Source organism: Prionailurus viverrinus, chromosome A2 (genome assembly GCF_022837055.1).
Source record: "Prionailurus viverrinus isolate Anna chromosome A2, UM_Priviv_1.0, whole genome shotgun sequence".
Classification (NCBI taxonomy): domain Eukaryota; kingdom Metazoa; phylum Chordata; class Mammalia; order Carnivora; family Felidae; genus Prionailurus; species Prionailurus viverrinus.
This window is the reverse complement of record NC_062562.1, coordinates 162810397-162948582: the sequence shown is the minus strand read 5'-3', so window position 1 is coordinate 162948582 and position 138186 is coordinate 162810397. Positions and strand designations below refer to the sequence as shown.

Below are 138186 nucleotides of genomic sequence, written 5' to 3'. Positions count from 1 at the left end.
GTTACTTGATTCTCTCAGTCCATGTGCCAGCACCATTGTTTTCATTTCTGTAGCTTTGCACATCGTAACTCTGTCATACTTTCAAATATCTGGGAGTATCCTCAATACTCTGCTTTTCCAGTAATTTCCTGGTTATTTCTCCTTTTATTTTTTCCTGAGAACTTTAGAATAAGCATATCTACTCTAGTATCCCCTCCCCCCCATCTTTAGTGTTTTCATTGAGAGGACACTGCATTTGTAAGTTATGTCATGGACATTTGACAGGAAGCAGAAATGCAGATGCATAGAGGCGCCTGGGTGGCTCAGTCGGTTAAGCGTTTGGCTTCAGTTTGGGTCATGATCTCAGGGTTTGTGAGTTGGAGCCCGCATCATACTTTCTGCTGTCAGCTTGGAGCCCACTTCTGATCTTGTCTCCTTCTCTCTCTATTCCTATTCCACTTGCACACAGATGCACGCACTCTCTCTCTCTCTCTAAAAATAAATAAACTTTTAAACAATAAAATAAGGGGGCACCTGGGTGACTCAGTCGGGTAAGTGTCAGACTTTGGCTCAGTTCATGATCTCACGGTTTTTGAGTTCGAGCCCCACATCGGGTCTGTGCTGACAATTCAGAGCCTGGAGTCTGCTTTGGATTCTGTATCTCCCTCTCTTTCTCTGCCCCTTAACCCCCTTACCCGCTTGCACACGCGCACACTCTCTCTTTCTCAAAAATAAACTTTAAAAAAATAAAAAAGAAATACAGATACATAAACAGGCCCCAGGTATCTTTCTTGGTCCTCGATTCCCAGGTCATACTTCATATATCAAAATGCTCACAGTGGATCAGCATAGTGTCTGTGATGGGAACAAAAAAAAAAAAAAAGGAAAAGGAAGCTGAGGTCCTGGCAGAATAGAGTGGCAAGGAACTAACATATATAAAAATAGTGTGATCAATAGCTTCCACTTACTGGTGAGCCAGGCACTTTAATCCATTCTCTTGGCTCATATTCCCAATCTCTCTGAGGCAGGCACTATTATTATTATACCAACTGAGCAGTAAAACGAAGATCATAAAGATTAAGTAACTTTCACTCAACCAACATCAATTAGTTGATGATGTTAGTGCTGGCTTGGTCCTAGCATTCTGTGGTTTTTTTTTTTTTTTTTTTTTTTTTTTTGTTATGAGCGATTCTTCTGCAGGTTAACACAGAAAGTGGTCTGAGTATTTTAGCCTAGACTTTGGTCATTTGCCCTCACTTTCCTGGTTTTAAAAGCTAAGCTGTGGTGTCTGTCAACTGACTTTGTTCCTGGAAGCCCCAAGGTTTATACACAAAGGTCACTTCCAGCACACAGACCTGGAGGTTATAACCACCCCTACTCGATTTCACCTCTGCTCACATTCCCATTGCTATCAACTATCCGATTTCTGTTCAAAGCAACTAAAATTCATCAAAAGGCTTACTCTAGGGTCTAGAATAAGAGGTAACCCCTGTGGCCTGCATGAGAGTACAGGTCTGTATCTTCTCTTCCTTGTTCAGAATCTGGGCTGATGGGTGTCTCTTGTACACACTGGAATATGCCAGATCTCTCGGGGATGTGGAGGCGGTAAGAAGACACACAAGATTTTTGGAAGCCTGGCATCAGAGCAGCGTCAAGCTAGCAAGTTTCCTTAGCTCTTTGCCCTTTGGTTTTGATAGTGCCTGGCTCCTAGCAACTGCTCAATGAACATTAGCCGTGGTTGTGGTTACGTATCCTTGAAGGACATTCCACTCAGGCTATGTTATCCTCTGGAGGGTTGTCCCTGCTCCCCACTAACAGCGGTGCTCTAAGGCCACAACCTCTAACGTGTGCAAGGCATCCCCAGGGGTGGCGTAAACCGGTCTCAGGAGGTTTAGCGCCTTCGTGAGAGCACTGCCCTCTGCTGGCCACCCTGTGTGTGTGCAGCTTAGCTTACCTCGGCTGCCTTTGGTGTTTCTTCTCTTGGGGTTCGTCCAGTCCCAGGGTGGTCTCCAAGGCTGTTTCCCTCCCTACTCTGCCACTAGGTATGGTGCAGGGGTTTCCTACTCTCTGCCACTTCCCATCTTTAGGAATCTTTTGCTTCATGTAAGTTCTCCGAGTGTCTGTCCGAAGAGACATTCACTGATGAGCCCCCACGTGGCAGATGGCAGATGTTTGAAACGAACTACAAAACAACTCTCGGCACGTTTCAGTTCAAACCCTGCACAAAGAGACTCAACCAACCGCGTGTGGCTTCAGACAGCCTAAGGCTGGATACCCGGGGCAACGTAGCCCTGTTGGGTTCTTCTCTCAAAAAGCTCTGTCAGAAGAATTTACGGTCATTTCCAGCCCAAACCTGACCACAGACCTCTGACCCTCTGCCCTCTGTCCTTTCTTACAGCATTTACTAAAAACGCTTGCAGTCGTGAATCCTTCCTCTGTCCCTTTGAGAGATATATACATATCTCCTGCAATCCAGTGATGTCTCCCTCCAGGACCTGAACCCCAGTCTTCCGAAATGAAATCAGGAAGGATCGGGTCCCAGTCTCTGTGGGAGACACAGGTGGCCTAGTGGCACTTACACTAACCAACCCTTTGTGATTTCTCACTTTCCTGACTTACTTGAGCCCTCACTCTCCCTTTAAACTGCCGGTCACCTCAGCACAGATAAGAGGGAGCTCAGATTTCCCTTACTATCAGTAGTTACAGAATAAAACCTGCTTCTCACTGCTTTAACTCATGTCCAGCCATGCTTATCTTTGACAAGACCTGTTCATCTTGCAGTTTCTGCCGTGGGTGCGGGGGTGAAAGCTTTGATAGGAATGCAACCCTCACCCAGTGGGTGGGCATCAGATCCTGGGAGTCATGCACCCATGCTCTCAGCTGCTCTCCCTTCTCCCTGGATGGCTGTGCAGGCATAAAGGAAGGGAGCGGAGGGAAGGACCGTGCTGGGGAAGGGGCTGCCAGCCCCAAGCTGCTCTGTTCGGAGGTGGCCTGGAGAGCGCAGGATGCTCCCCAGGACTGCACCCGAACAGAGGGACAGACACACATCCTGAGAGAGTCCGGAGGAGCGGCCGCAGGCTGATGCCAGGGAAACTGAGAAGCCAGGGAAGGGAAACTGCGAGGGAAAGCAACCGGATGTTGCCCCCCCACCTCCCCAACCCTGGGCCTGGGCCAGTGATCTTCAGCATCCCAGACCTGAGACCCTAAGGGGGGAGTGGCTGGGGGAGCAGGGAGCCCAGAGGGCGGGGCTGGCTTAAGTTTCAGCTGCAGAGATGGAGATGCCACACAGCCTTATGGGGTACGTCCCCAGGCCCGGGGCCTGACCCGCAGGGACCCAGGAGAAGTGACCCAGGAAGGTCCCCTTGTTGTATCACCCCCTTTCTCTCTCTTGGGCTTTCTGAAGTCGCTGCTGTCCCCGGTCTCCCCTCCCCCTTGACCTCTGGGGGGGGGGGGGGCGCCCTCTGAGGCCCTGGACCTTCCTTCCTCTTGAACCACTTCCAGGAATCCTCTGGTGGTTCTACTCATCCAGCTCTCCTCCCGTCCCCTTGAGAACCTCTTGTACGCCTGACGGGGGCCCTTCTTTATCTGCCCGTCCCATGATCGCTGGCATTCCCGGGGGTCTCACACTGCACCCCACTCCACGGGCTCAGGGACCACCGTTATTTTCTGCTGAAGACTCTCAGCTCTTCAGGCCACATCTTCCTCCTGACTTTCAAACCCATTCACCTGACCACTCACTGGACATCTCCACACGGATGCCCTGGACACGTCCGACTCACCAGGAAACAAAGGAGACCACAGGCCACCGTTTCCCCTCTGAAACCTGTTCCTCTGTGGCCCCTCACGGAGCCCATCAGCCAGCAGCCCTGGGACATCCGTAGCTACTGCTCACTGCAGGGCCCCCGCCCAGAGCCCAGAACCTTCTGCATCCATCCCCGCCTGCCCCTCTCCCACAGCCAACAGGCTGGTCACCTACAGCCCTGACCAGACCTTCCAGCCGCCCCCTCGCCTCTGTCCTCACCACCACGCTCCACTGGGACCCTATAGACAGGCTCCTGTCCGTGACACACCCTATAAAAATCATCCTAGAAATCAAATTGGGTCACGTCACTCCCCTGCCTTAAAACCCTTTCATGGCTTTGCTTTGCCCTTTGGGTCAATCCAAGCTCCTCAGCCAGTGACAAGCCCTCAGTGGTCTGGTCCCTCATTCCTCCCAGTGCCTCCCCACCCCCAAACCTCTTCCGTCTCTGCGCAAGAACCACCCTCCCTGGCCCTGGAGGACCAGTGCCCTCTGCTCAGTCTGCTCCGTCCCCTGCAGGAGGGGCAGGGCGGGCAGACTGGGTGCGCTCAGGTATTCAGGAACGAGGCAGGACACGCTCTGGAGACTTGGGGGGCCTGCTTTATTGCTCACCCTCAGGCGCCGTGCTCTCTGTATCTGGGGCACAGAAGAGGCCGGTCAGACTTCCACTGGAACAATCATCTTCCCTTCTCCTGCCGGAACTGCTTCTGGGCAGAACCTGGGACGGCTGTATTCTCCTTCTGGTCTCAGGAGAATGTAGTTTTCAGTGTCCACGATCCAGAACTGCGGCTCCAAGCAGCTGCCGGTCTCTCCCGTGCCCCAAATCCACCCACTGAGCACATGAGAACTGGGTGGACAGGGGGGCAGCAGTCAGCAAGCGTGGCCTCAGCCAGGACTTAGCTGCCGCTCATTAGTCATGGATCAGGTTTTCAGTACAATCCACACTCCACAGCCCCCTCTCCAGGAGGGCCACAGAGGGTCAGGACAGGAAGGGAGTTTGAAAGGGGGTGCGGTGAGCTGGCATGTCAAAGGGAAGCCCCAGTTGGGAGCTCTGAGCAACAGGCCAAGCCCAGAACCAAGAAATCTAGGTGAGACATAGCACATTCTACCACTGTTCCAAAGACAATGCCCGCTAAATAGAATATTAAATAAATACGCTCAACAAATATTGGAGATTGGTGTCTTCCCCCAGGGAGGCAGTGTGGGAGATCGGGGGACCCCAGTTAGTTCTGGGACATGGGCAAATGCCTGAGGTCTCAGCCTCAATTCTCTTGGGAGGAGGGAGAGTATGGGCAGGGGTCCTGGGTTCCCTCTCATCTGATTCCTGCACATTCTGCTTTCCACGCCTTGTCAGGCCAGGTGCTCCCAGAGCAGGAGTGGACAGGGGCCAGGATGGACCCAGTGGCCCAGTGCCGCCCAAACCTCACCTGCATCTATCTCTCCCTAACTCCGGGTTCATCCTCCCTAACTCCGGGTGACCTAGCTGCTACTATGAGGGGGGCTCTGAAACTCACCCCACTGTAGTCAAAGGATGGAATCCAGTCCTGGGCCTGTGCCCAGACTGAGCCCTCCAGGCTGCAGGGAGCTTATCCACAGAGGAGGAGCCAAGATAGGGAAGGAAGATGGAACAGGATATTCTAAGGAGATACAGCTTTCTGAGCAAGTCCATTTAAGCGACTTTATAACTACAAAGAATGCTAAGTAAACATACAGCTTTCAATCCTGACCCAAATTACTATGTTGTTTTTTGTGTGTGAATGTTTTTCCATTACTTCAACTTTCTTAGGGAATTCCACATCTGTAAGTGTCTGAAAATTACAGAATCCCAGGGAAGACCTCTGGGACGCCTTCCGTCCATCTCACAGGGTGAGGAGGTGAGGAGGCCCACAGAGGCAGAGATGCTTCCTGGGGTCACAGGGCAGGACTGTGGCAGAGCTGATGAGGACCAGCTGACTCCCCACCCAGGGCTTCCTCTCTGGTCCCGCCTCCCAGGCTGGACCCCCCTTCTCCATAGAACACATGCCCTTTCTGGGGCTGCCACATTTGTAAGAGAAAGGTCCCCCCACCTCCCACCCCACCCCCCGTCAGCTCCTGGCCGGGATCTACTTGGGAGGGGCAGGGGGAGTTTGAGGGCTGGATAGCTTCTGCTCCAGCCTGACTCTGAACTTGGGGCTTCCCAAGGCCCAGATTGGATGGAGAAGGCAGGAGGTCCCCAAACCAGACAGATCCTGGGGTGGGAAGCATGGAGGGACTCAGATACAGATGTGAAGGTGGGGACAAAGGGGTCATCAGGGACAGTACAGCCAAAGTCATCCAGAGAACTGGGGCACCTGAAAAGCACATCACACGAAGGGGTCACTTCCTTGCCGCGGAGACGCCTTCTCCACCACCGCCTCCCCCCCTCCTCCCTGGAGAACTTCCTTGTCCTTGTCGGTGCCCCAGCCACTCGGCTGACTTCAAAAGCCCCTGTGCCCTGAGCCTCCCTCCCTCACAACAGATTCTGGCCACGCCCTCTGTGGCCTGCAAACCCACAACCGTGGCCGGGCCTGCCATGCTTCCCGAGGACCCGGATCTTGCATCCAGCCCTGGTGCCTCACACCCTCCTGTGGCACCGCCAGGAAGAATACACGTGCTTTGCCTCTTCTCTTTTTGTTTCCTTTTTGCCAAATAAATGAATCCCTGAGTGTAAACGTGAACTCTTATGACTGCCCTGTGTGTTCTCCTCCTACGCGCCAAGCCCCTGTCCCACCCGCGGGGTCTGGGCCCCCAGTACCTGGGGCCAAAGTGGCGGCGGTCACTCCCACAGGAAGCGCACGTACCAGATCGTCTCATTCTTCAGCTGCGGCCCAAAGAGGGGGTTCAGCTGAGCCAGGATGGTGATGAGCCAGCTGCCGGGGACAGCACAGGGAGGGTGAGCCAGGACACGGAAGGAAATCCACGCTCCACACCTCGCACCATGCGTCCGGTCACGTGGCCAAGCCGGCAGACACACAGGGGTCTGCGTTTCCAGGTGAAGGGTCCCGTGAGCCCTCCCCCAGTCTGGCCAGCACAGGAGGTTGGCCCGGGGTTCGTGGGTTCCGGCTTAGGTCTGGTTTGATCTGACGTTTCATAGATTTCTAAGACCCGGGCTGGGGCTGGACTCTGGGACAGGGAAGGGGTAAGACGGCCTCCAGAGGCGTGCTGAAGGGGCCTCCCAGCTGAGCCCAGGACACCTCTGGTCTGGGCCTCCCCCAGCCGGTACCTGGGAGCAGGACAGGGCTGGTCTGCCAGCAGGCACGTCAGAATCACCTACTTCTAGGAGCAAGACGAAGAACTGACTCCTAGGAAGGGCTGATGACCAGAGAGCCCCACGCTGAGGCCTGCTGGGGACAGGACGGGAGCTGTCCTTCAGGCCAGGGAGATCTCCAGGGAACATGGGCAGGCTGCACATCTTGGTGGGGTGGGGCGGGAGGGCCAGACCCTGTTGTCAGGACTTGTGTGCCCACAGTAGTGGGTCCCCAGAGACTCTAAAGGTGCATGACCTCACATGCCAGAAATAGGTCCCCTGGTGCTCCATCTGGTTTTGCAGGAAGGCTCCAGCTGTTTGACCTCAGACCACCCCCCCCCCCAAAGCAGCCAGTCACGTGGCTGACGCCTGGAAGCTGTCAGAAATCGTAGTCTGCTTATCATCGGCATTAACCCAGAGTTGATGTTTTGTGGAACATAATTTCCAGGCGTGGCATTTTCATAAGCTGCCCCACCTCTCCACCTGTGCACACTCGGTCTGCGGCCAGTCTCCCTTTCCCGTACGTCCATCTGGTGTCTGTAGTTACCACATCCCACGCACACGCCGTCTCTGCTGTTCCCAGCCACCACCCTCTATGTCCTGGTCTCTGTGCCATCGAGCCCCAGCCCCTCTGAGGCCCTCCCTGCGACAGATGAGGACATTCTGCCGAGCCCCGAAAGGCCAAGAAACAGCACAGAGGGCCTTAGAGACGTTCTGTCTCGGGAGAATCCTGAAAAAGCGTACATCCTCATGTATTTAAGCTAACATTCAAGCTAACGTAGTACGGGTCATTATTTTTTAGCAAGTTTCATTTTTTTGTTAATAGGGGGTAGAAAGTATTTAACATCGTATGAAGTGAAATGAGAGAACTGACTCAGAGGAATAAATAGTCTGTGATCTAATTAGATAGAACAGGCTTTAACTACAAAACACACCCCAAATATGAAATACATCATGTAAAAAATTTTACATGTGGGCCTTAATCTATGCATTTTGAAAAATTTGGCAGTCTTGCGAAATACTCCAGTTACTTTTATTTTTTATTCCAGTTGTCTTTAAAACAATGTTACCTCTTATTATTGTTTCTTATTTTTTTGAACTTTTTATTTATTTATTTTTGAGAACAAGAGAGTGCCAGCTGGGGAGGGGCAGAGAGAGGGGGGGGGGGGGGGGAGAAGGAATTCCAAGCAGGATCCATACTCAGCATGGAGCCCGACATGGGGCTCAATCTCATGACCATGAGATTATGACCTGAGCCAATATCAAGAGGCGGATGTTTAACCGACTGAACCAGGCCCCTCTGTTACCTTGTAAAGAATCAGTATCTCATCACTGCTATCCGTCCTATTTTGATTGTTCTGAATTCAGAATACCCCAGCTACGCCAAGCATAACCCACAGAGATAGCGTATGAGACCCAGGAGGAGGGGAGGCCACACGGGCTTCCCATGGCTTGACTGATCACGGGAGAGGCTTCCCTCAAAACCAGAACTTGGTCTTATCCCCTGGTTTGGCAGGCGGGATGATTTAAACTTGGAGCAAGGTGACATACAAGGGGTGTGGGTGGAAGGAGGAGTGTCTTCTTTTGTAAAGGGGGCGGGGCCATCGTGAGTGGCAGTTTTAGGAAGAGAACATCTGGGCATTCAGCACCCAGACGTTGACTCCCTCACCCTGTCCAGGTTCTTGAATCCCTTGGAATTATTCTCCTACATCCTCAGGGGCCCCTTCCCAAGTTTCAAGACTCCTGCTCATCTGATGGTTTGAAACCGGCCGCATCACAACCACCCAGGAGCATGTATTAGAAATATGAACTCCTAAGCGCAGATGTTGAAAAACTGAGTCAGTGGGTCAAGGGTGGAGCCCTGAATGCTGTGTCTTTCCATCTCTCCCAGTGATTCTGGTGCCCGGTCGGGCATAAAGAGCACTCAGTTCACAGATGAGAAAACATGGGCGCTACAAAGCTTGTTTGGCTGCCGCATTTGGAACCGGACCCCAGAGTCCAGGACTTCGAGCCCCCTGCTCTCTGTGCCATCCCAAACTGCCTGCTCCCCTACGTTTTACAGACTCAGCCTTTCAAAAGTGGAATCTGTCACTACCAGGACAGAGGAGAGGGCAGGGCTAGGGAGAGGAGGGAAGACGTCGAACTGGGGGAGTGGTACTTACAAGAGGTAACAGCAGACAGCCGTGGCCACCAGCATGGTGATAATGACTCTGCAATGGAAGCGGTGGTCAGGTCAGGATGGGTGGAACCAGCACCCTCCCAAGGCCAGGCCAGGGCCAGAGAAAGAGCTCCTGGTGTCAGCCCCTTTCCTGCTGGCCTTCCTGATGCCACCTGAACACAGGAGGCTGACTTCTATTCAGGGTGACAATTGTAAGAGGGAAGATAAAAACTCAAGCATCACCCCAGGGGGAAGCCCACCATGACTGCATCCAGGTTGCATTATGGACCTTCTCTTTACCTCCCTTCTCCACCACCTACTCTCTACCATCTTACAAAAGATACCACCCCCCCCCCCCCGCCAGAGCTGCATTTGCAGCAACACACCATGGAATGTTCTCTGCAATGCAAACTTCATTGGGCAAGGGGATGGAAAACAGAAGCTGGCAAGAAGCAAGGAGACCGTGAGCCATTTCTAAGGCAGAGTGAGTGGTTATCAAGGGAACAGGTAGCTCTGTGTCCATACAAAGAGAACTCTGGACTCAGAAGCTTAAAATGCAGCAGGAGAGACTTCAGTTAGAACTCACCAAAGTTTGCAGCAGAGGTGAGATACTAAAATGGTTCACAAAGTGATGCTGTGGGACTTCAGGATCAGGGACAGTGCCCATATGTCCAAGTAGCCTTCACCCAAATCCAAATCAGGCCCCAGGACCCCTGGTCTAAAGCACCTGAAGTCAGTGCCAGAGGAATTACACTGGATCCATTCCTTCAACGTTACTAAGCATCGTGGGCCAGCCCTGTGCTGGGCACTGGGGTCCACGGTGGTGAAGGAGACAATCCTCCACCTAGAGGAACTTATAATCGAGTTCAGGGGAGAGCCCTTCGTAGCTGAGGATAATACTATGCAGAAACTGATAAACCGACCACAAGGGACAGAAATCTGCTAGGGGCCGCTCAGAAAACAAAACCTGCTAAAAATTACGCAATACATAATCCGTGCCATGCGCTGTTTTACATGCGTTATTTCGGGTATTCCTCACAGTATAGCCTTAAAAGGCACGTACCACCATCATCCACATTTTACGTGTGAAGAAAGTGAGGCCTGAAGGGCTAACGTTCGCTCAAGGTCACCGCTGGTGAGCGGTGGACAAACCGCATCAGCGGCTGGCCATGGCCTCTAGCTTCACTGGCTGGAGGGGGGAACGCTTAACTGCCTCCCGCGTCAGTCGGCCCTCCACCTTTCTAAAGCACCACTGGCTCTGCTCTTTGGCCCCGACCGCCTGCCAGTTCCGAGCCGAAGGCGGCCAGTGAGGACAACGGAGGAAGGCGGCGCCGAACGAGCCCTGACCCAAAGCTCGCTGCACCTCCTGCCGCTGCCCGGGGAGGGGTCCGCAGGGAGGCCGGGCCCGCACGCCATCCTTACCCGCGGTTGGGTCCTTTCGGCACGAACCAGGGCCCGGCGATGCCGATGAGGCCCCAGAACGTGGTGAAGATGATGACCGGGAGGGCGAAGGAGTGTGCCGTCATGGCCGGACGCGGGACGCCCAGGCTGGGGTGCCAGGCCGAGCTGCGGACGCTCAGGTGTGCTGGGTCCCCGCCGGCCGCTGGCGCCGAGCATGCGCAGCAGGAACGGGCCGCCAGGGGGAGCTCGCGCAGTCGCCCCCGCGCAGGCGCGAGCGCGTCGCTCGGGCGGGGGCGGGCTTTCCGAGGGGCCAGATCACGCTTCGATCAGCTCTTGATGAGCTTTGACCCGCGAGACTCACAGGACGCAAGCATGGGTCGAAATAAACGGTTTTATTCAGGGAGCAAAAAGTTGTGAATCCAACGTGGGGTTTTTAAACCTCATTTGCACGTCTCTGAAGCCAGAAGAGGCTGCCGATCGCCCTGAGTATCCTTGGCTGAAGGGCACCTGCATGAGGGAATCGGCCAATCTTCACGCTGCCTTGCTAAATACTTAGCGCCCTAGGAACCCAACGTAGGCTTGAGGAAGAACCAAAAGGTCTGGGGTAGGTTACACTGTCTTAGGTGTCTGGCGAGGGCAGGGGGCTGAATTCCTTCCCACCTGGTCTCTATGGCTACTGAAATCAAACCATCAGTTATAATGCCGGTTACTCAGAACGTCAGACCCTCTGGGCATCAGGGGTGGGAGGATGCTGGGATCTGCGCCTGTTGCTGGTGCAGGAGGGTGGAGGCGTGGCTAGGACTCTGGCCAAAGGCTTGCTCCTTCTCTTCAGCTTGTTTTCTTGTGAGGCAAAAATAGGAAGCCTCTCCAACAAGGGTGTCTCCAGGCCCTGGATTTGAAATGCAGCAAGTGCCTTGAAACAAAACCAAAGAGGTCAGGCTGGGTAATAGTCTCCAGCAAAGGTGTTCACCACGTGTCAGCCCTGGGGTCCTGCACAAAAACGTCGGTAGGCCTCTGTGCCATTAGCTAGCCTGCCTGTGCCTCTCAAGAAATGTGGACAGTGCAAATCGTTGCAAAAAAAAAAAAAAAAAAAAGCATTTTCCATCACCCGCTCCAAGGGGCCCAACTTTCTCAAAAGCTGGTACTGGAGGCTTCCTCAGTACATGGATGTGGAGGCTGGATGCTTCCCTACCTGGCCTCCACCTCAGCACCTAGAGCTGCACAGGGAACTGTGTGTGTGGAGCTCACACACACAACGCTGCTCGCGGGACTAGCCACATGCACTGAGGATTCTTACAGGATGGAAGAGCCCCAGGGAGGATGCTTGCCAGAAAGTCACCTCCTTTGGGATCTATGGATAGGGTGGGGGCAACGACCCCTATTTTAAGGGGTCTTTCTCTCTTCCACCCCACCAATTTATAGCCCCAGCACCTCGCCTGGGGCAGAGTCCTGAACTCCCCACAGAACCTTATGTGAGTGGGGGAGGGAGGCCTGGGCTCCCTCTCGGTGTGGACAGTAACACCGCCAGATCTGTAGCTCTAAAGGCCCGTGGTATACCCCAGACCCCTGACCCTGGGGCTGGAAGAGAGGCATTTCCACAGACTAATAGAAGGCAGAAAGTGGGAACGAATTCCTGGCTCGCAGCTGAAGAAAACAGGAAGACGATGGCACTAAGGCTAAGTGCTAAAGGTGGGTGACGGGAAGGGAGAGTCAGAAACACTGGGAACCGGGGCGGGGCGGGGGGGGGGGTGGTTAGAAGGCGACAGTCCATACCAGCATCTCAGAGGCTCTCAGCACCTCCCAGGACGGGGGAGAGGACAGAGCGCTGGCTGAGGGCCAGGCGACTTAGCATGCGGCACAGGGCGGGGGCCCCGGCGCAAGGCCAGGACACAGCACCATTTCCTGCCTGTCTAAAACAAGCAAAAGGCAGGGGTCAAACCTGCCCTCTAACCTCCCCTGGTTTCCTACCCAGGAAGGTTAGGAAGGGGGGACCCAGGCCCCACATCATCCCCAGCAGATAAGCAGCCTAGGAACCTACCAAAAGGAAGTGCCCTGGAGGGAAAAGTGCTTTGCTTCAGGGAGTGAGGGGAGAGGGGTGTGGGAGAGTGGGAACATAGTTGTGCAAGACACCCTTCTGGGCCTCCAGGGTAGTGCTCTCAAGCTTGAGTGAGCCCATGAAGTTCCTGGAGGACCTTGCTCCAAACTGCCCGTCGCTGAGCCCCAGTCCCAGATATCCGCTCAAGCAGGTAAGGAGTTGAGCATATTTAACAAGCACCCCTAGTGACTCCCAGGCTGGGTCCCAGAGAACTGGGAAGAGCGGACTAGGCCACCATGCTGCTGGCACATTTAGGGAGCTCTGTTCCCGCAATAAGGACGTCGGTAGCAAGGGACGAGGACAAGGGCTGAAGGCAGCTACGTCCACTCTGTGCAGCCCGAGGTCTGACTTTTGGGGAGCTGGAGGCGCCGTCACTCATCAGCCCAGTGGCAGACCAGGAGCCAGCAGGCACTTGAATTCTCTGCTGCCACGTCATGGAGAGGGAAACTGAGGCACAGGAAAGAGGAAGGGATTCATTACGGTTGAACCTCTGCCTGCGGCAGAGCTGGGGCTGGAGCCCAAGCCTCCCAAGTGAAAGCGTGGACGTGTCTGCTCCTCAGGAAACCAGGCTCAGGTCAAACGTAAGTGCTGCCACCGCGGGAAAGCAGCAGACTCCCTCCAGGAAAGACTTTTCCTCCATTGTCCCGGGATGACCTCTCTGGAGTGCTCTGTGGAGAGGGTTTGGCTTGCCCCTCCTAAGGGAGCCCCTGGAGGAGGTAGAGAAATTCTCTGGTACAAGTGTCCCATCTGAAGCTGAAGCTTCCCTGCTTCTGCTGTAGAGCCAGGGTGAGACCCAGAGCCGGGCCGGTGGTCCCTAGAGCCTGGTGATCCTCTGCGCTCACAGTGCCTCCTCCATGCCACTGAGGCTGTGGGCAGCCTCCCCAGAATGCTCCCCAACCATCCAGGGGGGATGCTGGGGTGGGGGGTGCTTCTGGAAGCCCCAACAGCCTCTCTCCCATTTCAGAGAAGTCCTCTTGCTACCAGATCATGGGGTGGAATCTTTCATGATGGGATTATTTCCTGAAGCACCTTAAAAATGAATTTGAGCTAGGAACCTTTCTGCATATTTAAGTGCCAGGAGGTCACCGTTGCTCAGAAAGGGGCCTTGGGAAGCAGGTTTGTGCTCCTGATTACCCTGCCTCTCTGGGAGGTGGGCTTAACTATCTTGTCGCTGCCCACTTCCTGGTGCTTGGAGAGCACCCCCTCCCCCAAGCAAAGACTCTAGGGCAGCCTTGATTCTGCAGAGAGCCTGTCACCATGATTCCCAGGGGCAAGGCAGCAGCGAGGGGGCGGGAGGGGGGCCTCCAAGGCAATCCCTAGGATTCCTGCTCCGACGTGAGCTCTCCGTCAAGACAGCTTGGGGGCCTCTTGGCTGGTAGGGGGGTACAGGAGTCTGTCAGGAGGGTCCACGATGCAGTCCTTCAGGATCTCTACCGGCTCCTTGTAGGGTGGAATGGGCGGTTTCTGGGTCACAGCCTCCTCCACATAGAGTGCCCCCATCTTCTCCTTCCTGAGCCCTGGTCCTTGTGCGAGGGGAAAGAGAACCCACAGTTACACGGAGGGGAAAAGATTAGATGACGACCCCTTCCCACATCCACTGTGCCCCAAGGAATGCTGGGTGAGAATGCAGAACAGCCTGGAGATATGACTGCGCTGCTCTTGGCAGACCTGTTCTAGACTCGCTCTGTTCTCTCACCCTGGGGTGGTGGGCCTCACCTGGGGCGATTCTGCCCTCCAGGGGACACGTGGCAATGCCTGGACACACTTCTGATCGCTACAACTGGGTGAGTGCCAAGGGGGCCCAGTGGGTATGTAAGGGGTGCAGGTCAGGGGTGCTGCTGGAGACCCGATCACACACAGGCCGGGCCTCACAACGAGGAACCTTCCAGCCCTCAGTGTCCACAGTGCTGAGGTTGAGAACCCTGCCTGGGAAGGAGGGCCTTATCCTATCAAATCTGGTAGTGCCCTGTATTTGCTTCAGATGTACTAGTCCCACCGCCCCCTGCAAAAGGGCACACTTGAGAGCACCCTTCACCTCCACACGGCTGGACGCGGGGAGCAGCTCACTCAGCAAACGCGTGGGCGAAGGATTCACTCTCCGGCTCCCTACCTTTCTCCCCGTCTCCTCTCTCCGCTTCCACCCCAGGCCCCTCCCCTTGCCCAGCAATGGGGCCAGGGCCGCCCTGCTTCCTGGGGAGCCCCTGGCAAGCCTGAGACCCTGTCCGCAGCTGATGACCACAGACCGGGCGGTAACCACACAGGAGCACAAGCAATGGAAGGGGACCAGAAACAACAAGATGTCAAGGAAGAAACTTCATTGCTGTCACTGAGAAGTGACACACGAATAGCCTGGAGGGCCTCTTTGGTTTTCAGGGACTACTTGAAAAGAGGAGACTTGCTCACTTCAGACTCAGAAACTCACCTCCCATATAACATAAGCATCCCTCCAGTCCGTCCCCACCCCGGCCCCCAGGCTAGTTGGGCTGTGCCCCTCACAGATGCCTCCCTGCCCAGGATGCCCCAGCCCTCTCCTCCACCTAGAATCTTCTTCTTGGCCCCTCCGACCTGACTTCTTCCCTCCTAAAAGAGCCGACACAGCACCACGGAGAACGTGAGCTCACCACCCCAGCTTGTCCAGTCCTCTGGTTACTTCCAGTCCTGGTCTTAACCTTCAGAGGGTGCCGCTGGCATTAGGGGCCAGACGTTGTGCACTCGACACGTATTAATTCACTTTACAGAAAAAAACCAAAGCACAATGCGATTAACCTGCCCGACGTCACACACTAGTTAGCGGAACCAGCGGGCAGACTGGCTCCGAAAATTCGTGCTCTCAGCACTGCTCCCTGCTGCCCGCAGCGAGTATGCCCTGCCTCCCTAGCCGGATCATAAGCTGTGTGAGGGTAGATGTCGTGTCTCGCGCACCCACTGAGACCACGCCTATTGTGACAGCTGACACAGTGTCAAACACCTCCGTGTCCAAGGTCAGCATGGGATTGGGAAGATAAGATTCTCTCCCTTCGTTTTCCCACGTCCAGGAACTCTGTCACACGGACTTACCCACATGGGAGCGAGGTGGTGCTTGGGCACAAGTATAGACGTGGCTGAAACGCCGGCCTGAGGAGGTCAGGTACCAGTGCTGGATGGCGGGCTGGGGGTCGTACTCCGTGACTGCCACACCGTTCACTGCCGTCATCATGAGCATGTTGATCACCTCGTTGGAGAGCTTGGTCCTCTCGTCGGTCCTGATCCGGTTCATGGCACTGAAGCCCCGCTCACAGCAGGAGGTGGAGACGGGCACGCAGGCCACCACTGCCACCAGCCTGCTCAGCAAGGGGAACCGGTAGTGCTGGGCCAGGGCGTTCTTACACAGCATGGAGAACGGGAGGTTCTTGGCGATGGCTTTCAGGCCCAGCCACTCCTCCAGGAGTGCTTCCTCGCTGTACCCTGCGGGGAGGGAGAGCTCAAAGTATCTGGCAAGGGCAAGAATGTCATCGTTCCCAAAAGTGGCAAGTTCAATCCCACTTGGCCAGGCCATGGTGTCAAACACCTCCATGTTCTTGAGCTGCGGGGGCCGGTCTGTGTCAAACCTTTGCTGGAGGTACTCGATCCCGGTCAGGATCATTCTCTCCCTGTCCGCCTGGAACCGCTGCTCTGCCATCTGCATTCTGTCCAAAAAGATGCCATGGAGCCGCCCGTCCCGGAAGCCGGCGTTGAACTCTTCCTCTTTGGGCCCTGCCTGGTGACGGAGGGTCTCCAGGGCCACGTAGGCCCGTCCCAGTGTGGAGTTCACCTCCGTAATCAGCACGATCTCCTTCTGGCACACCTCGGACAGAGGCCTGTAGATGCTCAGGAAGTCCAAAAGGAAGTGGCAGAACTTGACGAAATGGAAGCTTTTCATCAGCTTCAGCATGCCTCTGGCCCTGTGCCCGATCTGGCCCCCGGCTTCCGCCACGCCCTGGAGGTGCCTCGCCAGGGCCGGCCAGCTCACGATGAGCGCGTTCAACGTGCGCCTCTTGCTGGCCACCCACCTGACGGCGTTCAGGTCCTTCAGGCGGATGATTTCCTGCTCTAGGGGAGCCGCGCCTTCCTGCAGCTCGTTCAGCCTTTTATTCGAGGACTGATAAAACTTGAAGACGGTCCGAATGTGCCGGTCACACTTCTTCACCAGATCGATGCCCCCACAAGCGTCGACCACGGCCAGGTGCAGCCGGTGGGCGACGCAGTGGACAGGCAGCAGCTGGGGGATGACCTCCTGGAACTTTTCCACGAGGCCTCCTCTGCAGCTCAGCATGGTCGAGCCATCGGTTCCCAGGCCGACCACCCAACCGGGCTTCCGGAAGGGGATGTCCAGTTCATCCAGGGCAGAGATGATGGTCTCAAAGTATCCGTCCACCGTCTCACTGTAGAGAGGGGCCAAAGTAATGTACGACTCTTTCACCTCCATGCCCTTAAAGTAGCGGATATAAATCCCCACGCAGGACTGGTCGGAGGCGTCTGTGGAGCTGTCCAACAACACGCTCACACAAGGGGAGCTCCGGACATCCTCGAGGATCTCCTTCTTGAGAGTCTCAGAGATGTATTTGATGAACTGCGTGCACGCGGTGCGATTGCGGTACTTGCCCAAGATCATGGTCCCGGTGCTTTGGAGGAGTTGCAGGATCTTCTCAAAGTCATTCAGGGGCCTCGAGTGATACGCGATGGAGTAGGCGGCGTTGAAAAAGTGCTCCATGTTCGCCATCAGGTCACTGGAGATCTCTGGGACCGGGGCAGCCTGAGGGGTGTCTTCCTTGACTTCCACGGTGTTGACACAGAGCTTGTGTGCTTTGCTGACCTCGTGGTATTTCAAAGTCTCCACTTTAAAAGGCCCCGTGTAGCCGCGGACTAACCGGGATGATTTGTCGTGGAGACTAGGTCTTTCTTTGCAAGCTGAACAGAAGAGCTTGGTCTCTTTGGGGTCGATTACTAACCACGGGAACTGCCCAAACCATGACCTCTGGATTGAACGGGGTCTGTAAGTCCTCTTGATTTTCCTGGGTCCATCTACTTCAACTTCACAAAGGCTGGGATTACCGTGGGAACTACGGGTCTCCACTGAAGGGGCCGGAAGCACTGTGGATTCTACAGCCAAGGCCTGTGCATCTGCCTCTCTTCCGGCCACCATTTTCTTCTTCCCTTTGGAGCAAATACAAATGTGCTTAGTGTTGCTGCCCAGAACTCTGTAGCCTCCTATCAACTAGGATATCCAATTTAATGAGTATCCCTTATGCAAAGCAGAGCTGAATGTGATCTACCTTTCTAGAAATCATCAGTGACTTCTCTTTAAACCGTTCCCCATTGTTATCTGTGTAAGTCAGCTTGCAGTCTAAGAGAGGTCCACTGACCCTTGTGGGACCTTTAGCCAGCCTCCCTCTCTCCATCCACACAGCTACCCTGGGACCGTGTGACATCAGCTGCTAGCAAGCTTAATGAGCCACCTTGGCCATAGATGCTATTGGATAAACAAGTGACTTCAATCCTCTTTCGGGCACCACAAAGAAATGAGGTTAAGTATCCATAAGTCGTCTTATGAGCCTTAGAAAGAAGGAAGGTACAGGGGCGCCTGGGCGGCTCAGTCGGTTAAGTGTCCAACTCCAGCTCAGGTCGTGATCTCACAGTTTGTGAGTTCAAGCTCTGCATCGGGCTGTCTACTGTCAGTGCAGAGCCCACTTCGGATCCTACGTCCCCCTCTCTCTCTGCCCTTCCCCCCTGCCTCTCAAAAATAAACATTTAAGGGGTGCCTGGGTGGCTCAGTCGGTTGAGCGTCCGACTTCAGCTCGGGTCATGATCTCACGGTTCGTGAGTTCGAGCCCCGCATCAGGCTCTGTGCCAACAGCTCGGAGCCTGGAGCCTGCTTCGGATTCTGTGTCTCCCTCTCTCTCTGCTCTTCCCCCACTTGCTCTGTCTCTCTCTCTCTCCTTCAAAAAAATAAATAAAAACATTTTTAAAAATTATTAAAAAATTAAAAAAAAAATAAACATTTAAAAAATCTTATAAAAGAAAGAAAGAAGGGAGGTACCGAAGTATTCACAGTAGCTACTAGCCAAAAAGCCCCTGACTGAGATACACAAAACAGTGAACTCTCACAGGCCAGGGTGCTGTCACGAAAAACTGGAGGGGGAGGGAAGAAGGGCGGCTTGCAGGCCTGCAGTCGCAGAGTTCCTTATAACCAGTGTCTCCCACACATCGCCCCCACCAGCTCTACCACAGACCCCATTAGCATTCTGCTCATGAAAGGGCCTCGTTTTTCCCGTACGCACCCCGTTTCCCAGGCTGTCTGACACTTGGACGGCACAGTTAAGTTTCTTACTCATCTTTGTCCACCAGGGCCTAAAACAAGGCCTGTTGCACAACAGGAGCAGGACAGGAATGGCTGAGTGAACACTGTGTGACCCGCCGTGGCCACGTGGGCCCCAGGATGTGCCCTTCAGAGCTCAGTAGGTCAAGACTCACCTGGAGGACGACCTTTCCCCCACTTGGGCCCGTTTGGGTCCTTGATCCAGGGCGCAGCCCGACGTTCCAGCTTCGAGATCAAGTCTGGTTTGGCAGCCGCAGGCCCTAATGCAGGGACAAAGAGTCACACTGAGGTCCCTGCTGTGGACCACCAAGTCAAGTAGCCCGCCCGAAGCTAGTCACGGAAACGGAAATACTCAGGGGTGGCTCTGGGTCTATCTCTTAAGAAAGTCTATTCAGCCAGGGCCACGATGAAAACATACGCACGTGGCAGGCCAATTCATGCCTAAAGCCCGAGAGGCAGTCAGGTCCAGATGCTAACGTGCATCCCTTAGCCAGGATACATAACGTCCTTAGCTCCGCGGACCAGCCACTGGAGACAAGAGTCAGCTGATTGCATCTAGAGGAAAGGCGGGTGTCGGAGGAAACGATACAACAGGAGGAGAGAGGGCAGGGATGGTAAAGCCACGCGAGAAGAGTTAGACTGTCACGGGCACTATGCTGGCTCAAGTGCCCCCAGAGCCACCATGGCTGGCCTACGGGCAGGTGTCTTACTACATGAATTATTTTCAAGGGGCACTTGAAAGGCCCCTTAAAAATGTCTGCCACCTGCAGAGGAACCTTAAATATGACTAGAAGCGGGTCAGGCCTTTGGGTTAAGCACTGCCCTTTATTTAAAAAAGGAATATTCTCAGGGGTAGGCAAAGAAATTGCTTTCTTGATTTAAAATAGGGGCGCCTGGGTGGCTCAGTCAGTTGAGCGTCTGACTTCGGCTCAGGTCATGATCTTGCGGTCTGTGAGTTCAAGCCCCACGTCGGGCTCTGGGCTGACAGCTCAGAGCCTGGAGCCTGCTTCATATTCTGGGTCTCCCTCTCGCTCTCACTCTGCCCTCTCCCACTCATGCTGTCTCTGTCTCTCAAAAATAAACACTAAAAAAAAATTTTTTTAATAAATAAATAAAATAAAATCCATTAATATCTACCTACATGCTTTGGTATGTGTGTGAATGTGTGTGTAAATTCCCTTTGGAAAGACAAATACAACTGCTAAGCGTGGGTGCTTCTGGGAAAATAGTGATTATTGTCACTATTCATCTCTAGGGTCACTTGAATACATTTATATATTTATATCTGTTATGAGTGTGTATCCATATATTTACTACTAATAAAAATATAATTTAATACATTGTTAAAGTGCAGTAGACTGGATACATTCTTAAAACGTGTCTAAAATGAGGGCAATGGAAGAATAATAATAATAATAATACAAGGAAAAGTTACTGAACACCAGATGCTGGCAAAGTAGGTGGCAAGGAGAAAGAAGCAGATCTAATGGCAGAATCCCCCAGAGACTCGGGACGAGGGGCCATGAGCGGCAGAAGGTGGTGAGTAAGAAACGGGTAGAAAGGGTGGGCCCACAGTCTGCAGAGACCATTCCAACCCGGGTCGTCCCACCTGCCCCAGGAAACCAGAGAACACCGCCACCCCCACCTACCCTCACTTGAGGAGAATGGAGATTTAGTCCACAGAAAAACAGAAGTGGGAAGGTTCCAGGCCCGGGGAGGGTGGGGATAGTGGACAAAGAAGGAGAAGGGTCATGATAATGAAGAAAGAGTCTGTGTTCGGAAATGTGCACTACTCAGCTCCAAGAACACAGGCTCGGCTTCTGGCCCCAACCAGGGGACTTGGAAGAGTTTTCTTTTCTTCTTTTAAAAGTGTTTATTTATTATTTATCTTGAGAGAGAGAGAGAGAGAGAATGCAGTGGAGGGGCAGAGAGAAAGGGAGAGAGAGGATCCCAAACAGGCTCCGAGCACAGAGCTGAATACGGGGCTGGAACTCACGATCGATTGGTGAGATCATGACCTGAGCCGAAATCAAGAGTTGGATGCTTAACGGACTGAGCCACCCGGATGCCCCTGGAAGAGTTTTCTTTGGAGAAAGAGAATTACCCCTCCCTGTCCCCTTCTGCCCCAAAGGCCTCCGGGACATTGACTTTTGCAGGATTCTCAGTGAGACCTGCAGGTTCACAGCGGACACCCTGCAGTGAAACCCACCCCTTGATGAGTCCCAGCTGCGCACAGAGCTTCCAGCCAAGGTTTGTCAAGGCTTTAGTCTTAAACCTGGATGAACCACATGATATTTATTTAAGACAAGCCTCTGACGTGAAACAGGTAGGAAAGAGATCGGAGGAACTAGAGAAACTGCAAGGAACGAAACAGATCTCCAAAAAACAAGCCTGAATTCCTGTTCCCAGAGAGAAAAGTCATGATAGTCACCCACGAAGAGAGTCATAGGGGTTCTTAGATTAAAAGTATGATAGAAGAGGGGCACCTGAGCAGCTCAGTTGATTAAGCTTCGGACTTTGGCTCAGGTCATGATCTCACAGTTCATGGGTTCAAGCCCCATGTCGGGCTCTGTGCTGACAGCTCAGAGCCTGGACCCTGCTTTGGATTCTCTGTCTCCCTCTCTCTGTGCCCCTCCCCCACTCACGCTCTGTCTCTTTCTCCCTCAAAAATAGCATTAAAAAACAACAAAATACGACAGAACAAATGACAAAATTAAGTAGATTGTTAGCAAATAAAATTGAGAAAATCTCCAAGAAAGTAGAACAAAAAAGACAGAAGCAGAAAAGGAGAAGCAGAAGGAGGGAGAGGTGGGGAAGGAGAAGAAAATAAAACCAGAGGCTCAATTTAGGAAGTCCACTATCTAACTGATAGGGCTTTTTGGAGGAAAGAAAAGAGAAAATCAACAGGAAGAAATCATACAAGAATGTCTCCCCAAACCGGAAAATGCAAGTTTTCAAGTGGAAGGGAAGCACTAGGTACCCAGAACAAGAAGTGAAAAGTCACTGATGCTACAAACACTTCAGAACACTAGACTAGATCTTGAAAACTTTCAGAATAAAACAGGCTGTGTTCAAAGATTTAGTTAGAAGAAGGTATTTAGGGGCGCCTGGGTGGCTCAGTGGGTTAAGCGTCTGACTTAGGCTCAGGTCATCATCTCGTGGTCCATGAGTTCGAGCCCCATGTCAGACTCTGTGCTGGCAGCTTGGAGCCTGCTTCGGATTCTGTGTCTCCCTCTCTTTCTTCCCCTCTCCTGCTCACATTCTGTCTCTCTCTCAAAGATAAACATTAAAAAAGAATTTTTAAAAAAAGGTATTTTAACTTCTCTTCAGCACCAGTAAAACCTAAATGCAATGCTTTCAAAATACTGAGGAAACTATTTCAAAGCTACCATTTTTTTTTTTTAGTGTTTATTTATTTTTGAGAGAGAGAGAGAGGGGAGGGGCAGAGAGCAAGGGGGACAGGGGATCTGAATCAGGCTTCGCACTGACAGCACAGAGCCCAATGCAGGGCTCGAACTCACGAACTGTGAGACCATGACTTGAGCCAAAGTTGGACACTCAACCAACTGAGCCATCTAGGCACCACCACCCCCCCCCCCCCACCAAGCTACCAATTGGAAAGCAGCATAAGGCATGTCCTCCCATGCAGCCTTTCTTGGGAAGTTACTGGAAGATGTGCTCCAAAAAATGAAGATATAAACCTGGAAGAGATACAGCCAGGGGACAGGAGGGGGACAAAGGAAACTCTGAGGCCACAGCTGTGCAGGCCTAAAGAGTAACCAGCTTGTCGGACAGGGCAGGAGAATGGAGACCTGATAACAGAAGCCCCCGGGGAAAGAATGAAATTGATCGGTCACAGGATGTCTGAGCATGTGGAAAAGCTCTTCAGAGGAGGTTGAGAATTCCGCTGGACAGTTGGAGAAGAATTGGCAATAGTACAGAAAACTAGCAAAAAAAAAAATTCAATTTCAGGGGGGGAATATCCTACAAGGAAAATCATCATACTATGCCACTTTGATCAGAAATAAATACATCATCATAATTATGCAAATAATTTACATTGAATTAACCAAAACAGTATGATATACTTGTTCTGAGAGGACTGAGGGACAGAGTGGAGGCCCAGGGTGATGTAAGAGGGCTGGATCTTCACCGTCCATAGTAGGAATCAAGAGCAGGTATCACTCTAAAATCAACAAACCAGGAACAGCAACAGACATATTAAAGTGTGAGTCTGCCCGTCTGTTTTGGTTCAAGGTCCAAACGATAGGAGAGACGCCCAGGTGGCTCAGTCAGTTAAGTTGTCTGACTTGGGCTCAGGTCATGATCTCTCCGTTTGTGAGGTCAAGCCCCTCACTGGGCTCTGTGCTGACGGCTCAGGGCCTGGAGCCTATTTTGGATTCTGTGTCTCCCTCTCTCTCTGCCCCTCCCCCACTCACGCTCTGTCTCTGTCTCTCTCTCTCTCAAAAATAAGTACACATAAAAAAAATTAAAAAAACAAAACAGAAAAACCAAAAAGATAGGAGCCAACTGTCCCCCATCCCAAAGCTAGACCACTGAGGCCTGACTTGGAAAGTGGGTGGCTGAAACACTGGGCTGGGACCCGAGCCCTCGACACAGGGAGTCGGTGCACTGGAAGTGAAGAGGACAGGAAGCTGGATATTAGAGATGTTTCTGGAAATAGATGTCAAGTACACTGTGCGGACCCCTCCCCTACCATGGAGAGAGGTGGCACGAGCTACTTTTCCCTGACCTTAAGCCTAATGGGGATGACATCCTGACCTTTATCTCCTGGGCTATGGGGCTCCTCATGAATCCAGGCCTGGAAAAGACTAAAAGGCAGAATCTGATGGGCTCCTTCATGGCGGCCATGTTGGGAACAGCCTACATTCCCAGACTTTGTCAGAGCAAAGGATACCTAAGTGTTTTCCATGGTCCAGATGCGGGCCCCTGAGGGAAAGAGAAGGGTCTGGAGCCACCTCCAGGGACTCTGCCCATGACTGCCTGTTGGCAGCCCAGGAATGAGCCACTATGGGGCTGACGGCCAAAACAGACATTCACCGTGTAGAACAGGTGGCAGTAAGGGATGGCGGGGGAGCGGAGAGCCCACAAACTCACCCAGAGAATCAGCTTTCAACTATCCGAGCCACGAGTGGAAGCCAGGTGAAAGCTCTGCGGCACCTGTCCTCCCCACTCAGCCACCACTGCGCCCCCCACCCCCGCCCCGGACACACCAGAAGTCCCGGGCCAGGCGGAGGTTAGGAGGAGAACTCCCTTCTTCCTACACAAGACACCAGATTCCAGACCAGAGGCAGGTTGAGGGGGAAGGGGCAAGAAACTCCAGCTTTAGACGAAGTCCAGATAGTTTACTACCTGACAAAGCCTACACTTTTACTTCCTAACTTTGCAGAGGGGGTAAATTTTTGTACCATTGAAAACTTATAGTTTCAATAATAATACAAGAAACTCCATTTACGTTTTGTCCTGTCTGTTTTCTCACACTCATATGTTCGTGTGCCCTCCCCTCCCCTCTTTCTCTCCTCTCTCTGCATACATGTATGAATAATACATAAATATTACATAGGTGATATTTTTCTGAACCATTGAGACTACACTCTTTTCATACTCCCTTTATCCCTAAATACTTCTGCACGTATCACTCAAGAAAAACGACATTCTCTCATGGGGTAGGTGGAATTCTAACATGAGCTCCAGGGACCTTGGCCCTTCCTGATCCCTACCCTTTGCAGTGTGGGTGGAACCTGTGACCTGACCTCATACCCGTGGTTATGTGGCATGACATGGCAAAAGAGAGGTTATGTGGCTGACTCACCTAACCACATCAACCCTTTAGAAGCAGAGAAGTCAGAGCTTCAAAGCATCAACAGGGGCACCTGGGGGGCTCAGTCAGTTAAACTTCCAACTCTTGACTTTGGCTCTGGTCATGATCTCATGGTTCATGGGATCGAGCCCCACGTCGGGCTCTGTGCTGACAGTGCGGAGCCTGCTTGGGATTCTGTCTCTCTCCCTCTCTCTCTGTCCCTCCCCGGCTCACACGTCTGCACTAGCTCTCACACATTCTCTCTCTCAAAACAAAAAAATAAACTTTCAAAAACAAAGCAGGGGCGCCTAGGTGGCTCAGTCGGTTAAGCATCCGACTTCGGCTCAGGTCATGATCTCATAGTTCATGAGTTCGAGCCCCGTGTCAGGGTCTGTGCTGATAGCTCTCCTTCAGATTCTGTGTCTCCCTCTCTCCCTCTCTCTCTGCTCCTCCCCTGCTCACACTCTGTCTCTCTCTCAAAAATAGAGATTTAAAAAAAATTTTTTTTTAATTTTTTTTTTCAACGTTTATTTATTTTTGGGACAGAGAGAGACAGAGCATGAACGGGGGAGGGGCAGAGAGAGAGGGAGACACAGAATCGGAAACAGGCTCCAGGCTCTGAGCCATCAGCCCAGAGCCTGACGCGGGGCTCGAACTCACGGACCGCGAGATCGTGACCTGGCTGAAGTCGGACGCTTAACCGACTGCGCCACCCAGGCGCCCCTAAAAAAAATTTTTTAAAACAAAGCAAAACAAAGGACCAACAGGATTTGACACACTGTTGCTGGCCCAAGGATGGAGAAGGCCGCGTGGAAGGGACAGAGGGCAGCCTGCAGGAGCTGAGAATGACCCCTGGTCGAAAGCCAGCAAGAAAACAGGGACCTCAGTCCTACCACTGAGAAGGAACTGGATTCTGCCAACAGCCTGGATGCTCTTGGCAGTGATTGTTCCCAGAACCTCCTGATAGGAAGCCAGTCTGATGGACACCTTGACTTTGGCCACGTGAGACCCTAAGCAGTGAACGCAGCTGGGCCCATCTGGACTTCTGACCTCCAGAACTTCAAGATAATAAATGGGTTAAAAATTTAGCCACTAAATTTGTGATATTTGTTTATTGTGTGGCAACTGATCTCACCCGGCTAAAGGGAAACCAGAATGGAGGCCACAGTTTGAACAGACCCCCTAAACCACTCATAATCACGTAACCAAATCTTTAACTGCCCCAATTTCACCTAAATGGGGGCGCTGACCCTAAACAAAATTGAAGCTTTCTTCATAGCACTGTGACCTTACGGCTTCCAAGCCAGTCGGCTGCGCACAAGAAAACTTACACAGTGCTACTACCCTAAAAAGAACAGAAGTTTCTAGTAACCAATCACAATTTACAAAACCAAACAACATACTCCCTGAATTCTAACCGCTGAGAGTCAAGCTCTTAACCACTTTGGGTGTGAGGCCTCCCTGTTCACGAACAGTTGGTTTCTTGTTCAATATGATACTCGTATCATGTAAAGCTCTCTGAATTTTCTTTTGACCACCCAAAGAGTGAGGAAAACAACCACACACACAGAGCTGATCCAAACAAGTAGCGGTGGCAAAGAATAAAGCTGTATTACGAGTGTAAACTATGAGGTTCGCTCTTTGAAAAAATAATGTCTGTGTGTATTTCTTAGAAATAATGAGGCACATTACTAGAAGAAACAGCTAGAAGACTTTGGGGAGGAGGACCCAGCAACAGAGAAAGCCGGGATAGGGTACTGTCATTTTGTGGTATAAGTCCTGTTAGAACTACTTAGGTTTCAAAAACATGATTATAGAGAAATATTTGTAAATAAAAACTGGAAACACACAGGAGACTGAATATCCCTGAATCTGCTCGCCTCAGTTCTATTCTCCTTGGGGACCGGCCACCTTCGCCTGCCCCGCCACCGCCACACCGGGCCCAGGGGTATGCGCCCCAACTGGACCTCTTAGAAGCTGTGGCTAAAATGCTGCCAAAACCCTCTCCTTTTTGTTCCCTTCAGAATGAGAGAGACAGAAGGGAATTTCAAACAAATTTTTCTAAGTCTTAGTAATGGAAAAATGGCAAAGGGGCCCTAACTACAACAAGTGCATGCACATGCACACACACACACACAGACACACACACACACACACACACACACACCCTCCATAAAAGTTCATAGAAATGGTTTGGCTTGCAAAGACGGACTTCTGATCCTTCCAGGCTAACTCCGTCCGAAGGCTGGCAGGCCCTACCCATGAGTCGGCTGGGAGAAGCTGCCTTGGGTCGCTCCCTGTCTCCTGCACAGCCCCCACTGTACAGCAGCTGCCTCCCTACACATCACGTGAGCCATTCGAGCTCCCACTCGTCTCTCACCGAGGCCCTCCTACTAGGTTTTGGTTTCCACCTAGTGGCATGACTTCTTGCCCCCAGCTCTGTGAGTTCTGGCTGTAGCTGATGACCGCGCCCGTAGAAAGGGCAGTGCCCACCTGAAGTGTGTGACCTGCCCCTTGGCGTGGGGTGACACTCTTACTAATAAAAACAAGGGCTACCGCATAGTCCCTATATTGGCAGGTCTACTTCTGTCACTGACAAATATTAGTTTCTTAACAGCAGGGTCTGAGTTTTCTTTCAGGGGGGAAACAAGAGACATCATCAAATATGACCAAACTCTGAAACCAGAATTTAAAGCATGGAAGTAAAAGCATAGTCGGAAGCTCTGTAGAGTGATAAGTAGCTCGAAATAAGCAAGTCTACGTACGAAAAGGGCGAAATAGCAAAGCATTAAAAACAAAACACAAACCTCTTCTTTTCTCCATAAACAAAGTGACTGTCCTCTACAGGTTCAGTCCTATTGATGAGACAGCTGATGAGACCGAGGAGGGTGTGACAGGTGGGGGGGGGCCTCCCCTGGAAACATTCTCTCTGTTGAAAAGCTTCAGTCTGTACAATTTAACTGTCAACAACTGACAGAAATTAATATTAAGTTCGACTATATCAAACTGAGACTTTTTTGAGAGAGAGAGAGAGAGAGCGCATGAGCAGGGGAGACGGGCAGACGGGGAGACAGAATCTCAAGCAGGCTCCAGGCTCAGCACGGAGCCCAATCCAGGGCTGGATCCCATGACCCTGGGATCGCGACCTGAGCCAGAATCAAAAATCAGACACTCAACCAACTGAGCCACCCAGGTGCCCCGAGACCTTTTAAAAACAGGTACAATAGTTATAAAATCTGAAAGAACAAACCTACTAACTGTAAACCCTAACAAGAGCAATGGAAGAATTAGCTGGGCTTCCTGAAAGGATCAGAGCAAAAGGAAATCAACAGCAAGAATGTGCTGCGATGCAGCTTGATGACCATCAGACCCCAAAGACCCACCACAGCAACTACAGCATGAACTACAATGAACTACAGCAACAATGAACTACAGCAACATGACCTGATCACATGGGACAGCCAGGCCCCTTTCTCCAGCCAGTTCCCCTGGATGGAGGGAACTAACCATGACCTCCAGAGAAAGTCTGAAAGAGCCAGGCAAACTAGTAACTTCCAGCAAGGGGAATTGGGGACGGGAGTGGAGACTTCTAGAAAATTCTTGTACTGATCGAATTCTTAAATATTATCTCACCTCATATTTGGCGTTATTATTATTATTATATTAACAATATGATTAGCACAAATCTTGAAAAGAGAGGGAATCCAAGTGCCCATAAACACCTACAAAGCAGGGAATGGAAAGATATAAGGCACATGGAATGCACAGACTAGAATAGAACGAATTTCAGTTTCTCCGTTTTCCAGGTAGATGGTCGGGATTCCCAGGCCTGCTTTCTCATCTGAAAATGCCACTACTACCTGCCGTAGAGGTTTGCTTTAAGGATGAGAGAGAACATATATAAAAGACTCAACACAGGACCAACGCTCAGTAGATGCTCAGTGGACAGCAGAAACCACTGTTATTATTTCCACACAGGAGAATAAAAGAAAACCACAGAAGCTTCCTGTAATACCCAGTATAAGCAGATCATCAGAATATTTGAAGATAAAATATAAGAAGCATTAAAAATGGATGGGAGGGGTGTCTGGGTGGCTCAATCAGTTAAGCGGCTGACTCTTGATTTCGGCTCAGTCATCATCTCACAGTTTGTGAGTTCGAGCCCCACATCAGGCTCTGCGCTTGGGATTTTTCTCTCCTCCTCTTTCTCTGCCCTTCCCCACCCATGCACTATCTCTCTCTCCCTCAAAAATAAATAAATAAGCATATATTTTAAAAGCCTTTAAAAAATGGATGGGAGATTTTTTTTTTAAGGCTAATAGAACTTCTCTTGGCTGCAAAAATTATAATGGGGTTTTCTTTTTCACAAATTGTGTTCACTCCAAGGAGAAGTTCTTTTTGTAGAAAAATAATTGAGGGGCACCTGGGTGGCTCAGTCGGTTAAGCGGCCGACTTCAGCTCAGGTCATGATCTCGCGGTCCGTGAGTTCGAGCCCCGCGTCGGGCTCTGTGCTGACAGCTCAGAGCCTGGAGCCTGTTTCAGATTCTGTGTCTCCCTCTCGCTGACCCTCCCCCGTTCATGCTCTGTCTCTCTCTGTCTCAAAAATAAATAAAATGTTAAAAAAAATTTTTTTTTAAAAAGAAAAATAATTGAAAGCTAGTACCAAATAATATTTGATTTTCAACTCTTAAAGTACTTGTCACAGGAGAATAAAGTATGGGAGGGAAAAAAACTCACCAAAGCAAAACTAATAGCACCTCCACTGTGTTTCGACACTGTTTTATATCCCAAATACCAGCCCAATGCCCTTTAACACAGGTCATTTTTAAACATACAAATCATTTATGTTTGGCCCCACTTATATTCTCAAGGTTCCTTAAAATACTTTTATTTATTTTTAATTTTATTATTTTTTAATTAAAAAAAATTTTAATGTTTATTTTTGAAAGAGAGAGAGAGCACGCATGAGCAGGGAAGGGGTGGAGAGAGAGAGACACACACAGAATCCGAAGCAGGCTCCAAGGCTCTGAGCTGTCAGTACAAACAGCTGATGCGGGGCCCAAACCCATGAACTACAAGATCATGACCTGAGCCAAAGTCGGACGCTTAACTGACTGAGCCACTGAGGCACACCTATTTTTATTTTTTTTAATATTTATTTATTTTGAGAGAGACAGATAGAGTGTGAGTGGGGGAGGGGCAGCAAGAGGGAGAGGCAGAGAGAGAGAGAGAGAGAGAGAGAGAGAGAGAGAGAATCCCAAGCAGGCTCCACACTGTCAGCACAGAGCCTGATGTGGGGCTCATTCCCACAAACCGTGAGATCATGACCTGAGTCAAAATCAAGAGTTGGGTGCTTAACTGATTGGATCACCCAGGTGCCCCTATTTCTAGACTTTTGTACCCATTTTAATTTCTCAGACGACTAAAGAGGATGTCCCCATTCTCTATAAAGCCTTCCTGACTCTTGCCTGCTACCCTCAAGCAAAATTAATTGCCCTTCCTCTGATGATACTTATTGTTCATCCAACTAAGCATAACCAAGACGGGACTGTCCCTTATTTCCCCCAGTTAGCTAAGATCTCCCCATTCCTAGGGCATCTGGGTGGCTCAGTCGGTTAGGCATCTGACTGTTGGTTTCGGCTCAGGTCATGATCTCACAGTATGGGAGTTCGAGCCCTGCATTAGGCTCTGTGCTGACAGTGCAGAGCCTGCTTGGGATTCTCTCTCTCCCTCCCTCTCTGCCCTTCCCCTGCTTTCTGTCTCTCTCTCTTTCTCTCAAAATAAACAAACTTTAAAAAAAAAGAATTAAAAAATATTATATATAAAAAAAGATTTCCCCATTCCTAACCGACACAAATTCAAAAGAAAATGAGCATGTGCTTATGTCGTATGCTGTCAGCCCCGAAGGTGGGAGACACCCTGTTGTCAACATCAGTTAGCACTGCTTTCACGACAACGTTCCGCAGGGGCTCTGAGGGCAAGGCACGTCACTACTGTGCATTCCTTTCAAGGAAAACCCAACTTCTTATACGTGGTGTGTATTTCTTAAAAATGAATTTCTCCTTCATTCTCACTGCTTTTAAACAGTTCTAGGGGCACCTGGGTGGCTCGGTCAGTTGAACGTATGACTTCAGCTCGGGTCATGATTTTCCAGTTCATGAGTTTGAGCCCCACATCGAACTCACTGCTGTCAGCCTGTCAGCCCAGAGCCGGCCTCAGGTCCTCTGTCCCCCACTTCCGTTCGCCCCAAAATAAATATTTAAAAAGTAAAAATAAACAGTTCTAGAAGTAGTGATGCTCTTTGAAGGCATACTTTGTACAAGTGCCTGGGGCCTAAGGCAGGATTACAACACCTCTATTATCACACAAGAAACCAGTTTTTACATCACTTCTGAATGTTCGGACAGCCACTTAAAAATTCTGAACAATGAGAACAACAAGCACACGGGTCAGGAATGTTCAGAAAATAATCCGTATCTTGGCTGCGCATGAAAGGGCAGGATAAACCAAGGGCTAGGACGTCAGTTGAGTCACAGATATTCTTAGTTCTTACTCCACGGAAGTCACGATACAGATTGCTGCTGGGATTCCTGAGTTCTGTCCAGCCGCCCGTTCTGTAAGGTTGCTGTTATCACATATGCTAGTCAGTAAGTAAGAGCTTTAGAAGAAGAAAAGTCGCCTTCCCATTTCGATGCCGCATGAGAACCCTGGGTGGAGGAACGGGAAGCAAAGAGAACAAGAAGCAGAGGCAAGAGACAGCACTGTCCCAAGAAGGTAACAAACGCTACTGCGTTCCTCATGCGCCGGTGCCCAACCTAGTGACACCGCGGCCAAAGGCCACCAGCCCTTGCCGGCCCCTGGGCGCGATGCCGCGGGCCTGGCACAGACAGAGGGGAGGGCGCCTCCATGCCTTCGCTCACACCGTCCCTCCCTCTGTCATGTCTGGACGCCCTTCCTTCTCCCCGTCCACCTGGTTTTCCAACTTCAGACTCTGTAAAGGCTTTCCTGGTCCCTCCCTCCAACGCCCAGCAAAATGAAATCACTCTTCTTCAGCGGCCTCAGGGCACTTTTCCCGAACCTCTTTCACGGAGCCTGTGTTACTTTCTAGCTTCTTATTCAAGTGTCTGTCTCTCCCCCAAACCTGCCAGCCCCTCAAAAGCAGAGACCTTCACTGGTGTTCAGCTGGCACGTGGGAGGGATTCAGCATGTCTGGTGGAGGGTGAAAGATGGACGGGCGGGAGCGTGGGGAGGGGGTGAGTAGCGTCCCAAAGCCAGGAGAGAGCTCTGAGGTACAAAAAATATAATCTCTCTCCGCCAATGTACAGGGAGAGGGTAGAAATGGGAAGATGGCCACAAGCCACAGCTGCCCTTGTGGGGTTCCCATGTCAGATGGTGGTGGCAGACAAGGGTCTACGTGAGTCTTTACCCAGGGAAGCCAACAGCTCATAATTCATCCGCATCACGTCTCTGTACAGCTCCTTCTGCCGCTTGACTAGCATGCCCCACTCCTCCCGGGTGAAATACACCGCCACATCCTCAAACACCACCGGGAGCTCCTCAAACACCACAGGAACCTCCTCAAACAGCCCCTCTTCAGAAGGATCCTGCAACAAAGAGCAGCAGTCACTCAACACGCCTCTTATGCCAGACACCCAGCAGGATGCTTTCAAGGTCCTTCGTAAGGACCTTCTCAAGGCCCGTCTCTCTTGGGAGGCTTGCCAAGAGGCCCAGATGTACTCTGAGGCAGCAATGTACCCAGCCAAAGTCAAAGAAGCAAATTTGCGAGGCCCAGAGTTAGTAGGTGAAAAAACCAACCAAACAAACAAACAAAAAACCAAATGAGCCTCAGTCTGATCCTGGGGTCTCCTAGGAGGAAATAAAAGTGCTGAAGAACAGGGGTCCTGGAAGAGCTTATGACTGCACCCCTCCCTGTAAGTTTCTAAGGGGCTGCCTTCTATTCATCCGTGACTACAATGATGACCGTCTGCCTCCAGGAGCACCTGCTAAGATTTCCCACTGGGATGGGAAGGAAGAAGAAGTCGTACAGAAGAACGAAAGATGCTTATATTCAGTGACGAGGTTTACACGTGCCTTCCTGCTAAAGGAATTCAGATTATAAATGGTTAGACATATTTATTAGCTCCTAATACCAAACACTAGACGGAATATGAACATGAAGAGAAATGAGCTCTGTTGCTTTTCCAGATTCTGGAAAAACCCACGCTTACTAACTTTAGCTGGGCCCTTCTCATGTTAGGGATGAGGAACATCTGAGCTATTCTCGTTGGAAGTAGAGGGGTACTCCAAATGACTTCTAGTAAAATCCTGCTTGTGTGAAATAGCTGAGAAATGGCAAAGGACCCCGTAACTCAAAAACTCCAGTGAACGCAGTTTCCTTGCGGCCAACTTTGCAAAGAGCTAGAGACCGACTGAGTGCCCGCAAGGTGAGAGCCAGAGAGGTTCGGGACCTGCCGGTGCGCAGGGGGTGGGAGGGAGTGCCAGCTGGCAGCCACGCTCCGGCACAGGTGGACTGTGGCCACGTCAGTCCCCCTGACGCTGTTTCCTCCCAACAAGACGAGTTTAATCTGACCCACTCCACCGGCCTTAGGGCAGCATCAAAACCCTTACATAAGAGAATGGGCGTGGAGAGATTTTACAGTTTCAAAGGGCTACCTGATTCCAAAGTCAAAGCTGAAAAACTTTTAGAAGTTAAGTATTTAAGAGTTCTGTGGTTGTTTTGTGGTTGTGTATTATCTTCTTGAGTTCTGCGACTGTTTTGGATTCTGGATAAAGATCAGTGTTCTGAATTTAGATGTTCCCTTTATATCAGGAGTTAGAATGTTCTGTCCCACTAATTATGTTTTGTTGTCTGCAAAAGGAAATGAGAACAACAGGGGTGCTGTCTTAAATACATGAGATAATACATGTAGAGCACATAAAATAATGCCTACTATGTTATCGGCACGTTAGGTTATGATAACAGTATAATGTTAGCAGCAGGCGTAGCTACTATGATCTCCCCATCATCGTCATGCAAAATATGTTGTTCTTAGTACAGAATCCTTCCCCTGGAGACACAGCAATCATTACAAACACATTACCTGGCCGCAGGGTTCAGCAGCGTCATTACACAAAATGTTAACATTTGAGGCGCTGTAGATACCATCAGCAATTTCTTTTTGCCTCAATTCAGAAATGCAGTCGAGATACAATGCAGGAATTGTTCCATCCTCTCTCGGGTCCTCCAGTTCAGCTCTGGAGCCAGGCAGGAGCTGGGCCATGTTCTCATAGGCTCCCAGAGGCCCTGGGGGGTACAATATGGGATAATCTGCCGTGAAGAGGTGCTCCGGGCTGGCCAGAACATCTCCGGATTCATCTCGGATGCTCTGGAGACGGGCTGCCCAGATGGGGTCCCGTGCTGCCAAGGCATTGACGCAGAACAGGTGAGCTTTGCTCTTGGCGTGGTATTTGAGCGTCTCTACCTTGAATGGTCCTGTGTAACCTTCGATTAATCTTGACCGTTTGTCCCTGACAGACGGGTATTCTCGGCAGGCAGAGCAGAAGAGAGCCGTCTGCTCCTCGTTCATGACCAACCACGGGAACTGCACAAACCAAGACTTCTGGATAGACCGGGGTTTCAAGGGTTTTTTGCTCTTTCCTGTACAGTCTCCCTCAGTGTTGCCAGGCTCCGTGCTGAAGTGGGAAAGACAGGCTTTCTTCTGAGGCGGCAGGTACGGTCCGGCTTCTGTGGCCGGACTCCGCCCGTCCCCTTCTTCCACGCAGCCCATCTGGTTTTTCCCTTTAGAGAAAAGAGACCAGTGGAATTTGGTCTGAGGTCCTGTAGTTAGAGCCACTGTCACCCATGAAGCCTCTCGGTGTATCAAACACGAAAGCTGGAAGTCACACCCAAGAGTGACACAGGCTCTACTCGGAATTTTCTTCCAGACCCCCAGCGCCCCAGGGCCCACCTCAGCTGACCCAGAAGAAAATCAGAGGAGCTTTAAGCAACTCCCCCTTTTTTTTTTTAATTTAAATTTTGGCTTGGCCAAAAAGACCTCTGCAATTTCATCTTTGCAACCCAAGATACGGGCACAATCTTCAGAAGTTCAAGCTTATTTATGGATAAGAACGCAAACTGATAAAATGTCAGTTAATGAAGATATTAAAGCCAAATCCTGCAACTCCGTCCTCAGCAGGAACCTCCTTCCATGGTACCCTGGCACACAGACGTCTGCACTCCGCTCGCGCATCTTTGGAACCAGGGAACGACCAACCTCCTGGGTAGTTTTTGTCCCCAGAGTTTGCCTTAAACCACGATCCATTTGTAAGTACTTTCCACCCAGGGGTGCTATGTCAGCCCTCCAGAGAAACACAAGCCCTCTCCCACACCACAGCCCTTCCAAGGAGCAAAAACTCTCATCAACTCACACAGATCTTCTTCCTCAAGCTAAACTAGAAGTTTCTTTATTCACGCCTTAGTTGAAACGCAACTTACAGCTTTCGCAGCTCTAACTCCCCTCGAGCCATTTCTTGTGCATAATAAGCACAGATGCCCAGTGGCCAAGGACTCCCTGGTACTTGCTCCAGGCCAACAGTCCAGTCTACACATCCGGAGCTCACCCAGGAGCACAAAGCGGCTAATGAAGAGTAAGCAGGCTCAAAAGAAAGAGCCAAGCATTGGAAAACAAAATAAAACAAATTGGTATCTATGAAGTCTCGGGCTCCCTGTGGTCCATCTGAGACAGATCGTGAGGGAGAGTAGACTCCTGTGATTCGACTCCCGGAACAGCTTGTTCCGCCTCCCTTTTCTCCAGCATTGGGGGCTGGGTAACTCAACCACCTCATACAATGACACGATGTCACCTGGCCTGACTCTAGCCAAGCCAGTCCCTCAACAGGACGGGCTTATCAAAGGAGAAGAGCCAAAATAAATCCTAGAACTTAGCAGACATCTGTCCATTCACTCAGTGATTACTTAATGTGCAACTGCTATGTGCCAGGCATGTTCTTAGCACTGGGAATACAGGAGTCAGTAAGACAAAGTCATGCCGTCGTGGAACTTAGAATATATAACTGCAAATCAACATATACTCTCAGGCAGAAATAAAGAGAGGGCCACCTGGGTGGCTCAGTCGGTTAAGCATCCGACTTGGGCTCAGATCATGACCTCACGGGTCGTGGGTTCGAGCCCCGCATCAGGCTGTGTGCTGACAGCTCAGAGCCTGGAGCCTGCTTCAGATTCTGTGTCTCCCTCTTCTCTCTCTGCGGACTCCCCTCCCGCTCGTGCCCTGTGTCTCCCTCTCTCAAAAATAAACATTAAAAACATAAAAAACATTATAAACAATAAAAAAACATTAAAAACAATAAAACATTAAAAAACATAAAAAATAAACATTAAAACATTTAAAAACAATAAACATAAAAAAAAAAAAAAAAAAAAACACCCGCCTGGGTGGCTCGGTCACTTAGGCTAAGGCATCTGACTTTGGCTCAGGTCATGATCTTGCAGTCCATGAGTTGGAGCCTGTGCAGACGGCTCAGAGCCTGGAGCCTGCTTCGGATTCTGCATCTCCCTCTCTCTCTGCCCCTCCCCATTCATGCTCGGTCTCTCTCTGTCTCTCAAAAATGAATAAATGTTTAAAAAAAATTTTTTTTAAACATTAAGAAATGGTTTAGGGGCGCCTGGGTGGCTCAGTCGGTTAAGCGTCCGACTTCACCCGGGTCACGATCTCGCGGTCCGTGAGTTCGAGCCCTGCGTCAGGCTCTGGGCTGATGGCTCAGAGCCTGGAGCCTGCTTCCGATTCTGTGTCTCCCTCTTTCCCTGCCCTTCCACCATTCATGCTCTGTCTCTCTCTGTCTCAAAAATAAATAAACGTTAAAAAAAAAATTTTTTTTTTAAATGGTTAAAAAAAATAAAGAGAATGTTGGAGAATGATGTGTATATGTCAGATACACTGGGGAAGGACAGCATTCTCATGTGAGCTGGAGGATAGCAGGGAGAGGCCAGGGGTAAGACGGGAGTCCTGGTGCCCAGCTTTCTGCCCCCTCTCTCCAGCTAAGTACCCCTCCTCCCATGCGGGTCCACACTCACCTGGATGGTGGCTCAGGACATTCCTCTGGCCCTGGGCACTGCCCACCCATGGCTCTGGCCCTCGCTCAAACTTGTAGAACAGTTCTGGGTTGGCAATAGTTGGTCCTGAGTCAGGAACAGAGAGAAGCACTTATGAAGTCTTAGATCCCGGTCACAACGTTAAGGAAGGGTCTGTCTGGGACCTCCCCCTCCGCACTGTAAGATAATTGGTCAAGGGCACAGGTAGGAATCTTGATACTTCAGCATGGTGGTTTGGAAACTCAGATATCCATGAGGCTCCTAAAAGAATGGGGGACTAAGTGAATGCAGTGAGGGGCACAGTGTCCCTCTTTGAGGCTAAAAGGATTTGAAAACTACTCCTGGTTCAGAACAGAGACTCACAAACCCAAATGCTGAGAGGGGCCAGGCCAACAATGTAACTGAGGAAAGCAGGCCGGGTGGGGAGGCTGTGGCCACCCGTGTGGGGGTACAGCTGTCGCTCCCCTCGGGGAACGCAGGGTCAGCACTGCCAGGCTGTACTGCTTTTCAAGAGAAACCAGAAATCATAATTCTATGTAAAAACTCCCCATGGTGAAATATTAACAAATTAAATATTGTAAAGGAACCACCTGGCAGGCTCAGTGGGAAGAGCACGCGGCTCTTGATCTCAGGGTCATGAGTTTGAGCCCCACGTTGGGTCTAGAGATTACTTACGTAACCTTAAAAAAATTAGGGGCGCCTGGGGGGCTCAGTCGGTTAATCATCCGACTTCGGCCCAGGTCATGATCTCGCGGTCCGGGAGTTCGAGCCCCGCGTCAGGCTCTGTGCTGACAGTTCAGAGCCTGGAGCCTGTTTCGGATTCTGTGTCTCCCTCTTTCTCTGACCCTCCCCCGTTCATGCTCTGTCTCTCTCTGTCTCAAAAATAAATAAATGTTAAAAAAAAAAAAAGAAACTCGGGGCGCCTAGGTGGCGCAGTCGGTTAAGCGTCCGACTTCAGCCAGGTCACGATCTCGCGGCCCGTGAGTTCGAGCCCCGCGTCGGGCTCTGGGCTGATGGCTCAGAGCCTGGAGCCTGTTTCCGATTCTGTGTCTCCCTCTCTCTCTGCCCCTCCCCCGTTCATGCTCTGTCTCTCTCTGTCCCAAAAATAAATAAATGTTGAAAAAAAAAAAATTAAAAAAAAAAACTTAAAAAAATAAAAAATATTGTAGAGAAACCAAGCAAAAGTGATGAAAGCAGAATAGAGGCCCGTGAGCCGCGACTCTGCAACTTTTGGTTTAAAAGAACCGGCAGTTTTCAAACTGGGTTTGGCAGGCCTGGGAGAACCCGCTGTAGCCCCTGCGCCCACAGAGAGCTGCCTGTGGCTCCCGCAGCCTTAGACGGGGTGGGGGGGGGGGGGCGAGATGACAAGAAGAGAAAGGCGTGTCACATGGTCGTCCAAGTGAATTGAGAAAATAGCACATACGTTGTACACACGTGTTGAATTACAATCACGTCTGTCCGTGGCACGGAAAGTCTACCCACAGAAGCAGAGAAAGGACATTCAGAAAATAGAAAAGGTGAAATACACCTACATGGGCACAAAGTTTTAAGTGGCTTTAGCTCCTTAAGCCTCTACGACGGCCCTACGAAGGAAACCAAGACTTAAAATGTGAAAGTCGGGTCGAAGGCACGCCAGAGTCACGTGGTGGGGGCTGGGCCTGGGCCCAGATCTCCACAGGCCAGATGATGCTCCTGCTTCCAACACTCACTACCTCCAGTGTCCTGTGGGCACCTGAAACAAAATCCACCTGCAGCTCCACCCACCACAGGCCAGGCTTCCTGCTGGCACCGTGTGATACGGTAAGGCATCAAGGTCCAGCCCTGACATGCTCCAGTTCCCCACTTCTCTTGGCCAACGTACGAGATGGAGAGAAAGGGTGGTGCGTGAATCTTGTGCAGTTAAGTTACATAAGGGGCTGCGCAGGCGAATGGTGTCAACAGGCCTGAAAAAAATGGTAGGATTCCAGAAAATTCTCCAGTACGGCAGAGTCGGATATGATTTGGAATGCTGACCTAGACCGAGGCGGTGGGGAAGCGAACAGGGGCCCATACCTAGTGGTGCCACCAGCTTGTCGGAACCACAGATCTCCTTCTGTTGCTGACTCAGCAGCATCCATTCCCCCTGAAGCAAGTATACAGTGATGTCATCAAAGGTCACAGGAGCCTGGAGGGAAAAATGACACCTGCTAAGCACCAATTTCCTCCTCTGATGAATCTTCCGCACCTGTGTTCACACCCCCTGAGGGCACCTGTGCTCTGGGAACCTATCAAACTAGAGGAGGGGCATCGTCAATCTACATATAAGACCTAAAGACCCCACCTCTCTCACCTCCTGGGTCCACAGGAAGGGCCACACACCGAAACAACTGTCATGGAGAAGTCTGACTCAGGAACTCCATCATCCTTTCCTGGCACCCTCCTCACCTGCCACAGTACCCGGTATTCTCAGCCAGTGCCCAGCAACAACCTAGGGCACATTCTTGTGCAAAATCTTGAACATGGTAAGGAAGACGTATCTAATTTCTGGAAACAGTTGAAAGTCCTTCAGAACTATGTCTGCCAATGAAGTCAGTGATCAAGACAGGCAAAGGTTTACAGTGGAGAACTATATATCCCATGGAGCTTGTAAAATAGCTCTGTTCTATGGGCCGCCTGGGTGGCTCAGTCGGTTGGGCGTCCGACTTCGGCTCAGGTCATGATCTTGTGGTCTGTGAGTTCGAGCCCCGTGTTGGGCTCTGTGCTGACAGCTCAGAGCCTGGAGCCTGTTTCAGATTCTGTGTCTCCTTCTCTCTCTGACCCTCCCCCGTTCATGCTGTCTCTCCCTGTCTCAAAAATAAATAAACGTTAAAAAAATTTTTTTTTTTTAAATAGCTCTGTTCTGCCCAAAAGGGGTCCAGGGATCAGAAAATATTTTGGGGGAGACGGTGTAAGACGGTGGATTGAACAAGTACACTGAATTCTGCATCCTCCCTGTGAATTTAAGACACCCTCCCTGGGGCGCCTGCATGGCTCGCTCAGTCACTTGAGCTTCCGAATGCGGCTCAGGTCATGATCTCGCGGTTAGTGAGCTCGAGCCCCGCAGCGGGCTCTGTGCGGATGGCTCGGGGGGCCTGGAGCCTGCTTTGGATTCTGTGTCTCCTTTTCTCTCTGCCCCTCCCCCGCTGTGCTCTGTCTCTCTCAAAAATAAATAAATAAATGTAAAAAAAAAATTTTTTTTTAAAGACACGCTCCCTGCCAAAACACTCCAAAAGAAAACACCCACAAGGATAGGAAACAGAACAAGGAGGGAGGTGGAGGAGACAGAAGCAATAGGATTTTGGAAACTGAAAAGTAGATGAAAAAGTAGTAACTGAGCAGACCCAAAGAAATCAAATCCTCGCCCAGCAGTGGGCAAACTGAGAAACGACCCAATTTATACCACAAAATCCAAAAAAAGGCTCAGAAACTGCAGTGCCGAGAACCTCCGGCCTGGGAGTGAAGGCAGCAAGGGTAAGACAACAAGAATGGGGGGAAAGCTGTTCGCCAAGAAATGCCTGCCCAGATTCCCCTGCAAGGCTCAGTGCTGACAAGCCCCCCCGCCTTCCACGGACTCGGGGCTTCCAGTCAGAATTTTGGTTTCTGACTATTAAGTGTCCGACTATTAAGCGGGACTATCAGATATCTGGAGAAAGGTTCCCACGGATGGTGGCAGGGAGAGGAGGCAGGTTGGAACTGAGGAAATGAATGTGAGGCACGGAAAAGAAAACTTTTCCAAAACAAAACTATCATCATAGCCCCAGAGAGGGAAGAATCCGCGGCCATGCAACAAACCATTATAAAAGAAATCATCAGAAAAGGAAATAGGCAGAAAACATTGCTCCGTTTATCCTTTTAATTTCATACCCCGAACATTTATCACTTAGTCTGATAAAGAAAATTATGAACAAAATATAAATTCCCCACCACCAAAGCAAAACAACATTTTGGGAAATAGTATCTTTGGGGTAAGTAGAAGGCCTTCCAGAGTGATAACTGTGAAGGGGACACGTTTATTTCCGTTTATGACAAGTTCTAGTACATTTGTCTAAAATTGCCTTGTAACTTTATGGTCAGATTTCGAGCAGGTGAAATATCTATTTTAACTCAACAGTCAAAGCTTCTTGAGAAAAATAATATAGATAGTTCTTATCACTCACTGTTGAGCTGTATACTTAAAAAAATAATTTGACTGCTTTTCTTATGAGTTAATACGTGTTCACTGCAGAAAATTTAGACAATGAGCAGAAAAAATGTTTTAAGATCACCCACAATCCCCTTACTAAAAAAGAATTACTATTGACACCTGGTATGTAAACTTACAGTCTTTCACCTATGAATATGTATGAATGAACAATTTTAAAAACAAAAACGGTTTGGAAACACAATGGTCCAAAATCTTTGGGACACAGCAAAAGCAGTTCTAAGAGGGAAGTTTATAGCAATACAGGTCTACCTCAAGAAGCAAGAAAAATCTCAATCTAATCTTATCCTTAAAGGAACTAGAAAAAGAAGAACAAACAGAGCCCAAAGGAAGGAAATAATAAAGACCAGAGTGGAAATAAATGAAATACAAAGAAAAGAAAAGATCAATGAATCTAAGAGCTGGTTCTTTAGAAAGGATAAACAACATTGATAAACCTTTAGCCAGACTCATCAAGAAAAAAAGCAAGAGGACTTAGATAAATAAAATCAGGAATGAAAGAGAAGAAATAACAATGGATACCCCAGAAACACAAAGGATTACAAGAGAATACTATGAAAAGTCATATGTCAACAATTGAACAACCTAGAAGAAATAGATAAATTCCTAGAAACATACAATCATCCAAAACTGAATCTGGAAGAAACAGAAAATTTGAACAGACTGATTGCTAGTAATTAAATTTATTCAGTAATCAAAAAACTCCCAACAAACAAAAGTCCAGGACCAAATGGCTTCACAGGTGAATTCTACCAAACATGTAAAGAAGAATTAAAACCTATTCTTCTCAAAATTCTAAAAGACAGTAAAGGAAAAAAAACTTCCCAATTCTTACTGAGGCCAGCATTAACCAAAACCAGACAAGGGCACTACAAAAAAAAGAAACTACAGACCAATATACCTGACAAACAAAGATGCAAAAATTCTCAAGAAATAGTAGCAAACAGAATTCAACAATACATTAAAAGCATCCATTCAGCACAATCAAGTGGGATTTATTCCAGTGATGCAAGGATGACTGAGTATTTGCAAATCAATCAATGTGATGCATCACATTAACAAACAGAAGGATAAAAGCCATATCATCTCAATAGATGCATTTGACATTTGACAAAATAAACATCCTTTCATGATAAAAACTAACAAAGTAGGCTTAGAGGGAACGTATACCAACATAATAAAGCCCATATATGAAAAATCCACAGTTAACATCATATTTAATGATGGAAAACTGGAAGCTTTTCCTCTAAGATCAGAAATAAGACGTAGATGTCCACTTCTACCACTTTTATTCAACATAGTACTAGAAGTCCCAGCCACAGCAATCAGACAAGCAAAAAAAATAGAAGGATCCAAATTGGTAAGGAAGCAGTATAGCTATCACTATTTGCAGATGACATGATATTACACATAGAAAACCCTAAAGACTCCACCAAAAAGCTATTAGAACTAATAAATGAATTCTGTAAAGATGCAGAATATAAAATTAATATACAGAAATCTGTTGCATTTCTCTATACTAATAACAAAGTAGCAGAAAGAGAAATTATGAAAACAATTCCACTTACAATTGAACCAAAAAGAATAAAATGCCTAGGAATAAATTTAACCAAAGAGGTAAAAGACCTATACTCTGTAAACTATAAGACAGTGATCAAAGAAATGAAGACAACACACACACACACACACACATACACACGGAAAGATATACCATGCTCATGGACTGAAAGAATCAATACTGTCAAAATGTCCATATTACCCAAAGCAATCTACAGATTCAATGTAATCCATATCAAAACACTAACACCACTTTTCACAGAACTAGAACAAAGAATCCTAAAATTTGTATGGAACCACAAAAGATCCAAATAGCTAAAGCAATCTTGAGAAAAAAGACCAAAGCTGGAAGTATCACAATCTCAGATTTCATGATATACTACAAATCTATATTAATCTAAACAGTATGGTCGTGGCACAAAAACAGACACATAGATCAACAGAACAGGACAGAAAACCCGGAAATAACCCCCCTTGTATATGGTCAATTAATTTGTGACTAAGGAGGCCAGTATATACAATGGGGGAAAAGACAGACTTTTCAATAAATAGTGCTGGGAAAACTGTATAACTACATGCAAAAGAATGAAACTGGGCTACTCTCTTACACCATACACACACAAAAAAAATCTCAAAGTGGCTTAAAGACCTAAATGTGAGAACTAAAACCATAAAACTCCTAACAGAAAACATAGGCAGTAATCTCTTGGACATCAACCTTAGCAACATATTTATAAGATGTCTCCTCAGGTAAGGGAAATAAAAGTAAAACTAAACTGTTGGGACTGCACCAAAATAAAAGGTTTTTGCACAGTGAAGGAAACCATCAATAAAACAAAAAGGCAACCAGTGAATGGGAGAAGATATTTGTAAATGATGTATAAGAGGTTAAAATCCAAAATACATAATGAACTTACAGAACTCAACATCCTAAAAAAAAAAAAAAAACTAACTAAAAAATGAGCAGACACAGGGGTGCCTGGGTGGCTCAGTCGGTTGTGCCTGACTTTGGCTCAGGTCATAATCTCATGGCTCACAAGTTCGAGCCCTGCATCCAGCTCTGTGCTGACAACTCAGAGCCGGGAGCCTGCTTCAGATTCTGTCTCCATCTCTCTCTCCCCCTCCCATTCTCGCACACTGTCTCTCTGTCTCTCTCTCAGATATAAATAAACACTAAAAAAAATTTTTTTAAATGAGCAAAGGATTTGGATAGACATTTTTCCAAAGAAGACATACAGATGGTCAACGGACACATGAAATAATGTTCAACATCAGTAATCATCAGGGAAATGCAAATCAAAGAACAATGAGATATCACCTTGCATCCCAGCCAGAATGGCTAGTATCAAAAAGACAAGAAATCACAGGGGTACGTGGCTGGCTCAGTCAGTAGAGCACGCAACTCTTGATCTCGGGGTTGTGAGTTCAAGCCCCACACTGGGTGTAGAGATTACTTAAAATAAAAACAAAAAAAACAAGGTAAGAAATAACAAGTACTGATGAGGATATGCAGAAAAGAGAGCACTCGTGCCGTTGGCGATGTAAATTGGTGCAGCCATTGTGGAAAACAATACGGAGATTCTAAACAGAAATACTATATATCAGCCATATAATCAGCCATATCAATATCAGCCATAAAAAAGAATGAGATCTTGCCATTTGTGACAACATGGGTGGATCTAGAAGGTATTATGCTAAGTGAAATAAGTCAGACAAAAAAGACAAATAGAGTATGACTTACCTAAAGTGGAATTTTAGTGGAATCTAAAAAAGAAAACAAAGTAACAAAAAACTGAAACAGACTCATAAACACAGAGAACAAACTGGTGGTTGCCAGAGGGATGGGGGGATGGCAGTGGGAGAACTAGGTGAAGGGGATTAAGAGACACAAACTTCCAGTCATAAAATAAATAAGACATGGGGCTGAACAGTACGGAACGGAGAATGCCGTCAATAATATTTAATAATGCCGTGCAGTGGCAGATGGTAACAACACTTGCAGTGAGCGCTGAGTCACGTGTAGAATTGTCCAATCACTATGTTGCATTCCTGAAACTAATAAAACATAGGATGGCAGTGGTACTTCAGTAAAAAATATTTTTTAATAGAATTGCCCTGCCAAATGTGCATGTTTGAAATAACTATTTGCACTCAAAGTGTCTTCCAATGCAAAATGTGATTATATTTCCAAAATCCTGCTGGAGGATGCACTCCGCTAAAACACGGCAGTCAGACAGCAAAGGGGTACACATAAGATATGGTCTAAGGGGAGCCAACAGGGGGAAGGGGGAAGAGGATGCTTGAGGTTAGACTGAAGGCAGAACCAGGGGTGATTACTGTGCCCCAGGACTAGCGAGCAAGCTGTTCCAAACAGGACAGGTTGAACTTGTAACCAAGGACAAGCAAGGCTCCCTATTCACACCCACCCGTTCCCCTTTCTTCCTGAGGGAACAGGTGGGCTTCTAATGAAAGCCAATGGGCCCATTACTTCAGCATCCACAAGGATGAAGGGAATGACCAGGACTGAATGCTTAGATAATAAAGAAGTATCTTCCCAACAAGAGTGATTGCCCTAACTCTGGTATCTCTCTTTGAGCCAATATTATGGCAAGAACCTTCTGATTCCAATTGATGTCCATGTAAAGAAAACACAAATCTTCAATAAAAGCAATTCTTTACCTATATATAAAGCAAAGAGTATCTCTGGATGTTCTATTTTAGTGGTTCCCTCTGTCTATACGGCAGAGCTCTGACTTAGCCCAGCACCAAGTTCCCTTGATCTGAAACTAACCCACCTTCCTAACTTGAGCTCTGTGTATTGCCAGACCTGGAATCTCTACTGCAGACAGATTAGTGCCATTGCAATCACTTAACACGTCTTGCGTCTTTCCTCCTTCTACACACCCGACCTTTAGATTCCCTGACTCCGCCTACTTCCTTGTACCTACTCATCAGGTTCCTATTCACATTCCGCCTCTTTTGCGAGGGATTTCCTAACCATGTGGTCCATGCATTTCTCTTTCTCCTGAGCAAGGAAGCCTCTGTATCTCTCATGGAGCTGGAGGTACTCAGGAAACCTATGCTGATTGGCTTATGTTATGACCTCCTTCACCATTACCTACCCCTTCCCCCCACCACATTATATACAAAGTATTTCACAGGCTCTTAATTATTTCATTCCAAATACATTTATTAGTTGTTTCTCATGGGCTTGGTGCATGGTGATCCTAAGATATGGAAAACACTATCACTATTGTCCAGATTAAAATCTCTTGGGAGCTGAGAGACACCAGTAAGTGTAATAATAGAACTGGGTCTAGAGAAAAGGGAGATAGGAGTGAGCACTTCCATGGACAAGGCAGAAGGGGCAGGAACCAGAAATGCTGAGGCAATAACTATACACACAATAAATACCCCTATGTGGCAGCACTAAAAATAGTCTCCCAGAGGGCACATGGGGTGTCAGACTGCGAGCTCCAGAGCATTCATAACCTCTAGCAAAAGGGATCCTGTAGCAACGCTACTTTATGAGTCATTCATTCCAAAAATAACTGAGAACTTATTAAATGCCACACGCTGCTCCATTGTCCTAACTGGGGATACAACAGAGAGCAAAGTCAGCACATGTGAGAATAAATAATTGTGAGAATTTATATAGTGATAAAGGCTGGGAAGAAAATAAAACAGGATAATGGGATAGAGTGATGGCGAAAAGTCTTTGACTTCTTTCCTTTATTCTGCCAGTGACATGTAAGATACCCCCCACCCAATCCAATAGGCCAAGATTGCTGTTAGTTAACAAATATCACAAAATAGCACCAAAGGAAGATACTATTAACCGACCAAGCTACTACCTCAAGTGGACACCCAGTCTTCCAGCCTTGAGCCAAAAAAAAAAAAAAAAAAAAAAAAAGATACTCAGAATGGAACTTTAGCAGACATTGCACCCAGCCTAGTTACTGCTACTCATGTGCAAGACATCTAACACTGCCAGTGTTTGCAGTCGCTTTATTTCGTCTTTGGATAACCTTCCAATTTCCCAGGTTAGAAAACTGATGCATTTGGAAGGGTGAGCATCTTTTGGAGACACCCTACAATCAAGATTAGAATCAAGAGTGAAAGTTCCAGTCCCCAAGGGGGGTTTTCATTTAGTGGTTGGGCCTGGACGGGACATCACATTTCTCCCCTACCTCCCCAATTGTTTGCATTTCTCTCTTCTCCCATTAAATGCTAAGAAAGCCTACAACTAAACAGAATAGTTTGAGATCAACCTCAAATTGCTAATTCCAACCTCAAATTGCTACAACTAAACAGAATAGTTTGAGATCAACCTCAAATTGCTAATTTCAATTTCCAACAATCCTTCTTCCACATTACACTTTGCTCCCCAAACTCAGGTTTAGTTGAAACTAATCAGGGGATATTCCCTGAGGGTACGGGCCATTTCCTTGACTACTTTGATATCCCCTACAGTGTTTATCGTGAGGCTGGCACATGGTTCACCTTCAATCTTTCTTTAGTTGGGTTCTGTTGAGCTTTGTCTCACACTGTTTACTTGGGTTGTTTCATCTTGTTACATAAATGCATCACTGTAGCTTGTGGAGGAGAGGGAGTGTGGAAGAGAGACTTAAGCAAGAACTTCTTTTGTAACTCATTCCTTCCCAGCCTTTCCAGAAGAAGCTACAGGGTGGAAATAACCTCATTATCTTTTCTCTTTTGTCTCTAGGACAGCGCTTTCAGGCTTGTCCTAGTTATTGAAGTCAGTAACTCTCTCCCACGGAGAGCTCTTTGCGGAAAGTGGTCTCTTCATGTTTATCCTGTATTCCACCATCTAGCTCACAGTAGACCACAGACCGCATATGTTTATTAAGTGAATTTCTTTTTTAAAAGGACTCAATACACACTTGAAAACATATGTGGAGGGAATTCCCTCTGTGCCAAAAAGGAAATAAAAATTGGCAGCAGGCTGCCAAGAACATCCAGAAAGATCTTAGTCCCAAGAGGCTGCCAAGGTCTCCAAGTCAGATGCCTACAACCGAGTTGGTCTTCTGACGCTGCCTCTAGCAATCCCGTCAAAGCCACTGAACTCTACCCTCAAGCACTTTCTCCCATCTTTTTTTCCAACTCACAGCCTCCTACCCCAAGCCTGAGGCAAGTTTATGGAATATGCTTCTGGGCAGTGCTCGGATGCTCCACGAAGTAGATAAGCCAGTAACTTTTAAGTGGGCAAGAAATATGCCGGATGCCTTCTCTTTTTCCTCTCAGCCCTTTCTTGGGAAGGGGGATCTAGTCAGGGCCAAACCTTCACCCTGCTTCTCCGTAATCCCTACCCCCGGCCTTCCACTACGGTTTTAGCCAGCCTTAAAACATGCTGGGCCTCTTCAAAACTCCCAGCAGAGGTGTGGGGAAACAGGAAGCACTTCTGCATCACTACCCTGAGTCGGTCACCCACCCCAGCATCAACCGGGCGGCCACAGGGCAGAGGGCGGCTTGGCCACCGGGAGAGGGAAGGGGGGCCGAGAGGCTGCGCGGGACTCCCGCTCCTCCCCGCCACATCCGCCCGGAGAAGGCCGCCCAAGTGTGGAGAACGAGGCGGCGGGCGAGCGGGCGAGTCGTTCCCTGCAAGGATGGCTCATCTGCGGGGACTCCGCCCATACCGCCCGCCTCGCCGGAGCCCAGGTCAGGGATCTACACGGGAGGGGAGTGGGCGGCCCCAGGGCCCTTCCAGGCCTACCTTCCCCGACTCCCTGGGCTCCATGGCCCTGCTTGAGGTGGCCCGTGCTGACCCCGCCACTGCCTCCAGGCCGCCCCCTCCCCCCGCGGCCTGGCCTGAGGATGCAGCCGCCGCGACCACCTTGGGGACCGGGGCCCCCGGAGGGCAGGACGCCCCGGCGGGGAGGGCGCGCGGCCGAGAACCGGCTCCCCCACGTCGGGAGGGCGGTAGCGCTCCCGATACCGGGAGAGGCGAGCAGCGCGGACTAGCGCCGTGTCGGGCGAGCCGCTTTACGGCAGCCGCCTGGCCCGAGACGGCGGGGCATCACGGGAAGCGTAGTCCGGCCTAGTTCAGTGGCTCTCAACCCGCTATTGGCTCCCGAAATGCTGGACCCTGATTGGACGCCGAGCAGCTCGCTCCCTGCCCTTCCCGCCGCGCTTGAGGGTTGAAAGGTGACATCCCCACCACCCTCTCCCAGATCTTGCGTTAAAGGCAAACAGATCTCCCTGGGCTGTGAGAATGCCTGTTCTTGGGTCTGTTCCCTCGCATTTTTAGGACCACTGTCAACCTTGAAGGTTTCAGACTTTATTTAATCAAGGAGGGCAATACTTTTTTTTTTTTAAACATTTATTCAAAAAGCATCATTGGCTGCCTACCATGTTGCCAGGCACCGTGCAAGGTTTGGGAATACACAGCTGAATGAAACAAAACCGTGCCTTCAAGGAGCTTACAGTCTATTGGGGAAACAGATCAGAAACAGATAACTACAAAATAAAGACACAAGTGCAAGGAGAGAGGTAAGCCCAGGACCCTATGAAAGCACACTTTGTCACCGTTTAGAGTACAGTGGTGGGAGAATATGGGGTGCTTAGGTCAAGGATTTCCTGAGGAAGTGGCACCTGGACTAAATTAAAGAGTAGGAGTCAGCCGTGAGGTGCTATGGAAGGAATTGTGTAACCCCCGAATTTGTATGTAACCCCTATGTGACAATATTTTGATGTGGAGCCTTTGGGAGGTAATTAGGTTTAGATGAGATCATGAGGATGGGGCTTTCATGATGATATTAGTGTCCTTACAAGAAGAGACACCAGAGAGCTTGCTGTCTCTCTGCCAGATGAGGAAACAGTGAGAAGACAGCTATCCGCAAGCCAGGAAGAGAGTTCCCACCATCCTCTTGGCCATGATGGCATCTTGGTCTTGAACTCCCATTCTCCGGAACAGTGAGAAAATAAATGTCTGCCGTTTAAGCCACCGGGCCTATGGCATTTTGTTATGGTAGCCTGAGCTAAAATAGGAGGGGAACAAAGGTGTTGTGAAGAGGGCAGTGGCCATAAGAAATAGCATAAATTAAGCCAGGCAGGTGAGCAGCGTAAGACAGGAAGTTGTGGGAAAAGATATTGGAGAGATACTTGGGGGCTGGACATGGAGGGCATTGTATGCTACCTTAAGGAGTCTGAAATGAGTTTTAAGCGGGTGAATGGTGTGGGCAAATTTGCACTTCAGTTGGATCAGGCATACTGCAGAGTAGAGGATGAATTTAAGGAGGAAAGAAAGAAGTCCAAGCTCTATAAAGATATACTTGCTTTCCTTTCTTCTCTCTGTCTCTCTGTTTTGTTTTGTTTTGTTTTGTTTTGTTTTGTGAGAGAGAGAGTTCAAAGGCAAGTGTGAGCTGCCGCAGAGGGAGAAGGAGAGAGAGAATCTTGAACAGGCTCCACCCCCAGCTTGGAGCCCAAGGTGGGGCTGAGTCTCATGACCATGAGATCATGACCTGAGCCGAAATCAAGAGTCAGACGCTTAACAGATTAAGCCACTCAGGCGCCCCTATTCTCTCATCTTCTTTAAAAGACATTCAGGGCGTCTGGGTGGCTCAGGTTAAGCATCTGACTTTGGCTCAGGCCAAGATCTCACGGTCCGTGAGTTCGAGCCCCACGTCCGACTCTGTGCTGACCCCTCAGAGCCTGGAACCTGCTTCGGATTCTGTGTCTCCCTCGCTCTCTGCCCCTTCCCCGCTCACACTCTGTCTCTTTCTCTCAAAAATAAATAAACATTAAAAAAAAAAAGACATGAAACAGAACATCAGCCGCCTCCATCTTGAGCTCATCTATACTTTCTGATTGGTTATGTTCTTCCCAGCTTTTGTCTTAACTCAGGCAAAGCATCCTGTGATGGGGACCAGAACTAGCCCCTCAAGCAGTAACAAGTGCCCCGAGCCAGCAAGACACCACATGACTGACCTCAAGACAGCGATCGACCTTACCTTTGCTGCCCACCTGCATGTACCCCCCCCAACTTTTGCCCACATTTTCCCTGTATAAACCCAGAGGTTCTGGAGATAGTCTTTGAAACACTAGTCCGCTGTCTTCCCAGCATTGGCCACACTGAAATACACTCCTTTCTTGTTTCACCACCGCTCATCTCTCTGTCTTTGGACTTTGTCAGCAGCGAGTGACCTAACCTGGTCTGTTTGGGACCCCTGGGGCCAGATACTTTTGCACCCCGGTGCCCTGGTCACAGACCTAAAATTATTTGAAGTCATTGTAACCATATATTATTTCGTTTGTAATATATATGGGTGTAATATATGTAATAATAATAGGACAAATAATAAAGTGCAGAAATCTTAAGTGTATAACTTGATGTGTTTTTACCTGTGTGTCAGGTAGCCACCGCTCAGATCAGAGACAGAAAATCTCCAGCACTCCAGAAAGCCCCCATGTGGCCCTCCCATTATGTATACATAGAAATAAAATGACAGAAAGTAAGGCAGTGATTATTATAAAAGTGTTGGTAAAATCAACTATAAAAATATTTTCTGTACTTTTACATATGGGTGTTTTAAGTCATAATTTGAAGTTTTGGGTTTTTAAATTTTTTTTTTAATGTTTATTCATTTTTTTGAGAGACACATAGTGTGAGCAGGGGAGGAGCAGAGAGAGGGGGAGACACAGAATCCGAAGCAGGCTCCAGGCTCAGCTGTCAGCACAGAACCCGAGGTGGGGCTTGAACTCGTGAACCGAGAGATCATGACCTGAGCCAAAGTTGGACGCTTAACCGACCGAGCCACCCAGGCGCCTCTAAGTCATATTTCAAAGTTTTAAATAAAAAATAAAGCAGATATAGTTTATATTTAAAAATTTTTTAATGTTTTATTTTAGAGAGAGAGAGAGAGAGACAGAGTGTGAGCGGGGGAGGGGCAGAGAGAGAGGGAGACACAGAATCCAAAGCAGGCCCCAGGCTTTGAGCTGTCAGCACAGAGCCCAATGTGGGACTTGAACTCATAAACCATGAGATCACAACCTGAGCCGAAGTCACATGCCTAACCAACTGAGCCACCCAGGTGCCCCAGTTTATATTTAAAAATTTTATTAGTACATATTGCCATACTGACTGTTAAATATTTTGATTATCACCCCTGAGTAGGTCCCAAGTAACCATTTTCCATTATACGACTCTGCGCTCCTGGCCATGGTTCAATGCAGGGGCCAATAAGAATACCTTTTCTAGGGGGCGCCTGGGTGGCTCGGCTGGTTGAGCGTCCGACTTCGGCTCAGGTCATGATCTCACGGTCTGTGAGTTCGAGCCCTGCGTCAGGCTCTGTGCTGACAGCTCAGAGCCTGGAGCCTGTTTCGGATTCTGTGTCTCCCTCTCTCTCTGCCCCTCCCCTGTTCATGCTCTGTCTCTCTCTGTCTCAAAAATAAATAAACGTTAAAAAAAATTTTTTTTTTTAAATACCTTTTCTAGAAATGTGAGGGAGTTCAATCCATGTGAGTGGACCTGTAATATTTGACCTCAGCTCAGGCTGCTATAACAACATAGAGAAATTTGCTTCCCCACAGTTCTGGAGACTGGAAGTCCCAGATCAGGGAGCCAGCATGGTTGGCTTCTGTCCCTGGCTTATAGGCAGCACCACCTTGCTATGTGCTTATATGACCTCTTCTCTGTGTGTAGTCAGGAGAGAGAGAATGAACTTTCTGGTGTCTTATAGGGACACTAATCCTATCAGCCTTAACCTTAGTTACCTCTGTATAGGTCCTATTTCCAAATATAGTCACATTGGGGTTTAGGGACTCAACCTAGGAGTTTGGGGGACCACAATTCAGTTCACAGCTTTGTGTGCTTTGAGCTGCCTCCCTCTGGCAGGTGCAGTCCCTGGTAGGAGGAGTCTGTGTTAATGAGGGAAAAAAGAAATAAGACAGAAGACTCTGGGTGGCCTTCCAATCTCCAGCTCCCAGCTCAGTTATAGCTGTACCTCTCTGTATATACCTTGGAGAACTGTATTTCTGCCCTTGAGTTATCTCTGTCTCCTTATAACAAATTCTTGTTTAGGGGTTTAAAAGTTAGAGGTGAGGGGCACCTGGATGGCTCAGTCGGTTAAGCTTCTGACTCTTGGTTTGGGCTCAGGTCATGATCTCATGGTTCGTGAATTTGAGCCCCATGTCGGGTTCCAAGCTGCTGGTGCAGAGCCTGCTTGGAATTCTAGCTTCCTCTCTGCCCCTCTCCCGCCTCGTGCTCTCTCTAAATAAATAAATTTTTTAAAAAAATGTTTAAAGTTGGAGGGGAGGTGGTTGAGAAAGCAAGGGTTGGTGATTGAAAACGTTTTCCCATAAAAAGGTACAGAAAGACGGGGCAGTATCTGGAAGGAAGTGTGGGATCCAAATGTAAGACACAAGATCATGTTTCTATTGTTGGCGGAAAGGGAAATGATGGTTAAGCACAGGTGAGGCAAGGCAAGGAGGCAGGACCACAGGACCAAGGGCTCTTTCCAGGGGTAGGGACACTTCTAGATGACACCCCGCGGGAAGAAGGAGAAGACGGAGTCCGTGTAGACTTGTTTGGTAGATTTGCTGAGAGAATCCCCATCTGACATTATCTCAATGAGACAAGGTCATCTCATGAAAATGAAGGGGGTGGGGAAGAAGAGAAAGCATGCATAGTCAGTGCAGAAAAGAGGAAATAGAGTTTATGGGGGAACAATGTGCAGGATGGGCAAATCGAATTAAAGCCCTGTTTGAGGTTTGTGATTACAAATTGAAGGCAAAAACAGACTATCTGCAAAATTCTGTCTGGAGGCAGAGACTTGGGCAGATATTCGAGTTGGAGGATTGCCAGGTATGGAGTATGAATGGCGATAGCAAAGCAAGGTGGGGGGCCTCAGTTGGTTAAACAGCCGGCTCTTAATCTCAGCTCCAGTCACGATCTCATGGTTTGTGGGATCGAGCCCCGCATCGGGCTCTGCACTGACAGCTCCGAGCCTGCTTGGGATCTCTCTCCCCCTCTCTCTGCCCCTCCCCTGCTCGCTCTCTCTCTCTCTCTCTCTCTCAAAATAAATCAATTTAAAAAGATAGTTTAAAAAAGAAAATCAAGGGATTTAATGGTACTTGCATTGGAGTGATTTATAATGACAGGTGGTTCTCAATTCCAGCTAGGTGCACATAGAATTACCCATGAGGCTTCCAAAGAATCTGATTTAAAGGGTTCGGGATGGGGCCCGAGCACTGGTAGGATCTCAAAAGCTCCCCGGGTGCTTCTAATGTGCAGTTGGTGCTGAGGATGACCATGCAGACCATGAATCCTGAGGGGGAGACAGGAGAGAGCTAATGAAAAGTGAGAACCCGGTGGGCTCAATGAATCTGAAATAAATGATAGCGGTGGGGTACCAGAGCAAGTAAACTGGAATGACAGGAAGTCACGATCCACAAGTAAATATTTGGAAGTGTTTGAAAATATCTGAGTGGTGAAGGGAAAGGTCATTGGAGGTGAGGGGGTGAGAACTGAATGGATTATCCACACGGACACCGAGTGTCCGTGACAAGGAGTATGACCCATGAGCCGAACTCTTCTCTGGATGACGGGGAATGGCATCTGGAAGCAGGAGAGGGTGGTGTAGGCGGGCAGCGCCGACTACAACCAGTGACGCACAGGAAGAGGGCTCTTTGCAGGAGGAAGAGGCAGAACCGGGCAGCAGAAACCGGGAACCAGAGAACTCCAGACTTTATATTCAACCTGCTGTAGTGCAAACCGAGGCCTGCCTGGTTCACCAGCATGGCAGATTAACAGAAGTCTCCTGGAGGCAGTCCTTGTGCAGGTCAAGGCCGGGGCTCAGACCCACCCTGCCTCCCTCTCTTTTCTGGTCCCCAGATGCAGACTCTGCACACAAGCTTGATGCTGATGTCACTTTATTTGGGATATGCTGGTACCAGGGCATGGAGTGGATGGGTGGGCACGGGAGGAGGGGGTCGGTGCCTCTGGGCCCGGTGATCACACGAGGGGTGGTGGCTGGGCGGCCTCATCCAGTGGGACCGTCAGTGCTTTGAGAAATCACCTCCTGGAGGACAGATAAGGGGGAGATGCACTGGCACAGAGGCAGTGGTCAGGCCGGGAAGGGATGCAGCCAGAGGGGGACCAGTGGAGCAAACTGGCAGGAGAGAAGCCCCGCCAGGAAGAAGCCCAGAGAAAGGCGTGCTTTTGCCCTGCGCTCCACCCAGGCGCTGTGAGCGCCCCTGCACCTGTTTCTCACCTGCCACAATGTGGCCTCGGGGACCTGTCAAGAACCAGGCACCTGGCAGGCGCTTCACACATGCGCTCCCACCAAGCCCCCCCACCGCCAAAAGCCTGTGCACAGTCAGCCAGGTCTCGGCAGCTGAGGTCACGGATGCTCAGCAAGGAAGGAAACAGATGAGCTGGGAGGAAGCAGCTGTGACTGACTCCAAACACCCAAGCTTGCGCTGCATTGGAGACGAAGCCAACAAGCAAGCCAAGACGGGAAACGAAGAGGGTCAGAAGGGGTCAAGAAGGAGGAATCCCACGAGGGCCTGAGCTTCGGGAAACGGGGCACCTTTCGGAAGGCCGGGCCTCGCCCCTGCAGGTGTCCAGCCTAGGTCCCCGTCCCTCCCAGCCCAGCCCCGCCCCGCCCAGACCCACCCTGGCAGGCGCTGCACTGGCAGCTGCGGATGGCCGGCAGCACCACGGGCTCCTCGTGGCCGTCGGGACAGCGCAGGTGCAGGACCCGCACGGGGTTCTCGGGGTCCAGGCTGTAGCTGCAGCAGTCGCACTGGCTCTGCAGGTAAGGCTCCTGCGGGAGGGCGTGGCTGAGCTGGGGAGGGGCCACGCGAGTTTGCCCGAGCCACCTCCCTTCGCTCTCTTGGCCTTCCCATCCGGGGTACAGCCAGGGCCCAACACTCCTGGCCAAGCAGGGCAGCGGGATAGGGAAGGGATGTGTCGCCATCAAGCTCCCGTTTCCCCAAGAAGCCCACCTCCTTCACTGTAAGCCCCAGCCATCTGAGCGCGCACCTGCACGGTAAGAATGCTTTTAACTGCTCATCACTGCCTCCTGGCAGCAGGGGAGAGATAAGGCCCTACCCCCAAGGGGCTTGCTTACCATCCCCTTGGGCAGATCTAATACTTTCTGACGCTGCCAGGTGGGAAGCTCTAAACTGCACAATCGTGATCCTAAGTGCAAAGTGAGTTCTCACTCCAGACCCCTCCTGCTATTCGATTATATAGTAACTACGTGTCACCGAATATTTGATCTAACTTCTGTATAATTCCATTGTAATTTTACTTTTCAAATAGGCACTATATTCAACAGCACCGAGTTACAAAAGATACAGTTAAAAAAAAACCCTCTGGGGATGAAGGGTACAGCATAGGGAGTATAGTTAATAACACAATACCACTGAATGGCAACTACACTTATTGTGGAGAGCGCTGTGTAATTTACAGAATTGTGGAATCGCTATGTGTGCGCCTGAAACTAACATTGCATGTCAATTATACTTCAGTAAAAACAAATCTCCATCTGATTTCTATCCCTCTATCACTCACTTTTCCTCTCCAGGGGAGGAAAAAAATCTCTTAACCACTCTCCTATGTTTTAACAAATCCAAATATTGTTTGGGAATGGTCTGGGAATACCAGGAGGTACCAGGAGCACCCAGGGGAGCAGAGAGTGGCCAAGCGTTGAGGACTAGGTAGGAAAGCACCTCTGTCTTCCAGGAATAGATGACCCAGGTGGGTCAAGACAGGAGGGAATGGCCACACCATCAATGAGCTGAGGCAGGGCCAGGACCCTCCCAGGCTAGAACTGGAGCCACAGCTCTCCAGGCTCAGGATGAGGGGAGTCAGGGTGGGCACAGAGCCCCTGACAAGGTCTGCACATGGAGCAGGGTTGGGCCTTCTGGGTCCAAGGAGAGCACGCACAGGGCAGAGGTCTTCTGGGACGTGCTCATAATATGCCTTGCCAGGAATGTCTGGGACAATGCTGTGTGTAAATGGTCTGTTCTAAAGAACTTGTTCTCGCTATATGATGGGCTGTGATTTCAGAGCCTAACTTAGGTCCTTTGTGCCTTTCTTGCTGATGTCCTGGGAAGCCCGCAGCACAGGGTGGAGGCCTGGAGTAGGCTTGGGGCCCAAGCCCCGCTGAAGGTGACAGGGCCAAGCAGCAGGTGCAGGCCACCACCTTGGTGAAAACTCGCCCCTGGCTCTGAGCTGTGCCCCTTTGAGATCAACTGAGTCCCTCGTGTCCCCTGGGCATTGCCCAGGCCTAGGCTGGCCGCAGCAGTCCCTCAGGGGTGCAGGCTGACCTGACTCTCCTGGGCCTGCACAGCAGCCCCCTCGCTCACCTCAGGCATGACGCTGATGCTGGACGGGCAGTGCCCACTGCAGTAGCTCACTTCCACCTGGTCCAGGTAGCAGGCGCCCTTGGTGACGTTGCGCAGCTCCGTGAGATGCCGGCAGGAGGCTGCCTGCCCCTCTGTGGGAAGAAGGTGAGCACAGAGGCGGGAGCAGGGCAGAGAGAAAGGACCTCGATGAGGGGACTCTGTGTAAAGGGGACACTGTGGACCTGAGGGGCACCTGAGGCTGTTGGGGCAGCAGTGGCCAGGCGCCGTGATGCAGCACTGGGCGTTACCACTCTGCTGATCCCCATGGTAGGCAGCACTGGGGACGGCAGGCCCCCTAGGGTGGGCATGGGAGCAGTTTGGGAGAAGGGCCCAGAGCAAGGAGAGGCATGGCAGGAAGTACCCCAGGTCCCCGGCATACCCAGAGCCTCTCGGCGGCAAGTGGGACAGCAGCTCCCTGGTTCCTGCACGGTCACCTCGCCCTGCAGAGGGAGTGGTCCCCAGCGCACTCAGGAGGATGACCCCAGGGCCCCAGCACTGCCTGCTCAAGGCCCTAAGACCAGCCTCTGGGGAGGGACCCAGGAAGGAGGGCAGCAGGGCTGTAGGAGGGTACCTGGGCACAGGTGAGGAGGGGGCAGTGCTGGGTGCAGACACTCCTCCCACTGAGGCAGCGGCAGCTCTCACAGTCCTCCTGCCATTCGGATCCAGGCTGGGGAGAGTGGGGGAACCCTCCCGTCCATCTCTACCCATCTCTGCCAGTTAGACTTTTCTATACTACACCCCCCCCCCCATCCCTGAAACCAGTCAGGACAGGGGCCAGAGACCAAAGTCAGGGACAAGAGTCTGGGGAGGGAGGTGGGCTGATGGGGCCTGGAGACTATCCCCGTGTGATGGGTGATGGCTGATGGCCGAGCTGTCTGCTGCTGCAGATCCTGGCACAGGGGGAGGAGCCAGTGGAGGGGGGTGGGGGTGGGGGAGGGCTGGGTGGCCCGGAGGGGCTGCAGTGTCTCACCGGGTGGGGACGCCCACGGTGCCAGCACTCGCAGTGGTCTATGGGCACGCAGGGGCCCGCCTGGCTGCGGAAGTGTCCGTGCTGGCACACACAGCCTGGGGCCTGCCCCGCACTGCAGCTGCCCTGGGTGTCCGTGGCATTGGGCTCCCGGCACGTCCGCTCGCAGGGCCCTGGCTCCCCAGGGGCCACCTGCTGCCACATTTCCCCGGAGGGGCACTCTGCCAGGGAAGACCCCACCACCACCACCACCACTCAGGTCAGCCTTGGGTCCGGCCTCGATTCTCCCCCCTCCCACACCAGACACCCCTAGAGTCCCTCCTGCCTTCCCAGCGCTGTCCACTCGGCTGGCTCTGGGCCTCTAGGCCTCCAAACACGCCCGTCTGCTCTTATCCACCTTCCAAATACTAATGGGGCCTAACTCGAGTCTGGCCTTTTCCAGGAAGCCTCCCCTGACCAGTCCTGTCCACCCTGACCTCTCCATTCATGGCACTGATTTCCAGTCCTGTGGGTGCAGCCTGCTGGTCAGTGAGCCAGAAACTGTCTCCTGTCCCTACCTGTTCCGGTGGGTGAGCTGGCCCTCAGCAGCCAGACTGGGGCTGCTCAGGACTCACCAGGCCTGTGTGCCTCTGAATCCACACAGAGCCCAGTGTGCCCGAGCTGGGCACCTGTGAGCCCTTAGCAAACACTTGTTGACTTTGGTCAGATGGGGGTAAAATAGCACAGGGCAGATGCCAGACAAGGGTCCTACTTTAGCTCACCCTCAGCCTTTGCTTCCTCATCTGCAGGGAAAGACCCTCCACTTCCTGCATCACTCACAGCCGTGTGCTCACAGGAACGCCCCCAACACCAGTGTGGACAGAGCAAGGAAGGGGCTTCTTGGGAGAGACAGCTTTGCCTAGGGCAGGCAGCGCCCTCTGCCCTCATCGGGACCAACCCCACCCTGGCTTTGGAAGGACCAGCAGGGGCCTAGACAGCCACATCTCACCACGACAGTCAGCTGGGGAGCAGTTGAAGGCTCCATCTTGGCAGATACTGGGAAGACAGAAGCACGTGTTCGGACGCCTCCGGTGCCCTCCTCCCCACCCCCATTCTCAGCAACGCTGCCCTCCACCCCCTCCCTGCCCTAGCTCCCTCCTCCCCCTGTCCCCCCTGCCCGGGGCCCTCACCAGCGCGTGCAGTTCCAGGTGAGCACAGTTCCTGGGGGAAGCTCCCGGGCCTGTTCTTCAAGAGTCAAGGTAAGGCCCCAGGGCAGAGAGACCTGGGTGCAGGGGCAGGCCGCAGGGGGCACGCACGTGCCATTGTGCAGCAGCTGCGGCAGGAAGGCGCGGGCTCAGTTCTACCCACACCACACTTCTCTGCCCCCCACCTGCCTGCCCCCCCATACGGCAGTCAGGGCACTGTCCGTACCTGCACTCCGGGGCAGCCACAGCCGAGCCGGCAGGGTTCCTGCACACAGAGGGCACCAGGCTGCAGATGCGAGCAGAGGCGTGGGCATGAAGCCGCACAGGCACTGGGCACCTGGCCAGGCGGGCACTCTGGGGGGAGCGCACAGACGGTGAGGTGGAGTACCAGGGAGGGGACCGCCTCGGGACCCGCCGCCCATGCTGCTGAACGCCCGCCGAGCTCAGCAGCACCAGAGGGCAGGGAGGCTCCCCCCTCACTCCCCCACCCCAGGTGCTCACCAGGGCAGGGCTGCGGGTTACATTCCTGCCGCTGCTCTGTGTCCTGGGCCTGGCATGGCGCCCCCATAGGACCCTCCTCACAGCTCCTACGTCGCCCCATGCTGCCCCCACCACAGGGAGCAGAGCAGCTGCTCCAGGCTGACCAAGGCCCAAGGACTGGGCACTCATGGCGTGGGCACACCAGGGACCCGTTGGTACAGGTGCTGCGGACAGGGGTCAAGGGCACAAGTCAAAGGGAACAGAGCCTTTGCTTCCCGCTAACGCCCTCCACCCTGACCTGTCCCAAGCCTCCCACCTAAAACTCCCCATCCCCTGCTTGGCCACCAGTGGGCAGCCATACCAGTTTTTGCAGTCCAGCTGTACCACCTCGGCTGGGGCCACCACCCATGAGGCATTGGGGCTGGGGAGGCCACAGCGGCAGGAGGAGATGGGCACACAGCGCCCATCCTGTACCAGTTGGCCAGGGGGGCAGCGGCAGCCTGAGGGGGGTGGGGAGGACAAGCAAGGTTCGGGCGTACATCATGGGTCCCTCTGGCAGCCAGATGGGGTCCGGAGCCTCAGGCTGACCCTGGAGCACCCTCCCCTACCCCAGCCCCCCCGAGTCCCCACTTGACCTGGTCCGCACACTGTTTCCACTGCTAGAGCACAGGAAGGGGTCACTCCAGCCGACCCTGTGTGGGCCCCACCTCAGGGACCCCTGAGGCTGCCAGAAGGTCCTCACAGACAAAGCCCATGTTAGGTAAGGCTCGCTCTATGCAGGACCCCTACCCAGGTGCTGAAAGTGACCCAAGGATCCACTTTGCTGCCCTATAACCCCTGATCCTGTAACACGTCCCCGCCCGCAGGTCACATGCTCTCTGGAAGTAGGGGTCAGCGAAGCAAGCTGCTCTGGTCTGAGGCCCTAGGGCTCCCAAGCTGGGCTGTGGGTGTGGCCCGGCCACCTGGACGGCATGGTCCCTGCAGACACTGCACGCGGTCCCAGAGGTCCACACAGCTTCTAGGGCACTGGTTGGCACAGTCAAGGGTGGGCACGGTGTCCTGGGCTTCACAGCTCTCCCCTGAGGACCAGAAGGTAGGAGTCTGTGTTGGGGACTGACTTTTGGGCCCCCAGGACAGCACCCTGCCCTCCAGGGCACGCCTCCAGGAGCAGAGGCCACATCCTCATCAGGTGCTATCTCCCGTGTTACAGTCCTTGGCCCCGCCTCCAGATGCCAGGATGGGGGTTACCTGGGCAGGGCTCCACGTTGCAGCTCTCAGTCTGAGCCCAAGGCCCCCAGCAGCCTCCTCCAGGGGGGCCCCCTGCCTCCCTCCAGCGTAGCCGGAAGCCCCCACTGCACGACACCTGGCAGGGGCTCCAGGGCCCCCAAGGACTCCACTGGCATAAGTCTGGGGAGGTAAAATGGAAGTCAGTGCCCAGGGCCCCGCCCTGGCTTCTTGCTCCCACCCCAAGGCCTTGGGCTCCAGCCCTACAGACACTCTGCCAGGCCCAGAGCACCCAAAGCCCCCTTCCTCCCCTTTCATCAGCTGCAGGGATCCTTCCTGCTGCGGCCCGCCCCCCCTCCAGTGCCAGATCGCCAAATACCCCCAAATCCTGCAGGCCCTGGGGGCAAGCAGGAGGCTTAGCAGGCCTGTTAAGCGCCTGGCTACTGAAATAAACAACATGGCCCAGGCCTACCTGGCCAGGTACCCCTCCCTCCACTCTCATCTCAGGCTCCCTCCTGCCCTGTTGGTCTCTGCCCCTCGGTATTACCATGGCAGGCCCTAGGGTCCGGGCAGAGGCGTTGCTGGCTGAGTGGTGCAATGCACAGGTCTGGGTCCCCAGCCCATGGCCTCCCAGTCTCCGGGTCCAAACAGAGGCGATGGCGGTGCTGCTCCGAAGCCAGCAAGGGGGCCAAGGTCGGGGAGAGGCCAGCTGGGTGCTGAGACCGGAGCTCCTCTAGGGCAGTCCTGGAGGCGGGGGCCAGCACACCAGGGGGCAGGCAAGGCCCACAGGGTGACCACTCGGACCACCCGCTCAGAGGCAGAAGACCTAGAAAGGGCAGCGAGTGGGCACCCTTCCCAGTGACCCTCCCTGAGACCACAAGCCCCAGTAGAGGGGGAGGGAGGAGACCCAGTTATGACCAGGAAGGGCTAGAAACAGGAAAGGCTGCAAGAGGTTTCCGGGAGGGTCAGGGGAGGGTGAACAAACATCCCGGTTTGTCTGGGACTGTCCTGGTCCCAGATCCAGGAAACCTTCCAATCCTGGGCAAATGGGGACAGTGGGTCTCTCCAGGGCAGCGTTACCTTGACAGCCCTGGCTGGTGCACTTCAGCTCCCCACGCCGGCATTCACTGTGGGAGGGGGTGGTCGGGGTAAGACTGGGGAGACCAGACTCAGCCCAGAGAGGTGGTTGGTGGGGCTCACGTAGGGGTGGCCTGAGCTCTGGGCTCATCTGGAGCAGGATGAGGTTGGGGTTGGGTCCAGGCCAGGGCGATTTCCCTGTGGGGCCACCTGCCCCCCCATTCCCTGGCCCCAGCCCTCTGACGCTGCCTCCCCGCCTCCTTAACTCACCACTCTTTGCACCCCAGCTGCAGGCGGTCCCCAGGAGCCAGAGTCACCCTGGCTCCTTCTCCTGTGATGTGTAGGCAGCTACACTGCTCTGGGGGAATGCAGCCCCCAGCCTGCTCCAGCAGCCCCTGCGCAGAGGGGACACAGGGACAGAGCTGTGTGGCAGCCATCTCTGTCCCCGAGTTCCAGTAGTGTGAGTGCTCACAGCAGGGGCACGTGCATGTTGCCGAGCAAATGGATGGGCACACGGGCACGAGGCAGAAGGTGAGGGACCCTTAAGAGGCGTCGTTGGGAGGGGTGTCGCCACAGGCATCACAGAGAGAAGGAAGGTAGGAGTGTGGGCCGAGACCCGCTTCTCCTGGGGCATCTCCTCTGGCTCCGCCCCTCACCTCAGGGCAGTAGCAGCCAGGCTGGCAGGGTGGCAGGTCCTGGCAGAGCCGACGGCTCAGGTGCGTGGCACAGAGCCCGGCACAGGGGGAGCCACAGGCCTGGAACTCAAAGGGTGGTGTGCAACTGTCCTCTGGAGGGGAACAGAGGCCAGCAGGCTGGTGGGGGGGCAGCCCAGAGACACCCTCCACCTGCCCCCCGCCCCAAGCCTGGAGCACACAGGGCATGGTCCCATCAAGGCCCCTCGGGGCCTCCTCGTAGGAGTGTAAGCCTGGCCCCAGGCTGCCGGTAAGGACTGACCAGTGCTGCCCCGTCTAGCGCCCACTCGGCCCCTGTGGCTGTCTCTGGGGAAGGGTCATGATGGTCGGGGCTTGGAGAGCCAGGTAGCTGCGGGGAGCAAGGGGCCTGGCAGGTGCTCTAGAGGTTGGCAGACGGGAGCCAGGGGAGCAGAGATGGAGAGGGTGGCCACAACGAGAGGTGGGCCAGACCTTCTGGGCCTGGGAGCGGCCGCAAGTGGACAAAGCCTGCAGCTACAAAGTGGGGAGATCGCAGTGGAGCAGGGAGGGGTGGGACGTGAGGCATGGGGGTCACGGGGCTGCTGAGAGCGGGGGTCAGTGCGGGCAAGGGCAAGGCTCAGCTCTCCGGCCTCCGGCTCCGGGGTTCTCACCAGAGCAGTTGCCGAGGGGGCAAGGCCGGAAGTGGCCGTCCAGTCGTGTGCAGAGGGGGCCTGCCCCCGTCCCCGCCACTCCGGGCGCTGGTCCTTGGTGCCGATATCGCTGCTGCACCAGCACCCGACAGGAGCATCGCGTCCAGCTGCTCCAGCTGCTCCACACACACTCCTCTGGGGACCAAGGTGGGGGGATGCCAGCCAGGCCCCTCCAGCTTCTCTCCTCCCTTCCAGCCCCTCCCCTGCCCTCTACTCTCATCCCAGCCCTGGCCAACACCCTGCACAGGAAAAGGGCAAGAGGGAGCCAAGAATTCACACAAGTCCTAATTCGCCGTGTTCCCTGTCACTCAGGGGCGAGGGTCACATCCCAAAGGGCTCAGAGGAAAAGATGGTGGGAAGGGGAAAGAAACGAGATCAAATATCAGGGGGATAGATGGATATCTCGGGCGGGGGGAGGGGGGAAATCTGGGGTTTGGGAAAACATGCTACTCCCTGTATTTTTCCTGTGCACACTCACCCAGGCAGGGCCCCCGGTAGCAGGCCCGGGTGTCCAGGTGCAGGAAGGTGCTGTTGCAGGTGGGGTCGGCTCTGGCCAGCGGGCAGGGGCAGGATCCAGAGCGGGAGGCCAGGCCAGGGCCGCAGCTGCGGGAACAGGGCCCCCAGGGGCCCCAGGAGCAGGCGTCCAGCAGCCCCAGGCAAGGCTGCCGTCCACAGCTCTGGGTCTGGGTACCAGGGCCCAGGCAGGGGGCCCCGCTGCGGTGAGGGGTCGAGGCCACACAGTCCCGGGTGCGAACCTGGTTTCCACCTCCACAGGAGACGGGGCATTCAGACCAAGGGGACCACAGCGTCCAAGCCCTGGGTACTGTGGGAGGGCACAAGTAAGGTCAGAGAAGGTCCCGATGGCTGGTCGGGACCTCCGTGGCACAGGGGGTGGCGGCTGGAAGTAGGGGTGGGAGGGAAATATGAGACACGCGGCAAACAGAGGTGGGGCGAGGTGGGAGCGGGACATAAACTCCGGACCTGCACACTCGATGTCTTCACATATGATGCCCTCCGGGGTGCAGGAGCTGAAGGGAGGAGACCAGACTCAGGGACACTGCCATCCGCCCCCGTCCCCGCTCCACCCCTGCCTCTGCCCAGACTTACCACTGCTGGCACTCGCCCTGCAGCCAGCTGTCCCCCAAGGTGTGGAGGCGGGCACCGTGCAGGCACAGGGGTGGGCATGGGGGCTGAGGGCAGGGCCGGCTCTGGGACTGCTCCTCCCGGCACTCTGAAGCCCATGAGCCAGACGTGGAGGACCTTTGTGGGGCCCGGGGCACAGAAGGTGAGTGATGGCCCAGGGCCCTTCATCACTCCTCCACCTCCTGGTGGGACACCAGATGGGAAAGCCTGGGGTGGGCGTGGAGGTGGCTAAAGAAAGGCAAGGATGACCAGGGACAAAGGTGGGGCCAGGGCACAGAGTGGGCATGCCCCTGGGGGGCAGGATCCAGGAGCTCTGCATCAGAGAGGGAGACCGCGTCCAGGCGTGGCAGACCGGGGTTGGGAGAGGTGACACTAGCCTGGTCCAGCCCCATACACACCGGAAGCGGCTCTGCTGCCCTCCGGGCCCACACGAGTGGCTGCAGGGACTCCAGGCTGACCAGCGGCTCCAGGCGCAGTGGGCAGGCGGTGGGCAGGGCTGAGCCGTGCAGGAAAGCCGCCCGGCCCGGCAGGTGCAGGTGCGGCAGGCTTCCCGGTGCTGGCTCCCTGGGGCCCAGCTGTGGCCCTGGGCATCTGTACACTCGCAGTGCCCGATCGGCACACAGCCTCCGTCCTGCTCCAGGAAGCCTGCGGGGAGGCAGCCCTCCAGAGCTGTGCAGGCACCTGGGTTCCCACCCGCCTTCCCACCGAGTCGCTGTGACGTGCCCAGGGGCCAGGACAGCACCCACCCTCGGAGCAGCGGCAGCCCGGCTGGCAGGCCTGGCCGTCCTGGCCGTCCTGACACACGACCCCCTCCTGGAGGTCTGAGCAGCGGCGGGGGCAGCGGTTGGCACAGCTGACCATCTCCATGCCCGCTGGGCAGCCCTGCTCTGAGCACATGGGGAGGACCAGAGTCAAGAGGGCCCTGAGCACCAGCAACCCTCTTCCTGCCTGCCTGGAACCACTCCTACCTCCACGAAGCTGTACTCCCATCCTTCTCCCCATGTTGGTGCCCATAGAAACATGGGGCCTTGGGGAGGCCCTGGAATGGGGACATTCTGAGTGACAGGAGTTCCTCTCACCTACCTGGGGGTTCCCGGCACCTAGCCAACGACGACCCAATAAATGTCGAGCTGGACTAAATTTGTGCATCTAAGAAGCCAACATGCTCACCTACGTGGCTGCTTTGTGTTCACCTGGAGGGGATCGGGGGTGGGGTGTCCTAATAGTATTGGAAGGCCCTAGAGGGACCAAGGTCCATGGGATCGGTGAGCTCAGAAGGAGCTGAAGCTGGGAGGAGCCTGTCTGGCTCAGTCCAATCCCAGATGCAGGTGCACTCACGACCGTAACCCTCAAATCCTCCGAAAACCTTGACGGGGCTGGGTGATTCTCCAGGAACAGGAGGGTGGACAAGATGGCGAGAATGAGTTCTAGTGCAGCTGGGGGCGGGCAGCTCACCCCGAGCAGGTCCTCGCCCAGTGCCCAGATCCCACCGTCCACCCCCCGCGGGCCTCAGGGTTTTCTCAGCTGGCCAGTGAGCGTCTCCGTCCCAACATGTCGCGGGAACGCAATTAGAGGCGGGGGTGGGAAGAGCTGTGCGGGATGTCCCCACCGCCATACCACAGGGCCCGGGATTGCAGAGTCGCACGTGGTGCCTCTCCCCCACGCAGGGGGCACCCCCGTTCTTGGGCGGGGGGCTCGAGCAGCTGCGGCTCCTCAGGGACCGGCCCCCCCCACAGCTCCGGTCACACCAGGACCAGGGGCTCCAGCGTGACCAGCCTCCAGGCACTGCGTGGAAAAGAGAAGGGCCAGGTGAGGGATCTGGCTCAGGCAGTGGGGGCCCCCCACGCACCAGACGCCTGGGGCAGGGTTGTGCACGGAGATGGAAGCGCCACAGGGGCACATGATGCCAGGGAAGGGCGCGTCCTGGTCCTCGGTGGCCGGCCTCACCTGGGCAAGCCCGCAGGCTGCAGAAGCGGTGCTCCTGGTAAGCGGTGAGGATGTCAGGGCACCAGTGCCCGCCGGGCCCCGGGGGGTGGTATGCCCGCAGCCGGCGCTGCTGGCCCACCCCGCAGCTTCGGGAGCAAGGTTCCCACGGGGCCCAGGCCGTCCAGGAACAGTTCCCCGCCACGCAGCCAGGGCTGGGGCACAGGGGCAGCTCTGCGGGCCAGGACAGGACCAGACAAAGCTGAGCTGGAGCCCGCCCCGCTCGGCTCGAGGGCAGACCTCCTCGTCTGCCAGGGCCAGCCGTGACCTCATCCAGACCTTTGGGCTCCTGTTTAGGATCTAACACTGGCTGTTGTGGGGCTTTGGCAACTACGCCCCAGACTCACAGACTCACAGGGTACTGAGGGATTTGGATGGGAATTTCGGGGGGACTGTTCAGTACACACACAAGTGAGGGTTTTCTTGGGTGCTGGCGGTGGCTCCCCAACAGTTGCCGGGCTGACACAAAGCACCCAGGGTCCAGGGCCACACACGGGTTCATGATTAGGTGTCAGGGTGAGAGCTCGGGATTTGCTTCAGGGGTATTAGATGTTGGGGACAAGGGCTGGGAGCCAGAATGAGCTGTTTGAGGGAGGATGCTGGGATTAGACGGGATGGCCGTGGTTTGGACATAGGCCAGGGTCAGAGGTCAAGACTGGAAGGCGCACCTGTGCAGGAGGGCAGGTTGCAAGGGCGCTCCTGTGAAGTGTCCCCCCCGGTGCAGTTTGCCAGGCAGAGGCGAGCGCGGCCACGCCGAGCAGGGTGAGCGGGGTCTGTGCAGGTGCGAGAACACGGGGACCACGGAGACCATGGGCCCCAGCCGCCTGAGGAGAGAGGAGGGAGGGGCACCTCCTGACGAGTCAACCCTGGGCTCCAGGCCTCCCAGGAAGCAGGGCTGGGAAGGGAGGAGGCCCTGGGCTTGTTCTTCCCAAAGGGAGGCCATGTGCAAGGGTGCAGGCAGTCTGGGGCCGGGACCCAAGGAGTCTGGCTACCTGGAAGGCTGGTCACTGGCTCCACCGTGGACCCTTCAGCCCCTGTGCCAAAGAAGAATCCTGCTCAGTGTTTCTGAGCCTGCACCGCACCAGGACCAAACCTGAAGCTGGTGGCCACGTTCCAAACCCATCACTATCTGGTTCAGCCCCTCGTCAGCTTGGTCTCCCACCGACCCTCTGGGCCCCAAGCACAGTACTTCCCCATGGCAGCAAGGCCTTGGCTCAAGCCGCTCCTGCTACCTGGCATTCCTTCCCCTCCAATGACTGTCAAGGTCCTCTCCCTCCTCAAACCCCACATGCTGCCTCCCCAGGAAGCCCTCCTACCCTGACCCTCCAGGAGAATTCTCAACTTCCCCAATCTTCCATAGCATGTGCGCCCTCCTACAGGGCTCACCACATGCTGAAATGGGTTATCTGAGTCCCTGGATTCCAAGGTCAGAGTCTTCGCTATCCCCCTAACACACATAGCGTGGTGCATTTGGCAAGAGCTCCAGAAACGTTGGTTACACCGGAATCGAAGAGACACACAGAGCTAGCAGGCGAGGAAGAGAGATCCAGAGACAGCAACTCGGATGGGCAGAGACAGGAAAGGACAACGGAAGGGCTGAGGTGTATTTGGCCAGACTCTCCCTTCCCACTTCCCTCACCTGGGCAGTCTGGGCTGGGGCAGTACTTGAGCTCCTGGCGGGTCCCTCGGCAGCCCTGGCTGCCCGGGGCGAGTGAGGCTTGCACACACTGGCGGCTGCGGGTGCGGGTGCCCAGCCCACCACAGGAGCGGGAACACGGGCCCCACGGCCCCCAGGGACTGAAGCCATCAGCGGCCTTAGAGCAGTTGCCCACTGAACAAGACAGCCTCCCATGCACACAAGAGCTGGGGAAACAGCATGGGGGTGAGGGGCTGGGCAGGATAGACCCTGAGAGAAAGGGGTGTTGGCAAGTGTCTCCATCCCAAAGAACAGGAGACACAGCCAAGGTTACCCAGGCCAGGCAGGGCCAGGGCAGCCAACGCCTCCCCCTCCCTTGACTCCAAATCTCTCCCCCACCCTCACCGTCCCCCTCACCAGTTGCTACAGCCTGTACGGAGGGTCTGGCCTGAGCCCAGTTCATCTCCAGGCCCAAGGGGCTGACCGCCCTCTCCCAAAATGGGTGAGTGAGCCCCCGGGTCAGTGCCGGCAGCCCCCAGCTCCTGCAGCAGCAAGGCGGTCAGCACACAGGGGCACTCCTGGCGGGTGGGAAGGAGGAGAAAAGGTAATTGCACAGGTCAGGTGCCAGCCCTCTGCACCTCCTTGAGTGAGGGGGTGGGGGGAGGACATGTGAGGTTTCAGGGGGTCTCTGGGCACCAGAAGAGCATTCCCTGGAGCAAAGGAGCCGTTTCCCTGAGTCAGGGGTGTGAACCTGAGAGCCTAGTGGCCTCTTTGCTAGACCTGTAATGGCCAGGAGCTTTCCTGCATACAGATCTCAGCTGGGACACAGGCAGGACCAGAGGAGGCCCCCAGGGGGCAGGACTTGGAGGGAGCACTCAGGCGGAAAGGGCCTCAGCCAGGAATCAGACGCCTGATTCCTAGCTTTGCCAATAACTGCATGACTCAGTGTGTCCCTTTCCCTCCCTGGGGCCCCCTCAGTGTCATCAGCTCTAAGTCAAGCAAATGGGACCAGGTGGCTGCTCAGGCCTTTGTGAGTATGGCTGGAACTCTGGCCGGGGGAAGCCCCTGGACGCCGGCTTCACGATTAGGTAGGATTAAAGACTGGGAAGGAAATCCCCACGTGCCCATAGAGCTTGGCAGAGCAGAGCTGACACTGGCCTGCTGTCCAGACCCCACAGCGGGAGACGAGGAGTCTGGGGCCAGGCAGAGTGGAGGTTGGGTATGCTTCCCCACAGGGGTCTGGCAGGGAAAAGGGGACCGTGAGGACCCACGATTTCCTGTCCCAGCCTGCATGGCGTGGGGAGCCACTGCCCTTGGCTGCCAGCTGCTGGGCGGCAAGAAGCCAGAGGGGGCACCTGGCCACACCTCAGTCCTGGATGTCTCCGTGCTGGAGTTGAGAGCCAGGAACAGCGGCTGCTGAAGAGCAGGAGCCCAGACAAGCTCCCCACTCCAGGGACCCAGAGACATCCAGAGCCTGCACGGCCTCAGCTGTCTGCTCTGGGAGCTCGGCCCCTGCGTGACTCACACAGACAGTCTCACAGGACCGTGCTTGCCTGGGGTCACGTGAGGAAGCGGGGAGCTGTCCATAGGCCACAGAGTCTGCAGAGGTGAGCAGCTGCAGGGGAGGGGGAGAAAAGACAGGAGAGGGGAAGGGAGGGGAGGGTCTTGGGCTCCTGGCTGAGTGGGTTCTGACCTGGACACAGGACAGGTGGTGCTGGAAGGTGCCCTCGGGGCAGTGGCAGCCTTCTTCACAGCCGGTGGAGAAGCAGCCCACCTGGCGAGTGACGTGGGCACAGGAGAAGGGACACCCCTCGCCGGGCCGGCATTCCCGGTACAAACGTCCAGCCAGGCAGCCGGCCTCTGGGACAACACTTGGGTCAGTGCCCAGCTCTGGCCTGCACTGCCCTCAATGGCTACTTCCGTGCTCACCCCGCGGCCTGCTTACTCACCCCAGTACCAACCTTCCCACAGCTCCCCAGTTGTGCAGACAATACCTTCCCTGGGTTGTGCCCCTCAGGGCCAATGTCACACCCTCCCACAGGCTCCCCTCCCTGAATCTGGCTACTTCCTCCTCCACATGCCCATCACTGGCCCCGGGAAAGGGCAGTGTAGGGGGATGGGACGGAAGAGGTCAAAGGCACCTATGAGTTAGCATCAGAGGCCAACATGGGAATCCGTCAAGGGCAGACCCCAGCCGGGGCTCACCTCTGCAGACCTGGGTGCGGCAGGTGCGGCTCTGGCGGGCAGGCCCAGGGCAGGGGGGCCGGGCGCACCTCCGGGAGCGGAGCTGCTCCCCTCCCCCGCAAGAAACACTGCAGTCCTCCCAGGGGCCCCAGGAGCCCCACACTCCAGGCCCAGGGCAGCTGGGCACCTCCTGGCACTGCAGGACGCCCTCCATACAGGTGCTGGGGACAAGGGAGGGGGCTTCAGAAGACAGCACCCTGGCCAACTCCCACAAGAGCCCCCACTGCCCGGCTCTGCAGCCCACCCCTCCCTGCTCCTCTTGACTCACCAGTTGTCACAGGGCCCGGTCACCATCTCTCCGGGTTCCAGGCTCTCCCAGGAGCTGAGCCCAGACCCTGCTGACCGGCTCTGGTTCTCAGGGATCCCTGAGGGCACAAGTCGGGGTGGGACCCCAGACAGCTCAACGGGCCCTGCACCCTCAACCCTTCCTCCTATCCCACTGCCTTCTACCTCCCTCCCTATCAGCCTACACCCCACGGTGCCCCAGATCCTGGGCCTGGGAGGTGGAAGCCCCAGCCTGGAGCAGAGATGTGGGGGGATGCACGAGACACTAACGCCTGGAGCAACATCCTGCAGCCCAGGCTGGACTCCAGAGCCAGACAGGCAGAGGCCAGGCCGGCGGGCACCGCGGTGCTCGGGAGAAATGGGGAGAGCACGGAAGGAAGCACTGACCCATGGCTCCAGGCTGGTATTGGCAGCGGCAGAGGGCAGGAGGCACACAGAGGCCGTCCTGGAACAGCCGGCCAGGGGGGCACCCGCAGCTAGGCTGGCAGCCCGTCGAGCCCGGCTGGCACACAGTCCCGGGAGACAGGTCCTGACAGGAGCGGGGACAGGGCCGCCCACAGGGGAGAAGACCCTGGCCACCCCCACACTCTGTGGCGGGAAGGAAGCAGAGAGGGCAGACGCTGAGCAGGGGCCCATCCTGCAGGATCCCAGGACTCAGGGGGCAAGCCCTCCTGCCTCACCACCCCCAGCCACCTGACTTTCCACCTTGTCCCAGGACCACAAGGTGAGGGATCTAAATGCTGCCTCTCAAAGAAAGTGACATGCATGCGTATACTGGGGACAAAGGCCAGAGGCCGTGTCTCCCAAGCCTTCCAAGGGACCCTCCCCGACCTCTACAGAAGCCCTTACCTGTGCATTTTGTGGAATTGTCCTGGCAGGGGCGACTCTGCCTGTGGCCCCCAGGGCAGGGCCTGCCTCCCTCAGGGGTGGGGGGCCAGATACACACCCGGCTCCGATGGGACTGCCCCAGGCACGCATCACAGGAAGACCATAGTCCCCATGGGCTCCAGGCTCCGTCCACTGTGCCGGGAAGACAGCATCAACTGCCCTAGGAGGCCTAGGAGGTGCCCGGCCTGTTGAGATTTGAGCAGACAAGTGGGGGCATCTCACCTGGGCACTCGGGCGAGCTGGGGCAGGTCTCCTTCTGATGCTGGGCCCCTGCCTCCCCTGCTTCCCCGGGACACGGGGCGCCCCCGTGCTGAGGGGCGGGGCAAGCGCAGGCCCTGGAGCGGGTCCTCGTCTGGCCCCTGCAGGGCTGGGAGCACGCCGTCCACTCCGACCATGGGCACCAGCCACCAGGCACTGCGGCAGGGGACAATGGAAGGGCACTGGGGCACAGACATCCCTTCCCCAGTCCCAGCCCTCGCTGTAACCCTGGCCGCTTTTCCTCACCTCCCCCCGAGCTGGGACATACGTACCTGGGCAAGGCAGGTCTGTGCAGCTCAGCCTCCCCTCTGAACAGGTGCTGGGCAGGGCATGCAGGCACAGGAAGGGGGACAGCAGCTCAGCCCTGCCTGTGCTCTCCACATGCACCCCTCCTAGGCTGCGTCTTCCCTTCCCCTCACCGCTACACCCTCCTTTCCCTTCAGGCTCTGGGATGCCCCTTCGCCATTCTCCAGAGCATCTAGACCCTTCTTCCTGTCCCATTCAGGGACCTCTCGGGTGTCCTGCGGGCTCCCTGCAGGTCGCTGACCAGTGCGTCCTACTGGGGTGTGACCACAGGCAGTGTGCTGCTAACAGGGGCCGGCCAGCGAGGAGGAACATCATACCTATCACCCCGCCCTCCCCTCAGAGCACACACCCAGCCTTCAACGTCTTCCAGAGAGCAGATGCACAGAGCTGGCTGCCTCGGTCTCCCCACCCATCAGACGAGAGTTTCAGAGTGCCTGCCCGCATCTCCTCGGGGACTGTGGGAGTCTAACCTACAGCAGCTGAGACCCGGGAGAGCTCAGGCGCACCCCACCCTCAGCCTTGCACCTGCTTTCTGCCCACATGGCCGCCTCACCAGTAGTTGCAGCCATCAGGCCTCAGCAGCCGAGCTCCTGGGCGGTGCCGCTCCCCGCTCAGCAGGTCCAGGCAGCCACAGTGGCTGGGCTGCACGCAGAAGTCCCCGTCGGCACTCAGCACCTGGCCTGGAGGGCAGTAACAGCCGGGCTGGCAGCGCCACACGCAGTGCTGGGGGCAACAAGTCGGGGGGGGGGGGGGCTCCGGTCAGCAGAAAACTGTGCCGAAGGGGCAGGGAGGGGAAAGATGAGGCGAAGGAGGAGGCTGAGGGGTGTGCAGAGGCAGAAGGCGTGGTTCTCCAGTTCGCAGTCGTCGTCATGTTCTAAACACGGTTTCTGGGGCCCCTGGGGGGCTCAGTCGGTTAAGCGTCCGACTTCGGCTCAGGTCACGATCTCACAGTTCGTGGGTTCGAGCCCCGCATCAGGCTCTCTGCTGCCAGCACAGAACCTGGATCCTGCTTCGGATCCTCTGTCCCCGCGCCCCCCACCCCCCGCCCCTTCCCTGCTTGCCCTCTCTCTCTTCCTCTCTCAAAAATAAACATTAAAAAAAATTTTATATATAAAATAAAACACTTTCGGTCGTGTCCCCTCCCCAGGGGAGGAGAGCCCACGAAGGGCTTCCCTGGGTGGGAGTGTCCTCCAAATGTGAATCCTGTGGAGGGTTCCATGGGGGACCTGGTTAGTGCCTGGGAACCGAGGCATCTCCCAGAACGCAGGGAGCAGGGTAATGGAAGCTGGCTTGGGGCGGGGGGTGGGGGGGGGAGTCATTTGGGAAGGAGGTGGGGTCCCCTGGGGAAACTGGGAGCCAGGCACTTGTCCTCCTTCCTCCCAGCTCACCCTGTGCAGCTCCTGCCTGACCCTCTCAGACAGGGCCCTGCACAGGGCCCCAAGGCTGTCCCTTCTGCATCCTTGATTCAGGCCAGCTTCCACGCCACACTGCTGCAGGCTCCGTGGGTCAGAGACCCTGTCTGCGCCTGCCTCTGTCCCTCTCCATGGTCCTGGACAGGCATTCCATGAAGGCTCACACACAAGCACACGTACACTCAGAATCAGGGTGTATGCGCCAAAAGGCTCACGGTGTTTGAGATGATGTAATGGAATGATCTCCCCTCCCTCTGTGTTTATGGAATCTTTGTAATAAAATGTCTAAATTGAGAAAGGCTTGATGGGCTGCTGGGTGAGGTTCACTCCTGAGGCGGTCTCTGGAACAAAGGGGAGCCAGTCTGATGGGCACTGACCCCATCCCTCCTCACCAGTGCCAGGCTGCCCCAGGCCCAAAGAGGTCATGACCCAAAGCCACACCCTGCCCTCCTGCAAAGTGACGCTTGGGGCCAGAGGTCAGGCAGGCATTCCGAGGGAGCCAGACTCACCACGAGATCGTCACAGGAGCGAGGACAGGGAGGGCCACAGGGGCTGTACTCAGCCCCTTGAATGGTGGTGCAGTTGGTCACTGGGGAAGGGGACAGGGTGGGTTGAGAGCCATGTGGGTGCCGCCCACCCCAGCCCGTCTCTCCATAGTGTTCCCTGACCCCTGTGCCCCGTTCCTGGCAGGTACCTGGGCATGGCAGGGCCTGGCAGGCCTCTCCCTGGGCCCGAGGCCCCTCGCAGTAATCCCCCAGGCCCTGGGGTGGGGGCTGGTCACAGGCTCGCATCCGGCTCCGCAGGCCCCCCCCACAGCTCCGGCTACAGCTGGACCAGGGCCCCCAAGGACCCCAGCCCCCAGCTCCTGGGATGACAGCAAAAGAGCAGCTGGGGGAGGGGCCGGCCAGGGCTGGGGGCCAGCTGGCGCAAGGCAGCAGGTATCCACAGGGCATGGAGGGCACCATCCTGGGCACCGCAGGACTCACGGTCACATGCTGCCAGGAGGCAGGGCTCTTCCTCAGCATCGGAGCCTGGGCAAAGAGGCGTAGGCAAGGTCAATGGGGACGGCAGCCCCAGGATGGATGGTTCCGCGGTGGGGGGCCTGGTGCAGAAACGGTGCCGGTGGCGTCGGGCAGGGCCACAGGAGGCCGAGCACTCGCTCCACGGGGTCCAGGGGGACCACGCGGGCTGACCTGGGGTACAGACGAGGGAAAGGCCGAGAGAGAGAGGATGAAGTGAGCGCAGGCTGGAGGCACTGGCCTGGGCACAGCACCCCTTCTCCCTTCCCCCAACTCTGCCCCTGGTGGGGAGCAAGCAGGGGGCACAGTCAGGTGCGAGGCCCCTTCCTCACCCTCCTCACAGGGCCAGGAGGTGCAGTTGGTGATGAGCCCAGAAACACAGGAGCTGGAAGAAAACAGCAGAAGTTCGGAGGCACTGTCACAGGCTGAAGTGTATTCCCCCAAATTCACACGTTGAAGCCCTAATGCCCAGTATTCAGAATGTGACCTGATTTGGAAACGATGTCTTTATAGAGATGAGCAAGTCACAGTGAGGGCACTACGGTCCAATATGACTGGTGTCTTTACTTATTTACTTGTTTATTTATTTATGTTCTTTTTTTTTTTTTCAACGTTTATTTATTTTTGGGACAGAGAGAGACAGAGCATGAACGGGGGAGGGGCAGAGAGAGAGGGAGACACAGAATCGGAAACAGGCTCCAGGCTCTGAGCCACCACCCCAGAGCCTGACGCGGGGCTCGAACTCACGGACCGCGAGATAGTGACCTGGCTGAAGTCGGACGCTTAACTGACTGCGCCACCCAGGCGCCCCTATGTTCATTTATTTTTGAGAGACAGAGCATGAGCAGGGGAGGGGCAGAGAGAGAGGGAGACACAGAATCCAAAGCAGGCTCTAGGCTCCCAGCTGTCAGCACAGAGCCCAGCACGGGGCTTGAACCCATGAACCATGAGATCACAACCTGAGCAGGTTGCAGGAAGGCAGCTACAAGCCAAGGGACGCCAAGGCTCGCCAGCCACCACAGAAGAGAAGGTTCTGGAATGGATTCTCCCTCCCGGCCCTCAGGAGGAACCACCCTGCTGACTCCTTGCTCTTAGATTTCTAGTCTCCTGAACTGTCAGAAGACAAGCCCCAGGTCTGCTGTGTGGTTGTTGCAGCCTCAGCAGACAGAGACGGGTGGGAAGAGAAAGGTTGGGGGGGATGGTGTGGGCACAGGCCCCAGATTGCTGACCGGCTGGGCCTGTGGGCCCAGGGGGATGGCCCACTGGAGGCCATCATCCCCAGCACTGAGGAGGGACAGCAGGGTGCCCCCGGGTCACGGGACCATCGGGTGGGGTGGGGGTCTTACCAGTTCTCACACGGACGAAGCACCACACTGCCCGGTGGATAAAGGCGCCCCCCATGGGCACAGGGGCAGTCCTGGGAGGGCACACACACGTTGTTCTGGAATCAAAAACCATCATCTTCTGGATTCCAGGTGGATCCGGCCCAACCCGCTCCCCGCAGTCAGAACCCAGCACCCCTCAGGCTCCCACCCTCCAACGCCACCCAGCCTCCTTCCACAAACACCTCTGTCACCACCCTGTGGAAAACCCGCGCCAGCAGTTACAGAAGCCGTGGGGGAGGGGCATGGACCCCCCCAATCTCTGGGAGGAAAAAGACCATCACCAATTGCAGGACATGAGACCGAACTGTCAAATGCCCATGAAATCAGCTAACAAAATACGAAACACGTGATCCGTATAGCAACGATGTTTTAAAAAAAAAAAAAACAACAACTCTATGTTTTCATCAAAAAAATTAAAACCAATGAAATCATGCATACAGGAAGTTTGGAAATTATGCATACAGGAAGTTTGGACAAAAGTTGCTAATGCTTCAAATTAAAAACAAAAACAAAAACAAAAAAAAAACAAAACTGCCACCCATCAGTACACGATTCAAAGTCAAATGTACTGAGGTATGGGCCAGGCCCTGGGAGGCCCTTTCACCATTTCAGAGACCCTGATGAACAGACACATTATTACCCCAACTTGACAAATGAAGAAATGGAGGCACGGGAGCACACATCCTAAGGTCACAGGGCTGCTAGAAGAAGAGTCTGATTTGAACTCAGACCCCGCTGGACTCTGGCCCCTTAACCACACCCCACATTCCGGCAATTTATCCCTGTAAACCCTCCCCACCACCCCACAAGCTTCTGTCCAAATTCCACTGCGCCCGCCTCACTTCCCTGCCTTCCAACAGCAGTGCCGCCTCCAGCTCTCCACCCCCTGCAATCTCTGACAGTCAAATCAGGATCACCTCCTCCAGGAAGCCCGCTGTCACTGACCCAGTCCCCGCCAGTCTGCATTTTGAGCTCCACAGTATGCAAAGCTCACTTCCTGTGTAAGGATGGTTCTACCTCCATTCTAGGCGCTCTGGGTCTGGTTTCCCCAGACCAGAGGCTTCATGAGGGCGGACTTTACTTTCTCCCCATGGTGGAGCCCCCATCGCAAGCCTAAGCATGCAACAGGTGCTCAATAAATGACTAATGACAACATAAGACAACAGAGCACTCAAGGAGGCATGAATCACAAAGATCTTGTAGACCTATCACCATTTCACAAATGGGAAAAGAGAGGTCCAGGGAAGCATGACCGTGTCTCACCCAGGGTCACCTGCTGGCTGCTGGCAGAGCTGAGCCATGACCCCCGAGTTCAGTGCTTTTGCCTCAACTCTCAAGCCCCATACCCTTGGTTCTCCCCTGCCCAGGTCGCTGGGAGGTCAGGTCAGGGAAGACACTCACCAGCAGGAACGTCCCAGGTGGACAGTAACAGCCAGGGTGGCAGGTCTGGTCAGCCCCTTGCAGGACACTGAGCTCTGCACACGAGGCAGGGCCCTGGGCACAGTCCAGCCACCGCTGGCCCCCGGGACACACACCAGGCACCGGCCCTGGGGTCACAGAAATTGATAACCAGCCCAGGCACAGTAAACTCTTTCCCGGGCTCCTAACTCAGGAGAGGCATCGGCTCTAGATGTGGCCAGGGAGGTCACAGGCTGCATGGCAGCTTAGGGAGAAGGGTTCCTGGGGTGACAGGGAGGGGCTGACAGGGCGCTGGGTTGGGGGGGATGACTACCAGGGGTACGGGAGCAGTAGAGGAGGTGGGGACAGCCCTCACCTGCACAGGGCTGCAGACCACAGGTGGAGAAGTCCACAAGGCTGTGCGGGCCACTGCCTCGGGTGCGGTTCCGGTAGCCACCGCCGCAGGGCACGGAGCACGGAGACCAGGGGCCCCACTCCCCACGAGGACCTGGAGTGGCAGCCCAGGTCACTGCGGGCCCTACCTCCCACACCCACCACAGCCCTCTCCTCCACCCAGACCCCTTCCTTCTCGAACCTACACGATCACAACCCATCTCAGGAGACCTCACTCCTCCCTGGCCTGGAGCAGGGCTGGCCTCCACGGAGGACCCCTCTTAGGGAATGACTCTCAGGGCTCTCTGGGGACATCCTCCTGGCATCTTTTACGCTAGGCCCTTGTACCGCTGTTGGGGTCTGGAGGGGGGAGTGAGTGGAGTGTTTCCTGGCTCTTCTCTGGGGAATTCTGAGGACCTCAGTCCCAGCTCTCACCCCGACACGGCTGCAGGCTGCAGAATTCGGCCTCCATATTGGGGCCCTGGCACGCAGCACCCCCGAAGGCAGCTGGGGGTGCGGTGCCCGCCCGGAAGCGCCGCCGAATGCCCACGTTGCAGCTGTGGCTGCAGAGACTCCAGGGGGTCCAGGGGCTCCAACCACAGGCCACTGCCAGGGTGGGTACGGGGATGGGCACAGTGGGTGTGAAGCCAGGTCAGGTCATCCCTGGTCCCCAACTTCCCTGGGGCACCACTGACATCCCCAGGAGTTGATCTAAAGAGGCCAGCATCCCCTGTGGTCCCTGAGGACCCACCACTGCTGATTCCTGGGCATCGGGGTACCTGGGCAGGGCTCTGAGGTGCACACCATCTCACCGGAGATACAGGTGCTGCAGAGAGAGGACCCATCATGGCCACCATCAGGCCCCGCCCCTTGGAGCGCTATGTACCTGCCCCCAGGGGGACACGGCCGGCACACCACCGAGGCCGGGCACAGAAGTCCAAGGTACAGAAGTGAAACCCCGCAGAAGGGTCTAGAAAGTAAAGCCCCGTGGCCCCCTTGAACTTCATGAGGTGACTGAGGATTCTCACCCAGGCCCTCCCGCCTAGCTCCACCCTCCGTGGGCTCCCTGACGCCCCAGGCACTGTGCTGTCCTTTGTCCCACACTTTTATCCAGGAGTCACCTTTACGTGCTTTCCTTTCCGTCTGTATTTATCACACAGTTTGGAAAGGACTTTGAGCAGCTCTATGGGGCCAGGTAGGAGCCATTTCGAAAGAGTACACCCCAGTGTGAGCCTCTTGGAAAGAACAGTGTGCTTTTCTCTCCTTTTGCTTTTCTCCAACAAACGTGCTCAAGTGGCCCCCCGTCCAATACGTGGAAGTCCCAGAAAAAGAATCACAGAAGGAAAAAGCAAAAGAGAAAGAGGTGGGGGAGAGGAAGCATGAAGGGGACTGTGGGGGGGGGGGGTCGGGGGATGGACAGGGAACAGGGAAGAAAAGGGAAGAGGAACAAGAAGAACAGAGAAAATGAAATGAAATGTAAGAAAAGGAAAGAAAAATGAGAGAAGCACAAGGCGGGGGGGGGGGGGGGTTGGGGTGGGGCGGGGTCGCGTGTCCCCTGCCAGCAGGGCCTGGTGTCAGCTTGGAGTGTTGGGGGCTTCAAGGTGTTTGGGCACAAACCCAGTGGATCTCAACATCCAGGAAAGAGAAACAGGGGTGACTGAAAGGGAGGGTAGAAGACCCTCTCCAGCCCCTGCTTCCTTCACAAATCACCTCCCCCACCTTCGCCTCCCTTCCCCCCCCCCAACCCCCCCCCCAGGCTGGCAGCTTACCAGTTATTGCAGGAGTCCAGCCGAGCCACTGCTCCCGGTGCATAGAGCTGCCCGTGCAGCTGGCAGGGGCACCGACTGCGGGGCAAGCAGCTGGCATTGTGCAGGAAGAGGCCAGGGGGGCAGGCGCAGCCGGGGGCGCAGAAGCTGGTACACTCCACCCCAGGGTCCTGAGCCAGGCACAGCTGAGGGCAGGGGCCCCCGTCCTGGCGGCACTGCTCCGCCGAACGGAACACCATGTCCCCTGGGCACTGGGCTGGACGGGCAGACAGAGAGGGTCTCAGCATGGGCAGGAGGAAAGGGCCAGGGGATGGAGGGGCCAAGGGGAAGCTACATGCCGGTGGTCGGGGAGCAGGACTGAGGAGCCACGGGAAACCCCTCCCACTCCCCCTCCCTTGCAGGCTCGCTCCAGTGTCTGAAAGGTTGCCAGTAAAGATTCATAGCTTTGCCTGACTTTAATACAAATATCCTTGGAAGTAGAGCAGGAAGACAGAAGCCACCTGGGCCAGGAGTGGGGGCTCAAAGGAGAAAGGACAGGGAGAATGGGGCCAAGGGCTTCTAAAGAAGGGCTGGCCCTGCTTCTCGAAATTCCTGCAGTGAGTGGTTCTGCCCAGAGGCCAGTCTGACCTCCTCGGCCACATGCCTGGGAAGGAGGCCTTGGGCAGGGAGGAGCAACCCCAGGGTATGGGAGCCAGAGGAGGGAGGAAATCCGGGAGTCTCTTAGCTCAAGGTATGGCCTGACCTGGAGCCAGAGGTCAGTGATGTGAGAAGGTGGGGTGGAGAGAGGTCAAAATCCCTGGGGGGCTGGCTGGACGTGGCTGGGTAGAGAACGGCAAGGGTTAGGGGGAGGTTGGCACCTGTGCAGGGCTGTGTGTTGCAGTCCCTGGTCTGGCTGTGAGGTCCCTGACACTCGGGGTCCCCAGGGGTGGAGCCGGAGCAGCTGCGCCCACGAATCTGGATGCCCCCATCACAGGGGGCTGAGCAGGTGGACCAGGGAGCCCACAGACCCCAGATGCTTTGCGCTGTCAGGAAGAGCCAAGTTTGTCATCACGGACGCTGGCAAAGGTGCGGGTAGGGGACGGGGTGCAGGAGGGCCACACCTCCAGGACTGTCCCAAAGGTCCCTTCAGGCCCGGCCCACCCTGTGAATCACAGGCTGGGGGTGGAGGAGATTCTTCGGGACAATAGGTTTGCTCTAGCCTCCCTGCCCCAGGTGCCCAAGGGGTCAATTCTTCTCCCTTGTTCCTCATCCCACCCTAGTGCCCAGGCCACTCCGGGGACAGAGGGGGCACACCTGGGCACACAGGGGGGCTGCAGGGCTCCTCCTGGGTAGCCTCTCCTGGGCAGGAGGTGTCCCCGGGGCTGGGGCAGAGCCGGGAACGACTGCGCCACCCAGGGCCTCCTCCAAGGGTAAGGCAGCTCCTGGAGCAGGAGGACCAGGGCTCCCAGAGCGTCCAGCCCAGCGTCTCTGGAGGAGAAAAGGACAGGTCTTCTGCACAGGGTTCCTGGCAGAGCTGGGAGGGAGACCGGGTCAGGTCTGAGAAGCCTCTGCCCCTCGAAAGTGGAAGGTAGGACCACCCCCCCCACCTCCAGGCCCAGGCCTCTCTCTCGAAGCACAGCTCCTGCTCAGCCAAGCTCCAGCTCAGGCCACACTCTACCCGTGAGTTTGGCTGGCACCTCATGTCCACCACCCACCCTCACATTTTCCCCCAGATCAACTCATCTAGAGTCTTCTAAACGCCTATCCTTCATTTCTCTTCCATGCTAGAAACCCCAGTCGCCAAAGACACCTGTCGGTGCACCAGCAGCCATTCCTTCCCCTTCCTTCCCTCCTCTGCTATAAGAGCCTGGCCCAGACCCCACAGACCCATGTTCGCACCCCCAACTCCTATTCTCGCCTCTGTCCCATCTGCCTGCAGAGACCTCTGCCGTCACCTGCTCTGCCTGAGGACACCCTGGGCCACGAAAGAGGGAAACAGCCTGGGCTCCCTCATCTGGCAACTGTGTGCTCCTGATTGCCTGCCCCACCCTTACTCACTCGGTCAGCAGGACCAGCTTCACCCCTGCTCTCAGGACACCCCGGCCCCCCAAGACCAGCCTGGGCTGGGCATGTGGGAGGGGGGTGCCGCCTGGGCCCCACCCTCTGTCTTGTCCCCGACAAAGCCCCATGCATCAAGGCGCCTTCTGGGGCTGCCTCCTGGACCAGAAGGCCGCACTGACCCCATGTGGGTGGCCAGCGGCCCAATCGGTCATGCCCTGTCTCCAGGGTGGGAATTGGGAGGAGGAAGGCAGGCATGAGGGTTGGGGGGTGAGAAGCAGGCCCCCATGCGGGCTTCTGACCTACCTGTCCCGCATTCCACGTGGCAGGCCTGCAGCTCCTGCCTGTTGCCTTCACACGGGGCACCCCCAGAAGCAGCCGGAGGGTTGGAAGGGGACCTGGGGGGGATAGGTGGCCTGGGCACCCGCTCTCCTCTGCCTGCCCTCATTCCTGTCTTCCCAGTCACCTGTTCTCCAACCATCACCTTCTCTACCCTCCAGCACCCCTTCCCTTCCTTCTCCCATATTCCTCTCCCTGCCCCCTACCCCTGCCACAATGGCTCCGTCCTGCACACCTGAACCGAGTTCGCACTCCAGAGCCACAGGAACGGTCACAGGGACCCCAGGAGGACCAAGCTGACCAGCCACAGGACACAGGGCAGCGCCCGGGCTCACACACCAGGGCCCCTTTCTCGCACACGCTGCAGGGGAGGGAGAGGCCGAGGTCAGGACTGGGAAGGGGGGCGTGGAGAGGGGCTGGTCCCCTGACCCAGGCACTCCCTGCCACAGCAGACATCCTCACCAGCGGCTGCAGTTGTCCAGGAGGAAGGGCACCCCCGGCTGCTTCACCTCTTCGCCCACCAGGCAAGGGCACTCAGAGAGGGGCAGGCAGTGGCCATCATGGAGGAGAAGCCCAGGGAGGCAGCGGCATCCTGGGGTGGAGGCAGGAGGGCACTCAGCCCCACGCAGGGGGGCAGTGGGGCGGGGAGGCTGGAGACCGAAAGCTGGTGAGTATCCTCCTCCCGAGGGCTCTGTCTGCCGCACCCTGACTGCTGGGTGTGCCTCACCTTCCAGACAGCGTCCACTGCAGGTTCTGTTGGCCTCAGGATCCAAGCAGGACGGCGGACATGGTGGCACCAGCCCCTTCTGGCACAGCTCAGCACTGATGTGAACACGGCCCAGCCCACAGTCTGGTGGGAGAGGGACACTAGGTGGGGCGGGTAGCAGGAGGCCCGGTGACCTTCCCTAACAGCCCCACCCCCACAGGGCTCCATCCCTGGATGCCCCTGCCCAGCCCTGCTCCCTTACCTGTGTCACCCGTGCAGGGCTGCAAGCCGCAGGGTGCCCGCTCTTGGGAGGCCCCAGGGCAGGGAGCACCACCATTCTTGGGCGGAGGATCCACGCAGCTCCTCCTCCGACTTCGGTGGCCACCCCCACAGGAGACGCTGCAGGGCCCCCAGGCCTCCCACACAGCCCACACCCCAGCCACTGTGGGGGAAAAAAGGATGGAGGCGGACCAGGTGAGCCCAAGGAGCCTCAGACCACGCTGGAGAAAGCAAGGTGGCAGGGTAGAGAAGGGGCCTGCGTGGTGGCCAGCTAGGTGGCCGAGGGCAGCACCACGGGGACTCAATAGGCTCTTCTCCTGTCCCAGGAAACCTCCCCTTGGTGGAGGGACTTGAGCAAAGATCTCTAGGTGCCTCCCAGGATGAAGGCTCTGGTCCCTGGAAAAGGGCTGGGGCAGTGGGGAGACTGGAGCGGGACTCCTCCTGGTGGCAGCAGAAAAAACCAGGTTAGGAGACCAGGTGTGGGAAACCCCTCTCTGGAGCAGAGGCAAGGTCGGGACTACTCCCTCGCACCTACAGAACACAAGGGCTAGGAGGCCTTAGGCACAGCCTGGGAACACCCTCACTCTGAAGTGGAAACAACTTTACCGATCCACTCCCCACACTAGAGGAGGGTAGGAACCCATCCAGGGCCACTCAGGCAGGAAAAAGGGCAAGGCCAGGGGCAGCCTTCCTCCTAAGCCCTTTGGAGGTACGAGGCTGTGACTTCAGAAGGGGCTGTCCCCCTAGAGTCGTGGAGAGGAGCCCAGACACTGGGGTCCCCAAGAGCGCAAGGGCACTCCCCCAGGTGGCTCTCGGATAGGAATCCACCCCAGGTGTCCCTTCCAGGGGCGGGGGGGAGGGTTCCTGAGGAGGCCTGGGTGCCAGTCACCTGGGCAGGCCTGCACGAAGCAGGGCTGGCTGCGGAGCCTGTCGGACGGGCAGGTGCCCCCAGGCAGGGGAGGCCGCAGCAGGTCCCGGCGCTGGAAGGCGAGGCCCAGCCCACAGCTGCGGCTGCAGCTGCTCCAGCCAGACCAGGGCGCCAGCCCACAGTCCACTGCAAGGGGATGGGTGCGCAGGACTCAGAGGGGGCTCGTGCAGGAGCGGGGCCCTCAGAGGTGTCCCCTGGCCAGGTCCGTACCACAGCCGTCCTCGTCAGAGCCGTCCTGGCAGTCAGGCCGCAGGTCACAGCGTCGCTCGGCCGGCAGGCACTCCCCGCTATCGCAGCTCAGCTGGCTCGGGGAGCAGAGGGCTTTTGAGGCCGGCAGCCCAGGCAGGGCCGTGGTGGGCACCGGGAAGGGTGCGGCGCTCGCTGCCAGCAAGGTGAGGGGAAGGGAGCCACATAAGTGATTCCTGACTGGGTGATACACTGAGCCCCTTCAACCTCGGGCCAAAAGCAGAACGCACTTGTCAACCAGAGATCCTGCCCCTCCTTCCTCCTGAAGCTTCCCACACTCAGTACAGCCTTCTGTCTACATGTGAGGGGGAGATCATGGGCTCTGGTCTGCACAGGCTCTCACCCAGCCTCTCTGCTTGTTAATGGCTCCTGGGGGGTCTAGAAAGACATCAAGCTGTCTAGAACAACAGTTCCTTCCCTGGGGTAACCTCTTCCTGAATGCATACTCCCTGGGGTGGCCCTTCCCTGATTGAGAGAGTAGGCTTTGAGCACAGTGATCTACTTTGGATGGACGGATGGATGGATGGATGGATGGATGGGTGGTGGAGGGATGGATGGATGGATAGATGGGTGGGTGGATAGATGGGTGGGTGGGTGGGTAGGTAGATGGATGGGTGGGTGGATGGATAGATGGATGGATGGATGGATGGATGGATGGATGGATGGATGGTTAGATGAGTCTCCTCAAAAATCAGACAGGGTTTATGAAACAAGCCATGACCTAAGACCTACTGCATTTGCCCTCGTCACCATCCCCAAAGACATCCTAGCTGTTTTTACCCACTCAGGCTCCTTTCACTCTCTGCTACCCCTAGCCCCTCACAGTTCCTTCCCATATGAGCCAGGAATAGGGGGCAGAAACATCCCCAAACCTAAAGCCCTTTGGTCACTGCTACCCACATGACTTCAAACCCTCCGGGGAGCCCTGCAGGGTCCCCTACTCACCACAGCGCCTCTCATCGGAGCCGTCCAGACAGTCCTCCCTCCCATCACACAGCTGCTCCCGCTCCACACAGCCCAGCACCTCACAGGGCACCTGGCCTGGGCTACACTGCGCAGGTGGGAAGGGCGGCGGGGCGACACTCTGGCCTGTGGGCACCATCGCGGCCAGCTGACTGGACACCTGCCCACCACGTTCCCCCCCCCTCAGCCCCCAGTCTCCCTCCTCCTGACATCTGGTGTGTGTGCCCCCGCTTCCCGCCTCTCTTGGAATAATGGAAAAACAGTGAACTGCATCAGGAGACTTGGTCCTAGGCCTGATCCTACCAAAACTCTGACCTTGCGCTGTGGGATCTTGGGCAAAGCGGCTAACCTCCAGGGGCCTGTTTCTCCGACGGGGAGTTGTTCAGATGCATAGGTTTGGCAGGCAGAAGACGGTAGAATCTTACCAGCAGGGGCCACTGGACTCATGGGGTGCAGGGGGAGCTCTGTCATGGCTGTCGTTCCTGGTCTCAGGGCCTTGGCCTCAGGCTGGGAGGTGGGGGGGGTGGTCATGGTCTGCACAGATTCCCTAGGACTCAAGCGAGGAGCCTCGGAGTCTGGGACCTGAGTCACTGGCCCCTTCCCTGTGGGTGCAGGAAGGAGAGAGGTGAGGCCCTCCAGCTCCCCTTCTGTGAGATGAAGCAGAAATGGGTTCTCCAAAGGGGTATCCAGGCTTTGGGTGGTGCAGGGTTGAGCACAGACCACACCACACCTTCTGAGGGACTTCAGACTACAAATGAGGTGGAACTTGGTAGTCCAAGGAGCACAAGAGGGTTTTAAATGAAAACACAAAAGCGCCTAGTGTCAAGCTGAGATTTGTACCCTACTCTCAAGAAGCCACACACGGCAGCTTCCAAGAGGAACCGACAGCACAATGAGACATTCAAGTCTGCACCCGATGACCTCCTGGCAGCTACAGCGAAAAGGGGGTTCGAGATTCTCATTGCCCAGCAAAGGATTAACGTTATGACACAGCCAGTTTTCGAGAACCAGACTTAGCGTGACGTTAGAATTCATCACATAGCCTGCATCTTGCGGACTCAAGCGATGGTACAAGTTGCTTCGTCTGCTTTTCACAAAAAACACAGAAGGACGGGCCAGCCGGGCTCCTGGATGACTTTCGCTGGAACTCACGGGAAGGGGTCGAACTTAGACCTCTTAGTCTTACAGATGGAAAAACAGAGCCCAGGGAGGTGGTGAGGCAAGCCAACATCTCCCAAAAGAGGAAGTCAGAGCCAAGCCACAGCCAGCTGACAGCCCCGCCCATTTCCGGCCTTGCTCTGAAGACAGCTCTCCTCAGGCTAACGTGCAGGTGAAAGGTCAGGCAGCCACAGGGAGGCTGGTACATGACCCTCAGGGAGCCCCTTCCTTGTCCTTGTCCTTGTCCATATACCAGGGAGGCTGGTACATGACCCTCAGGGAGCCCCTTCCTTGTCCAGTTTAGGAACATGCTAACTTGGTGACCCCATGTTCCCCATGCCCACTTAGAGACATGCGCGGCCAGCAAACCCTTCAGAAAGGGGTACTTGGCTGCATCCATGGGTGAACAGAGGGGGCACAGGCGGGGCCAGGCAGCACCCCGCAGCCCCGGGGAGCCCCTGTCCTGGCCAGGGGTCTGGAGAAGGCAACCATACTTCAGGGCACACGTTCAGCCCTGGGAACCAGTCTGGGGGATCCAACCCTAGAGTCCGGGAGGGCGGGCAGAGGCAGGATTTGGCCAAGGTGTCCTCCACGGTGACCAAGTATTCCTTCTAGAAGCAATCCTGCTCCACTTAGGGATGTCAGGTGTCAGAAGACTGAATGCCGAGATGTAATAGCCCCTCGCCCTGAAGGGGTGGGCAGGGTAGGGGGGTGGGGGTGGGGCCTGGAGTTTGGGTACATACCTGTGGGGGGTACAGATGACCCTCGCCAGGGACGCCAGCGTTCTGCATCTGTCAGACCCTGCGGAGGGAGAGGGGTCGGCTGCCCATACAGCCCAGGGCCCCGAGGGCAGTTCCACCTGAGACTAGGGACCTAGCTCTCATTGCCTTTGGGACACACCTATGTCCCATGGCCCCTCCCCTGTCCCTGCAGCACAGGGCACAGCTGGGGGGTGGAGACTCACTTCCCTACAACACCTCTGGGCTGACACCCAGGGGCTATTCTCGTTGACCCACCTAGGATTCTGCTTCTGCTCTTGCCCCCCCAAACCCCGTCTTCCCCCCAGTATCCACACATATGGGCTTCAGCGCTATGGTCGCTCTCCCCTTGGGTCCCTGACCAGGCTGTTCTCCAGAGGGAGTGTCCACCCTTCGTCTCCACATTGCAGACCCCACTGCCCCAGATGCCCCATCCTTCAAGCCTCTTCCAGGAAGCCTCTGGGGACCCTGGGGACAAGTAAGGCTTTTCCCACCTCTGAGTGTCTGATGCCCTGTTGCCAGCCCTGTGGGCATAACTTTGCCACCTGGGGGTAAAGGCCTCTCCTGTCTTCCGAACTCCTCCAGGCCAGGCACCTGCCCTGTGCTTCTCTGCCCCTCTGACCTCCAGCCCCCAGTCCAGCACCGGGCTGGCCCCCAGAAGGCTCACGGGGTGAAGTGGACTGCGAGAGCAGACCAGGGACACGTGGGGAGGCAGCGCTGGCTGAAGGTGCGAAGAGAGGGAGACTGCAGGGCGAGGGAACGTGGCTGCTGAGGCCCTGGGACCAGGGCTCCCCATGCCCCGCACCCCACCTGCTGGGCCTACAGCTCCCCACTCACCTTGCTGGGCTGGGGAGACAGCTGTCCGGGCTGGGTGGAGGAGAGAGTTGGGGTCCCGGCTGTGGACCGGACTCTGGGAAGAAAAATAACCAAGGGACTCCAGGGGTTCTCCCAGCTTCAGAGCCACCACCCGGGCAGGGGGGTCAGCGCTCCCAAGGTGGGCCCAGGGCAGGGCAGGGCAGGGCTGGGGCACTCCAAAAGGGCACGTCCACTAAGACTAGACAAAGGAGATGTTATCCCAGTGGTTTTCAACGTATTAACCCCCCTGCAGGGCTTGTAAAACAGATATCTGGGCCCCACCCTCGAGTGTCCAGCTCAGCCCGGCTGAGCTCGGGCCTGAGAATCTGCATTGCTAACAATTTCCAGGTGACGCTGCTGCTGCTGGTCCAGGGGCCACATTTTGAGAACCAGTGACCTCCAAACTCTAGGAAAATGGCAGAGGATCCTAGAATCCCGTGGTGGGAAGGGGCCTCCAAAGGCCCCCAGCTGCACCGACGCAGCACGCAAGGCCAGGGAAATAGTGCAGGACATCTCTCCTGTGGCTGACCCCTCCAAGGCTGAGCTGGGCACCCGTACCTGCCAGTGTCCGCGGGCAGGGGCACACAGCCCTCTTCATCAGAGCCATCTTCACAGTCCTTCATGCCATCGCACGGGCCTCCCCTTGGGGCACACTCACCACTGGCACAGCGGTGCCCAGCCCCTGGGCACAGGGGTGCCACCAGCAGGGACACTGGTGGGAGGGGAGGGCTGAGGGCTCCTGTCCGTCCCTCTTCCCACTCCCGCCGATCCCACTGCCAGCCCCGCCCGTACCTGGCTCACAGCCCAGCAGCTCCACCCACGGGGAGGTGCTGTGGTTGGTGTCACTGTGGGGGCCACGGGGCCACACCCGGACATGCTGAGTCTGCACCATCTGGCCAAACATCCACACTGTGGGGGCCACTTCATCCAGGTTCTTAAGGAAAAGCTGCAGGAACAGGGGCGAGTGTTCATCAGACCCGAGCTGCCTTTTCTCCGGACTGCCACCCAACCCTGCTGAGTGCCCCCGCCCAATCCGAGTCCCCCAGCCGTCAAGGCATGAAAAGCATGCTCTCCTGGCATTAATCACCAGAGTCCCTCAAGAATGTGGGTTCTGGTCCTGGTGCCCTGAGGGCAGGGGCCAGGTTGTGCCTGCTGGTGAGTCCCCAGGGCCTGGCTAGTGCCCCATAAGAATCAAGAGGGAAGGGGCACCTGAATGGCTCAGCTGGTTGAGCGGCAGACTCTTGAATTTGACTCAGGGTCATGATCCCAGGGTCATGGGATCGAGCCCTTCATCAGGCTCCTCGCTAAGTGTGGAACCTGCTTAAGATTCTCTCTCTCTCTCTCTCTCTCTCTCTCTCTCTCTCTCTCTCTCCCTTTCCCCCTCCCTTCCTACCCCTCTGCACACACGCATGTGCTCTCTCTCTTTCAAATAAGAAATAAACTAAAAATTGGGGGGGGGACCTTAAAAAAAAGAATTAAGAGTGAACACATGGTGTGGACTGATCCCTCCTGCTTCAAGAGGCTTGTCTCCCTGGGGAGGATGTAAACCTCCAGGGCAGGGCTGGGTCCCAGCTGCTCTTGACATGCCCTCTGAAATCCTTAGTGAACTTGATGTCCCCTGACTCCCCTCCCTCCACAGAGCTTTGCACACCTGCCCCACGCCAGAGCCACTTGGATAGCTCCTGACGCCCTGCTAATGACAGGTGTTCAACGAGCCTCCAATATAAGAATGTTCTTCGGGGACACTGGAAGGCCCTTGGGGACAAAGATGGTGGGATTCGCAAAGAGGCATGTGGGTCACTGGCCCAGGAGGCTCGGGTGGCAGTACCTTGGCTGGGGACAGGATGCCAGGCAGGATGTCACTATAGTTGTGCCAGTGTAGACCATCAGTGCTGAACTGCAGCAAGGCCAAGGACCCAGCCTCCTGCACTATGATGCCTACGGGGTGGGCCGGGGGGCGGGGGGAGGGGGGGCACAGAGCTGAGAGAGTGAACCTCAGCCCCCGCCCCCATTACTACCCTGTCCCAAGCCCCGCCCCCATCACCACCCCACCCCAGCCCCACCCCCCCAGCCCCGCCAGTCCCTCCTGCCCCGCCCCCACCACACTGACCAGTGAGGTTCCTGGGCAGCATCAGGTCCAGCTGCAGGTAGGGGGGCAGAGTGTGCCGTTGAGTGCCAGTGTTCTCGATGGTGCTCCCGCCCCGATAGCCAGGCCCCCTGGTGGGAGCCTCCAAGAGGGCAGCCTGGGTGGGGAGCTCCAGCTGCAGGTTTTCCCTGGGGAGTCCGGCCAGGCCCAGCGGAGAATAGCAGGGGTCTGGGTGTAGAAGAGAGAGGGGCTGGAGTGCAAGGGAAGAGGGTGGCGGGTGCCTGCCAGGGACATAGTCAGGAAGTCACAAGGGGGGCTGAGGGATGCAAAGGGCCCCATGGTTGACCTCGACCTGGGCTGGAAGGGTGGTCCAGAGAGGGCAGAGTCAAACAGGCAACCTAAGCCAGGATGACTTCCAGATCCTTAGGATAACCATCCTCCCCATGGAAGGCAGGGGTAAATTGCAGCGTTCCTGCCTCCTCTCTTAGGCTGGGCAAACCCTGGGCGGTAATTCCTCTCTAACCTACAACCACATGTGGCCCTCACCTCCAGGTGGAGGCAGAACGTAGGTGACCAGACGGGGTCCGATCTGGGGACTGAGGGCTGGAGAAGGGGCAGGAGTGGCCATGGAGAGGATCGTCTGGTTCTCACCTGTGTGGGGAGACTCAAGGTTCAAGAGGGAGAGACCTGCAGATAGGCTCACACTAGCCCCAAGCCCCACACCCAGGCCTCTCCCCACCTCTTGCAGCACTTTCTCCCTCAGGACTATCCAGGAGCCCCCAGAACAACCTCCCGGCTGGGAAAGGCCTGTTCTCCTTCCCTTGGCATGAACTGGAGGTTTTCACTTCCACTGAATATTTAGAAAGAGAAGACCTTTCTGAGCACTAGAAAAGGGTATCTCTGGATGGAAGCACCCCTGTGGGCTGGAGTCTAGCTCCCGCTGGCCAACTTGCACAGTGAACAATCTGTACAACTGTGAGTGCTGGCCCTCCTCTAACCTCAGCAGCCTGTAGGTGCACTTTTAGGAGCAGGAATCTAGACCCATAAACGCATTCACTTTCAAGTCTTTGTGTTTTTCTGTTTCGTTCATAACTCAGTTTCCAAGCAAAAATACTCTTGAAAAAGTTGAACTTTGTCTTGGTTCCTCTTAGGAGAAAGGCCAGGAACCAGATCTGACCCAGCTGAACCAGAGAAAAGAAAGCACCCTCGACGGGGAGGCAGAATTCTAGCCCAAAAGAGACAGAAGAGACCTGATCTCAGGAGGACAGAGACAAGCCCTTCCACCCAGAGGGCCCCTTCCTTCCCCAGTATCCAGGACTCAGGCTCCCCCCAGCCGGGGCTGGGGTAGCCACGGATCCCCCCACCCCGCTCAGTGCTGCCACCTGGGGCTCCCTCTGAGTCCTCACCATCCTCCTCCCTGCCATTCCCCAGACCCACTCACCACCAGGGAGGGCACAGTGGCAACACGAGTCTCCCGTTCCCTCCACCAGGACCCAGTCCTGCGGACACAAGAGTCAGGCTGGACGCGCTGAGCCGGCCACCTGCCAACCTCCGACCCAGCCTATCGGGCCGCTGGAAACCTTGGCCTCTACACACGGCCCCTCCCACTGCCCCGCCCCCAGGCCCCTATGCCCCCTCACCTGGGGGCAGCCGCCCAGTGGGCAGTAGGGGGAGCAGCGCACGGTGCTGTTGTGCAGACACTGGCAGACTCCGCAGGGGCCCTCTCGCCAGCGCTCCCCTATGCCGCGGACCCTGCCCCGCTGCTCACAGCCCTCACACGGCTCCGTCCGGCACCTGGAAGAACGGCCGCCACTTGCCGGGTGAGTGGGCTCACCTAGGCAACCAGCCTGTCCTGGTGTGCCCGGAGTGAGCGGTCTCCCAGGACTTGGGACTTTCAGTGATAAAACCGGGAAAAGTCCTGGACCAGCTGCGATGCTTGGTCTCCCTATCTCCTGACTCCCAGCCCTGCACCCCAGAAACTGCAACTGGCCCAAGAAAGGGGTGTGGAAGCAATCTGTGCCAAGACCCTAGCCAGTGGAGCCCATTTCAGAGGGGGCGTGGTGGGCAGATCTGGCTCACCCCCTCAGTACCTCCCTTCAGTGACCTTCAGAGGCACAGGGTGCAAACCAGAGGACCCATACTTGCCCCTAGACTTGTGGGCTCCCTATACCCCTCTTTTGGACCTTGAGAACCTAAAACCGACGCAGAAGAAGACCAGATATTCCCCCAAAGAGGCGCTGGGAATCCTGGTGTTTAGACTAATAGGGCTCAGAGTAGGAGAGGTTCCTCCTTTGGAGTCCATGGTACCTGTGGAAGTATCTCAAGAAAGGGCACACCAGCAGCTTCCTACCTGGGCACTGGAGGTGAGGGATAAAGGTCTCTGCGGGTCCCTGGGGTGGGTGCAAGTACCTGCGGGCCTTGCGGTGGATGCCCCGGCACTGGCGACCTTGGCCCGAGAGGCGGGGGTTGTTGGGGCTCCGGAAGGACCACTGGATGCTCTGGCTCCCGCAGGGGCCCAGGCACTCAGCCCAGGGGGACCAGGATGACCAGCCACAGTTCACTGCGGGAGAACCAAGACTCAGGGGTCAGAGGAGGGCTGGGTGCCCAGCTGGGTAGTCTGGGAGGGGACAAGGACCCCTTGGGAAGGGTCAAGGGTGGGGCCTCACCAGCACAATCTGGATCGGGCCGACAGCGTTGGGGCCGCCCATCCTGGCAGATGCACAGCTGGCAGCTGGCTTTGATGCGCTGCCCAGGCCAGTAGCGGGTGCCATCCACCAGGCAGGGGCACTGCCGGGGCCACACACACTGCCCCTCACTGCCCAGCACCTGTCCGGCAGGGCACCAGCAGCCTAGAGAAGGCCCAGGGTGAGGCTTCCCTGCAGAGCGCTCAGCTCCACAGACACACCGGCCACAACCTGGGCCCAGAGCCGCCCCCCCACCCCCCGCCCTTACCTGGGCTGCTGCAGGGCTGGTCAGCCGAGCACACAGCCCGACCAGAGACTTCATCGCAAGTCAGAGGACAGGGAGCACAGGGCCAGTACACCAGCTGCCCGGAGCAGGTGGCATTGAGGCAGCCGTCCCGAGGGCAGGGCCCTGAGAGAAAAATCAGAACCACGGTTCGGAACGGTGGGTCGGTCCCCCGCAGAAACAAGCCACCTCCCAGCCGTGCCCTCTTTCCTCGCACTCACTGGTCTGGTGGTTGGTGTGAGAGCCCCCAGGCAGCGTGGCGCAGGTCCGGCCCCCATTCTGGGGTGGGTGACACTGCCGCTGCCGGGTCATGGTGCCCGTGCATGGCTCGGAGCACGGGGACCAGGGAGACCAAGAGGTCCATTCACCATCCACTGTGAGGAGAAGGGGCAGGACAAGTGGGAGGAGGGGAGTATGAGGCCAGTCTGAGAGCCCCGTGATCTTCCTCTCCCTTGCTCTCTCTGGGCCGCCGCCCACCCCCTGGCCCTCCTGGGTACCCCAGGCCCCTCACCGGGACAGGCGGCCGTGAAGCAGGCCTGAGTCTGGTGCTCAGGGCCTGGGCAGTGCTGCAGCACCGGAAGACTAGGTGGGGAGCAGCGGCGGCTCCGGGCCTGCACCCCAGACCCACATGTCCTGCTGCATGGCCCCCACGGGTCCCAGGGGCTCCAGGCCCCACAGCCCTGCTCTTCTGGGGAAGGCCCTGCCGTCCCTGCCAATTCACAGTCAGGCTGCCCGTCACACACCTGGGGAGGGAACAGGATCAAAGTTCCTTTCAAGTCAGGTGGCACAATGGCTCTGCCTGTGCCACCCCCTTCCTCCCTCCCTCCTTCCCTCTCTCACCAGCTGGAAACCGATGCACAGGCCATCAGGGCAGGAGTATTCCGGGCAGGGAACCCTTGTCCCGTTGGGGCCTCCTGGAGCTGTCATCCCCTCTGAAGGGAAGAGAAGAGAAAACAGTAAGACGAGAACTCCCCCCAACCCCGACCAGCCTTGGCCTTCATCAGGGGAACCGTGTCCATACCGCAGCCCAGCTCATCCTCGCCCTGGGAACAATCAGAGATCCCATCACAGAGCTGCTCGGGGCTCAGGCACAGCTGGGGAGCCAAACCACAGGAGAAGAGGCCACCGCAGGGGGGCAGCTGGGTGGAGCCTGTGGGCACCCAGAGAGTGTCCTGTTGGGCTCCTGCCCCTCCCACCCTCTCTCTGCAGAGGGGTTGGCAGGGGGAGCCAAGGGCACCGGAAGGGGAGGGCAAGGAGAAGGCTGAGCCTACACGGAACCTGAACCTGGCTCAAAGACACCTTGGGAGGCGTCCGGAAGGGGCAGAGGGACCTGGGGAGGCACTGGAGCCAGTGGACAGCTGCCCCCTCCTCCCAGGGTGAGGTGGCCAGGACAGGAAGGGCTGACATGCAGGGGCACAAAGGGAACTCCCAGGTCTGGTGGGGTGGAGCTGGAGGGGTAGCCCTCCAAACAGGCCCACTCCCCACGCTGCTGAGCCACTGTCCATCCTCTTATCCCTTCTGGCCCAAATGCGGGCAAAGACAAAAGCCTCTTTCTTCTTTCTCCGGGGGGGGGGGGGGGGGGGGGGGAGGGCAAAGTCTTCAAAGAGAATTTGGGGAAAAAGATCAAAGGACACTCTGGAGGTCGCAGCCCCAAGTCGCTCCCTAGCCTGCAGCCCACCGCAGGGGGGTGGGGGGGTGGGCGTGGTGGGAGAAGAGGCGGCCCAGGCTCTCACCGCAGGCCTCTGGGCTCTCGTCCGAGCCGTCGGGGCAGTGCGGCACGCCATCGCACAGCTGCGCAGGGGACACGCAGTGCGGGCCGCGGGCGCAAGGCACGTGGTGCGGCGCGCAGGGCCAGCCGCAGCCGCGCTCGTCGCTGCCGTCGGCGCAGTCCTCCTCGCGGTCGCAGCGCCAGCCCCGCGGGGCACACTCGCCGCTGCCGCACGGAAACTCGAGGGGGCCGCAGGGGGGCGCTGCGGCGGGCACCCGCGCTAGACCTGGCCCGCCCGGCCCCTCCACCGCCGCCGCCCGCCTCCCGGTGCCCGCCCTTCCCGCCCCCTTCCCGAGCCCGGACTGCCCCCACCTCCCCACGTCCCGTCGCTCCCGCCGTTTGCTCCCCGACTGGTTTCCCAAAACCTCTCCTCTCGTCCAGGCATTCCACTGACCACCCCAACCACCTCACCTCAGCGGTTGGGGGCCTGGGGGCATGTCCGCAAGTAAGATCTGGACTCTTCCAGTCCCTCTTAAACCCCCTTCCCTTTGTGCATTCTGGTGTCTTCAGGAGGCTGCGTCTGTGCCAGCCCCAATGCCCCAATGCCTCCTCTGAGGCGCCCTCCCCACTCTTCTTTCCCAGGCTTCGGGACTGCAGTTTTCTTACCCCTTTTCCTCCAGGACACTCACCAGGGCTGGCACTGGCCAGGGGAGTTGGTGCAGTCTCCCCAGAGCCAGCGGAGGGGCCCGGCAAAGTGCCAGCGGGGGAAGTGGGCAGCGAAAGGAAGGGGCAGTGCCCGGGTCCCTCATCGGCTCCATCTGGGCAGTCCCAGGTTCCGTCACACAGCAGGATGGCCCCCACGCAGGTGCCATCGACACAGGACACCTCCCCAGGAGTGCAATTCAGCTGCCCTGCAGCCAGAGAAAGGAGGAGCTGGTCCCAAACGCCGCCCTGTAATCCCACTGTTTGGGGTGCCCCTGTGCACACATTACAGGTGCCGGCTTCCCAGCAGGAGCCTGAATTGGTGGAGGGGGGGAGGCAGGAAGGTTGGGGCTCACAAGACAAGCCTTGTGGGAGGGGGTGCCTTGTGGGCTGGAGTCCAGAGCGGAGACCACCCACCCAGACAGGCCTCCTCATCGGCAGCGTCGGGACAGTCGGGATGTCCGTCACAGAGCAGGGCGGGGGGCAGGCAGCGCCCATCAGCACAGGCCAGCGAGTCGTGGGGGCACGGGCAGCCCTGCTCATCCGTCCCATCTCCACAGTCGTCCCTCCCGTCACAGAGCAGGGCCAGGGGCAGGCAGCGGCCGGAGCTGCAAGACATCTGCCCCTCCCCACAGCCTGGGGTGGCACAGCCTGGCATGGGGCAAGCAGGCAGGGGCCAGATGACAAAGGGTCCTAGAGAAGCCCCTGACCCTGGAAAGACCAGAACAGCCCTGCCCACCAGCCATCGCTGCCAGCGATGTGAGCAGCAGCTCAGGAAGCCGTTCAGTTTCGCGTAGGAGACACCCGCACAGTAGGAGAGACCCATCACTCAGTCACTGCCCCCCACAGACGAGGACACTCACCCTCCTCGTCCGAGCCATCGCCACAGTCATCCTGGTTGTCACAAAGCCACCCGTGGGGCACACAGTGCCCACTCTCCTGGCACGGGGCCTCTCCCTCCACACAGCCGGGCACCGGCTCCTCACAGCGGGTCCTGCCACTCCCGCAAAGCCACTGACTTTCCTGGCATGTGCTGAGCACACAGCGTCCCGGGATCAGCCACAGCGCTGGGCTTTGGCAACTCAGGGGCATGGGGCTCCCCTGAGCCACCCCCCCTCCGCACTCACCAGTTCCCACAGTCCTTCTGCAGCACAGTCCCCGGGGGGAAAAAGCTGCCCCCTGACTCACAGGGGCAGGAAGCTGGTTCTAGGCAGACTCCTCCTGGGATCACAGAGGGTAAGACTGGAGCAAAAGGGGCACAGCGGCCCCTAGTGCCAGCCTTGTCACCCGGGCCTTGTGGCTCTCTTCCCCCTCCCAGGCCCCTCCCCCCCCCCCCCCCCCCCCCGCCTCTTCTGACCCTACACACCATGGAGCAGAGTCCCCTCGGGGCAGAAGCAGCCCTCCACGCAGGCGACAGCCTGGCAGTGCCACCCAGGTTCAGGACCATGGTCATGGCAGGTGGGGGGGCATATGGGGCCACAGGCCTCATACACCTGGCCCCCTTCACACTGCAGAGCTGGGTGGAGAAGAGAGAGGCTTGGGTCACTGAGGTGCGACGGCACCAGGATGCAACAAGCAGGCGAGCCAGCCCAAGCGGATACTCATGGAGGGCACGGGGTGCACAGTGTAGACTCTTGCTGAGCCCCTCCCAAGGCCGTTGGCAACATGACAGTTCTACAGGAAAGCAACCTGCCCGTCTGGTTCATCTACGACAGCGTGAACACCACACATATTTGCCCTTGAATGCATGGCTTGCTGGCAGGCCAGGAGGAGCACCCATGAAGGAGCGGAATGGGCGGTGGGATTGGGCATCGGGGACCCAGGGCAGGGCACACTCACGGCAGAGCTCCTGGCTGCGCCAGCGCACAAAGAGCCCATGCCGGGCACACTCATCTGCATACGTGGCAATGGCCGAGCAGAGACACTCACAGTCACCCCCCGAATCACAGCTGTGGAAGGGATTGTTCAGCCCCTGGACCCCCTCCCCACCCCCAACCTACCCATTCCCACCCTGTCCCCAGGCTCGCCCCTCTCACCCGCAGGCATCATGCACACACCGCTCGTAGTGCTGCTGTGGGGGCACCTCTGCATGGCACCGGGCAAAGAGCGACTGCAGCATCACCCCGCAGCGGGCGTGGGCCCAGCTGGCCCGGTGGGCATTCACCTGCAGGCAGAGCAGGTCCACACCGTGGACCAGCTAGACCCCATCTGCAAGCACTCAGCCTCTGGATCCTCCCCCCTGCAGGTTTCTGTAGCTGCCCCCACTCCCTCCCCCCATTCCCACCCATGCTCACGGTGCAGGGGTGTGGCAGCTCTCCTGGCTCAGGGCAGAGAGGATTCAGGTGCCAGGAGTGGGCAGCCAGCTCAGCTGTGGGTTCCAGGACCCCCTGGCGGCTCCGCAGGTCATTACTGGCATCTCCGTCAAAGTCCCCGCACAGACCAGACACACGGCCCCGGAAGTGCGGAGACAGCTGCACCAGGACCCGGGTGCCTGGGCAGAGGGGGCAGCAGGGGCCAGCATTGTGGAGAAAGAAGACAAGGGCGGCTATTCCGTGGGCCTGTCTGACCATCTGCCCAGGGACCACAACCCAATAAGGGGTGCTCGTGCCCTCTTTTGGGAGGATGATTGGCGATGGTGAGACCTAGATCCGGAGGGCGAGGGCAGAAGCGGGACCAGGGAAATTCTCCAGCGGGCCAGATTCTGGGAGGGATCCAGGCTCCAAGACAGACTGTGACACCACCAGCCCCGGAGGCCTTAGTGACCGGAGACTCGGAGGGCAACCTCGCTGTGCCGACCAGGCAACTCCTTCCCCGGTCAGGGGTTACTCTGGTTTTCCTCGATTTCTCAGTAACAGTTATTTCTAAAATGCCTACTGTTTGGGTTTGGGTGGTGGGATGTTAGGAGATTTATTTTCATTTCTTCTTTCCCAAACTAGGTATTTTCTAAATATTTCTTAGGTGAGGCACTGTTGCTCTTACGTTGAAGAGAAACATAATTTTAAGAGCGCGATTTGGGAACTCCCACCACTCGTATGGAAGAGAAAGGGTTTAGGGAGAGCCAGCCTCATGACACTAAGGTGGGCATGGGTCAGATGGTTAAGGTTAAGGTTGGGGCCTGACCTCCATCCCAGAACAGGCTGAAGCCCAGGCGGGTGGCGAGTAGCAGGAAGAGACCAGCACGACGCAGGCTCAGCCCAGGGCCCGTGTAGACCTTGGGGAGTGTTATGCTCGCCCCATTCACCATCACTGCTCGGCCTGCGGAGGAAGAGAGGCTTTCAGGCCCTGCCTCGGAGTAGAAGGGCTCCCAGATCCCCAGGAGGCCCTCACCAGCCTGCCGTCCAACCTTTCCTTTTGCTTCTCTAGCTATGAGACCTTGGGCAAGTCTCTGGACCTTAATTTCTTGGAGCCTTCCAGAATTATGTTTCCCACGCAAGAGGAGAGAGGAAAAGCACCAGCCCCACTTCCCTGATGGTAAGCAGTGGGGAACCCCGGGCCTTGGTCACCTGTGCAGAACTGTGATGCCACCCAGCACGCCCCTCCCTGGCCATGCCACCCCTCAATGTTACAGCCACCTCTGAGCATGTGCACAACGGTGCTCTGTAGTTGCACGGTCAGCGCCTTGGTGCAGGTGAGGCCACTGGCCCCACAGGGCAGGTTCTGGGCTGAGACTGTGAACTGGCCGCTGGTCTCTCGCACCAGCAAATATTCACAGGCTCCAGGGAAGGTGAAAGCCAGCCCGTCGAATGTCACATAGTGGGGGGCACCCGATGCCTGGCACCATCCACGGCACTGGCGGCTCGTGCAGTGCCACTGCCGACCCTGGCACACACTGTGGGGGGCGGTGGGGAAACAGAGTCATGAAGACACGAAGCCAGAGCTGTATCTAGGGGATGCACCTGGTCCAGGTTCCACGAAACTCCCGACAGACCCTCAGCTTGGGGGAATCCTGGAGAGCTCCCGTTGCCCAGGCCAGTCTGGATATCTCACCCCACCCATCGTCCCTGTCCAAGGGGCATACCAGATGTTGCAATCCTCCTGGATGGTGGCGTTGGGCGGGTACCACTGCCCACCGTGACGGCAGGGACAGAGCTCAGGAGGCACACAGCGTTCGTTCTGGGCAGAGGCCGGGGGCAAAGAGGCACCTTGGAGGGCTGCCTGACCCACCGCCCACTGTTTCAGACAGCCAGGGGACTAGGGCAGTGCCATGGTTACAGCAGGCCCCACGGTGCCCCATGCAGCCCCCTCCCAGACTCACCAGCAGCACAGTGCCTGGGGGACAGACACAGCTTCCTGTGCTGTCCGGGGGGCAGGAATGGTTGGCACGCAGGTTGTCACAGGTAAGGAGGCAGGCACCAGGGACATAGACAAGCTCATGGGGGCAGAAGGTCCGCTGGGGGCCACAGCGGTGAGCAGTGCAATTCCAGAGGCCCCTCTCCTGGCAGACACTGCCGAGGTCACGAGGGAGGTAAGAGGCAGGCCCAAGACAGCACTCACCTCCAAGGCGCCTGGTCTGACCTGGGAGAATCTCAGGAACCCAGAAGGTCCAAGCCCCTAATGTTGACTCTGGAGACCTGAGCGTCTCACCCCCAAACCCTAGTTACGAGCACAGGAAGTGGGGCTGCCCCCAGCACCAGCCATACCTGGGATGGGCATGGTTACCCTTTCCTGCCCCAGCTCCAATGGGACCATTCTCTGGGCTCTGAGGCTCTTGAAGAACCCCATTCCCAGCCCGGGTAGGAGAGGGATTCTCTAAAGTCTCATCGTCACCCACCAACTCCTGACCACTGGCCTGGACTCCACAGGTCCAGAACTGGCCTTTACTTCTCCCTAATCCTTGGAAGAGCCTCTGAACCAGACTCATCCAGAATTCAGAGATCTGGGTTCTAGTCCGTCATCATTAACAAGCTGTGTGACTCTGCAAGCTGTTTGGCCTTAGTCGAGCCTCAGTTTCCTCATCTGCAAAATGGGAACAATCCTTCCACTTCCTACTTTATTAGGTTATTGTAAGAATTCAGTAAAACTAAATAAGATAATGTACAAGAGTGCTTTATAGGCCAGAAGGGCTATCAATGCTCTGTCGTCCCACGTGTGCATACCGTGCCCTAACCCACGGGGCTACAAGCCCAGCCCCTTTTCTCTAAGCTCTATTTCTTCACCCCCAAGTTCTTTGCTTCCCCCCCAAGACCACTGCCCTCACCAGTGGTTGCAGTCCCTCATGGTGGCACTGCCGGGAGCATAGCGTTGAGTTCCAAGCTGGCAGGAGCACAAGTTGGGGGGCACGCACTCGCCTTCGGGGTCCCATAGCAGCCCTGGGGGGCAGTTACACCCAGCCACACAGCTGCCCAGCTCCCCACAGTCTTCTGGCTCCCCGCAGTTTTGACCACACGCCGGGGCACACTCCTGGTACTCCTGGCCCCCGGGACACAGGACAGCTGGGCACAGAGACACATGCAGGTCAGGGACATAACTGCTGCTGCTCTGCCCACCCTTCTGGAATTCGCACCCCCTATGCCTCTGGAAGAAGGCAAACTCAGCAATGTGCCACGGTCAGAGGCCCTCCTGGGGACCTTCCCTTGTTTCGGAGCTTTTGGATCCTTCTGGGCTACTCCTAGAAGAGGGCTGGGAGGAGCACCCTGGGGCTAGCTGGCTGAGCAGACTCACGGCAGAGTGTCTGGGTCCTCCAGAGAGACGGGACACCCTCCCGGGCACAGCGACGGGCAAAGGCAGCAAGCACAGGACACAGGCAGTCCTTGCCAGGAGCACAGCCACACACGGCTGCCAAGCAGCGCAGGTGGAACAGTTCCCTGTCCACCAGCCCTTGGCACTCCTTGCGGGGAGAGGAGGGAAAAATTGAGCCAGCTCCTCCTCCACAGATTCCCCCATCCCCTCTGGTCCCCACTGCCACCTCCCTGTGCTCGGTAGCCCTGCCCACGGCAGGGAGCCGGGCCCTCCCAGTAGCCCAAGAGGAGAGCAGAGCAGGTACTGACCCCACCTTACAGGTGCAAACAGGAGCACCCCCAATCCGGCTACCTGGAAAGTTGGGCCATGCAGGACGGCACAAGCTGCCTCGGCAAAAACATGGCGCTGAGAGTGGGTGCTGCAGGGGGGACGTGGGGCGCTGTCTTCTGAGGGGCACCTTCCCTCGCCTGCCACCCGGAACTTGCTAGCAAAGGCTGCAACGCTGGTCTCCACATCGCCAGCGGGTGTCAGGAAGTCATCCTGCTGGTTCCAGGTGAAGGTGCCGCACAGACCCTGCACCTGGGCCACAGGAGTGGGCATGGGACGGTCAAATCGGGCCCGATGTAGCCTTGCCCAGCCACTCACCTGCCCCCTAGCACACCTGGTGGGCATGGCGAGGGTCCAGAGTGATGTAAGCTGCAGGGTCAGACACTCCCCAGAGGACCTGGGCCCCAGGCCAGCGCAGCAGTAGGAAGGTGGAGGAGGCTCGGGAGACACTGAGGCCCTTGGGCCCACTCCATGGCAAGCCCACATCCTGCCCATCCACCAGTACGGCCCCTGGAATAGGGAGCCTGTGAGGGGCTGCCCCTGCAGGGCTGGGCTGATGAGGATTGGGGGTGAGCACATTGCAGGAGGGGGCTACCTGAGTCTCTGAGCTGGATGTGGGTGTCCCCCAGGGAGACAGAGATGGCGTGGAGGCAGCTTCCAGCGTCACAGGCCCCATGCTCCAGCACAATCAGCAGCTGCCCCTTGGAGAAGTCCTGGGGCAGATGTTGAGGAATACGGTGGGGTGGGGGTGGGGGCGGGGAGGATCCGGGGACAGGGTCTGGTCTGCCCCTTTTCCTGTTCCACAGGACACCTACAGCACACACCTGGGGGCAGCTCCCACCCATCACGTGTGCTGACCACCTTCTTGCCAGCCAGACTCTCTGCAAGGTATAGGGCTTAACTCTGGCAAGCGCAGACACTTGTGAGCATCTGTGTGTGTGTGCGTGCGTGCTTGTGCGCGCGGACAGGCATGTGTGTGTATGTAAGTAGGTAGAAATGTGTGTGTGTGTGTGTGTGTGTGTGTGTATGCACGCATGTGTGTGTGTCTCCATGTTGGAGCAAGATGCCTCCCCTCTCCCTCCCTGTGGGTATGTGTGCTCTATATGTGTGTCTGTGTGTATACACATGTTAAATCTATGCGTACTTGCATGAGCCCGCGGCATATGTGCACACCTGTTTGTGTCTATGGACCTGAACTTGGTAAGTCACCTAACTATTGGGGGAGGCGTGGAAAGGAAGGAGAACCCATATTTCGTCAGGGGTTGTTTTGCAGGAAAACGCCTGTGATAAGCCCAGCCTGCCCCATTTGTGAGAAAGTACGGTGAGGATAGGTTTTGCTTCGTGCCCCTGGGCTAGGGTGGCAATGACAGAGGAACATTCTCAGGAACCCGAGTAAGGGTGAAGACCGGAAGGGGAGGTTTGGGGGGGGGAGGGGGAGGTGTCTGCGGAGAGCCATCCTCCCTCCTGAGTCGGTTCTCTCTCAGCTTTTCCCGGGATGACTCTGTGTTTGTCGTTGATTTATGTGGAGGTTTCCTGACAGTCACCTGCCCCCCACAGCAACCCCACGAGGACTTCTCCCGCAGTTCATCCCCTACCCACCTGCACCAGGCTGGAGCGGCAACCTGGGCTGCCGCGGAAGGAGAAGCTCCGCCCATCGAAGGTGACGTAATGCCCGTCCCCGCCCACCGCGCACTCAGCGGGGCACTGCGCCTGCGCGCAGAGCCAGCGGCCGTCCTGGCACACGCTGTAGGCACACGGGGCGGGGAGCGCGCTCCGATTCAGCTTCACGACCTCCCGCCCCCAACACCGTGGCCCCTCCCCTCCCCCAGCAGCCCCTCTAACTCTCTTAGGTTTGGAGGTCAGCTGGTGGAGGTCGCTGGCTAGGTCTTTAAGCGGGGCCATCAATTATGCCGTGAGAGGTCACCGGTCCCTTGTGAGGGGCCCTCAAGGGGAGGCAGGTTGAAGGACATAGCATGAGGGAGGGCTCCGCGGGGACCACGGCGCTTCCAACCCCAGCCAAAGGGCCAGCGAGGCCCGCGGACCCACCACGGGTTGCAGAGTTGGCGCACTGTGTCCCCAGGGGCGTAGCGCTGGCGCCGGTGGTAGCAGGGGCAGCGGGCCGCAGGGACACAGAGGGCGCCGTCCCAGAAGAGGCCAGGCGGGCACTCGCAGCCGCTCACGCACGCTTCCTGGCAGGGCCCCTCCCCTCCCTCGCCCACTGCCGAGCAGCTGGGCGGGCAGGCCGAGGCGCAGTCAGAATACAGCTGGCCCCCAGGGCACAGGCGCTCTGCGGGCACAGGAGTGGGCTGTGAGGTCCGAGGGCCCCCTCCTCCCACCAGACCCCGCTGGCCACAACCCGAAGACGGGGTGCTCAGGAGGTGGCCCGGCGCTCATGAAACCAGGGCCACAGGGCTGCTGTCAGTTAGTTCCCAATTCCGCAGGGTGGGGAGGCCAGGGCCTATGCAAAGAGGGTCAGCCGCCAGACCTACCGCAGAAGCCTGGCTTCCTCCAGCCCACGTGGATATGGTGCTTGGCACACTCTTGGGCATAGTTGGCCAAAGTGGTGCACACGGCCTCCTGCCGGCTCTCGCGCCCACTGCCTGCTGGGGCCCCAGAACAGTAGGCAAAGAGGCAGGTCTGGTGGTACTCAGCAGGGGGGACCTTCAGAGAAAGGACAGGCCCTCACTCAACCAGACTCAGCAGCACTCCCTCCTCCTACTTGGATCATGCCCTGACTTACAACCAAACAGAATGAGCACTAGAAGGGAGCTCTGAGATCATACATACATACAAAGCAATGCCAGGACCAGATTCCCTGTTTGGCACCTCTGTAGCACCTCCTGCTCCCTGCCTCTCTGGTGGTGGTTACCACCCCCACCCCCACCCATACCTGAGCATGGCATTCCCTGAATGGACTCTCCAGCAGCTGGTGGCACACATCCTGGGCTTCAGCCTCCAGCTGGCCAGCCTCCATGCCTGCCTCTGTGCCTCTCACGGGGTCCTCACAGCCCTGGGCCGCTTCCACTGCATCCAGACACCCAGGCTAGAGACCATTGGAGTCAGGTTAATGGGCTGGGATGAGGGACATTGACCAGGACACCAGGAAAGTGGCTACTACCCTCATGGCTGCTTCAAGTCCCCATTGTCATGGCCACCAGCCCAGACATCCTGAAGCTTTTGGGGGCAACAAAGTTGTAAGCCTGGGTAGGGTGTGGGGGAGTTGTGGTCCCATCAACCCACAGACAAGAGATTTGATAACCCAAACTGGTCAGTGACCAGGTCACTGAGTGTGTCCCCTGGGCAGTCAGTTCACCCCAATGCCATGGGCAGCACCTTAAATTCCACGGGTCCCAGAGCCTTCCCTGGACCAAGGGATCTGGGAGAGGGCCAGGCCTGGTCCCAGAGAAAAAGCCAGTGATGAAGACAGACAGCAGAGGCTTGAAGATGTCAGAGAAGCCAGGAGTGGGGGGCCAACTGGGGAGCAGGGCAGGGAGCTCAGGCTCCCTGAGGGCTGCAGTCTCACCTCTGAGTCAGGGAGCCTCCAGGAATTCCCAAAGGTGGCAGCTAACACAGCCAGTCTCCCTCCTGGCTCCAGGAAGTCATCTGGGGAAGGGGAGGCAGAGTGCTGTGTCTGGGGTCTCCAGTCTCTCCTTCCCTCCTAAACCAGCAACCAAGTCACGCCCACTTACCCTCAGGCCGGCCACTGTAGACCCCACAGAGACCTTGAGTTTGTCCCTGGAGCTCGTAGTCCACAGAAACGGAGACTGAACCGGACCTGTCCAGCTGCACAACGACCCCCAGGCCCCCCGACAACACCAGCCAGTCCCCTTGCCATTGCAGGCTCAGCCCTGGGCAGGAGAAGGAAGGAGTCACACTCCCCACTCTTCCCACCATGACACCAAGGCTCAGACTGCCGGGGAAGGAGAGGAGATGGAATTCTTACAATTCGAGAGAGCTCTGCACTTGACACCCTTTAAAGGAGAAGCGATTGGTTTCCCGTCGAAACTGTCCTTGAGAATTTCATGGACACTATGGACGCCTCACAAGTAAACTACAAAGCTCACGTATGCGCACACACAACTCCACCCACTTCACTTCATGGACTGAAAACCAGGGCAAAAGTTCTGGTGGGACAGAGACCCGTCTAGTAGCTCAAAAGCCCTTCCTCACAGCACTGGTAGAGGGGGGTAGGGGGAACTGAGACTCAAAGAGGTGTTTGTTTTTTCTTTTCTGAAGATGTTACTTCGTTTAAGTTTATTTTTTCATTGTGAGAGAGAGAGAGAGAGAGAGAGAGAGGGAGCGCACATGAGCAGGGGGAAGGGGCGGAGGGCTATCAGTGCAGAGCCCTATGCAGGGCTCCATCTGTCGGAACCGTGAGATCAAGACCTGAGCCAAGATCAAGAGTTGGACACTTAACCAACTGAGCCACCCAGGCACCCCAAGATTTTATTTTTAAGTAATCTCTACATCCAACATGGGGCTCGAACTCACAACCCTGAGATCAAGAGTCCCATGGCAGCCAGGTACCCCAAGACCCAAAGAGGTTAAGCAGAGGTACTTGCCCCAAGCCACACTGTGAGGGGATGAGTGGGGGTGGCTTGTGGGAGAGGAGGTCTTGGCCCCTCAGCAGTCTCCCTCATTTCCAAATACTGCCCAACAGTAATGGGGGTGGAGCAGCAGGCTCCCACCCAACTGCCCCTTTTGCTGTCCCCTGCTCTGGGGGATAGGCAGACTGTCCCAGGGGAACAAATGGGGCCCTGGGCAGTCTCCTGCTCCCCACAGCTCCCTTACCCTGGAGCAGCCGAGACTCCCCATCAGGTATCAGCTGCCCATTCACAGAGACATTTTTACCCTGGATCAGCACCTCCTCGGGTCCCATTATTACCCGGGCCTTTGGGGAGACACAGAGCGGAAGAGGTCTTCAGTGGCTCGCCTTCCCCCGTGTCCAGCTCCCTCCCTGTGGTCTTTCCTCCCTCCCTCCCTCCCTCCCTCACCAGCTGACAGTGCCCAGGTTGGGGGCAATGCCCCCTGGGCGTGAGGTGGACAGCCCAGGTGGAATCAGCAGCGCCCGCCAGCAGGTAAGTGCAGCGGCCCAGGAAGTGGTAGTGACGCCCGTCAAAGGTTCGGTAGTGGAAGCCTGACCAGGTGGTGCAGGTGGCCGCCGGCTGCTGGCGCTGGCTCCAGAACTGGGCCACGGCCCCCACCAGGGGCTGCAGGGAGGCTGGAGAGGGAGCGCTGCCTGGAGGAGATACACCGACTGTGAGTCTCTGAGTGTGCAGGTAGGAGGGTGAAGGAGGAGGAGGACACGGGGCTTCTCCCAGAGTGGGAGGCAGGTGGAGAGTTCATGGTCCCTCTGGTGGGCCAGGATGGGAGGTGACTCATCTGAGAGCACAGGGGAGTGGGCAGGGGCCCTGCAGGAAGGCCCAGAGCTCCAGAAATCTATGTGGTAGCCCTTGCAGGGGGAGAAAGTGGTTGCCAGGACCGCAGACCCACCTGGGAGGTGTCGGCCAGGGCAGCTGAGGCAGGCCTGGGAGCTGCCATCCCGCCAGCTGTGTCCCCAAGGCCAAGCACAGCACTCCTCCAGGCTTCCCGCAGATGCATTAGCTGAGCCTGGCTGCAGCTGGCACTGCTGCGTGGCAAAGCAGTGGCCCCCAGGGCTGGCTTCTGCAAGGGCTGCGGTGGATAGAGGGAGAGAATGGGGCGGCCCAGACAGTCAGCCTGGGCCCAGCTTCCCTCCCCAGGCAGCCTCCATGAAACCACAGATCTGGGCAAATAGCAGGTGCTTACCCAGAGTGCAGTGTGTGCCCCCCCAGCCTGGGCAGCAAGCCGTCACTGTCCGGTTCCTTGCCGCAGGCCGGGTTTCTGGGGGCCTGGGTCCACCAAGCAGGCAGCAGAGAGAAGATGTTAATTATTCAGCCCAGCCCCTTCCCGGTCCCTGAGAATGGCCTGGGACATTTCATCTGGTCACCTATTCTCTGAGTGGGTGTCTCCTATAATTTCCCTTCCTGGTCTTGATTTCCCCTTGTGCAATGTGAGAGTGCTATTGGGAAGGCAGACTGGAGGGTAGGCACAAGGAGCAGACATCGTACCTCCCTGCTCTGCCTGCTCCCCTCGTGGCCTGTCCCCAGCCCCACACCCTCCACTCTTCCTGAGCCCAGCCAGACCCACTTCCCAAATGCCCGCTTCTCCAGGGCACCACCCAGTTCACCTTCTCCCCCCCACCCCCAGGATGTTGGCTCCGTTGCTCCCTGCTGCTCAGCGGCCAGCCCAGACTCCAACCCTCACTCACTTGTAGATGGGACAGAGCCCTGCAGGTCCCCTCCGGGACAGGTCGAGTCGCCAGCCCAGGCGCTGGTAATGGTAGAGGCTGGTGCAAGGCACCAGGCCCTCCTGGCGGGGGGTCACTTCCTCCTCCACCAGGAAGGTTTCCGTCCGCTCGCACCACCGCCTGCCCACAGATGGGGAATGACAGCCACTGCCCCCAGCCCTTCTGTTGCCAAGAAGCCCTGCCCGCAGAAGAGTTAGTGAACTGAAGAGGAGGCTGGGTGGGAGTAAGAAGCAGAGGGGAGGGGAGTTGGGCTGCCCCAGAGGGTCCTGTTCATGAGGCAGGAGAAAAGGATCTTAGAGGGGCCCCAGGCTGGACTGCTCACCCGTTAGCCAATGCCCATGCCATCCCAAAGAGGAGGGCAGGGAGCAGCATAATGCTCCCCCCACGTCACCTCTGGGGGACTAAGAGGCTTGGGCTTGGGGAAGGTGATGGCTGTGGCCAGTGAGCAGAAAGGCCAGTGCTGGCCTTCCCTGCCCCACACCACGGTCTACTTCAGCCGGGCGTCAATGTGTCCAAGGCAGCCCAGACAGTGACAGCGAGGCCCATGGGACTGGGGAAGCTTTATCTCAGCCCCATGCCCTGGGGCACCAGCTGCTCGGAACCAGATTGGACCTGCCTGCACATTGCACAATCCCCTCAGAGGCCAGTTCTCCCTGGAAACAGTCCCCTTCCGGCCCTTTTGTGTGTGTGTGTGTGTGTGTGTGTGTGTGTGTGTGTGTGTGTGTGTGAGCTCAGTGGGGGAGTGCATGTGCCCCAGGCCACACAGCCAGACACTCGGAGCCTCTGATATTTTTCCACCCTCAGGCTATACCACAAATTAACGTGGACTCTGGACAAGCCACCCTCTCTTTCTGAGCCATAATTTCCTTGCTAGTAAAAAATTCAGGGGCTTCCCAGGGATGCTTGGGTGGGACTCAGGGGCTCTACTTTGATATTGTGTACGTGCACATTTCTGAGGATAGTTCCTTAACTGTAAATTAAATTCTCAAGAGGAACTATGACCCCACAAAATGGTTAAGAGTTATTGTGCCAAATGACTGATATGGTCTTCCAGCCCTAAAATTCTGATTTTATGAGTCTCTCCCTGCCCCCTTTCCTGCCTCTTCCTGCCCTCTCTCCCACTAAGCACCCGTGAAGCCTGGACCAGTGAACAGAAGGAGCTGAGTTTCCAGGCTGGTTGGACTGCGCAGAGATAGGGGGAGAATATGTGCCCTTTTCTCAGTGATCTGACTTCTTACTGGAGGTGATTATGTGTGGCTGGCTGAGTTCACCTTTCACCCTGGTCTCCTAAGAGAGTCTCCTAGGGTCCAGAATCAGGAAGCCTGGGCAGGGGAACACAGCAAGCCTCAGGGAGGAGTGGAGGAGCGGCTTGGGTAGGAAGGAGGGAGGGAGGGTAGGAGACAGAAGGGGCTGGAAGCCAGCCCCCCAGCCCTGGGGGCAAGGCAGCCGGATGGGGATAATCTGAGCATCCGGCTGGGGCAGCAGGTGGCCTGGGTGAATCCTGGTTACTTCTTGGTTACCAGCTCCCAGGACACCCAGGCTGGAATGTGGCCTGGGCCTTAGATTCCATCCCCTGGGCCTTAGATTCCCCCCCTGCTGTCCCACTAAGCATCTCACACAGTTACCCCACCTGGGGCGAGGAGGCTGCTGGGAACCAGAGCCATGCTAGGCATTTCTCCTGGGCCCACCATTGGTCCTGTAGCCCAAAGAGGGTTCAGAGTTCCTCAGGGATCTCTCAGTGGGGTGCTCAGAAAAGACCAGGGCCCGGCCATGGACATGTTTCTGTTCCCAGTCTCTCACGCATGTACCCTATGCACTCTCCCCCTGCTGCTTCCCATGCTTATACCCCTGATGCAGGTCTCACAAGGGCAGACAGGTGCTCATGCCCCACCCTAGCACACAGTGACACATTCTACTCCCAGGGCCGTGAGCAGGCTAGGCACTGACTCCTGAAGCAGCCCATCCAGGAGGTCAGAGAGTGTTTCCCAGCTGATTCCAAGATGCCCCCTGCTCTTCCAGGTGCCACCTGCTCCCACGACTCTCCTAAACATCAACCAATATTGACGGTGTCCCTGCTGTGTGCCGTGCTTCTCTTCCAAGGACTGCATTCCCAGCTTTGGATTCTAACCACAGCTGATGAGGCTGCGCTTGGATTGGAAAAAGAAACCCAAGTCACAATCCCCCTTTCCCCTAAAGGGGGCAGGAGGGAGAAAATTGGAAGCCAGGGGAGATTGGAGAAAGAGATTAGGGAGAGGGCGCCTGGAATAACCAGCCCACGTTTCAGCTCCCGGAGCACAGGATGTGAGGCGCTTTCAGGAAGAGTCAGGTGCCCGGGTGGCAAGGCCAAAGAAAAACATCATAACCCGGGGCAGGGACCCCCAAGTCCCTCCAGGAGCGGATCTGAGGGCTGAGGGCATCCCTCCACACCTAACTGGTACAGGTTTCCAGGCCAGGAGGAGGGCCAGCCCCCACCCCGCCCAAAGAACTCTTCCCCACTCGGCAGCCCCCTCCCCCCGGACCCCGCCCTCGAAGTCCCCGCCCAGCCCCACTCCCGCCTCACCCCCTGGTGCCTGCGATCCAGCCCCGCCTTCTCCCTGGGGACCTGGCTCAAAGCCCCCACCCCAATTTCTACTTCAAAAGGCCCGTTCTCCGCAGGCACTGGGGCCCAGCTCAGTCTCCTTCGGCCACCCCTCGCTGCCCCAAGGGACCCGGATCGCGACGCGGGTGTCGGACCGGGTCCCCCGAAATCGGGGTCCGTGGTGGTGGCTCTGTGTGGACCCAGGTGGAATCTGGGTCAAGAGCAGGGGCGGGTCGGAGTTTCCCAGACCAACCCCACAGACCGACAGTCCGTGGACTCAATCCCACAGCGAGGCGCCGCGCTGACACGCTCCCGGGGGGCACTCGCGATTCAAAGACAGCAACGCACTCCCCGGCTCCCCTCCCCCGAGCACGCCCCCTCCTCTCCCCCTCCCCAACTCCTCACCGCACCCCCTCCCCCCGCGCTCCACCTTTCCCCTGGCTCCTCCCTCGGCGCCTGTGAGCACCCTCCCTCGCAGCCCGCTTGCCCTTCCTCCCTGCCTCCTCTCCCTCCTCCACCCCCTCCCCCCACACTCCTCCCTTCCCTTCCCCCTCTTCCCTCCCCCCCCCCTTCCTAGGCTTCCACTTTCCATCACCTCCTCGGGGCCGTCGTCCTTCCGCACCGTCACCTGCCCGCCTAACCCGGCTGTGCGCCCTCCCGCGACCCCACTCCAGCACACCCCTGCCCCTACCTCCCCCACGGGGCGCCCCGCAGCTCCCCTCCCGCTTCCGCGCTCCCCTCCCCCCTGCCGGGCGCCGCTTCCCCGCTCCCGCTCCCTCCGCGTCTTTTCCTCTCCCCTCCCCGCGAAGTTTCAGGGCTGTCAGTCTGTCAGTCTTTCGGGCGGTCGGCACCCGAGCTACAGGCAGCGGGCGCCATTGCGAGCAGAGCCGGCTGGGGCAGGAGGCCGGGGCGCCTGGGTCCCGCCAGCAGCGGGGACACCCGACCAGCCAGCCCGCCAGGTACGGGCCGTGGAGGCGCCCAGCGGCAGACGGCTCCGCCTGCTTCCCCTTCTACACCGACACTCAGTCACTGCCCGCTCCGCGCAGGTGACAGCCCCGGGGGTGGGGGCGCTGCGAGCGCCGGAGGGGGTGGGGTGGAGTTGGGGGGAAAGAAGGGGCAGGGGAGGGGCAGGGGCTGGAGAAGGGAGGGGATGGGACTGGGGAGCGAGGGCCTGGCTTGGGGGGTGGTGACGGTAGTGGAGAACAGAAGGAAGACCGGGGATCTGGAGGGAGGGGCGGAGGCTGGGGTGAGGGCGCCCGGTGGGAGTCCGGTGGGAAAGGGGGGGGGGAGGGGGGAGGCTCGCGAGGGGAAGTCTCCGGAAAGAGGAGAGGGAGTGTGGGAGGGGGCCGGGGGGGGGGGGAAGGGGGGCGACGAGGCACAGGGGTCGGGCCGTTGGGGAGGGGAGGGAGAGAAGGGCGCTGACAGGTGAGCCCGGGGAGGGGCCGGGAGGTGGACTGAAGAGGCTCTAGGGAACAAACGGAGGCGGGGAGGTGGGGCGGGAGGGGTCTAGTCGAGAGGAAAACTTGAGGGGGGGGGGGTAGAAGTCAGAGGGGAGCAGAAATGGGGAAGGGACCCACTGAGAGAGAGGGGAGGGAAGCGGAGGTGTGTGGGGAGGCAGGGGTGGGGAGGAGGAGGGTCAGTGCGAGGGTCCTGAGCCAGCGGTAAGCAGCAGACGCCCCGGGCTCGGGGGAGCCTGGGGACAAGGGTGGGAGCTCGGGGAGCGGACTGGAAGGGGGAGGGGAAGAGCGGTTCTAGGGACTGGGGACCGGGAGGGTAGGGAAGCGAGAGCCTGCTGGGGAGGCAAAGGGGGAAGGGAGACGGGGGCCTCGGAGGGGAAGGCGAGCTGCAGGAGGGAGGGATGGAGGGAGGGAGGAGGATGGTGTGGGGAGAGGGGAGGAGGGCTGGGGAGGGGGGGGAGAGGAGGGAGGGAACTGAGGTGAAGAGAGGAAAGGAGAAGGAAGGGAAACCAGAGTGGGGGAGGAGAGGGAGAGGGGAGGGGAGTGCGGGGTGAGGGAGAAAAGCGGGGAGGAGGAGGGCGGCGTTGGGGAGGAAGGAAAAGAGGAGGGGGAAAGGAAGGGAGAGGGTGTGCAGCCGGGGAGGGGGATGGAGCCTCGGGGAGAACCAGGAGGGAAGGGAAAGGCAGCCCTGAGCCGGGGGAGGAGGAGGGGAGCCCTGTCGCGGAGAATGCCCGGAGCTGAGGGTCAGGGGGGCGGTGGCTGGGGAGGGCCTACCGGAGGGGGCCGGGAGGGGCTGGCCCGGCTGTGAGCAGGGGGAGGAGCCGGAGGGGCGGGGCAGGGGGCGGATCCGGGGAGCCAGCCAGCTTCGGTGGGGAGAGCGGGCGGAAGGCAGAGGGAGCCGGAGAAGGGAGGGGCAGAGGGAAGGCTGCCAGAAATGGGGGGGGTGGGGGAGGGTAGTCTGCTGGGGGAGGGGCAGGGAACCCGCCGGGGGAGGAGCATTGAAGGGGCTCGGGGGCGGGGTGTCCCTGCCAGGGAAGCCCTGAGGGGGAGGGCGGTGGTTTTGAGGTAGGGTTTTGGAGAGAGGAAGCCGGAGCCATTTCCTGCCTTCTGCAAAGACCCTCCTCAGAGGGCCTCCCCCACCAGTTGCCCAATGGTGACACTCACCTCCGCCCCCCACTCCCCACCCCGCGGCTGGCTCCTATTTCACCAGCTCCCGCAGTGACAGCTGGAGGGCCCAGGAGATGAAGTTCCCGACTCCCCACCCTGGTCTTCCACTCCCCACCCTCTGCGCAGAGAATCGATTGATTCCTGAAGTCCCCAGGCAAGGGCACTGTGGGGTGGGGAGCACTGGAGGGCTGGGCCTGGTTCAGAGACCCGCCAGGTGAGGGTGGGGGTGCCGCTGATTTCTAGAGCCCACCAGAGCTTGCAGAAATGGCTTCAAGGCCTTCTCCTCGGCCTTCAAAGATCTCTTTGCTTTCTGAAACCCATCTTCCCTCTTTCCCCTTTACCAGTACTTGGGGACATCACCTTTGGAGCTCCTGGGATAGCTGATGGGGAGAGGTTGGGCAGAGCCAGGGCCCAGGTGGAGGCTATCCAGAGAAGAATGTGAACAAGGATGTGTTCTCTCCTTAGGGTCCGTGGCCTGCTCCCCCAGGAGGAGCTACCCTGGGTTGCCATGAGAGAGACCTTTGAGGCCCTCAGCTCCCTGGGTGAGCTAGCAGCACTCGAGGAACTTGGGTGGTGGGAGGCAGGATTCAGGGGCATGCTAGGCCCCCTGCGTCCCTACAGTTCAGACTGCAATCCTGAGACCCCAGGGACCAGTGGGGGCCTTTAGGGCAGCATCCTTTTCCGTTTTACCAGGGTATATTTGAATGCATGGCCCTGTGGAGGTTGTGTGGGACTGCGTGCATACATGTGCACTCAACAGAGCACAGATATTTAGACCTACTATCTCTTCCTTCACCTGCCCTTGACTCAATGCAAAGGGGTTGAGGTGGATACCTGGCCAGGCTGCTGGGAAGCCTGTCTATCCCCTGTCTTGCTGGCTAGAGACCCTACCTTCCTGGGCAAGTTGGAAAAAGCCCCTTGGCTTTTTGGGGAAGGGGGAGAGCCCCTTTCTTTGTCTCCTGTTCTGTACTGAATGTTTTACCTAGTCCTATCCTTCCACCTGTAACAGGGTTCTCTGTGGGACAGCCTGAGATGGCCCCCCAAAGTGAGCCTGGGGAAGGGTCCCATAATACCCAGGAGCAGATGTCCCCTCCCAGGGAAGACAGCGTGCTGGGCACATGCTCAGGTAAGTAGGTGGGGGACCATGAACAGTGGCTCAGGTAGAATCTACCTTTCCTTCTTCAAGTGCCAGGGTGCTATTCTCGTTATTTGGAAAACCTCAGTGACCAAATAGACAAAGATCCCTACCTTCAGGGAGCTTATCCTAATGAGGCCAGAGAGTCAGCAAACAAATATAAAAATAAGTGTACTTATAAAGTACAGCACACATATAGCACATATCAGAAGGGGATATGTGCTGGGGGCGGGGGTGGGAGGGCGGGGAGGGAGCCTGAGGTGGGGGTGGGGCAGGCTGCAGGATTAAATAGTGAGAGTGAGAGGAGATGCCACTGGGAAGTGAGATTTGAGCAAGATTTGGAAGAGGTGAGGGAGGTGGCTGCCTAAAGCAGGCCTGTGTCTGGCTTTTTGACATTCTGATCTTCTGCAACGATTTGCCTGGAACTCGGGTCCATCTGGTGGGTCTGCGGCCCTCCTCCTAAGAGTCTCCCGTAAGCCTCAGGGTAGTGACCTTTCCTTGCTTCCACTATCTCACACACATATTCCAGAAGCTCCTCACAGCTGTGGCTCTTGCAACCCGCACAGCCTTTGCAGCTGCTGCAGCTGCCCTGCTTGGAGGAACCAGAGGCTGCCCCCCCCCCTCCCCGCTCCCTTCCCTGGGGCAGCTGGGAATTCAGTCCCTGCAGGTAGGATGTGGGACACAATCCTGCCAGTCAGGCTGGGACTGGGGTTTCAAAAGCCCCCCCCTTGATAGCACCGGTGGGGACCTCTGTCCATCTGTGATGTCTCTGGAGTCCTTGAGGTGGCCTGTTCTCTGCCAGGGCACGAGGCCCCCAGACCAGAGGAAGGTGCCCAAACTGAAGAAGCTGAAGCTCCCTGCAGAGGAGGCCAGGCATGTGCACCACAGAAGGCTGAGCCCCCGAGCTCCTGCCCAGGTGAGTCCTCCCACTTCTCGAGCCCGCCGGGGGCCTAGGCAGAGGGGACAGGGGACTTGTAAACTCCCCGGGCTGGTCTCTGATGAGGCGGCCACTCCAGCCCCATCCAACCTAAGACGAATTAGTTCCTGGCACCTTTCTGCTGCAGAGCCTCAGCCCCCAGAGAGAGGTCCATGTCACAGACAACAGGAATCAGCGAGGCTGGTCACCCAGAGAAACTGACCCTCGCCTCAACATCCTCCAGAAGTCTTAACTTGCCCGCCTACCTCCCCCTAAGTGCCTACCTGTGGATGACTTAAATTACCGTTCGCTTGAAGACATTGTCCCAGACAGACTCCTTCCCCCAAATCTCCACGGATCTCAGTGGACCCAAATGCTCCAAATATGTTGTCCCAGAGTCATCCCCCCATACCCAGGGCGATCAAACAGCTGATTCTGTCTCCACAATACTGCCATCACGCCCTTCCGCCACCACCAAACTTACCGCCTTCCGTCTGAGTGATGTCCTTTATTCCATATTCCAGGGGTTTCTCTAGTGCCTACTAGGTCTAGGCTGTGTTAGGCAGAAGGCAAGGAGACTGCCTCTAGGCTGACACAGACCTGGTTTGGATCCTTGCTCCACATTTACTACCCGGTGATCTTAGATAGGCTACTTCACCTCCAGCCTGTTTGTTCACCTGTAAGCAGGGAAAAGAGTAACTTCGTGGCTGGTGAACAGCATATAGACAGTGTGTCATCTATAGTTGGCATTCGATAAATGGTGGCAATCCTCGCTTTTGTTAGCCACGTAAAGACACTGAACACAAGACGTCTGCCTTTCGGAAGCTACAATCTAGTTGAGATGACACTAATATGAACTAGAATAAAGGATTAAACAAATAACAATAAAGCCACATCACGAGGAACTGTAACAGCGTTAACAGTAAGTGCTATAGGTGTTTACGTAAGAGATCCTCGGGCGTTGGTTTGTCAAAGATTTTGTTGATTTGTGCTACATTTTGAGGGAGGTGTAGGCTAGACTTCAGCTCTGATGGGGGTGGGGTAGAGGATGGGAAAACATTCTAGGCTGAGAAGAGACTTTAACACAGAAAAGGTGACTCGTGGCTGGGATTCGAGCAGACCTGCCTGGCTGCCGGGGAGGGTTTACGTGTGGGGGTAGTGAGAAAGTTGGACTGGGGGCGGGGGGGTGGGAGGTGAAGCTCAGATGCAGCTAGAACTTACTTTATCCTGTAAACAACAGAGAGCTCTTGATGGTTCTTGAGTAGAAGAGTGGCATAATGAAAACGAAAGCAATATCACAATAGGACAAATAGTTGTTTGGAACTGATGGATCCGTGAAAGACACTGGGAGGAAATCTAATTGTGGCAGTTCGTGTGTAATGTAACCAGTGCTCAGGCTGTTACAGACCTTCAGAGCCAGACAGGAACTCAGATCATCTGGTTCAATGGTTCTTAAACAAGAATCACTTAGGGAGCTTTATTTATTAGTATTTTTTTAATGTTTATTTATTTATTTTTGAGAGAGGGCATGAGCGGGGGAGGGGCAGAGACAGGAGACAGAATCCAAAGCAGGCTCCAGGCTCTGAGCTGTCAGCACAGAGCCCCACACAGGGCTCCATCCCAAGTACTGTGAGATCATGACCTGAGCCGAAGTCAGACACTTAACCAACTGAGCCACCCAGGGCCTCCCACGTTTCGAGCTTTAAAGAAAGAGAACAGATTCATGCACCCTGCTCCCATGGATGCATTTTGTAAAAGTCCCCAGGAGGTTACGATGTGGCACCACGTTTAGAAACCATGAACCAGTACAACCCTTATGCTTAAGCAAACTAGTACACCGAGCTCAAAGAGGTAACAGAGGTAAGTTAACCAAGGTCACACTAATGACTAGTGGCAGAAGAGAACCCAAGTAGACACTCCCAATCTGGGCCCTGAGCTCTTTTCCCTTGGCTGGACCATTGCAGTGCCCAAGAGAGGCAAAGTTCCAGTGGGACTCACCTCAAACCTGCTACCCCAGAGGGCCCCCCCCCCTTGCTTCTCCAGAGGTTGGCACTGTTCTCTGGTTCCCCAACTCCTGTAAACTCCATCCCCTTCGTCCTAAACGGGGGCTTTCCCACCTGGCCCCAGAAGCAAGAATGGAGTTAGAGGCAGGGGGAGCCTTGAGAAGCAAGAGGAAGGCAGACAGAGCTCCTCGGTGGCCACCGGAAGGGAGAGATCAAGGGAGGCTCCAAGGTGAGAGCTGAGCTTCCAAGGTTCCAACACCAGCGACTGGGAGAACAAGGCTGTAGTCCCGATGGCAAAGTCACCGGGGTAGGTCTGAGAAGGTCAGCTGTTTGGTGATAAGCCTGCTGAGCTGCAGCCAATTTGCAGGACCCCAAAGGGGGCTGGGGCTGCTCAGCTGATGGGAGACTGTGGTTCTAGAAAGGACTGGAAGGTCTGGGGTAGCCAACGCAAGCAGATGACCCCAGTGTGAAGCCTAAGGCCTGAACTTTGAGCAACATTTATATTCAGGGGGCACAAGAGTAAGCAGTGTCTTCTGCAGGGGCAGGGGAAACTCCTCAACCACATGGAGACCTAGGAGAAAGCTCCCAGGACGGGGTGGGGGACTGGAGTACCAGCGTCCCTGGCTACAAAGAACCAACGAGGAGGACTGAAGGGTGACCTTCGGATGTGGTCGTTCCCCAGAACCTTCCAGTAGAGTGGAGAGAACAGAAGCCAGGCTTCTGGCTCCAGAAGTGCTGGAGCTTCTGGGGCTTCTGGGGCTCCAGAAGTGGTGGTCTTATTGGCAAAAAAAAAAAAAAAAAAAAAAAAAAAAAAAAAAAAATTGCATAAGTAAAAGTGGGGCTTCATTGGCTCCTCTTGTCTTGACTTTTCAGGGGACGAGTGGATGATTCGCAAGGTGAAGGTGGAGGAGGAGGATCAGGAGGCAGAAGAGGAGGTCGAATGGCCCCAACACCTCTCATTACTCCCCGGCCCTTTCCCCGCGCCGGACTTGGGGCCTCTGGCCGCCGCGTACAAGCTGGAGCCGGGGTCCCCGGGGACACTGGGTGGACTGGCGCTGGTCGGGTGGGCCCCGACCTCGGAGAAGCCCTACGGCTGCGGGGAGTGCGAGCGGCGGTTCCGGGACCAGCTGACCCTGCGGCTGCATCAGAGGCTGCACCGCGGCGAGGGCCCCTGCGCCTGCCCGGACTGCGGCCGCAGCTTCACGCAGCGCGCGCACATGCTGCTGCACCAGCGCAGCCACCGCGGCGAGCGGCCTTTCCCCTGCTCCGAGTGCGACAAGCGCTTCAGCAAGAAGGCCCACCTGACCCGCCACCTGCGCACGCACACCGGCGAGCGGCCCTACCCGTGCGCCGAGTGCGGCAAGCGCTTCAGCCAGAAGATACACCTGGGCTCGCACCAGAAGACGCACACGGGCGAGCGGCCCTACCCCTGCACCGAGTGCGAGAAGCGCTTCCGCAAAAAGACGCACCTGATCCGCCACCAGCGCATCCACACCGGCGAGAGGCCCTACCAGTGCGCGCAGTGCTCGCGCAGCTTCACGCACAAGCAGCACTTGGTGCGGCATCAGAGGGTGCACGAGGCGGCGGGCCGCGCCCCGCCCTCGCCCGAAGCGCCCGCCTCGCCGGGTTCCCCCGCCCCGTCCCCCACCCCGTCCCCTCCCGGACCCAAGCCTTTCTCCTGCTCCGACTGCGGCTTGAGCTTCGGCTGGAAGAAGAACCTCGCCACGCACCAGCGTCTGCACCGCAGCGAGGGGCGCCCCTTTGGCTGCGACGAGTGCGCCCTGGGTACGACCGTGGACCCCGCCGCCGCCGAGCCCTCGGCCTGCGCGCCCGGAGGCACACCGGCGACCCAGGGCGCCCCCGCGGGCGAGCGGTCCTTCTTCTGCCAGGACTGCGGGCGCGGCTTCGCCCACGGGCAGCACCTGGCGCGGCACCAGCGGGTGCACACGGGCGAGCGGCCCTTCGCCTGCCCGCAGTGCGGCCGCCGCTTCGGCTCGAGGCCCAATATGGTCGCCCACTCCCGCGCCCACAGCGGCGCCAGGCCTTTCGCCTGCGCGCAGTGCGGCCGCCGCTTCAGCCGCAAGTCGCACCTGGGCCGCCACCAGGCGGTGCACACGGGCAGCCGGCCCCACGCCTGCGCCGTCTGCGCCCGCAGCTTCAGCTCCAAAACCAACCTGGTGCGCCACCAGGCCATCCACACGGGCTCCCGCCCCTTCTCCTGCCCGCAGTGCGGCAAGAGCTTCAGCCGCAAGACCCACCTGGTGCGGCACCAGCGCATCCACGGCGAAGCCGCCCACCCGGCCTCCGACGCCGACCTCTCGGCCCCAGCCTGGCCCACTCCCACAGAGGTGGCAGCGCCCCCGCTCTTCTTCTGAGCCCGGTTCTCGTCGGGACCCTTCCTTGGCTCGCTGGTTGGAGAGACCCAGGCCGGAGATCTTCTGGGCAGTGAGCACGACGGCCTGGGCCCCTGACGGCTGCTCTTCCCTCCGTCTCTTGCTGGAGAGAAGTTGGGAGAGGGTAACCGGTTTGGACACTGCGACAAAGACGGTGCTCATAACGAACCCTTGCCGGGAACAGTTCAGGCCTGAGTCCTGGGAAGACTCCCAGCCACGGACCCCATCGGAAAGCAGACATTTCTTGGACACGCCCCTACGCACACACGCGCGCTGTGCGCATGACCAAGAGCTGACTGGGTCAGGAACCTCTACTGGGGGGGGGGGGGGCGAAGGAAAGGTTATCTGTGTACTTAAAGTGTCATTAAAATTAAAATAGAAGGATCCAGGGCTGTTAAATGAGCACCGGGGGGGAACCCACCACCCCACCTTAGTTCTCCCACAGAGGACCATCCCTTCCTATCCTGGGTGAGCTAAATTTAGCCAGGTGCTGGTCATGGGCGGTACCAAATGAAAATATAATATCGCTCACTGCTAAACCACTATCCTGCTCCCTGGTTCTTACTCAAACATTTGATGGAAGAAACATTAACATAGATTTCTCATGGCAGGTGTTGACGCTAGACCTGTAGGAGATGCACAGAGGGGCCAGGTGCCCTTTGGCCATTCCCATGGAGACAGCCGGCCACCCTGGGCCCTGGAGCTCTCCCAAGGGGATCTGGAAACAGCAGCCCCACCTGCCACCCTGCCTGGCAGCGTGAGGAAGGACATCAACAGCAGACGAAGGTTGCTTTTCCATCACCATTTCCCCTAAATTCTGTCTCCATGATGGACGCTTGATCCAAACGTCTCTGTAGCTGTGCTTGTGCAACTGGGCAGGCTGGCTGGCGGGGAAGGGGAGGGTAGGATGATGGGGAACGTGCTGGGCGTGGTGAAGGCTTGGGTCTGACCCCTCCTGTGCCTCTCGTAGGATTGGGGGCAGAGCATTCGTTTTTCTGGGCCTCTGCTTTCTCGTTACAAGATCGTTGGTGTCGATGAGGGCTGAGGCGATTTCCATCACCGAAAACAATCCTAGCAAATACTTATCGGGTGCCTACGACGTGTTGAGCTATACACTGGGCACTGGGAAACAATACTAAGCAAGACAGACAAACTTGCAGGAAATGTAAGAAATTCTAGGGTAGGGTGAGCCCAGAGGGCTTTGGGAGAGCGTGGTGGAGGGCATCCAAGACACCTGGGAAGGTCCAAAATCTAGCAACGGTCAAGGGAGGTTTGCAAGAGGAGGACACCTCTAACGCGAGGCCTGAAGAATGAGCACACGAGTTGCCAGATGAAGGTGGAGGTTGGAGAGGACAGTGTATGCCGAGGTCCAAAGCCCAGCACAGCCAGAGCATAGAATGAGCATTGAAGGAGAGGCCCGAGAAAGAGAGGATGAGCAGACTAGGAAAGCCTTTAGCACAGATGAGGGAGTTCAGACTTTATCCAGGGGCAGTGGGTGCTGTGGAGGGGGTTTGGGCAGGGCAGGAACAGGATGACATTTACATGGATGCATTAAAAATTTTTTTTTCTTAACGTTTATTTATTATCGAGAGACAGAGCATGAGCAGGGAAGGGGCAAAGAGAGAAGACACAGAATCCGAAGCAGGTTCCCGTCTCCGAGCTGTCAGCACAGAGCTCAATGCAGGGCTCAAACTCACAAACCGCGAGATCGCGGCCTGAGGTCGGGCGCTTAACTGGCTGAGCCACCCAGGCACCCCCACATGGATGCGTTTTAGATGGCTACCTGTAGAGGATGGGCTGGCTGGAGGGGACGAGACTCGAGACCTGCACATTAGCAATCCAGGTGACAGGTGCTGGTGACTGTGGACCATGCTATGTCAGAAGGGATGGAGAGAAGTAAAAGATTAAAGAGACATTTACCAAGCAGCTGGTGCAGGGTGTGTTGACCAGTGTGGAGAGGAGGGAGGTGGAGGGCGGTGATGTTGACCTGATTTCTGCTTGATGACTGACTACCCTACAGCAGCATTCCCCTGAGGTGGGCAACACTGGAGGAGGAACAGTTTTGTACTGGGGGAGCCGGCTTCGATCTGCTGAGTTGGTGGAACCAGAGCGTCCCCAGTGGGAAGCAGGCCATGTGGGTGCAGAGCTCCACCGGGGGTCTGGGCTGGAGAGAGGCCTGAGGCCCATCGACATGTTTCTGAAGCAGTGGGCAGCAGATTATCTGCAAGAACTAGGTGTGGAGTGGGCAAAGACAGAGCCTGGGACTAAACCCTGGGGACACTTACGTCCAGGGGATGGCGTGCAGAGAAGCCTGGAAAGATTGGGAGCGTGCAGTGCCAGAGAGTGGAAAGGGAAGCCCCCAAAACAGCACAGAGGAGCTGAGGAAAGGCAATGTTTCAGGAATAGAGGAAGAAGTCAGCAGCTGAAGGTTGTCAAGAGATCAGGTAATAAGAACTTCCAAGTCCTCTGGATTTTGCAGCAAGGAGACGGGTTGGCAGGTGCTTCGTGGGCAGTTGGGACAGAATTCCCATTCCAACGGTGAATCACAAATGCACGGTCCCACGGAAGGTAGAAGAAAATGAGACCAAGATGCAGGTAAACGAGCGAGGTCAGCTAGAAGGCCTCTTTGACCGATAGGCCAAGGACGGAGGACACGGGGGTTCTGAATGCAGCGAGTTTGACTTCTGTGGCAAGAACGAGTAGGTGATTCCAGGTGACTGTGACAGCCGTGTGGCCATAAATAGGAGCCACTGAGTTTGGCCTGAGCAGCATTTTAAATGCTTGGAAATTTCACATGAAACTCTGGACTTCCAGGTTCTCTTGTGAAAAGTTGGAAGATCTGGAAACCGGTGGCCAGGGCTGAGCGGCAGATGGCCTCTTCAGACACAGGGATAGGGGGCGCAGCGTCCTGGGCCCTCGGCACGCCCATTGGCCTTGCTCTCTGGAGTTGCTTACCAGGCCGCTTAGGCACCGAACTTGGGATTCCCGCCAAAAAAGTCATCGCACAGACTTTTAAAATCAAACACATGAAAGAGACATTTATGTTGGTTATACCAATGTTTATATTCCTCTAAACATTCCGGAATTCTTGTGTAAGAACAGCTTTTAGATCCTGCGGCATATTTGGCGAGACCTACCATGTGCCAGACATTTACAGGACTTCTCATTCTCTCGAATCTTCTTGACAAGGTGTATTTTTGTCCTTCGAGTTTGTTTGCAAGTAGTCAAGTCACGTAGGGTCAGGCCCGGTGGTAATCAAGACAGATGGTGCTAGAAAATGCTATGTGTCTGCAATGAAGGACTGGGGTTCCTGATAGCTATTCCCCAGGGAGGAGTTCAGGGTCAAACAGTGGCAGTCTCACCAAAACCAATATACACCCCCCACGCCACCCCCGGTGTAAGCCAGCCCAAGCATGACTCTCAGTAAAGCATCAACCTTTTTACCTTAGAACCACTTCCCAGTATGTGAAAAACAGCACAAATGTACCGTTTCTAGATAGAGAACAAAATGTTTTATTAAGTAATTGAAATTTATTTATTTTCCCCAATCTTGTTCCCAAGAGCAACAGTAGCCAGTGGGTATAGAGTACCCCGTCTTTGCTCCCTGGTACGAACCAGCCACAGAGGAACGCGGCGGGGTTTCACCAGCCACGTGTCCATCAGGAACTTATGATGAGGTTGGACATGACAGATGAATGTCAAAGAAATGGGATATAAGTGCTGAATGGCTCTGTGGCTCTAAAGACCAGAGAATACAGCGTGGAAGATGGGGGCCTGAACACAGAGCTGAGCAGAGGTGGGGTCTGGATGTGTGCACTGAGAAGGCAAGGACAGAGGGAGGGAGAGGACAGGGAGAGGACAGGGAGAGGACAGGGAGAGGATGGCTCCAACCCCACCTTCTTCCCACACGCCTCTCTCCCTCGCCCCTCGAAGCCCTGTGGGGTCCCCAGATCCTACATCTCTCACAGCCCGTCTCCCTCCCTTCCAAACCCCGATCCTTACATGAAATTTACCACTACACGAAACTTACCATTTTAACCATTTTAAAGTACACACTTCAGTAGCATTAAATACATGCGCAATGTTATGTAAACATCACGGCTATTTCCAGAACCTTTTCATCCCAGACGGAAACTCTGTCCCAATCTTTTTTATGTGATGGCCCATGTAAATAAGGTGACTCTTAGGGTCAGTGAGAGAGCAGTACAGGGCTGCGGTGTAGCTGGGCAGGGAGGGGAGGAGGGGGGAGGCTCTAGAGCCCCACCCACTGTCCTGGTAGCCAGGAGAATGAGCTCCACATCCCTGTAGCTGCCAACAGGTTAGAAAACTCTTCCAGCCCACAGATCCGAGTTCTTGCATGTGAGGGAGATGGGGTCCAAATTCACTTACCACCAAAGTGATGAATATCCAGCAAGTTTCCCTGAATTGTAATAGTTCACGGAGATAACAAACACCCTGGAGACCTGAACCCCACCAGGCATCCACCTAGTTTTTCCTGATGGCCTAGACTTTAGTCCTCAGGCCTCTGTATCCCACCTACACCCCTTCTCAAATGGATGGGCTGGGGACAGCTATCTTTTTTTTTTTAATTTTTTAAATGCTTTTTAATTTATTTTTGAGACAGAGACAGAGCGTGAGCAGGGGAGGAGCAGAGAGAGAGCGAGACACAGAATCCGAAGCAGGATCCAGGCTCCAAGCTGTCAGCACAGAGCCGGACGCGGGGCTCAGACTCACAAACCGCGAGATTATGACCTGAGCCGAAGTCGGACACTTAACCAACTGAGCCACCCAGGGGCCCCGGGGACAGCTGTCTTATTGCTATCATTTTCTAGGATTTTGGTTGGCCATCACCACTCAGGTGATCTGTACATATAAGAGCAAGGGACTCAGTCCTGATTGACAAACACTTCCCCCTCCTCTAGGCCCTTTTCCCGGGCTCCCGCCTCCCTCCAACCCCAATCTCCTAACTTCCAACTGATCTCACTGGGCGATCTTAGGTGGAACCCAGCCCCATGGCCATTCTGGTGATGACCACAGCGCTGGGGGAGGCGGAGAAAGACGAAGAACTATGCTGGCCACCTGTATCGGAGCATGGTAGTGAACAGAAGACAGTGCATCTTGCCTGCTGGGGACCTCACGGCCATCCCCCACGGCTCCAGCGCTCCATCCAGCATGAACACCAATGAATGGGCACCCAGCACACCCACGCACTCCACTCCTGTGTTGTTGCTGCTTTTCACTTTGAGCAGGAGGGGAGAGGGGTCAGTAAGGGGCCAGCCTCGCGTGTTTCAGACAAACACACGGCCAGTGTACTTTGTACAGACTGTTCCCGTTTTCTTTCTAGGCGACAGACACCATGCTTGGGAAACTAAATTGGTGGTAAAGAGAGTGTTTGGCAGCAATGAAAGGAACAAAATGAAGGGGGTAAATTTATGAGATACGTTAAAGACAAAGAAATGTCTGTGTGGCTCGACCTCCTGTTTCTCCCCCTCCCGATCGGTAGGGCTGGACAAGAACTGCTGGTCAGAGCGACCTGCCAGACATCCCTGTGAGTCTCAAGTCAGAAAGATTCTATGTGTCCGCCCCCCCCGCCCCCTCCAGGCCTGGTCCACTCAGCAGGCAGGGACACTCCGGCATTTTAATCTTCCACCCGTTAAGACTGGCTAAGCTTTGGGGCGCCTGGGTGGCTCAGTTAGTTGAGCATCTGACTCTTGATTTCAGCTCAGGCCACGATCCCAGGGTCGTGGGATCGGGCCCCGCATCAGGCTCTGTGCTGAGCGTGGAGCCTGCTTAAGATTCTCTCTGTCTCTCTCTCTGCCTCTTTCCCCAGCTTGCTCTCTCTCTAAAATAAAAATTAAATTAAATTAAAAAAAAAAAGAGAGACTGGCGGAGCTTTAACATCTTTGCGGCCTTCTGCAAACATTATAGGGAGTCAAGTGAAAGATCTTGCCCTCGTGGCATTTAGAATCCATATAGAAGACAAGCACCAGGGGCCCTGCAGTCTCCAAAGAATTAAAAGCCAAGGTCTGGGCTCATACACCTAAGCTTTAGGGAGAAAACGCTTGAGTTTTATGAAACACCCAGACCATCCCATGTGATAGTATATGGCCCACTGTGGGCACGGGGGGAGTCCAGACAAGGGGAGGCTTCAGGCCAGAACATCAGAGAGGGCTTGGTAAGTAGGAGGGTCCTGAGTGAGTCTTGAAGGATGCTAGAATTGGAGCAAAGAGGAGGTGGGAGAATCCAGAACAACGCAAGAGAGCGGGTAATTAAGGGCTGACCTGTGCAACCGGGCGCGGTGCCACAGGAGGTCAGGCATTTGTGACGCTGAGTTTGCAAGGAGAGCGGGCTGTCTAGCTCCGAGTGTGCAAACCAAACACTCCTCTCCAGTTCCCCTGCTGGTGAGGCATGGAATAATCAGGACTCTTTCCTTCCCCTAGCACTTCACAGAGCTGGCTGCCACGCCCCACCTCCCGGTGTCAGCCACTCCAAAGAAACTACTGAGGGAAGGGGCAGGCAGTGTGAGAAGGGTTTGCCATTGCTACCGCTAGCAATAATGGCAGCTAATATTTACCTAACACAGCCAATCTTCACAATAACTACCATTATTATCCCCGCTTTACAGATGAGGAAGCTGAAGCACAGAGCAATTAAGTCATTTGAACGAGGTTGTTCATTCATTCAACAAACGTGCATTGTCTGGCACTGTTAGATGCTGGGAATAATAATCGTCATAAACTAAAATATCTTGGACACTTCCTTCGCGCTAAGTACTCTACAAGTGCTGCTCCCCTCTTCTCACTGCCACCCTAGGAGTGAGCATCACCGTCCTTGGTTTAGTTTTTCTGACGAGGTAAAACAGGCTCAGAGAGTCTAAGTAATCTGCATACAATTACACAGCAATGCATGATGAAAGCAACCCAGTGGTTTGGTTCCAGAACCTGTGCTTTAAAAAAAAAAAAAAAGATTTTTTTTGAGGAGGGTAGAGGTAGGGTAGACGTCCAAAGTCAGGGTTGATCCCCTTTGAAGTTTCTGAGGGAGAATGTGTTCCAGGCCTCTCTCCCAGATTCCATTGTTACTGGCAGTCCTTACTGGCTGTTCTTTGACTTTGTGAAAATGAATAGAAATATATTCAAAATGGAGGGGGGGGGCACCTGGGTGGGTCAGTCGGCTAAGCATCCAACTTGGACGTGGTAGTGATCTCACAGTTGGTGAGTTCCAGCCCCGCCTCGGGCACTCTGCTCTCAGTGCAGAGCCTGCTTCGGATCTTCTGTCTCCTGCTCGCTGCCCCCCCTGCCCCCCCCCCCCCCCCCCCCGCGCAGGCACTTTCTCTCTCTCTCTCTCTCTCTCTCAAAAATAAAAATAAAACATTTTTTTTTTTAATGAAGGTGGAAAGCCATGATGGGATGGCTCTCACACCGCTACCGCATGTGGGAGCTTACATAGAGCACCAGCAGGAAGGAAGATTTCCTCTCTGCCTGGCAACCATGGAACCTGCCCTCACTTGCAGCCAATGAGAGGTCAGCACTTCAATCAGCTCAGCCAATGAGAGGCTGCCACCGCTCCGAGCTCCCATTTTCCCCCGATGAACTTTTTGTTCAAAACACTCTCCTCCCCAATCCTTCCTTTCCTCTATAAAAGGATGGTCTCCTTTGCTCTCCCAACTTGCCTATGGTTCCCCTTCGTTTGTGCGTTCCAAGTTGCAATTCCTGTGCTATTCCCAAATGAACTCATTTGCTACTGGAAACCCTCTGTTGTTTTAACTTCTGAAGTTAACAACTTGCAGACGCATCACTCCAGTCCCCTCCTCCTCTTCCTCCTCCTCCTCCTCCTCCCCCCTTCCTCCTCCTCACGTGCTCTTCTCTGTGTGTCTGTCTCTGTGTCTCTTCTTATAAGGATCCAGTCATATTGGATTAGCCCACCCTGATGACCTCATTTTAACTTGATGACATCTTCAAAGAGTCCATTTCCAAATAGGGTCACCGTCATAGGGACAGAGGGTTTGGCCTTCAACCTATGTCTTTAGGGGACACGTTTCAACTCAGAACAGAGCTTCACTGAGATACCGTGTCACAGCTGCAGGAGGAGAGAGGGAAATGCAGGTTCCTAGCGTTGGGCGAAGACTGTGGTGGGGACGGGCCAGCTCGGTCCACCAGGGGAGAACTGCGGCGCAGTTCTGATGGGGCGCCGGCAGCAGTGGACCTGGGCTCCCCAGCGGCTGGCATGCCCCAGAGCTCTTGCACTTCCACTGTGATGGGCTGGAAACCTTTGGAGATGGATCAATGCACTCAAAAAAGCTAAAAGATAATACTTTGGCTTTGTGTTCCTTTATTGTAGAAGTGACTTTTAAATTTGTATGTTCTTACTTCTATAGCAGTACAATAGCTTTGACATGACCACAAACACACGAAAAAGCACAGCTGACTTTTAGGTGACTGTAGGAGCAACAGAGAACGGAGAAATCCACCATCAAAGATGACTGCTTTGTACAGCGTTTCTGTGAACCGTGCGTGTAAACCGCGCATGCGCACGCACCTGCTTGCTCTGGGGCTTATTTGTGATGAGACGGAGGGGAGGAGCCACGCGGGGGAGATGTTGCCCCCAGGGGTGAGTGGGTTTGGAAGGGGACTGGTGGGGCCTGGCGGGGGCTGGCTGGGGCAGAGCTGGGGAGGGCTTCTGGCCAGCATCTTGAGGGAGAGTTGACAGCCTGAAGTGGGGTGGGATGGGGGTGGGGGTGTGTGGGGGGTGGGGAGAGTGAGGTCAGAGGACAGGTTGGTCTCCAATAGCGAAAGTTGTTTTCTACCCCTGGTTACTCCAGAATCTTACTTGGCTTGTGGAACCAAGCCTATGGTCACAACATGGCAGATGCCGTCTGGGAGGAAAGTGATTCCAAGGGCCAGGGGGGAGGGAGACCCCCGTCCCCCTGCCCAGCATGGGAGAAACAACCACTCTTCAATCCCTATTGATCCTTGGAATTTCTTACACTTCACACTCGGAGGCGATCACTCTGTTGTAAATAGGTGACATCTTTGGAGAGCTTTTATCTGGGGTAAGGTTGGCATGTGCCGTGCCGTGGCCTTAGAGATTCGAGAAAACAGCCACTGAGGAGGAGGGGGGCACCAGGGGTACTCGAGAAAAAGCATGGCTGTCAGGGCCTGACGGAAAGCTTTTAGGAAACAGACTTTTCCCAGCCACCCAACAGAGGACAGAGCTTTAGGCTAGGATTAGGTCAGCCTCAGGGCAGGGGCATTCTTGGTCAATACGAGGACATGGACTTATGTCACGGGCTTATGTAACATCATTATGTAACAACATTAGGAGCATTGCAAATTGGATTCTCTTTCGGGCTCTCCAGAAGCCAGACCCTGGGCTCTCCTCCAGCCCATCAAGGCAGTTGCTGCTTAGCTCAGAGCCCCCTTTCCCTCGCTGGGATTTCTCCTCTCAAGGTGGCCCTGGAGGGCTGTATGGGGGCCCTCGGTGACCACCATTGTGCTGCGGCTTCTTCCCAGAAGGCCCTGAGTTTCCAAGGGTTGAGCCTCACTCTTTCCGAGTAGGCGGGGCCATGGGGATCCTTTCCCAAGAAACGATGGGCCTCAAATCCATTAACACACTTGTACCTGCTGATGCACGTTCCCCCTGCTGTACTTGGTCCTCACCGCGCTGTCCACACAAGTCCCCTGACAGATCTTCCTCTTGTCTCCAAGCATGCCAAGGCCTTTCCGCCTCCCCTGCTTGCCTCCCTTGGTTTTCTCATCTTGAAGTGACCACCCACCCTGACTTCCTTTGTAAGCCCCGTTGGGAGGCCCCTGGGTGGCCTGTCCTGAAGGCCCAGCCACAGGGCTGTCCTTTTTTAAAGGCCTGGACACCTGCTGTTTGCCATTTTATCAGATGCTATTTCCACAGGGTTGTTTCCATATACTCTACACGGTACTCCGTGCTTATTGTGACCTCGGCTCTTGGTGAATCCCCCAAAGTCCTCTTTGATAGGGAGTTATTATCCTCATTTCACAGGTAAGGAAACAGATTCAGAATGGTTCAGCCACTATGGGTGTGAGGGCCTTGTCTCCCCCAGCCACCAGGGAGTGGCTCCAGGGCACTGTTTCGCCATCTGGATTCCTGGGACCTGAGGCCTTTGCGCGACTACAAGCTTGTTGAACTGGGTAGTGGGAAGAAAAGCCTTTGGAAGGCCCACCTATCTCAAAATCTCTGCCCTGCTAGGGAGCCTTGCGCCCAGAGTCCAGCTTTTCAGAGTGAAAGCTTTGGGCTAAGTTGTGGTAACTGCCAAAGCACAAATCCTGGAGAATGAATAAATATTCAGCAATCTACTCTTTCCCCTCGGCTGCCGGAATGCTTAAAACTAAACGTACTGCTCGGATGCACTGTCCAAGCCTGACGTCTGGTGTATTTCAGATACTTTACATCTCTCCCAATATAACAGCTTTATTGTAATGTACCATCTTCATTGGGGTTCTTCAAGACTCTCTCCACATGCGTTACTAGATGAGAAGCCAGCCATAGAGGCTGAGATGAGCAGAGGACCACACTTGAGGAGGGTACATGAAGGGAAAGCAAGAACCCTGGTGTTGGAAGGGATGGGGAATTCTCTAGACCAGAGCTCCCCGACCTTCTGTGGACCACCGAGCACATTGTTAGGATGTTTCAAGCTTTCCTCAGAAAAGTGTCAGAGACATGATAGTTTGCATGTCCTTTCAGAGGGAACATAGACACCCGCACAAGCCCGCCCATGGCCCTCATGGTCCCTGAAGCTGGCTCGAGAACTTCTGCTCTCTGTTCAATTGTAACCCCTCATCCTGCACATGTGAGAACAAGAGCTGGAGAAGGAGAGAGCCCCCCCCCCCCACCGCCGGGACTGAGGGGTGGGAGGAAAGGAAAGATGGAATCCAAGGGTCTGCCAGGGCGGTCCCTGCCTTCAGATGTCCTTGTGACACCTGGGCTGCCCCTACCACAAGAGGAGCCCAGAGGCAACTTGGGAACCATTGCGGGGCCAGAGGAAACACCCCGGCTCTGCAACCCCCTTCCTGTTGGGCAGGGTTGTGAAGGGGGGTATTCAAACCCACGACTAAGGGGGCTGAGGGGCTGGGACCAGATCAAGGCTCATAATTAGCTGAAGGACCCCTCCCACCCCCACCCTGCCTCCAAACCCAGACGGAAGCGCACCCTCCTGGCGAGGTCTGGAGGCCGGGTGCACCGCAGGACGACTACCTGGGTTGGACCCAGGAAGCCTGGGGCACCCGGCAGTCACACATTCATGAGGAGCCACCCCCCCCCGCCACCTCCTACCTCCTCCCCACACCCCACCCCCAGTCCGTGTGGAACAGTCTGATTAGGAGCTCTTCACTCCACAGCCGCCCTCCCCAAGGCCTCTTCCGGCTCTGCCTGCTTTGTTTCAGGAGGCAAACAAAGCGATGAGGGTGTATCCCACTTGTCTTTCCAGTCAGGACACAGGCCTCACCTGTCCTCCTGGGGCCGGGGCTGGTCTTTTGAGCCTTCAAGAGCCAAGTGGGGAGATGCCTGGACAACCATTGCTGAGCGGGACAAGGAAGCGGGCCAGAAACTCGAATGATCCATTTGCCGTCGAGTAGGTACTTAGGCACCTGAGAACACGTGAGGGAAAACATTGAGGCCCTGTCCGGTATCACTGTGAGAATCTGCCTTCTGCAAACGCAAGTGGCCAATGAAATGAGGTGAGCTGGGTAGGTGGTAAGCAAGAGGCAAGAAAGACATTCTTTTTTCCTCCATCATCACATTCGAATGCATTCTGTCGGATCCGTCTTTTCGGCCGTGCCAGGTTTTACACCGTTGTGCAACAGATCACTCCAAAACGCACTGGCTGGAAGAACCAGCGCTGATTTGCTCACAGCTCTGTGGGTTGCCGCTCTGGATGGGTCTTCGGCTGGTCTCACCCAGGGTTCACGCCCTTGCAGTCACCCTGTGACTTTGGGGCTCTACGGGGCCCGAATGGTCCCCACTGGCCCCATTCACATGTCTGGGGGTTGGGCCTGCTACCAGGTAGGCCTCTCCTGGTCCAGGAAGCTGCCCCGGGCTTCCTAACGTGGCAACTTTGTATTTCGAGGGGGCGGGGGCAGAACCTGTAAGGACTCGGCTCCAGAACATGTGCAGTGTCACTTCTGGCACGTTCTCTTGACCAAATCAAGTCACAAGCCCAGCCCCGGTTCAAGAGGCGGGAGGTCCCCCCAGAGGGGACAGCGGCAAAGTCACATGGCAGAGCAGGAAGGGCTGCGGCCGTCCTTGTGGCCAGTCTAGCGCACCTCTCCTGGACCGTGTAGCGGGTGCGTCCCCCTATGTCTCCCGTGTTTGGATAGTCCCATTTTCAGTCATTAAACAGTCTGGCCTGATCTAACCCCTCCCGGTCAAGGCTGACCGTGTCTCCGGTAGACTGACCAATGGCTGTCCACCTTGACCTTCCCTCCTCCTCAGTTGCTCCCTGCCAGAAGGTGGCAGTGGGGAAGGGGAGGTGGAAAGGACGCTGTCATCTGGCAAAGTGTCCTCTGAGGGGCAGGATGCTGCTGGAATGCTGACTTTTTCTCTCACGGGTGCTTGCCGAGCTCCTCCAAGTCACTCGCTCCCCGAGGGGACCATGGCAGGCTGTGCTGTTGCCCCCCGAGGGCAATGCACTCTCTGAACCTCTGCACGGCCGCTTTCTGCCAGGTGACTCACCGGACAGGTGGTCTTCTCACTCCTGCTTCTCAGTATCTGTCCCTTCTTCTCAACGGTCCGGCATTCGTGCCTCTTCATTCTCATGGCATGGTGAAAGCGGCCTGCCCACGGCTTCCACCTGGAAGTGTGGTTACCAGTGTGGTTAAACGCCCCACTGACCTTCTCACTCCCACATTCCTGGAAGAGAACATCGGCTAAGCAAAAGTCATGTTTATCTCAGCTTTGATCAGCTATGACTGGGGGGGGGGGGGGGGGATGGGATCACATGAATCTTAATGAATAATACTGAATGCTTAGTGGCTAGCACATAGTAAGCACTTAAGAAACATGAGATATTGGGGGGCCTGGGTGGCTCAGTCGGTTAAGCATCCGACTTCAGCTCAGGTGATGATCTCATGGCTTGTGGGTTCGAGACCCGCGTGGCGCTCTGTGCAGACAGCTCAGAGCCTGGAGCCTGCTTCGGATTCTGTGTCTCCTTTCTCTCTGCCCCTCCCTCACTTGTGCTCTGGCTCTCAAAAATAAATAAAGGTAAGAAGACAGTTTAAAAAAAAAGAAGAAACGTGAGATACTGTGAGCTATTTTTATTTCTTCTTTATACTTTTGCCTTTTCCATATCTTCTATAAAGACATTTTTTAAATGATCAGAATGAAGATTCATACACGAAAAGAAGAGGAAGCTGGCATACGTAGGTGTATTTGTGATCTATCGCCACATGACAGAGAACCATGCACATAGGGGCTTCGAACAACACACGTTATCTGACAGTGTCTATGGGTCAGAAGTCCAGGCACAGACAGCCCAGCTGGGTCATCTGCTCAGCGTCCCTAGGGTGCGGTGATCAGGGTGTAAACCCAGCTGCTTTCTCTTCTGAGGCTCAACTGGGAAGAGTCCGAACCGGATCACTCAGGCTGGCAGATACATTTCCTGTGGCTGCAAAACCAGGGGTTACGGCTCCCTGCTGCGTGTTGTTTGGAGGTCACCCCAGACCCAAGGTCACCTGTAGTTCTTCCTCAGGTAGCTACATCCACACGAGCTTCTCAACACGGTGCTTACTTCAGCGGGCCGGCCAAGGGAGTTTCTGCCGGTACGACGGAGACCATGCCAGTGACATTCATGACCTTTCCCATATTCCACTGGTCAGAAGCCAAGTTACAGGTCCTGCCCACACTCAGAGGAAGGGATCATGCCAAGGACTAAACACCAAGAGGTGGGATCATGGGGGCACCTTGGAGTCTGTCCTCCGTGGTCAGTTTACTGGTACTGAGATCAATGCCAGAGTTCTTCTTTTTTTTTTTTTTTAATGTTTATTTTTGAGAGAGAGAGACAGAGTGTGAGCAGGGGAGGGACAGAGAGAGGGAGACACAGACTCCGAAGCGGGCTCCAGGCTCCGAGCCGTCAGTACAGAGCCCGACGCGGGGCTTGAACTCACGAACCATGAGATCATGACCTGAGCTGAAGTCGGATGCTTAACCAACTGGGCCAAACTCATAATTTCTTAATCTAAAATAGAGATCCTCTGGGGCTAGGGGTCTGGGCTTTACAGGGGTCTCACTTAGGGTGCAGGAACTGGCTGCGGTAGATGGAGCTTGGGCATGCTGGGAGCAGTGAGGGCCACTTGAGTAAACAAGGTGACAATGCTCCCAGGGGGCAGCCTGGGAAGAAGACAGAATATGACCATAGCACCTGAGAGAGAAAGATAGTGTGTGAGTGTGAGTGCATGTTGGATTATGTGTGAGCGAGTGTGTGGGTGTGCCTGTGTTTCTGAGTGTGTGTGTGTGTGTGTGTGTGTGTGTGTGTGTGTCAGTAAGTCCGGAAGGATAGATCCACCAGCTAGTCTGAGACTGAGAAGGTGGAGAGATCAGAAGTGGCTGCTTTGCTTGGTTTTTTATTTAAAAAAAAATTTTTTTTAACGTTTATTTATTTTTGAGACAGAGAGAGACAAAGCATGAACGGGGGAGGGTCAGAGAGAGGGAGACACAGAATCTGAAACAGGCTCCAAGCTCTGAGCTGTCAGCACAGAGCCCGATGCGGGGCTTGAACCCACGGACTGCAAGATCACGACCTGAGCCGAAGTCGGCCGCTTAACCAACTGAGCCACCCAGGCGCCCCTTTGCTTGGTTTTTTAGACACGGACTTTTTGTTGTTTGTCTCAACCACTAACTCATAGATGCCACCTTTAGTGTTGCTGAGCAGAGGAAAAGCCTCCTTACATGAGTGTTCCAGAATATTCTCTTCCCCCTACTGGGACGGCTCTATAAACAGAGGTCACAGCCAAGGGGGAGAGCCCCAAAGTGAAGAACCATGGGAATGAGACAATAAGGAAGCAGGACTGAGAAGGAGTGGGTGGATTTTTGGAGAAAAGTTGTCCATGAGAAATATGTACCAGGGGTGGGGGGAGCGGGGTGCAAGGGGCACGTGAAGGCAGGTCACACAGTCCAAGGTTCAAGTTCACGTACCTTCTAAGCACTTTGACGCTATGGTTCCTTTCTGATTAGGCTGCATCTCTCTCTCTCAGGTGGTAGTGACAACATAAAGTCTAATCCCCACGGCAGACCTACTGTTCAATGTGTGTGTCAAATGCAGTAGCAGTGGGAGAGCTTTGGTTCAGCGACCTCAGAGACGGGCGTCCCCTTCCCTCAGGCCCCAGAAAGGTGAGGACTTAGCTCCCTCTGAGAAGGCAGGGGGGAAGGCGCCGATTCCTGGGGCCTGTCCAGGACCGCTGGCGCACGTGGAGTGGGTGTGCAGGGTAACTGCCCTTTGCACGGGGCTGTTGCGTTATCCCAAGGTGCAGTCGGGTTTGAGAACCCTGGACGAGTGATCTCTGAGATGCTGTTGAACCCTGAGTCCCACCTTTCCCTGCTGAGAGATTCCTGTTAATTCGTCCAAAACATCCCTTTTCCAGTTTCAAGGTGGGCGTGAAAGGGGGGGCCAGGGGCGGCCCCTTCCAAACCCTAACACGCACCGAGCACTCAGCCGTGTTGGACACCGCGTGCGCGCCATGGGGTCCTCCTGTGACGCGCAGTAGAGTCGGGGGGGGGGGGGGGGGGACCTGCCGCTGCTCTGACAGAAGAGGAGACCCAGGGGCACCGGGGCGGCTCCATCGGTTAAGCTTCGGGCTTCGGCTCAGGTCATGATCTCGTGGTCTGTGAGTTCCAGCCCCGCATCGGGCTCTGTGCTGATGGCTGGGAGCCTGGAGCTCGCTTCGGATTCTGCGTCTCCCTCTCTCTCTCTGCCCCTCCCCGCTTGCACGCTCCCCTCCCTCTCAAAAATAAACAAACATTAAAAAATTAAAATTTAAAAAAAAAAAAAAAAAAAGGAGACGAGGAAACCCGGACCCAGAGAGATTGAACAAGTCGCGCGAGTAAGCAGGGACTGACTGGGGGAGGTTGGCGGGTCGGGTCTCCCGGCTCCAAACCTGTCTACACCCTGTCTTCGTCTGCAAGATGGGGAGACTGGCGATGCCAAAGCACCCAGCGCCTAGGCCGGTCGTGAGAGCTTTGAGGGGATCAACACACACAGAAGCCTCGCCGGGCACGTGGTCAGCCCTCTGTAATGTCAACTCTTATCGGGTTAGCGCGAGCGTCTCCTGTTTGGGGGAGTGGCACATGGGGCCCTGTTCGTGTTTTCTACCCTGTCCAAAATTTAAACTCCACCCCCTCTGAGTCATCTTAGGCTGCCAAACAAAATACCGTGGACCGGGCGCTCAAACAGCAGACATGTATTTCTCAGAGTTCTGGACCCTGGGAGTCTGAGGTCAAGGTGCCGGTGGCCTGGTTCCTGGGAGGCCTCTCTTCCCGGCTTGCAGTCTTGCCGTGTTCTCACATGCGGAGAGAGCAAGCTTTCCAGTGCCTCTGTTTTTTGTTTTTGTTTTTTAAATAAGGGCACCCATCCCATTGGGCCACGGCTGCACCCCCATGACCTCCTGTGGCCTTGATTACTTATTCCAAATACAGTCACACTGGGGACTAGGGCTTCTTCAACATGTGAACTGATGGGGGACACAGGTCAGTCCATAGCTGGCCCTTTTAGGCTTTCCTCTGTAGAATGGGAGACGTCTCTCTTTACACCTTCCCAGAGCTGTCCTCCCTTGCGCACGACTCCCAGTCATGAATAAACATTAGATTACCTGACTTGAGTAAAAAAGTGCTCAAAGGTGTTGTTTGAGGCTCCCGTCCTGCCCTGAGGCTGGCTTTGGGCACAGAGGCTGCCATGTGCCCAACTCACCCCGCGTGACTGAGGAAGGCCGACTGAGGGGGTCAGGAGGGCTCAGGGAAGACAGTGCCCCTCTTAAGTGACATTGCACAGCACACGGCGTCAGTAACATGAGGGCCAGTAGCGAAGTCACCTCGATCTCCAACAGGGGTCCACGGCCACCTCCTTGCGGGGCCAACGCAGGGCCCCTCATGAGGGATGAACCTGTAGGGGAGCCCCTCCCCTGGGCTGCACGCGTCTCCCCCTTCCTGAGGGCCAGGCCTTGGATGAAGGTTCAGGACTCCTCACTGGCCCTTCTGCGGGGCTCTCCATTCTCTTCCCCAGGGCCCGGGAGGAGACCCGATGTCCCATGTCGTGTCCGGCTCCTCTGCCACGTTCCCCCAGCCAGCAGGCCGAGGAGGCCTTTGCAAGCTGGAAACCATCATTCTTGGCAGATGCCTCGCCTTCCCTCATGGCTCCCCCGCTCCTGGAGACCCCAGAGCACCGACAGCGTTGCTGAGCTTTGTTTGCTCGGTAGAGGCGCCACAAAGTACGAAATCGGGGCACACGGGAAGAGCGTGCTGCAGGCACGGGAAAGGGGGTGGCGCGGGCACGCCAGGGGGCTTCTCTGTCTCTTTCTCCAGATATTTACATATCTTAATACAAAACTTCACCATTTTACATGGATCTTTGAGCCGCACACTAATAATAAGGTGTCCTGGGGTACAGATTCATCGCCCAGGTGACAAAGTCTCCAAGTCTCACCTCACAGACAGCCGATTCGTTACAGCTGACCCCTGAATAAGGTGGGGGTCGAGGCGCTGATATCCTGCACAGCCGAAAGTCCGCATGTAACGTGGCTCCCCCAAAACACAAGAATGGCCCACTGCTGACCAGAAGCCTTACTGACAACGCAGAGTCACATAACACATATTTTGAAGGTTATATGTATTATGTACTGTATTCTTACCATAAGCAAGTGAAAGAAAAGAAAATGTTATTAAGGAAACCATAAGAGAAAATACATTCAGAGTACTGTACTGCATTTATCGGAAAAAAAAAAACCCACGTTGGGGCGCCTGGGTGGCTCAGTCGGTTAAGCGTCTGACTTGGGCTCAGGTCATGATCTCATGGCTTGTGGGTTTGAGCCCTGTGTCGGGCTCTGGGCTGACAGCTCAGAGCTTGGAGCCTGCTTCCCATTCTGTGTCTCCCTCTCTCTCTCGGCCTCTTCCCGCTCACGCTGTCTCTCTGTCTCAAAAATAAACATTAAAAAAAAAATTTTTAAACCCTCATGTAAGTGGGCCACATAGTTCAGACCTGTGTTGTTTGAGGGCCAACCAAAGGGAAGAGGCATCTTCACAGGGAAGAGATCTAGTGGGTTCGGCCATAACCAAGGGATCACATGTATCATTGTCACCGTCACGGAACAGGCTGACAATCTGTACATGAAATAACGGGAAGCATCCAGCATCACCTATGTGTAGACTGGCTCAGAATGTTGAACCTGAACCCAGTCACGAAGAAACAATTAGGCAAACCCGGATACTGCGACGTTGTGCAAGGCAGACTCTCTGACCCATTCAGAAATGTCAATGTCATGGAAGAAAAGAGTAAGGGGAAAGTTCTTGATGAGAAGAGACAGGCCAATTAAATGCAATGCATGATTCTCAGTTGATTCTTGGACAAAAAGAAATTGTAAAATCATTCTGGGGACAACTGGGGCAATCTGAATGTAGACTATGCATTGTATAATGATGTCAGTACATCGATGTTCAGTTTCTTGGGGGGGGGTGCTTAGTGGTAGTATGGTTATTGCAGGAGATTCTTCCTCTTAGGATGTACATGATGGAATATTTTGGAGTGAAACACCATGACGTCTGAAATATTACCTACCAATGGTTCGGCCAAAAAGAAAAAATATCTACATATCTATGGAGAGAAAAAGAGACAGACAGAGACACAAAGGGAGATAATGCAACTGTGGCTAAGAATTAACAACCGCTGAATTCTGGGTGAAGTGTATATGGATATTCATTGTACCCGCCTTTCACATTTTCTGTAC

At 55.6% G+C, this 138186-nt stretch overlaps 4 protein-coding genes across 10 annotated transcripts; 1 reads left to right on the top strand and 3 right to left on the bottom strand.

Annotated features, from left to right (window-relative positions):
- Positions 1 to 4360: 4360 nt before the first annotated feature.
- Positions 4361 to 10831, bottom strand: ATP6V0E2 (ATPase H+ transporting V0 subunit e2). The gene is made up of 4 exons (XM_047848005.1): positions 10624 to 10831; positions 9206 to 9253; positions 6552 to 6666; positions 4361 to 6108 (listed from the first exon to the last, which is right to left on the bottom strand). Exons 1-3 carry the CDS (start codon positions 10725 to 10727, stop codon positions 6573 to 6575), a joined length of 246 nt encoding a protein of 81 aa, XP_047703961.1. The 5' UTR covers positions 10728 to 10831; the 3' UTR covers positions 4361 to 6108; positions 6552 to 6572.
- Positions 10832 to 10983: 152 nt separating this feature from the next.
- Positions 10984 to 48720, bottom strand: ZNF862 (zinc finger protein 862). Of its 2 annotated transcripts, none has more exons than XM_047847539.1 (8): positions 48472 to 48720; positions 39014 to 39125; positions 36944 to 37048; positions 33954 to 34651; positions 32279 to 32456; positions 19187 to 19291; positions 15755 to 17869; positions 10984 to 14220 (listed from the first exon to the last, which is right to left on the bottom strand). In XM_047847539.1, exons 1-8 carry the CDS (start codon positions 48493 to 48495, stop codon positions 14045 to 14047), a joined length of 3513 nt encoding a protein of 1170 aa, XP_047703495.1. In that variant the 5' UTR covers positions 48496 to 48720; the 3' UTR covers positions 10984 to 14044. The 2 variants fall into 2 exon arrangements, with proteins under 2 accessions (XP_047703495.1, XP_047703504.1); XM_047847548.1 differs by lacking the exon at positions 48472 to 48720 and adding an exon at positions 44056 to 44112.
- A 5889-nt stretch (positions 48721 to 54609) lies between these two features.
- On the bottom strand, positions 54610 to 111038 carry LOC125154119 (SCO-spondin-like). The gene is made up of 105 exons (XM_047837867.1): positions 111014 to 111038; positions 109210 to 109280; positions 107546 to 107850; positions 107044 to 107126; positions 106750 to 106929; positions 106251 to 106495; positions 106048 to 106147; positions 104946 to 105104; positions 104780 to 104859; positions 104147 to 104299; positions 103746 to 103917; positions 103303 to 103543; positions 102856 to 103000; positions 101852 to 101969; positions 101591 to 101766; positions 101281 to 101508; positions 100912 to 101077; positions 100448 to 100682; positions 99506 to 99695; positions 99269 to 99363; positions 98823 to 99079; positions 98371 to 98505; positions 97545 to 97741; positions 97287 to 97414; positions 97090 to 97199; positions 96617 to 96766; positions 96378 to 96471; positions 96114 to 96283; positions 95668 to 95901; positions 95238 to 95459; positions 94574 to 94810; positions 93862 to 93990; positions 93681 to 93772; positions 93352 to 93583; positions 93062 to 93214; positions 92826 to 92966; positions 92540 to 92722; positions 92283 to 92433; positions 91514 to 91667; positions 91315 to 91372; positions 90420 to 90524; positions 89898 to 90101; positions 89616 to 89725; positions 88580 to 88733; positions 88346 to 88499; positions 87770 to 87842; positions 86918 to 86975; positions 85442 to 85618; positions 84999 to 85142; positions 84018 to 84188; positions 83769 to 83933; positions 82863 to 83042; positions 82622 to 82744; positions 82357 to 82486; positions 82130 to 82255; positions 81862 to 81953; positions 80812 to 80985; positions 80376 to 80540; positions 79522 to 79774; positions 78532 to 78578; positions 78188 to 78358; positions 77736 to 77867; positions 77363 to 77508; positions 75923 to 76017; positions 74909 to 74961; positions 74544 to 74750; positions 74252 to 74422; positions 74067 to 74146; positions 72699 to 72868; positions 72112 to 72158; positions 71804 to 71995; positions 71543 to 71713; positions 71081 to 71281; positions 70677 to 70773; positions 70370 to 70569; positions 69858 to 70024; positions 68582 to 68742; positions 68168 to 68391; positions 67521 to 67562; positions 67197 to 67352; positions 66493 to 66702; positions 66163 to 66330; positions 65292 to 65432; positions 64944 to 65190; positions 64510 to 64662; positions 64384 to 64430; positions 63881 to 64225; positions 63364 to 63537; positions 62699 to 62829; positions 62313 to 62437; positions 62046 to 62092; positions 61513 to 61791; positions 60990 to 61148; positions 60704 to 60820; positions 60103 to 60241; positions 59763 to 59965; positions 59488 to 59615; positions 59247 to 59389; positions 59066 to 59112; positions 58081 to 58298; positions 57682 to 57777; positions 57490 to 57550; positions 57072 to 57202; positions 55372 to 55522; positions 54610 to 54775 (listed from the first exon to the last, which is right to left on the bottom strand). The coding sequence occupies exons 1-105, from the start codon at positions 111036 to 111038 to the stop codon at positions 54753 to 54755; spliced, it is 15765 nt and encodes a 5254-aa protein (XP_047693823.1). The 3' UTR covers positions 54610 to 54752.
- On the top strand, positions 110660 to 119686 carry ZNF467 (zinc finger protein 467). Of its 6 annotated transcripts, XM_047847777.1 has the most exons (6): positions 110660 to 111208; positions 112830 to 112940; positions 113252 to 113328; positions 113796 to 113912; positions 114724 to 114837; positions 117714 to 119686. In XM_047847777.1, the coding sequence occupies exons 2-6, from the start codon at positions 112861 to 112863 to the stop codon at positions 119213 to 119215; spliced, it is 1890 nt and encodes a 629-aa protein (XP_047703733.1). In that variant the 5' UTR covers positions 110660 to 111208; positions 112830 to 112860; the 3' UTR covers positions 119216 to 119686. The 6 variants fall into 6 exon arrangements, with proteins under 6 accessions (XP_047703733.1, XP_047703769.1, XP_047703751.1 ...); XM_047847795.1 differs by lacking the exon at positions 112830 to 112940 and having other exon boundaries at positions 110661 to 111121; XM_047847789.1 differs by lacking the exon at positions 112830 to 112940 and having other exon boundaries at positions 110661 to 111208.
- The last annotated feature ends 18500 nt before the right edge of the window (positions 119687 to 138186 follow it).

Coding starts and splice junctions, on each gene's coding strand:
- ZNF467 (XM_047847777.1), top strand. CDS start 112,861: ATGAAGTTCCCGACTCCCCACCCTGGTCTTCCACTCCCCACCCTCTGC. Junction 112,941..113,251: donor TTGATTCCTGAAGTCCCCAG/GCAAGGGCACTG, acceptor TTCTCTCCTTAG/GGTCCGTGGCCTGCTCCCCC. Junction 113,913..114,723: donor CGTGCTGGGCACATGCTCAG/GTAAGTAGGTGG, acceptor GTTCTCTGCCAG/GGCACGAGGCCCCCAGACCA.
- LOC125154119 (XM_047837867.1), bottom strand. CDS start 111,038: ATGGCGCCCGCTGCCTGTAGCTCGG. Junction 62,093..62,312: donor CAGCTGGGGTGCAAAGAGTG/GTGAGTTAAGGA, acceptor CCCCTCCCACAG/TGAATGCCGGCGTGGGGAGC. Junction 59,966..60,102: donor CAGCTGGACTGCAAAAACTG/GTATGGCTGCCC, acceptor CCCTGTCCGCAG/CACCTGTACCAACGGGTCCC.
- ZNF862 (XM_047847539.1), bottom strand. CDS start 48,495: ATGGAGCCCAGGGAGTCGGGGAAG. Junction 32,457..33,953: donor CTGCTGAACCCTGCGGCCAG/GTAATGTGTTTG, acceptor TCTTTGTTGCAG/GATCCTTCTGAAGAGGGGCT. Junction 14,221..15,754: donor ACCACCTCGCTCCCATGTGG/GTAAGTCCGTGT, acceptor CCCTCGCACAAG/GACCAGGGCTCAGGAAGGAG.
- ATP6V0E2 (XM_047848005.1), bottom strand. CDS start 10,727: ATGACGGCACACTCCTTCGCCCTCCCGGTCATCATCTTCACCACGTTC. Junction 9,254..10,623: donor CCGAAAGGACCCAACCGCGG/GTAAGGATGGCG, acceptor CTTCCATTGCAG/AGTCATTATCACCATGCTGG. Junction 6,667..9,205: donor GCTGTCTGCTGTTACCTCTT/GTAAGTACCACT, acceptor TGTCCCCGGCAG/CTGGCTCATCACCATCCTGG.